Source organism: Oncorhynchus gorbuscha, linkage group LG19 (genome assembly GCF_021184085.1).
Source record: "Oncorhynchus gorbuscha isolate QuinsamMale2020 ecotype Even-year linkage group LG19, OgorEven_v1.0, whole genome shotgun sequence".
In the NCBI taxonomy this organism is placed as follows: domain Eukaryota; kingdom Metazoa; phylum Chordata; class Actinopteri; order Salmoniformes; family Salmonidae; genus Oncorhynchus; species Oncorhynchus gorbuscha.
Genome location: NC_060191.1, coordinates 37,620,880 through 37,765,058, shown reverse-complemented (window position 1 = coordinate 37,765,058; position 144,179 = coordinate 37,620,880). Strand labels below are relative to the sequence as shown.

The 144,179-nt window shown below is 44.4% G+C and overlaps 5 protein-coding genes across 15 annotated transcripts in view; 2 read left to right on the top strand and 3 right to left on the bottom strand.

Moving 5' to 3' along the window:
* LOC124005511 (spectrin beta chain, non-erythrocytic 1-like) overlaps positions 1–13,707 on the top strand; it is an 80,016-nt gene extending 66,309 nt beyond the window's left edge. For 3 of the 7 annotated variants that reach the window (XM_046314853.1, XM_046314851.1, XM_046314857.1), the window contains 17 exons: positions 578–802; positions 1,075–1,164; positions 1,273–1,551; positions 1,982–2,112; positions 2,863–3,067; positions 3,476–3,721; positions 3,814–3,948; positions 4,140–4,384; positions 5,037–5,223; positions 5,337–5,421; positions 5,605–5,801; positions 6,004–7,067; positions 7,666–7,735; positions 7,875–8,158; positions 9,375–9,545; positions 9,632–9,674; positions 9,865–13,707. In XM_046314853.1, coding sequence (XP_046170809.1) covers positions 578–802; positions 1,075–1,164; positions 1,273–1,551; positions 1,982–2,112; positions 2,863–3,067; positions 3,476–3,721; positions 3,814–3,948; positions 4,140–4,384; positions 5,037–5,223; positions 5,337–5,421; positions 5,605–5,801; positions 6,004–7,067; positions 7,666–7,735; positions 7,875–8,158; positions 9,375–9,545; positions 9,632–9,674; positions 9,865–10,119 — 3,912 coding nt within the window. In that variant the 3' untranslated portion in view covers positions 10,120–13,707. The remainder of the gene's footprint in view (positions 1–577; positions 803–1,074; positions 1,165–1,272; positions 1,552–1,981; positions 2,113–2,862; positions 3,068–3,475; positions 3,722–3,813; positions 3,949–4,139; positions 4,385–5,036; positions 5,224–5,336; positions 5,422–5,604; positions 5,802–6,003; positions 7,068–7,665; positions 7,736–7,874; positions 8,159–9,374; positions 9,546–9,631; positions 9,675–9,864) is intronic. The other 4 variants (XM_046314856.1, XM_046314855.1, XM_046314858.1 and 1 more) reach the window with 4 other exon arrangements.
* Positions 13,708–15,568: 1,861 nt separating this feature from the next.
* LOC124005563 (SH3KBP1-binding protein 1-like) lies at positions 15,569–27,055 on the top strand. Of its 2 annotated transcripts, none has more exons than XM_046314949.1 (17): positions 15,569–15,761; positions 16,119–16,172; positions 16,342–16,387; positions 16,517–16,590; positions 16,715–16,773; positions 16,880–16,960; positions 17,044–17,214; positions 20,428–20,518; positions 20,632–20,822; positions 20,995–21,110; positions 21,350–21,437; positions 21,609–21,725; positions 22,201–22,371; positions 22,649–22,804; positions 22,887–23,168; positions 23,292–23,424; positions 24,329–27,055. In XM_046314949.1, exons 1-17 carry the CDS (start codon positions 15,682–15,684, stop codon positions 24,699–24,701), a joined length of 2,283 nt encoding a protein of 760 aa, XP_046170905.1. In that variant the 5' UTR covers positions 15,569–15,681; the 3' UTR covers positions 24,702–27,055. The 2 variants fall into 2 exon arrangements, with proteins under 2 accessions (XP_046170905.1, XP_046170904.1); XM_046314948.1 differs by having other exon boundaries at positions 22,183–22,371.
* A 3,149-nt stretch (positions 27,056–30,204) lies between these two features.
* Positions 30,205–37,258, bottom strand: LOC124005761 (estrogen-related receptor gamma-like). The gene is made up of 7 exons (XM_046315278.1): positions 36,745–37,258; positions 35,919–36,340; positions 34,255–34,371; positions 33,621–33,731; positions 33,350–33,511; positions 32,916–33,185; positions 30,205–31,262 (listed from the first exon to the last, which is right to left on the bottom strand). Exons 1-7 carry the CDS (start codon positions 36,801–36,803, stop codon positions 31,018–31,020), a joined length of 1,386 nt encoding a protein of 461 aa, XP_046171234.1. The 5' UTR covers positions 36,804–37,258; the 3' UTR covers positions 30,205–31,017.
* Positions 37,259–46,128: 8,870 nt separating this feature from the next.
* Positions 46,129–96,172, bottom strand: LOC124005162 (latent-transforming growth factor beta-binding protein 4-like). Of its 4 annotated transcripts, none has more exons than XM_046314150.1 (36): positions 95,380–96,172; positions 83,022–83,258; positions 76,427–76,716; positions 75,899–76,001; positions 73,734–73,796; positions 71,597–71,719; positions 69,742–69,918; positions 67,647–68,012; positions 61,096–61,212; positions 59,798–59,926; positions 59,360–59,485; positions 58,984–59,109; positions 58,665–58,784; positions 58,378–58,497; positions 58,097–58,216; positions 57,860–57,979; positions 57,469–57,708; positions 57,270–57,389; positions 57,006–57,125; positions 56,790–56,909; positions 56,574–56,693; positions 55,228–55,353; positions 54,971–55,096; positions 54,538–54,666; positions 54,130–54,255; positions 53,434–53,559; positions 53,066–53,209; positions 52,456–52,707; positions 51,987–52,055; positions 51,514–51,642; positions 51,225–51,371; positions 50,818–50,970; positions 50,330–50,621; positions 49,964–50,229; positions 49,630–49,779; positions 46,129–47,716 (listed from the first exon to the last, which is right to left on the bottom strand). In XM_046314150.1, exons 1-36 carry the CDS (start codon positions 95,663–95,665, stop codon positions 47,583–47,585), a joined length of 5,712 nt encoding a protein of 1,903 aa, XP_046170106.1. In that variant the 5' UTR covers positions 95,666–96,172; the 3' UTR covers positions 46,129–47,582. The 4 variants fall into 4 exon arrangements, with proteins under 4 accessions (XP_046170106.1, XP_046170110.1, XP_046170107.1 ...); XM_046314152.1 differs by lacking the exon at positions 46,129–47,716 and adding an exon at positions 48,192–48,251; XM_046314154.1 differs by lacking the exon at positions 54,130–54,255.
* An 821-nt stretch (positions 96,173–96,993) lies between these two features.
* On the bottom strand, positions 96,994–119,387 carry LOC124004884. The gene is made up of 5 exons (XM_046313707.1): positions 118,883–119,387; positions 115,477–115,547; positions 111,908–112,277; positions 99,958–100,172; positions 96,994–97,028 (listed from the first exon to the last, which is right to left on the bottom strand). Exons 1-5 carry the CDS (start codon positions 119,173–119,175, stop codon positions 96,994–96,996), a joined length of 984 nt encoding a protein of 327 aa, XP_046169663.1. The 5' UTR covers positions 119,176–119,387.
* Between the last annotated feature and the right edge of the window lie 24,792 nt (positions 119,388–144,179).

Sequence of the window (144,179 nt, the reverse complement as noted above, 5' to 3'; positions counted from 1 at the left end):
TTTACCATGGCACTCATACAGCAGCTCTTGGCATCTGGCCCACTTTTCAAATGAGTTATTGACACAACTCCACCTTCCTGGTGATATTAACCTGATGTTTCTGTCCCAAAATGAGTGTCACCGCCTTAGTGAGAATCACCATTCCCCTCTGAATGACCTAACAGCTATATGGCCACTCTGGAGGAGTAATTGCTTTGTAGTCAATTGCGGTAGATCTAACAGCTATCATCCAAACACTTCTCATACATTGTTATGACAGACTGACAGACAGAGCAACTTATCATGTACACCTAGGAAAGCCGTGGATTTCCTAGGTGGCCGACTCCCGAGTTGGATGTTACCAGGATATTTTGGTGAGAGGTGATTGATACAGGGACCGATGTATCCTCTCCATATTCGCCAGGCCTCTCGCTGTCCCGGGGACTTCCTCCCTCTCTTTAGTTCCTAACCTCTCCGTCATCCCTCTCTCCCTCCTCCCTTCACTCACCCCTCCTCAAACGCTTCAATTCCATCCCCCTTTGCTTCCATTCTATCTCCTCTCTCACTCCCTGTCCATTCCCTCGCTCCCCCTCTCCAGACGATGGAGTGTCAGATGGAGGAGTGGTATAAGGAGGTGGGGGAGCTGCAGGTGGCGGCGGCCTCCATCCCCCAGCAGGGCCAGGTCATGGAGACGGTTGGCGAGCGCCAGGCCGCCGTGGAGACGCGCATCGTCCGCCTCATCGAGCCGCTCAAGGAGCGCCGGCGCATCCTTCTGGCCTCCAAGGAGGTTCACCAAGTGGGCCGGGACCTGGAGGACGAGATAGTGAGTGGCCGTCCTGATCCTTCTCCGATTATACCCACACACAGACCACGCACACTTACAGACACTTAGAGACATGTGACTTACAAGTGTCATCGGGTAAAAGTGTTGCTTAAGTTGGTGACTAACCCCCTTTTTTGTTTGTGAAAGGTGTTCTCTTGATAAAAGATGTTATGTAACACTAAACTGATGCAGTGCCATGCTGGTGATTACCATCAAAGTTACCAGTGTTCGCAAGTGCTCCTTTGCTAGTTTCACTTGTGATGTGTTTGCAGCTGTGGGTGCAGGAGCGGCTGCCTGCCGCCACGTCTCAGGAGCACGGCTCCAGTCTCCAGGCTGTGCAGCGCCTCATGAAGAAAAACCAGGTGAGTGGCAGCGAGCTGAGGCTAACCACACCGTTACAGTACATGTCTATCATACTGTAACATATCTAACTGGACATCGTCTTTCTGTCCCGTCCCGTCCCCCCCCAGACTCTGCAGAGGGAGCTGCAGGGCCATCGGGCGAGGGTGGAGGACGTCCTGGAACGAGCTAATGTCATCGCCTCCATCCGCAGCCCCGAGGCTGACTGTGTGCGGGCGGGCTTGGAGCAGCTCAGCGGGCTGTGGGGTCTGCTGTGGGCTGAGACAGAGAGAAGACAGCTGGTGCTAGATGCCATGTACCAGGCTCAGCAGTACTACTTTGACACGGCCGAGGTGGAGGCCTGGCTCAGCGAACAGGAGCTGCACATGATGAACGAGGAAAAGGGCAAGGTAGGCTAGGAGACTAGGAGCCAATCACCAGGCGCTGATGTACTTAATCTGCCCAGTTACCATTTTGAAGTACGAGATGATTGGCTTTTTGGAAGAGGAAAAGGTTGTATCTGCATAGGTGTAATGCAATGTGATTGTGTCCCTCCAGATATCAGCAACTGTATTTGAACACAAGTGGAGGCTGCTGAGGGGAGGACGGCTCATAATAATGGCCGGAACAGAGTAAATGGAGTGGCATCAAACACATGGAAACCATGGAAACCACGTGTTTGATACCATTCCACTGATTCCGCTCCAGCCGTTACCACGAGGCCATCCTCCCCAATTAAGGTGCCACAACGTCCTGTGATGAACATTGCAGGCACTTGAATCGTTAGCATGCCAAGGTTTGTGAGAATGGACTGTAAGTGTGTTGTGGCCTCCCTCTCAGGATGAGCCCAGCACACTGCAGCTACTGAAGAAGCACCTGGTACTGGAGCAGACGATAGAGGACTACGCTGAGACGATAGGCCTTCTCTCCCAGCAGTGCAGACAGCTACTGGAGATGGGACATCCAGACAGGTCAGTGTTGGTGCCCCACAAACCTGTCACCACGCTATTACCAAGGCTTTCGTGGGATCAAAAGTTGGTTATAGCAGCTCTAAAGGGAGTGTGCCATGAACTACCCATTTAATATACTGCCTTAACAGCTCAAAGGAAATCCCCTATATGAGAACCAAGGATCTCAGTTTGTGACTTGATTGAAGAAGATCAAGGGCCTCTCCAGTCTTTGTCTTCTGGGTGCTGAGGAGTAATCCGGTAGTAAATGGCCTGAACGACATAACCCCTGTAGAGAAGGTAGTACAGTACAGTAAAGTTTGCCGGTCATGGACTCCTGTTGCTCTGTTTATGGCAGCAGAGTGAGTCATGGTGACAGCAGGGTCAGCACTGGGTCCGTAATGCTACTCTGTCTCTGGTGTCAGAGCTAACGCTAACGGCTCTGTCATCTTAGCTGTTAGCCGACGCCGGCGTCTCTGCACTAGTAGGGTATGGATGTTTTTAGGGGTTGCCCATGGTTGTCTCATGTTGTTCCGTTTGCTTTGCAAGTCTTCTCCTCACATTTACTCCTCCTGCGAACTCAACACCGTAAAACCAGCTCGTGGTTTTTCATGTCTAAATGTGTTTCACTCCCACACATTCCCCCGCAATTTCACCCTGTGTTTACTACGTGTCTCAAACCCCGTCTCTGGTGTGTGTGTGTGTGTGTGTCTGCGTGCCTACCTGCCCGCGTGTGTATGTATGTGTCTGTCCGTGTTTGTGCGTGTGTCTCAGTGAGCAGATCAGTAAGTGTCAGTCTCAGATGGACCGGCTGTACGTGTCTCTGAAGGACCTGGTGGAGGAGAGGAAGTCTCGTCTGGAGCAGCAGTACTGGCTCTACCAGCTCAACCATGAGGTGGATGAGCTGGAGCAGTGGATCGCTGAGAGGGAGGTGGTGGCCAGCTCGCCAGAACTGGGACAGGACTTTGAACACGTCACGGTCAGTGGGACCACTCTGAGAGCCTGAATGGACTACGGCTTCAACAATATGATAGGGCTGGTGGTCCTCTGTAGCTCAATTGGTAGAGCATGGCACTTGCTATGCCAGGATAGTGGGTTTGATTCCTGGGACCACCCATACATAAATGTATTTGATCATGACTGATAAGTCGCTTTGGATAAAAGTGTCTGCAAAATGGCATATAGTGTTTGTCTAAAACCTGTTGAATGGCTCAAAGAAAGGCATGCAGTACACTGTATTATTGCTTAGTAAGGAAGTAGTATGTATTTCAACGCAATTTGTTTTGATAAGTAGCCTATTACTGCTTTAGCAACAGTGCTTAGCTTGGCTAACTAGATATTGATCATCCCTCTCCTCCTCTCTCCTCCTCCTCTCTCCTCCATTCAGATCCTGCAGGAGAAGTTTACAGAGTTTGCGTCGGAGACGGGCAGTCTGGGTCAGGAGCGTGTGACGGCGGTTAACCAGATGGTGGATGAGCTGATCGACTACGGCCACGCCGAGGCTGCCACTATCGCTGAGTGGAAGGACGGTGTGAACGAGGCCTGGGCCGACCTCCTGGAGCTCATGGAGACCCGGGCACAGATGCTGGCCGCCTCGCACCAGCTCCACAAGTTCTTCACCGACTGCCGCGAGGTAGCGTTTAAACCATAAGAAGTGCTACGGGATATAGGCCTGTGTCGTGTTTTGATGTGTCTCTGATTGTCTGTTATCTCCTTGTGTTGCAGATCTTGGCCCAAATCGATGATAAGCAGCGGAGGCTGCCCGAGGTGCGGGCGCGCCAGGGTGGCACCGCCAACACCAGCACCCTGCAGAGGCTCATGCACAGCTTCGAGCACGACATCCAGCTGCTCGTAACTCAGGTGAGCCCCCCCCACTATCACTTTATTTTATTAGCACATGAGACTAAAAAGGAAGACAGAACAATACAAGAGGTCAATGTGGTAATACTTCACGTGAAGTTTCTCTCGTACCTGTTCAGTAAGTACTTTTCCGCAGTACTTTTAGTTATTCCTATGTCATTTATCAACCGTCCCTGTCTATCTGTGTCCAGGTGAGGCAGCTCCAGGAGAGTGCGGGTCAGCTCCGGACCATCTACGCCGGGCAGAAGGCTGAGGCGATTGCCGGCCGGGAACAGGAAGTGATGCATTGCTGGAAGGAGCTCTTGACGTCCTGTGAGGAGTGCCGAGTGCAGATCACCACGGCAACAGACAAGCTGCGGTTCTTCGGGGTGGTGCGAGACCAGATCATGTGGATGGACAGCATCATCTCTCAGATCGGCACAGGGGACAATCCAAGGTATATGAGTGGACATGGTTACAATTGTATTTTTATGGTTTAGGCCATACACATTTTATGAAAGTGAGGTGAGCAAGAGGGAAAAAAGTAAACCTTTTTTGTTAAAATACTATAGGCCCAGCAATGTTAGTTCAACACCTAGCGACCTAGGATAGGCTGAAAGACGCATAGTTCAGCTATAATCCAAAAGGAAGTTGTGTATCTCTTTCCTGGAAGATTGTATTTTTTAAATGTGAAGGGGGCGTCCGTTAATTTAATGTTTAAGTGTGTACGGCCTTATCTATATTTACAGTTTGTATATCATACTGCTCCATCTCATTCACCTGTCCATCTATCAGATGTGATTGATCTGCAAGTTCAGGGGCCTGTTTTGATTTTGTGGCATTATCGTAATATAAGTAAATAAGGGAATTTATTTACGTTACGAAAATGCCAAATATGGAGAGCTGCACAGACAGATGCAGAGAGAGCACAGACCACACAGAGAGCAACAATTATAATGAACACATTTCAAGCAATGCACTGTAAGCATGTTTTAATATAGCAATAAACAGTGTTATTTTCAAAATGGCTGCCTGGTGGTGTATATGAGGCTGACCTGGCCCTTGTCTTCCGGGGTGTGTAACCCTGTTCTCTTCTCCCTCACTGTCAGCATTCCCCACAGCGATATAACGGGCTCTGGACTCTCTGGTCCTTTCAGGGATGTGTCCTCAGTGGAGGTACTGATGAACTACCACCAGAGCTTGAAGAGCGAGGTGGAGGCGCGCAGTAAGAGTGTGCTGCAGTGCATCGAGATGGGCAAGACGCTGCTGGCCGCGCGCAACCCTGCTGCTGAGGAGGTAACAGCACTGTTGACAGGGTTCTTGCCATAGAACATAGAGGATGGTACTGTAGTTTAGATTACATTTACAGTCACTAGTTTGGATGAAGCTCAATGGAAATGTATTTTTAGATCAAGGAGAAGCTGGATAAGGTGGTGGCCAAGCAGTACGAGCTGTCTGAGAAATGGGACAAACACTGGGAGGTCCTGCAGCACAGTGAGTCCCCCCTGATTTTACTTGAATGTAACTTACTCTAGTACCTGGCACCTCAAGTCTCTGTTTGATATTATCCCAAGCCATTCCATAATTTGGAACCACAGTAAGCTACAACTGAGCAACAGTGTGAGGGATGTGATTCCAATTCTCAGACACTGAGTTCCTCTTTCTCCTCTGCCTCAGTGCTGGAGGTGCACCAGTTTGCCCAGGAAGCGGTGGTGGCCGAGGCCTGGCTCACGGCCCAGGAGCCCTTCATCAATAGCAAGGAGCTGGGTGCCAGTGTGGACGAGGTGGAGCAACTCATCCGCCGCCACGAGGCCTTCCGCAAGGCCGCCGCCACCTGGGAGGAGCGCTTCAGCTCACTACGACGCCTCACCACGGTCCGTCACTATCCCTAGCTTACTAACACTCCCCTTAGCTGATGCCATCTTTCTTCTGGTTGCATACAAGACGTTGTAGAGCACAGCTTGTTTGAATTGATTTGTCAATTGGCTTCATGTTTACGGTATGCTTAATTTTGTTGTGGAGGAGGAGATTCTACTATGAAGTGCTGCTGTTTAGTTAACCTCGATTTGGTTCCAGGTGGAGAAGATGAAAGCAGAGCAAAGTAAGCTCCCTCCCACCCCCCTGCTGGGTCGAAAGGTGTTCCTGGACCCCCAGGAGACGTCCCCTGCCCGGAGCCAGGGCTCCCCACTGATGAGACGGATCATTTACGAGCAGGCCGAGCACAGAGCTGAAAGGCCCTCCCAGGAACCCTTGCCCTCCTCCGTGGCCCGCCGCTTGGGATCCACCGTGGCCAACTACACCCCCATCATGAACGGCTCCAGTGGCTACCGCAGCAGCCTGGAGGCCTGGGCCATGCCCGTGATGGGGGGAGTGGTTGGAGGTGTAGTGGGGGTGGCAGCTGGCCTGGGAACAACCGCCATGGAGGCCAGAGGGGTGGCAGCAGGGTTGGGGACTGCCGCCTCGGAAGCCAGAGGGTTGGCAGTAGAATTGGTCACCCCCGCGGTCGAGGCCAAAGGGATAGCTGCAAGCTTGGTGACTGGTGCAGCCACGGCAGTGGAGGTGAAAGCCTCACAGTACCTCCGGCAGCCTAAGATCAAACACATGGACGACATGGTGACGCCCATGCTGGTGGCCTGTAGGCTGGAGAAGGTGAGAGAGAAGGAGGTGAGAGAGAGGGAGCAGAGAGAGAGGGAGAGAGATATTTTGTTAATAGAGCCAGCGCCGGTGATGCCGGTGATGGCCGAGGTGGTGCTCCAGGAGATGGGGAGGGAGGGGATGGGCAGGGAGAGGTTGAACAGTGAGCCCAGCAGCAGAGACCACCGGGCGGGGAGCAGCCGGTCGGAGCCCCAGCAGAGAGACAGGGACAGAGACAGTAGGGACAGTAGGGACAGTCACAGGGAAGCCAGGCTGGAGCGCCAGCACTCTAGTGAGGTGCTGATGATTCAGGCACGGCGGGATGAGCTGCCCCAGGAGGTGTGGCGGGAACGGGCCGAGCGCAAAGAGAGGAAGCTGGAGAGGCAGACGTCCAGCGAGCAGGAAGGCCACGGACACGAAGGCCGGAGGAAAGACCGCCACCGGACGGAGAGACAAGAGTCCAGTGAACACGACACAGCCAAGGAGCAGTCAGACAGACGTTCTACGTGAGTACTACATTGCTCCTTGGAGTCGTTAAGTGCTGTTATGGTGGGAAAATTACAAACTGTTATGCATATGCACTGAAAAAGTCTTAAACCTGTATTTTTCCACGGCCTATTTCTCTCATTTAAGAAGAAGCTAGTGTTCTTCCACTCTTGTCTTTGTGTAACTTGGTCACGTGGGCGAAGACAAAGGGCCATATATGAGAGTGACCACAGTTTGAGTCCATCCTGTTCTTTTGGGATCTTTCAAGGGCACAGCTGTGTGGAGATATGAAGAGACCAGAAGCTAGCTTGAGCGGCAGCAGTTAGATTGTAACAAAACTGCCGTTATCACGTGTTTGTACACTATGTTCCCATCAAGATCTCACACACCTGCTCTTTGCCACGAAGACAAAGAGGTTGTACTTTCTATAAAAGCGGAGAGCCAACTCTGTTCGTTGGGCTCTTAACTCTGCACTGTTGAGGAGATGCTAACTTCTACAGATTTGCAAATCTTATAATAAAGTTGTTTGAAGAATCTATAGTCTCTCTCCTTTTGGTTAGAATTTCCACGACACTGTTTTCAGAAAGGTGTATCACTTTTTATCTTGGTTGATTACAGGGAGAAAAGGTCAGGCGGCCAGACCTTGTTTGACATAGTGGAGCAGCTAAAAGACAGAGAGGCAGCAACGGTGAGTCTTCTGTTCACCAGGTTTGCCGCCTTTATTACACAGATAGAGTTATCTATACATAAATGCTATTAAAGAGGGTGTTTACCGGCTACACGTTGTATTTACAGTCTGAACTCTGCCCTCTCTCTTCTCTCCTCAGGCCCGAGGGGAGGTCCCTAAAGTGCCGAACGGCGTGCCAGAGAAGTCTTCCGGACGTCCAGACCGGCCGCGAGCACGGGACCGCCCCAAGCCCCGGCGGAGACCCAGGCCCAAGGACCACTCTGCAGGAGAGGCCACCACCCGGCGGTCACGCTCAGCGCCAGAGCCAGGGATGGCCCAGAGTGTGAGCCCCTCAGTCCTCCAGCCGCCCAGCCACACTGCCCACCACGAGGGCTTCCTCTTCCGCAAGCTGGACATCGAGACCATGAGGAAGAGCTCTAACAGGTGGGCATCCAGGTTCATAGCGGGGGAGTATGTTGATATTACAAACAGGCATGATCTTATGAGCATGCTAAGCTAACAAAACAACTGACTTTACCTACGAAATGTTCAATTGGTGCATGTCACTGGCATTAACATATGTTCCAGCATCTGATTGGTGCCTTAGGTCTCGGTCGACATATGCTCAACCTATTGGAGCTTTAGCACTGGTCTGACATACTGAATGTTCAGACATTCCTATTGGAGCTTAACGACCCGAGTTGACATATGCTCTTGTAACCTATTGAAAATAGAATTCTGGGTTGACATATGTTCTAGCATCCTATTTGAAAATAGCCATTTGCTCTAACATATGCTCTTCTAGCATTTTATTGAAACTTCAGATCTCTGTTTCGCCTCTGATCAGAAGTGTATCAGAATGAGAGTTCAGCCAAGAGATAGCCACCAGCCATTCCACTGCTTGCAACATGCATGGTGCCTAAACCAACACTGGCCCTGACGGAGAGCAGTCCGGTTGATGGATGTTGTTGCTGAGCCTTAGGTCGAACCTGGTGCTGGTTCTGGCCTGGCCCATAGCCAGTACGATATGCAGCCATAGCCAGGCTACCCGCACAGGTCCCTGCAGTGGCCACACATCACTCCGCTTCCTCCCCGAGAGACGTTTCGTTCAGTCGGTCATGCTTGGTGGCCTACCATGGGTCTCTGGCCCCCGGAGACTGAACCGTCCGCCTCTCGCTGCCGCACTGCCCCCCATGGAGGCCATGGCTGACACGCAACGCAACAGACTCATCCCACAAATGAGTCCCACTGCTCACTCACCAATTGGATGAATGTTTCCGATGTACATGTAATGCTATGTACATGCCAAGGTAAAGCCTAGCTTTTTTTAATGTGTTTCACTCAATCGTCTTAAGAGGATAGATGAAAGTTCACGAATACCAATACTGTCATTTAACCAGAGTCTCTGTGTTTTTCTCTCTCTCCTGTTGCTCCTTGCTGCTGGCTGTTCTTCCTGCCTCGCCACAAAGGTAAGCCACGTGTATATGCACCTATTGCACGCTACGGTCGGCGGTTCATTTGTTTGTTCAGCAGTGTGTTCTCCCTCGGCCCACTGCGGCCAGTCATCTTGAACGCCCCCAGGTGAGTGAGGTTAGGTGGCATTAAGCCTGTGGTTGGTTTTGGCTGAACACTCCCCGTTTCCCCCCCCCCCCCACTACAGCAGATCCTGGGTCAACCTGTACTGTGTGCTGAACAAAGGAGAGATAGGCTTCTATAAGGACGCTAAGAACACCGCCACACCTTACAACAACGAGCCCATGCTCAACCTCGGCCACTGCCACTGCGACGTCACCCTTGGATACAAGAAGAAGAAAAACGTCTTTACGCTTAAGTTAGTACTCTGCCTTCAATCGGGGACATGTTGTGTAGATGACCATTTTGTGTGTTACCCTCAACTTCTCTGTCCTTCTGTTTCAGAACGAAAGACGGAAGTGAATTTCTGTTCCATGCAAAGGACGAGGTAAAAGGCGTTCGAAAGTTGACTGCTCTTTCATGGAAACACAGTCATATAATAGCGATGTGATTCTGCACTGTTTGTCCATGTGCCAAATAACTTTCTCTCTGTCTCTCGCCCTCGCTCTTTTCCTTTCTCGTTCTTTATCATTCGTCCTGTCCCATGCTCTCTCTCATCTCCCCTTTCTCTCTCCGAGTCACAGGATGATCTAAAGGCCTGGACCACCAACATCAACAAGAGCATCGCAGAGCATGAGGAGATTGCCAAATGGGGTCAGCCCCAGCCTACTACCTCATCCACGGACGAGGGCACGCGCCGCGACGGCAGCAAGGCCGATAACAAGTCTGACCGGGGGGAAAGGCCGGAGAGGGCCGAGCGCTCTGAGAGGTCGGATAAGGGTGAGACCAAATCGGACACCAAGCGTTCAGAAAAGTCCAGCAAGAAGAAATGAGTTTGATGTTGTGCGCTGGGTGGGGGAAAGGGAGAGAGGTTTAAAAGACTCCCAGTCAAGACCCATCCTTTTCACCTCGTCCACCTGCTTCAGTTCTGTTTAGTGTCAAAAAAGACAGGAACATCACCCTGGTGAACTGACATGAGGGATTTGAAGCACGAATATCAGTGTGTCCCTCATCGTTGCCCCCTCTCTATATCTCTGTTGCTCTGAGGGTGTCAGTCCTGGGCACTAACACTTATTGCCCGGCTTGTTCCACCTCTGCCCTCTGGTGGTGACATTGGTGCACTGCAGAAAGCAGATGCTCCTCGTCAGGGCAGCAGTGTGAGAGAGATGGGCACATGTAACAAGAGGGTTGTTATCACTGGTGGTATGAAGAAGTAGCTCATAACGTTTTAAGTTTATTTTTTTGTAAGAGATCTGTATGTAAATCTTGTCTGTCTATTTATGTATTGTATGTCTAGAACATCCAATCTTATACTCCCAAACAAAAGAGAATGAAATATGCCTAAATGTTTTTCACAACTGGCCTCTTTTTGGAGAACAATTATGTTATGTTGTTTCCTTTTTGTATTTCTGCTCATTCACTTTGCCTTCATTCTTTTCTGGGCTTTTCTCACTTTTTGGATTTTCTTCAGTACAAAACTATAATGTCATCAAACTCAACATTGAGCCAGAGGACAAAAAGAAGAGGCAGAGAACATCAGCTTTCACAGAGCTTGTTCTGGCTTTTGGATGGATGAGCTGGAACCTTTACCTGGAGGCTGGCCCCCGCGGCCATACTCATCTATGCCTTCATCTGGGACCCCCGAGGGGCCCCCAGGGACCCAGCAGCCATAGCCACCCAGCATCAGAGGGACAGGACTGGAAGCCATCTGGCAAGACCTCAAGCCTCCTTCCTTCTCAAAGACCATCAGATGGTGGTAACCACACTCCACATACCCAGTCAACATAATTTCTGTCCATTCAGAAAATATCACAATGCTTTTTTATAGACAGTCAAAAAAATAGAAATGAAGTTGTGTGTCTGAGCATGTGTGTGCGGATGTGTGTGTCTGTTCAGCTTCTCACCACTCCCAGGGTTTTCATAGCTCAGGTTTGTTTTGTTCACATCTGCGTCCTCGGTTCTCCCTCAGTCTTCCAGGCACTGCCGTTCCACAGGCCAGGCTTCTTAACAATTAACCACAGGAGTTGATGAGGACCCAGCAAGAATCAGGGGCCACACAGAAATGACACGGTGCCGATTGGTCACTCCAAGGCCTCAGGAGTGCAAGTCGATGTCAGACGGACGTAAACAAAAGCTTCCTATCTTCTGGATGAATGAAACAACACAAAGCATGTCTTGCTTTGAGATACATCTCTTGTTGATAGGCTTTGCCTAGCAGTCCGATCATATGTTCCTCTCACAGTATGTAGCTATCAGCGACGATGTTCACGTTTGTTCCTCTCCATGCATCATACAATAAAATGATCTGTTTTGTCGTAGCACTGCAAAGCCATATCTGGTAACGGGAAGTCTTACATTATGGAAGCTAGTGGACAAATCCTTTGCCTGTTCCTTACATCAGAGATTTGTACAGAAGTGAGGAGGGACGACGACGACAGTACAGTGCAAATATCATGAAATCTTTCCCGAGTAGCTTTTTCTACCTTGTTTTTTTAAACACATTTTATGCATCTATATAGGCGCGAATGCCAAATCAATGCAATCCATAACGCATGTTGGACACAACAAGGCAAGGATCAGCAGAACTTATTTTTGAATGAACATAACTATCACACGGAATGTGAAATACAGTACAATATATGACACAGGACACAGCCAGATAGGGCGCTGTGGACATCTGTGAGATTCTATGGCGAGTTCTTAGATTCGTTATGACATACTTTACCGAGTGGCATACAATTATCATAGTGTAGTTGGAGGATACTAGCGATAAAGTGCTAGTTTGCTGAAGTCTTGCATTCAGGAGTTTCACTGTGCATTCACTACTATCTATTGTTTAGAGTAGACTTATCTTGCCTGGGCAGCTCATATGGAGGATGCCTCATTCCAAAAACAATATGCTCAATAAAAACGAATTGGTTTCAAATTGATGTACGTAATTGTGTTAGTTCTGATTTAACACTAATTTGGATGTCTCTGAGTGGTATCTATGTTTGGAAATGCTGCTTACCATTGTACTCTTATCTGTGTACAGATGTCACAGATATCCTATTTGTATGCCATAGTCTCACTCGAAATGGATTGTATGCCGTCAAAGTATTATGGTGGCTTAGGGAGGTCGACAGGAATGCGAATAGAGAATTTATGCAACTTATCCCTTGCACTTAAACGTTCCCCCATTGCACAGTGCTATTGAGGAGCAGTGGAGCTTGAGGGTCCAAGAGGGAAATGTTTTTATTTGCTTACTGGAGAATGAGTTTTGAATTATCTTCATGAATGAACATTAAGTACACCAGCCGGAAAAGTATGAGAGTATCATGCTCAACCATGATATGAGATATTTCACATGGCAGTTTTTCATGCTCGTCTTGCTTGTTACACATTACTAACAGCTGGAATTCCAGCCACAGTGCATGAAAGTACGAGTTTCACAAATCTATCACGTCCTAACAACCAAACATGCCTATACAATATTTCATCCATTTAAGTCCTGCTAAGGTTTCATTCAGTAGTTATCTGTTTAAATGACCAGTGGTCATTTTCCAAATGTGGGCCAGCAAGTCTGTTGGCTTGGCCAAGGCCCGATCCATGTTATCTTTTCTGTTTCACAGAGGGTCATTTGAGTTTATAGACTTTCAAATGACAAACCCAGCGGAATGTTGTTAATACCTAGAAAGCACAATTTTATAACCTACAGTTGATATACACACACGCATTCAGTTGTCATTGGGAGACTTGTGAAAGGAATCCACATTATTGATACAATGCCTCTGTATTAGCCATGCAGTCGTGATTTTTCAGGTGTGTGTGATGTGTGTTAAGTCCTGGAGTGCTTCCTTCATGAAAGCATTACCACCTCAAAGGTTACAAATCAATAGTCTAACGCCATTATAAACTCAAATCCATATTTTCTGGAATACGTTTCATTTCAGGGAATAATAATTACATTTCAGTTTTCATCCAAGATGTTCCACTGCTGTTTGTGGACAAGTCAATGCTCAACACTTACCATTCATTTCCTGACCTTTGACCCTAGAGCACCACTGGTTTTTAGGGAACTACTGAATGGATGTTTTGCAAAGTTCAACAGCTTGATGACCTGTACAAAATGTAATTGCTTAAAGTATTTTCTGTAAAAAAAATAATTACATTTTTTTCTGTTCTGCTGTGAAAGGGAGGTTTTTAAACAAATGTAAATATTCATGGGGGAAATGGTTCATTGGTACGACATCAACAGAAAACATCACAATATCAGGATAAAGAAGTTGCATGAATAACATAGTCCCTATTATGATACTGCTCTGCATGTTTTGGAGTCTCATTCCGCCAATCACTGTACAATAATGGGGTGACACACTTGCTTCCATGGAAAAGGTGAATGAATGAATAATAATGTATAAAACAGATCCAACTTAAAACCATTGACGCTGTACAGTCGTTTCTTTGAATTGATAAATACAAATTGTGATATTGAAAAAAACAAAACACTGTGGTGTTCATTTGGATTGCATGTGAAGTTCAATGCCATTTGTCTTGTCAATTGGCTCTTCAAATATATGCAGGCCAAAGGGCCATGTTGGACCAATAATAATTCCAGTTACATTCACTCTTCTTTGCATAATTTATTTTAAGAAATATGTCCTGTATTTACTGTATTTGATACAACATGTTTTAGTATTAACGCTGCTCATGCATAAAACCATACATGAATGTATCACTGCTGCTACAGTTGGGGACAAAATAGCAGCAAGTTCTCATAACATTATTGAAGCTAACAACTACAGACCTTCAAACATCTTATCTGTTCACACAGTTGTACATGTATTGAATGAATAATGCTTTGATGAATTGGGATAATGGTTTACAGACATGCTGAACAATGTACCTAGAATCTTGGAGCCCCAACTTCCTGTTTCTACTTTCTGTCTGTTAATGTCACTGTCACCTACACCCTGAGTAGATACACTATATGTACAAAAATATGTAGACACCCCTTCAAATTAGTGGATTTGGCCATTTCAGCCCCACCCGTTGCTGACAGGTGTATAAAATGAGCACACAGCCATGCAATCTCCATAGACAAACATTGTCAGTAGAATGGCCTTACTTAAGAGCTCAGTGACTTTCAACGTGGCACCGTCATAGGATACCACCTTTCCAACAAGTCAGGTTGTGAAATTGCTGCCCCGCTAGAGCTGCCCCTGCCAACTGTAAGTGCTGTTATTGTGAAGTGCAAACATCTAGGAGCAACAATGGCTTAGCAGCAAAGTAGTAGGCCACACAAGCTCACAGAACAGGACCACCGCATGCTGAAGTGTGTAGCGTGTAAAAATCGTCTGTCCTCGGTTGCAACACTCACGACCGAGTTCCAAACTGCCTCTGGAAGCAACGTCAGCACAAGAACTGTTCGTCAGGAGCTTCAGGAAACAAGTTTCTATGGCTGTGCAGCTGCACACAAGCCTAAGATCACTATGCACAATGCCAAGCGTCGGCTGGAGTGATGTAAAGCTCTCCGCAATTGGACTCTGGAGCAGTGGAAATGCGTTCTCTGGAGTGATCTGGATTTGGTGGATGCCAGGAGAACGCTACCTGCCCCAATGCATATAGTGCCAACTGTAAAGTTTGCTGGAGGAGGAATAATGGTCTGGGGCTGTTTTTCATAGTTCTGGCTAGGCCCCTTAGTTCCAGTGAAGGCAAATATTAACGTTACAGCACACAATGACATTCTAGATGATTCTGTGCTTCCAACTTTGTGGCAACAGTTTGGGGAAGGCCCTTTACTGTTTCAGCATTACAATGCCCCCGTGCACAAAGCGAGGTCTATACAGAAATGGTTTGTCGAGATTGGTGTGGAAGAACTTGACTGGCCTGCACAGAGCCCCGACATGAAACCCATCGAACACCTTTGGGATGAATTGGAATGCCGACTGCGAGCCAGGCCTAATCGCCCAACATCAGTGCCGTGTGGCTGAATGGAAGTAAGTCCCTGCAGCAATGTTCCAACATCTAGTGGAAAGCCTTCCCAGAGAGTGGAGGCTGTTTATAGCAACTCCCTATTAATCCATCATTTTGGAATGGAATGTTTGACGAGCAGGTGTCCACATAACCTTTGGTCATTTAGTGTGTTTACTGACCAGATCATATGTATTATGTCAGACGTTGCTTGTAGCCTACAGTAAAAACAATACTTGGGTAAATCGCACCAGTACTCCGCACTCCAGAACACCTTGTGGCGCGGCGACGATGAAAATATGGTTGTTGTTGACTGTCAGACACCACAGAAGAAGAAGGTTCTGTTTCAGGAAGTTGTAACAGAATAATTATGTGGCTAACGTTGTCGTTGGTTAAATACTTTTTGTGATGATTAATTCAAACGTTAACTTTGTGGGCAATGCATGAACATTCACACAGCTTACAATATGGCTAATATAGCAAGGACCGGAGACATTATCCATTTAAACGTTGGAGGAAAAAGGTGAGGACTGGCATTACTTTGAATTGTTAGCTACCGCCTGCTAGCTATTGTTGTTGGGTGAATGCTAGCTAGCTATGTAAAAGTTGCTGGCTGGCTAGCTAACTAAATATTTTTGGTAATCAAATAACGTTAGTAACATTGTCTTAAGTTAGCAAACGAACTACTGTTAGTTAGATATTTTTCCAGCTAAACCTTATGTCTCTGACAGTAACGTTAGCAACGACTGACTTCACAGTGCAGCCGGAAGTGTAAAGCTAGCTAGCTCGGTAATGTTAGCTTGCTAGCTTTTCAATGGATTTGAACTTGATCAAACTTGAGTCTGTGTGTATGCTCATTTGAGTGATCATGTTGTTTCAGGTTCAGCACCTCCAGACAGACATTGACATGGGTCCCAGACTCCTTTTTCTCAAGGTAGGTAAACTCTTTATTTTGAGACCTAGGCCAATGCCTTTTATTAAATTCACAAGTTTCTTCATAATGACCCACTCCAACTCATTAATTACCGACCCATAGAGATGGCATGTGGTCATTTGCTGTAGCTCAGTACGGTCTAACTAGTGAGATGTGTTTTCTCTGCCAGTCTTCTAAGTGGGAGGATCTCAACCTTGAAGGATGAAACTGGAGCGGTAAGTTGACTGAAATCGATTTTTTTTTTTAAACTAGGTTATGTGTATATAAACCTATTTGATATTGGCAACCACTTAGGGCTACTTATAACATATTTGTAATGTGCTGCTGACCTTTATCTCCCACAGATCTTCATAGATCGGGACCCATCTCTCTTTACTCCCATACTGAACTTCCTGCGTACCAAAGAGTTGTTTCCCAGGTGCTGATTCCTTTGTTTACATGTGTTTACAATTAGAGTAAAAATAATAAAACAATAAAAATAATCTATTCAGCCTTGACGGCAAGTTGTTTTCCAAATTAGATTTCTTAATCTTTCTTTTTAGGTCTATAAATGTGCACCTGCTCATGCATGAAGCGGAGTTCTATGGAATCACTCCGTTGGGTAAGAAAGTAGCCAGTAGCTAGTCCAATACAGCTGTGAATGAGAGTCTTTTTTTTGTGTGTGTTCTTGTCTGTACCTTGGTTACTTTTTTCCCCCTCTTCCTCAGTGCGTAAACTGCAGCTTTGTGACGAACTGGACCGATCTTCCTGTGGAAATGTGCTCTTCAATGGCTATCTGCCGCCTCCAGGTAGATTTGACTTCACTTCAAGGACAGTCAAAGTGTGTGTTTTAATAAGTTTGATTTCCTGATCGTCTCCTCTTGTTCACCAGTGTACCCGGCGAAGCGGAGAAACCGTCACAGTGTGGCGGGACCTCAGTATATGGTGGGCTGTGCCTTGCACATGGAGAGGGCTCCAGTGAGACGTAGCAACACCATGCCACCCAACCTGGGCAACGCGGGCATACTGGGTAAAGCAACGATTGAGGAGAGGATAAGTGGTGGTAAGGCCTCAGAATCACATGCACATTTAACATACGCATACACATTTTACAAGCATTTCTCTACACCTGCAATATTATCTGCTAAATATGTGTATGTGACCAATAAAATGTCATTTGAAAAGGTGCAGCAAAATGCTTATGTGGTAGTTTCCTCAATAGTGCAGTACAATCAACATCAGTAATAACAATGAGATTCAAGTAAAAAAATAACTAATAGAAGAGGTAGTATGCATTAGGGATGTGACAAATGTTTCAACTTGCCTCTAGGGGGGGTACTGTTGATTTATTTTTTTAAATCACAAAATTCCATGTCAATTTACAATACATATGTAATAGCAACATTATTCTGCATGACAGCTAGGGCTGGTCAATGAAGTTTCATCTCCCGCAGTCATATACAGTGGCAAGAAAAAAGTATGTGAACCCTTTGGAATTACCTGGATTTCCGCATAAATTGGTCATCAAATTTGATCTGATCTTTATCTAAGTCACAACAATAGACAAACATAGTGTGCTTACAATAATTTATGTGTTATTAGTTTATTTTTCCTGTCTATAGTGAATACATAATTTAAACATTCAGTGTAGGTTGGAAAAAGTATGTGAACCACTAGGCTAATGACTTCTCCAGAAGCTAATTGGAGCCAGGAGTCAGCTAACCTGGAGTTTAATCAATGAGACGAGATTGGAGATGTTGGTTAGAGCTGCATTGCCCTATTAAAAAAAACACTCACAAAATTTGAGTTTGCTGTTCAAAAGAAGCATTGCCTGATGTGAGCTATGCCTCGGAACAAAAGAGATCTCAGACGACCTAAGATTAAGAATTGTTGACTTGCACAAAGTTGGAAAGGGTTACAAAAGAATCTCTAAAAGCCTTGATGTTCATCAGTCCACAGTAAGTCAAAATGTCTATAAATTAGTACAGCACTGTTGCTACTTTCCCTCAAAGTGGTCATCCTGCAATGATGCCTACAAGAGCTAGGCACAGAATTGCTCAATGAGGTTTAAGAAGAGTCCTAGAGTGTCAGTTAAAGAATCACAGAAATCTCTGGAACATTCTAACATCTCTGTTGACAAGTCTACGATACGTAAAACACTGAACAAGAAGCCACTGATGTCCAAAAAAAACATTGCTGCAAGTCTGAAGTTTGCAAAAGTATACCTGGAAGTTCCACAGCGCTACTGGCAAAATATTCTGTGGACAGATGAAACTACAGTTGAGCAGTTTGGAAGGAACATACAACACTACGTGTGGAGGAAAAAAGGCACAGCACATCAACATCAAAAACCTCATTCTAACTGTAAAGTATGGTGGAGGGAGCATCATGGTTTGGAGCTGTTTTGCTCCCTCCGGGCCTGGACAGCTTGCTATCATCGACAGAAAAATGAATTTCCAAGTTTATCAAGACATTTTGCAGGAGAATGTAAGGCTATCTGTCTGCCAATTGAAGCGCAACACAAGTTGGGTGATACAACAGGACAACGACCCAAAACACAGAAGTAAATCAACAACAGAATGGCTTCAACAGAAGAAAATACGCCTTCTGGAGTGGCCCAGTCAGAGTCCTGACCTAAACCCGATTTGAGATGCTGTGGCATGACCTCGAGAGAGGTTCACACCAGACATCCCAAGAATATTGTTGAGCTGAAACAGTTTTGTAAGGAGGAATGGTCCAAAATTCCTCCTGACCGTTGTGCAAGTCTGACCCCGCGAAAAATGTTTGGTTGAGGTTAGTGCTGCCAAAGGAGGGTCAACCAGTGTGAACCCTTGGATTCAATAATACTTTTTCCACCCTGCACTGTGAATGTTTACATGGGGTGTTCAATAAAGACATGAAAACATGTCATTATTTTTAAGCAGACTCTTTGTCTATTGTTGTGACCTAGATGAAGTTCAGATCAAATTTTATGACCAATTTATGCAGAAATACAGGTATTTCCAAAGGGTTCACATGCTTTTTCTTGCCACTGTACCCTTGAAAGCGCCTTGGCTATGGCATGTTTTTATGTCTGGGTACACGACGGCTTTGCCGACACAACCTTCTCTGGAGATCGTTTCGAAGGGCCACTGAATGGGCATTTTACTGGTCTGTAAAGGAATGCCACTTCTTGAAGCGGGACTAATGTCCATCGCTAGGCGACCAGAACTGTCAATCAAATAATCGAGCAGACCACTCTCCTAAAAAAAAGTACTTTAAAGTTTTTTTTTTTAAGTACCGTGACTTACCAAGACGTTTAGTAGATAGAAAATACTTCTTCCTCTAGGAATCTACTCCTAACATTCGGTATTAGGCTAAATTAATTCAGGCTTTCATTCATTTAGACCGTAAGCAGGCTATATAAAGTTGAAACCCCTGCGGCTGGTAAAAGTTTGAGTAGCCAGTAGCCTGCTAAATGAATACAGGCTATTTTTGCAGCCTATAGCCAATTTGATTTTGGGAATTGTATATCTAAGTTTCAATTAAACTATTTAGTTATCTAAACAATATTTAATATAATGGCGTTTTATGTCGGCTATAGGCTTTCATTAGGTAATTAGAAGGCTCTTTTTCAAAGCAATTTGGGTTGTCAATGTGATGCATCGTGTAACTAAGAAGATAGGCCTATCGCTCTTAATTCATGGCATGGTTTCCTTTTATCCTAATGTTGAATAGAGATGCAGTCAAATTCATTCATGCAGGGAAGGGAAATGGCCTAGTAGCCTACTACTCTGGAGTCATAAAAAACAATGAACTAAATTGATGTTATTTGGCGGGTCACGGATCAGCTCTCTTAATAATTATATGTGGGTGGGGTTGCAGAGAAAAATCTGTCCTGTTGCTGGATATGGGGTGGGGCTCGGAATATGGGCGCGGGGTGAGTGTGTCTCCAAAGAACTGACCCGTGCGGGTCTGTGTTTATGTATAAGGGGTTGGATGTGTGGGGCGTTGGTGCAAACAGTCTCCAAGGTGCAGGTCTGTGTAAGGTGAGCACTAGGGCTAGAGTGAACCGTCCGTGACTCGGACCGTGACGATCTTTCGGCCAGTATTTTGACATTCTATTTAGCTTCAATATATGTTTATTTATATTTAGCATCAATCAATATGTCTTGTCTAGTTGCAATGGATTGAAAGTAAAAGCTCTAACCTGGAGCCATTTATTTGTTAAGGGAATATTATCAACCTGGAGGGTTCACCTTCACCCACGCCTGTTCATCTTTCCCTTCCGACACAGCTCAGCTTGCAGACCCAGGCATGGTCCGCATCATCTGTGGCCACCACAACTGGATCGCTGTGGCTTATGCCCAGTTTGTTGTTTGCTACCGGTAAGAACACAGGACTTCCGTGTACGATATCACAGCGTCGTATGAATCAGTCTTTTTTTTGGGTGGGGGGGTGTAAGGACCGTCGAGGGTGTTTAAACTGTGCCGTCCATCAGAGTGAAGGAGTCTACGGGCTGGCAGCAAGTGTTCACCAGTCCCCGCCTGGACTGGGTGATTGACAGGGTGGCACTCAACGCCAAGGTGATGGGCGGCTCCCTGGGAGACAACGACAAGATGGTGGCCGTGGCCTCGGGCACAGAGATCATCCTCTGGACTATCTGTCCCGACGGCAACGGCAACGAGATCGGTCAGTCCACAAACGGATGAACGCACAGTGTTAAAACAAATGTTACGGGTAGAGTTTTTATTGTTTGTTGACTTGTCGTTTAGTACTTTAAGAGACAATGTCATAGGTAGTTGTGGGGGCTTATTGTAAAGGGCCGTGCTAATAGGTCTCCGTTGTACCTGCTTCCCTCCAGGTGTGTTCAGTCTGAATGTCCCCGTGGAGGCTCTCTTCTTCGTGGGGAACCAGCTTATTGCCACCAGCCACACAGGGAAAGTGGGAGTATGGAATGCAGTGACCAAACATTGGCAGGTAAAGTTGTGTCCGTACGTTCTGTTAGAATGTCACGTCAAAAGAGCATATTATGTGTATTAATAATATATGTGGTCCTGTATGGCTCAGTTGCCAACACTAGGATTGTGGGTTCGATTCCCGGGGCCACCCATATGTAAAATGTATGCACACCGGACTGTAAGTTGTGTTGGCTAAATGGCATATATTATATGTGTTGTACACCATTTCATGTTTTCCTTTTGTCTTTCCCTTCTCAGAATCAAGATGTCGTTCCCATTAATAGCTATGACACTGCCGGTTCCTTCCTCATTCTAGGCTGTAACAATGGGTCCATATATTATATAGGTAAGGGAAGTCATCTTTTCTACCTATGACGCAATAATGGACAACTATTGAAATAGTTTTTCTGTGTAGAAGAATGCAGTCACACGTTGTTTTTGTAGTACATCATTCAGTATAAGTATATGAATACAGTTGCAAAATATAGACCTCTCATGGACGTGTTCTTGTCAACAGATGTTCAGAAGTTTCCATTGAGGATGAAGGACAATGACCTCCTAGTGACAGAGTTGTACCGCGACCCCACGGAGGACGCTGTCACTGCTCTCAGTGTCTACCTCACGCCCAAAACAAGTATGTCTGCCCGTTTCGATTTTTTTACCTTCACTGAAATTAATTGCTTTTTTCTGTATGTTTTTAAGGATTAGCAAGTATCAATTGGTCAATTGTGGTTATTGGAAATAGAAACTTAATAAATACATGTTGCAAAACAATTATTTTCTGAAAAACTTGTTTGCCATGTTACTTCATTTATGGTCAACAATGGTAATTTTATAGGCAGCTGGCAGATTTTGAATGGTTCCCGGTGGCGTTTCGCTAACTCTTTACCTAACGTTAACCTTTAAACTAATCTTGACCTTTACCCTAACCTCACGTCCCTAACATGAACACTAACTTGAACCAATTTCGATCCTAATACCTCAACCTTAACCTTTTTGGGTCTACCGGCTGACTATCCACTTCCATTTCTTGACATGCACGGTACAGAACACCGCATGCATTGAGGCTAAAATAGTGTATGGGATAAAAGTCCCCAATGTGTCGTCAGGCGACAGCGGCAACTGGATCGAGATCGCCTACGGGACCAGCTCGGGCACGGTGCGGGTCATAGTGCAGCACCCGGAGACCGTGGGCTCTGGGCCCCAGCTCTTCCAGACCTTCTCAGTCCACCGTAGCCCCGTCACCAAGATCATGCTCTCTGAGAAGCATCTCATATCAGGTGAGAATGGTTGGCTAGGAGCCTCCACGTTTTAGGGATGATCGTTACTTCGCTGTGTATTCTACCAACTCCGCTTGTGAGCTGTTGGATGTTATGCTTATGAATTAATTTAGCTACATGGGGGTTGATTTGATTTTTGTCTTTTCGGATGTCAGCTGACACGGCGATACGTTAAACATTGATGTTGCTGACAGAGAAACGTTGGTCCTCCAAGTTTAGTGCAGAAGATGAGGCCCATCATGCAGATGTCTTTGGGCTAACCCTGTTGTGTCGTCAGTGTGTGCAGACAACAACCACGTGCGGACCTGGACGGTGACTCGCTTCAGGGGCATGATCTCCACCCAGCCAGGCTCCACCCCCCTCACCTCCTTCAAGATCCTCTCTCTGGAGGACATCGACGGCCACGGGGGCTGTGCTGCCGGCACTGAGATAGGTAAGCAGACAGAGGTCAGAGATGCAATGAGAAAAGGACTGTAAGGGTATGTACTGTAAGGGTGCGTGTTCCTCTCTAACAGGTCCGTATGGCGAGCGAGACGACCAGCAGGTGTTTATCCAGAGGGTCGTCCCCGACACAGACAAACTCTACGTGCGCCTCTCGTCCAACGGGAAGAGGGTGTGCGAGGTGCGCTCTGTGGACGGCACCTCCATCACCTCCTTCATGGTGCACGAGTGCGAGGGGTCCAGCCGCATCGGCTCACGTCCCCGCCGCTACCTCTTCGGTGGCCACGCCAACGGTAGCATCCAGATGTGGGACCTGACCACCGCCATGGAGATCGCAGGGAAAGTGGACATCAGGGGTAAGACAACCTCCGCTCTAAAACACCTGGCTTTTTTGTTGTTGTGTCGACTGGTTTGCTTAAGGGATGTGTCCTAGAAGTTGAGTTGAGGCCTCTGACTGTCTCTGTCTGGTTGTCCCTCAGCGCTGGGCGGCCCCACAGAGGAGGAGCTCCTGGAGCTGCTGGACCAGTGTGACCTGGCTCTGACCCGTACGCCCGACATGAGTCCCGCTGCCTCCTTCACCCACTCCTCCACCCCCCGAGCCTCCACCTCCAGGTACACCAGCCACCATTGCCAACTGCCCATGTAATCACGCACCTGCTACATGACCCATACAGCTGCGTATATTAACCCACTGAAGCTATCCTTTTTGCAAGTGCACATGTGCCGTGCACATGTTCAGGGCATAAAATGAACACCCACCAAAATGCGAGTAGCTTTAATTTGGGGGGTGGTCAATTTGCAGGGCTCTACAGTGTGAGCGTTGCATTCACATTTGTGAATAAAAATAGAATCAAAAGTAAAGTATGAGAGTATGTGCGAAAAATGCTGAAGTAGGTTCCTTCAAAGTATAGTGTTTCTAATTGCACAAAGGAATACAAATCCCACCTCACGCAGCAACAGCTTTGCGCAATGTAAGTGAACCCCTGATAGATAAATTTTTTGGAGGCACAGGCATAAAAGTTGGTCTAATTTACTCAAGTCAGCAAAATGAGACTTTTTCCTGGTGTTTCTTGGCTATTTACATTGTTGTGTTCACAAGCGTGGTTTTTTTCAATGTTTGTTTGAATCTGCTGCTTCAACTGATAGTGAAGAGACGCTGTAGACAATGTCTACTACGAGTCACATCCCAAATCTTACAGACGCATGGCATGACTCGAGTAGCCTCGTTACCACGGTAACCGTCCGCCCTTAAAAGGGGCAGCTGAACATCGTCTCATCTGATATTTTGGTTTAAAAGAAAACATTTAATGAAGCAATATACCACATTACTTCTTACTAATACATTTTTTGTTTTAGAAAAATTCCAGAGATTGTAATTATGGCAAATGTTTTTGGGCTGGTAAAAAAAAATCTGAGTGGTAAATTTTAAAATAAAATCTACCTGCCACAGTGGCTGGTGGAACAAAAAGTACATTTTAGGCCATGATCATATTATCTCTGTTTCTTGTCTCTGCAGTTTGCAGTCCCAGCTGAGTGAGAGCTCCAGAGAGCGTGGGACCAGAGGAGGTGTGAGCAGCTCGGGTCCCTTCTCTGGTAGCCTGCCCCGCCAGGCCCCTCCGGTGCCCCTCACCAAGCCCCGGGACATGGCTCTCTCCATGGCGGGGTTGGGCATCCAGCCCCACCACTTGGGTCTGAGCCAGGCCTCCCTCCGCAGCAGTGGCAGCCCCCGGCCCGGCCGCACCGTCCCCCAGGACAGAGACCGGGACGCTGGCATGGGGTCTCTGCGCAGGGGTAGTTTTGTTGAGCGTTGTCAGGAGCTTGCCAAGGTCTCGGACTCTGCAGGAGGGGCGGAGGGGGGGAACGCGGCGCAGCCTGGCTGTATGCTCTGAGTTGGAGGCTAGACTGGGCCTACGGACCCCCGCTTCTTTCTCCAGCCCCCCTGCAGCCTCCCCAACTTCATCGCCTCGCCGGCCGCAGCCCACCTCACCCAGCCCTGCCCCTGCTACAATCGTCAGTCCAACCCGCTCCCAGACCCCCGTGTCGCCTCGTCGAGCTGACACCTCCCCTACTACAGAAGTCCCGCCCCCTGAGGCTGCAGCAGCCACTCCAGAGAGCTCCTCCCCTGTGCCCCCCACCAGTTCTAAACCCCCCTATGAATGAGACCAGCTTCTGACTGGCTCTGTGATGTATGGGTGAGTGGACTAACAATGGACGCTTTTGGTGTTTCTGAGCATGTGTGGTTTAGTGACTGCACCTATTGTCGCATTTATGGACATTTCCTATCAAGGACACATATCAAATGTCATTCCTCTGTTTTCAAAAGATTCATATACAACATATATCCAAACTGTCAATGTGTTGATGATACACATTGTAAATCTAGCCATGTATACAGTTGTTCGGTTGCATTTGGTAGAGCAGTCCATTTCATTAAATTACACTGAACAAAAATATAAATGCAACAATTTCAAAGATTTTACTGCGTTACAGTTCATATAAGGAAATCAGTCAATTGAAATGAAATCATTAGGCCCTAATCTATGTATTTCACATAGCTGGGAATACACCTATGCATCTGTTTGTCACAGATACCTTAAACATTTTTATAGTGGGGTCAGAAAACCAGTGCGTATCTGGTGTGACCACCATTTGCCTTATGCAGCACAACACATCTGAGAATGCAAGCCATGGAAGAACTGGGACATTTTGTGTACAGGTCCTCGCAACACGGGTCAGTGTATTATGCTGAAACATGAGGTGATGGCGGCAGATGAATGGCATGACAATGGGCCTCAGGATCTCGTCACGGTATCTCTGTGCATCCGTGGAGGCTGGTGGGCTCATGGTAATGGCTGGAATGGAATAAATGGAACTGTGTATATAACAAATCAAATATATGGAAACCACATGTTTGACTCCGTTCCATGTCTATCATTCCAGCCATTACAATGCGTCCGTCCTCCTGTAGCTACTCCCACCAGGCTCCATTGCCGTGCACTCAAATTGGCATTGATAAAATGCTCTTTTGTTTGTTGTCCGTAGCTTATACCTGCCCATACCGTAACCCCACTGCCACCATGGGGCATGCCTCTAGCCTACACAACGTCCCTGTCTGCCATCTGCCCGGTGCAGTTGAAACCGGGATTCATCTGTGAAGAGCACACTTCTCCAGTGGGGCCATCGAAAGTGAGCATTTGAGATTTTTTTTTAGGATGAGCACGCAGATTAGCTTCTCTGAGGCAAAAATGGTATTATTCGGTTGTGCAAAACCACAGTTTCATCAGCTGTCCAGGTTGGCTGGCCTCTATAAACGTTTCTGATATCCTCTACAGGTTTCTCTTTCAGTCTTCCTGCTTTGCACTACGGTTGGCGTTCTGTACCTTAAATGAATCAATAAGCCTACTGCACACGCAGTATCAAATGTAGTGATGATTGTTGACGAAGAATCCGATGGTGAATCTATAGATAAATGATAAAATGTCTATCATTCATATGTTTAGTTACATCTGACTAACTTACTGCCATTTTGGATCATTCTTTTTCAAGTCTTCCCCCAGATCACAACCCAGTGCCTCACGTACCTGTGTTTTTATGTTTTTATTTTATTTTATGGGTTATGACCATTTTACCGAAACTTTGTTACAAGGACAAGCAACTTGATTGTGGAGTGATTCTACCAAACATCGGTAGAGGTCTATCTCTTTGTGCTTTTTCTGAACCATTTGAACACTTAGGTGAATATTTACAAAATATAAACATGTTTTCACATGTTTGTGTATTTAGTGGTTTCTGTCGCAATGTTAACCGGGTTGATTGATATGTCATTGACAACAGCGTAGTTCAATAGCTCAGATGAAGAGGCGTGTTCAAATGTCTCGATGTTTACTGTCTTGTCTAATACTTGTTTTTGTTTTTTTGTCTTTCACTTTGGTAGCATTTGTTTTTCCTCTGCAATTCCATGATGTGCCACATAAATGAAGCAGAAAGTCATACTATTAGTCAAACTCTTCCATTTATGTGTGTATTTGTGTCATTGGTTAAACTGGCACCACCTTGAATGTTTTGTGAAATTGTAAGAAACTCAAAGGTAGGCTTTTAACCCATTATCCTACATTGTTTTAAATGCCATTTTATGACTATATATATATATATATATATATATATATATATATAGTAACAGTCAAGTTTTGATGTCTTCACTATTATTCAACAATGTACAAATAAAGAAAAACCCTGGAATGTGTATAGGTGTCAACTTTTGACTGGTACTGTGTATGTGTGTGTGTGTGTATATATATATATATATATATCAGTTGAAGTTGGAAGTTTACATACACTTAGGTTTGAGTCATTAACTCGTTTTTCAACCACTCCACAAATATCTTGTTAACAAACTATAGTTTTGGTAAGTATGACAAGTAATTTTTCCAACAATTGTTTACAGATTATTTCATTTATAATTCACTGTATCACAATTCCAGAGGGGCAGAAGTTAACATACACTAAGTTGACTGTGCCTTTAAACAGCTTGCAAAATGCCAGAAAATTATGTCATGGCTTTAGAAGCTTCTGATAGGCTAATTGACATAATTTGAGTCAATTGGAGGTGTACCTGTGGATGCATTTCAAGGCCTACCTTCAAAATCAGTGCCTCTTTGCTTGACATCATGGGAAAATCAAAAGAAATCAGAAAAAATGTGGTTCATCATTGGGAGCCATTTCCAAATGCCTGAAGGTACCACGTTTATCTGTACAAAACAATAATACACAAGTATAAACACCATGGGTCCACGGGACCACACAGCCATCATACCACTCAGGAAGGCGACGCGTTCTGTCTCCTAGAGATGCACTTTTTGCACCAAAGTACGTTCAAATCATTCCCAGGACAAAAACAAAAGGACCTTGTGAAAATGCTGGAGGAAACGGGTACAAAAGTATCAATATTCACAGTAAAACGAGTACTATATCGAAATAACTTAAAAGGCCTCTCAGCAAGGAAGAAGCCACTGCTCTAAAAGCGCCATAAAAAAGCCAGACTACAGCTTGCAACTGCACGTGGGGACAAAGATTGTACTTTTTGGAGAAATGTCCTCTGGTCTGATGAAACAAAAATAGAACTGTTTGGCCATAATTACCATCGTTATGTTTGGAGGAAAAAGGGGGATGCTTGCAAGCCGAAGAACACCATCCCAACTGTGAAGCACTGGGGTGACAGCATCATGTTGCGGGGGTGCTTTTCTGCAGGAGGGACTGGTGCACTTTACAAAATAGATGGCATCATGAGGATGGAAAATTATGTGGATATATTGAAGCAACATCTCAAGACATCAGTCAGGAAGTTAAAGCATGGTCGCAAATGAACAATGACCCCAAGCAAACTTCCAAAGTTGTGGCAATATGACTTAAGGACAACAAAGTCAAGGTATTGGAGTGGCCATCACAAAGCCCTGACCTCAATCCCATAGAAAATTTGTGGGCAGAACTGAAAAGGTGTGTGCGACCAAGGAGGCCAACAAACCTGACTCAGTTACACCAGCTCTGTCAGGGGAATGGGCCAAAATTCACCCAACTTATTGTGGGGAGCTTGTGGAAGGCTACCTGAAACATTTGGCTTAAGTTAAACAATTTAAAGACAATGCTACCAAATACAAATTAAGTGTATGTGAACTTCTGACCCACCCAATTAATCAAAGCTGAATTATATCCTTCTCTACTATTATTCTGACATTTCACATTCTTAAAATAAAGTAGTGATCCTAACTGACCTAAAACGGGATTTTTACTAGGATTAAATGTCAGGAATTGTGAAAAACTGACTTCAACTGAGATAGCAAAAGCTCAGGTTGCCTAGCCCGGCGGTGTTACAATCTTCGGCAAAATCATTCGCAAGGAGATTCCTGCAAAAATATTATTTGAAGATGTATATATACATAAATCATCTTACGAAGCCACTTCTTCGTTGCCCAGGCGGTGTTTGGGATCATAGTTATGCTGAAAGACCCAGCCACGTTTCATCTTCAATGCCCTTGCTGATGGAAGGAGGTTTTCACTCAAAATCTCACGATACATGGCCCCATTCATTCTTTCCTTTACACGGATCAGTCGTCCTGGTCCCTTTGCAGAAAAACAGCCCCAAAGCATGATGTTTCCACCCCCATGCTTCACAGTAGGTATGGTGTTCTTTGGATGCAAATCAGCATTCTTTGTCCTCCAAACATGACGAGTTGACTTTTTACCAAAGTTATATTTTGGTTTCATCTGACCATATGCCATTCTCCCAATCTTCTTCTGGATCATCCAAATGCTCTCTAGCAAACTTCAGACAGGCCTGGACATGTACTGGCTTAAGCAGGGGGACACGTCTGGCACTGCAGGATTTGAGTCCCTGGCGGCGTAGTGTGTTACTGATGGTAAGCTTTGTTACCTTGGTCCCAGCTCTCTGCAGCTCATTCACTAGGTCCCCCTGTGTGGTTCTGGGATTTTTGCTCACCGTTCTTGTGATCATTTTGAGCCCACGGGGTAGGATCTTGCGTGGAGCCCCAGATCGAGGGAGATTATCAGTTGTCTTGTATGTATTCCATTTCCTCATAATTGCTCCCACAGTTGATTTCTTCAAACCAAGCTGCTTACCTATTGCAGATTCAGTCTTCCCAGCCTGGTGCAGGTCTACAATTTTGTTTCTGGTGTCCTTTGACAGCTCTTTGGTCTTGGCCATAGTGGAGTTTGGAGTGTGACTGTTTGTGGTTGTGGACAGGTGTCTTTTATACTGATAAGTTCAAACAGGTGCCATTAATACAGGTAATGAGTGGAGGACAGAGAAGCCTCTAAAAGAAGAAGTTACAGGTCTGTGAGAGCCAGAAATCTTGCTTGTTTGTAGGTGACCAAATACTTATTTTCTACCATAATTTGCAAATACATTCATTAAAAATCCTACAATTTGATTTTCTGGATTTTGTCTTCTCATTTTGTCTGTCATAGTTGAAGTGTACCTATGATGAAAATTACAGGCCTCTCTCATCTTTTGAAGTGGGAGAACTTGCACAATTGGTTGCCGACTAAATACTTTTTTGCCCCACTGTATATATGTCTATGTAACAAATATCTTAAATGGAAATGTAACATTGAATGTTCTGTGTTTGTCTGTACAAAGTACATCTGTCTGTCCATGAACTAATAATGATTATTTTGGCAACAGTGGGATTGCTTTGCCAGTAGCAGAATGTTAGCCGAGGATGCTGTGAGTGCATTTCATATACAGTACCCTCGAGTTTCTCGCTTTTATGACTGTACTTTTCTAATCGGATCTTCATAAATCCAATAAAACGATTACCTAATTACAGTGAGCCTACTTTGGGGTTCAACATGAAACACAATGTTCAAGCTCCAATGTCTGTCACACTCGAAACGCATTTAATTCCAAAAGCATTTTATTCAAACGCATACAAACTAGTAGGAAAGCAGTTCATGTCTTTGTACAGTGATCATGTAATAAATAAATAAAATACAAATGTCATGGCAACGCACCTTCTTAGTACATTATAAGGCAGGTAAGTCCAAAAGAATGTTCTGTTTGTAATGATAGCAGTACTAATAGTCTGGTTCAGCCTGGCTAAGAGCTTGCAGAGGCCTTTGGTTATGTGATATCTAGCTAACAGAATGCATCGTCAATAAGTGCTATTATGTTTTCATCATGAGTGACATTCTTTCATATTGACTGAATATCATGGCTGGAAAATCCCCACGATATAAAAAAAACAATGTAGGGTACATACTCTCCTCTGTAAAAAGTACCAAAATATATGAATCTACTAGACTTGGAACTCTATTCAAACTATCGCTGAAGCGTTCCAGATTGCCCAACAGCAATGTAAAGGTCATTTCTGATTTGAGCCGACATAGGCTAGTGTTTACCGTGAATGCAGTCTCCGCTAACGCAAGAACATTGCCTTTGAATTTCGATCGCACTGTGACGCTGAACTTCCGCAATACAGATTGAATAGAGCCCTTGGCTTTTGCCCTAATGAGAAATGAAATCTATCACTTGTATATGTTGATCTACAATACGCAGTTCAGGCTCGTTCCATGACACCATGACTTGTCATAAAACTGTGACCCACCAAAACCCTGAACTTCTGACCCCACGACAATGGGCCACCTGGTTACGGTTTGTGAGGGGCCAATGGGAGGTTAGGTGTGGAACAGTCATATGTTGGCGTCCAGCATCTCCAGGAAGAGTTTGTGCATGGGCACGTGACCCTCCAGGTGGAGCCGGCAGAAGGTGTCTACGGCACGGTTGGCAGTCTGCCGGAGCAGGGGCAGGGTCATGAGCAGTTTGCCTGCCCGGTGGAGCTCTGCTGTGTGCTGGGCGCTCTCGTACTCCTGCAGGGCCTCATGGAGTCCGTCCTGGAACCGCTGCACTGCCTCCACACTCTCCAGGTTCTCTGCGTCTGAGCGGGAAGAGACAAGGTCAAGGGAGGCCTGTGGGTGTTTGGGTGTGGGTGGAATTGTGTGATAAACCTCCCCTTGTTTCGGCACGACAGCGTGTCCGATCCCATTGTCCACCTCATTTGTTTCGCCATTGAGGGCTAATGGACGGGCCAAGGTTAAGTTGCATGCAGCCGACCCTCATTTTCCCTGAAAGGACTGTAAAATGTAAAAACAAAGGCTCTCTCCTCTGATCCTTCTAGCCACCTCAGGCAGTTGTGACTGCCCCGGAGTGTCAGGCTAACGCAGCCAGACTCGCCTAATGGATTTCTGAATTCCTGTGATAATTTGCAGGGTGCTGGGAGGCAGATGGATTTATTGATCAGGGCTGAGGGCAGAAGCAGCCTTCTCACTGCTAGGATATTGATCAGTTTCCACTCGCTGTGGCCTGGGGAATAACAGCGGGAGCCAGAAGGGAGGGGAGGGAGGGGTGAGAGAAGTGGGTGTTGGAGAACAGATTTGGCAGACGTCTAGACCTCCCCACTCTCTGTCATGGTGGTCTGAAGACTGGCAGTTTGTACAGAGGTGATGGAAGAATGATTCATCAACAAATGTTTTGGCCCACACAAGTATGTAGTATAGCATCGGTAATACCGTTAGTCATTATATACCATTATTAATGGTAGTTGTAAAAAAAAAAGTGGAGGGCTGATAGTGACATAGGTCATGCTGAGAGAATCCCATTACTAAAACACGAGACCTGTGAGGGACGTTTGCCAATATGAGGGGTCTAGCCACTCATTCAGTCCCTGACAGCTAGTAGCTTTTCAAGGCAGTGACCATCATTTAACAGCCTCGCCCTGCTAGGGGACCTGACCCTGGAGCAAAAGTGTATTCAAGGACACACCCTGAGGGAAAGTCACTGTGGATCACACTTAGAGGCTTGAATCAATCTGTATTGCTAAAGCATTTCAGAATGCAAGATAGACATGTAAAGGGTCATTTCCGATCGAGCCGACATCTGCAGCGTTTACGTAAATACAGTCTCTGCTAACGCGGTAACATTGCCTCTAAATTTCAATCACGCTGCCGCACTGAACTTCCACAATACGGATTGAACAGAGCCCTGACTCTCTCCACAGTCCTGAAGGAGTGGCTGTATGTAGGGCTGCCTGAGGACGGTGTAGTAGATTTTGTACCAAGCCAGTGTATTGTAAAGCTGAATGGAACACAATTATTTATTGTAAGCAGTAGCCAGGCAGATTAGATAGTAGTGTATATTTTTGATAGTTCTATCATTCTTATACTACTTTCTAAAAGGGATTGTACAAGGGTACAGCTAGGTCTCTTGAGTTTGCTCTGTCACAGTTACAGGATCCTGAGTGGCGCAGCGGTCTGAGACATTGCAGTGCTAGAGGCGTCACTACAGACCCGGGCTTGATCCCGGGTTGTATCATAACCGGCTGTGATCGGGAGTCCCATAGGGCGGCGCACAATTGGCCCAGCGTCGTCCGGGTTAGGGGTGGGTTTGGCCGGGGTAGGCCGTCATTGTAAATGAGAATTTGTTATTAACTGACTTGCCTAGTTAAACAAAGGTTAAATAAAACAATAAATAAACAGCTGACAACACTGAACTACTGATAACAGATATCCAGTGCAGGCCATGTAGTTAGTACCTGAGTTGGCGAGGGCCATAGCCTTGAGAGTGACCACTTCCTCTCGGCTCAGGTTCATCTGCCTGTACTTGGTGGTCAGCTGTCTCAGGGCGGTGTAGAGGTCAGAGAGTCCGGCTGCTCTGCACTGGGCCTGGCCCAGACGCAGGTTCCCAGCAAACACCAGCTCCTCCCCATAGCCCAGAGACTGAGACACAACTGACAGGACCAGTGTCTCCATCCAACCACTCTGCAGCAGGGCCATCTGGTCCACCAATGAAAGGGCAGAGAAGCCTGGAAGGGCAAATATGGAAATGTAATACTCCATAAGTTCTCACAGTATAAAAAGTCAACTTTGTCCCTTTGTACCAGTGGAAAATGGCATAGTATTTTAATTGTTTTTAAGCAGGGAATCACACTTATTTAAGATGACCTACAAGATAAACAGGAGTGGGTACCTGGGATATGCTTTGCCCAGCCAATCAGGACCAGGAGTTCCCTGTTTAGGAGGTCACAAAGCATCAGCAGGGCTTTAAGGTTGTCATCATTGGTTGAGTTGTCAGGCGTGGCACACAGGGGGGCTGGCTCTGTCAAGAGGAGCTGGGAGATCACTTTGTATCCTGAAAGAGGTCAAACAGATATATTAGTAATGCACTCTATTGTACTCCCCGCTTGTGACTGACAAGACTCTTATTGGAGTGTGAGCGTTGCACGACAGAGGGTACACACCGTTGGACTTGGCGGGGTGTGTGTCTGGGGCCTTCGTATAAAGAGAGAGGCCAGAGTCCCCCCTTCTCTTGTACTTCTGACGTCCTCCTCTGACTCGGTCCATGCGAACACCTGTGGTGACACAAACATGATGATCAGTGATCATCCTCTTGGCTCATTGATTGAGCCCCAATCCCCAAGTCAAGAACAGACTATGGGAGGTGCACAGTACTACATAGAGTCATGGCGCCATTGAACTCTATTCCACATCGGGTAACTGATGCAAGCAGTAGAATCAATTTGAAAAAAGAGATAAAAATACATTTCTAAGTCATCCCAAACTTCTGAACGGTAGTGTGTGTGGTAGAAGAGTAATGGCCTAAGGGAACATACTTAAAGTGTTGTGAAAAGTGTTAGGAAATGTAATGTTGTGTAATATTTAAAATGGTATATAACTGCTTTAATGTTGCAGGACCCTAGGAAGAGAGGCAGCTGCCTTGGCCACAGCTAATGGGGATTGAAAATAGAGTTTGAGTAGTTAAAAACTCTAACTCAGGCTGCATGTGTTCTGCAGACCTGCACACTTAAGCATGTCCGTTTATTGAGCCCATTGATCCCACTGAGATGAGTTGCTGAGTTGGTCATCGAGTCTCACCTTCCTTCATCATGCCGGCACGCAGGCACTTCTGGAAGCGGCACGCTTGGCACGACTTCCTGCGACGCTTGGTGATCTCACAATCGTTCATCAAAGGGCAGCTGTACTCAATGTTACCTGGAAACAGAGAAAAGTGCAGCTCTGTTTACACCACGCACTCTATACTTGAGTCAGAAAAGCCAATGACGCAAAAATGCAATCCAAACGGTGACACTGTATTTTGCAGTGTCTCTCTCACAGTGCATTCTTGATGCTTAACTTTTCAGAAAGCCAAAAAGGTCAAATTGCCATGCTGTAAAACAAAGTGTGTTTTTAGTGGGGGGTGTCACCATGGCTAACCTTTGCCATCTGGTGGTTTACTGAGTTTCACTGTCTGTGGCACTATGACAGAAGTCCTTTGCCTCTGTGGTTCGCTGGCACCCTGAGCTTTCACACAGCAATCAATAAAAGCCCAGACAAAATACAGATATTGATTGGCTTTTTCACACTGAGCCTAGCGACCACAACAAGTGTTACAACGTTTGGTCTCACACAAGACAAAAAAGGGGATTTAATAGAGTATTGATTCATTTCTCCCACACATCTATACCCAGACAAGCGGGTCTGGATCTGGGGGTGATCTAGGAGCCAAGGGCCCTCGATCAATGAGCTCACCCCTAAACCCCCCATCCCCCTGGACAAGAGGCTCTGAGATTAGAGCATCCAAATGACAGCTTCAAGCTTTTAACAAGAGATTGGCACCTCTTCAGAGTGACATTCATCAAGAAACTAAAATGTGTTGTGTGGTGTTATAAGTGCAATAACACACATTTAAGCTGCAGTTTCATACTTTGAGATGGGCACTGTTGCTAAAAGAACGCATTGTGAGAAGCCACTTTTGATCAATGATAATACAATAAGTATTTACATTCAACTTCATACTTTAAATTAGGCGCATAGTCAAATAATGTTGAGATTCAGTCGTTAATGCATCAAGCGCCACTGGATCAATATCACGCGTCAGATATTTTGGAACATTTGTAGCAGAGAATAATCCGCTCTAGTTTCAGACTGCAAAAATCCAATATTCAGGATTATATTAAGAAATCAAAACGAACGACTATACAAAATCAAATTTTCCCATTTAGAAACAAGGCAACAATAAACATATCGTTGTCGCCCCCCCTTAAATTAACTACTAGGCCATAGCTCTCGCGGTCAATCCGTGTAACATTGTAAATGCCGGATCTCTATGGCAAGACGCTTCAAAATCGGCCCAGTGCTGTTTGAGATAGCAGATTGACCTATCGCGTGTAACGAACGTACGAACGGTCCGAGATAGATCCACAGTCCCCTCCCCGATTTCATATTGGGGGACAATAAAGCATTTCTGGGGCCATCAACCAAAATGAAGCACATTGAGTCTTCACACGAAAATCAATCCCATAGCTGAGTCTGCGGCTGACAGAACTATTGGAAATCTGTGTTTGCCGCAATCAGCCTAATTTGCGCTTCCCCCTCTAATATATTATTGATTATATTATTCATTAAGATCTAGCCCAGAACTTCGCCTTGTCCTAAAAGTATCACACGTGCACGCGCGCACACAGTGCACACACCACCACAGACTGCTTGGTTTGATGTTCTATCAGGTTTTTGCAGAAACCTGTACACTTTTTGTTTACCTTGAATTGTCCTCTTGAAGAAAGCCTTGCATGCCTCACACGACGCTACTCCGTAGTGATATCCCGATGCAAAGTCGCCACACACGAGGCACAGCCTTTTAGGTCCAGAGCCCAGCGACGATAAGTAGTCACATTTGAGGACGGAGTCAACGTGCGAGGAGAGCGCCAAACTGCGATCCGAGCAAAACTGTGATGCGCTGCTAGAGTCCGGTGCTGCGCTGACACCGCTGCCGCTGCTGCTCGAACCCGGGGATTCCGGGTCCAGTGAGTGACCCGGTGAGAATAAATTGTATCCACTGCTGTCCGAGCTGGGACTGAATGCTGTGGTTCTGTCCAGGGCGAAGGTAGGGCTGGGGGGGTCCGTCTTGATACGTGTATCATCTAGTAAAGGAGCGTCGTCGGGGTTTGAGGAGTCCAACAGGCTGATGGCACAATTGAAATGATCATGACAACAATATAGTGCCACTGAAATAATGCTCTATTATTTATAGAACTGCTACGATAACAGTGTGGCATGCAGACCACAATATAGTCTGCCTATTAGGTGGGCCACCTCAAGGACCAACAGTTCTATTCATGTTCCCTATGGAGGACACCAAATTATGCATTTATTCTGAAGACAATTAATAAATACTTTTTTTCCAACTGAATTAAGCCTTATATCATGCTTAAATTTAAAATAAACACACATCAACAGCACATAATTGGTGGCAATCAGATTAACGACCAATAAAATGTATCTATGATCACATTCAATTGTTCATTACTTTCATACCAAATATGAATTTTAAAAAAAAATACAAAAAACATTTTCAGTAATTCTTACTGGTTGTGCTGGCTGTGGAAGTGGACGTTTTCACTCAGGCAAAAATCCTTTAGATCCATATCCAGGAAGAAAGTCTCAAGGAGATGAAATGAGAACTATAGTTGTCAATGCAGTAGTAGTATTCTAGTATTCTGGTTTGGGAGCTAAAGGTAGAGAAATAGTGACAGAGGCGAGGACACTGAGACAAGGGCCACAGTTCCAGTTGCAGGTTTATTTAGCTGAAGACTTGTGTCATTGCAAAGGGGCGGGGCCTGGAGGACAAATCCTGACAAGCACTAAACGTTTGTTGATGGTTTCATTCTCTTCTCACTTCCATTGTGTTGAGCATACAACATACATATGTACATATTTACATGCTACACAGAAGGAAACATGTATACATGATACACGAGTCAAAGTATGAACAAGATTTGTTAAAGAGGATTTTCACTGGTACCTCTTATTGACAAAGTGTTATCAAAGTGAGGTGAAAACATGAAACGTTTATTGCTTATGATGGAACACCATGCGCTATGTCCGTCATTAAATGCATTTTGCTATTCTTGTTTTCCAGACTCCGCCCTCCCTCACCTCTGTAATTGTTGGACCAGGATTCCCCTCTTCTACTGTTTGGTGTAAACAGAGAAAGCACGCAGAACAGACTCACGGACACGGCATCCTCCAGGTATTCGTTGTTCCTCATAACAATGTCTCACTTTTAAAAGCTATAAATTGCATATTGGTGACAGTACTATTCCAGTTCCTGAACCAAGATGCATCACTATTACTGAAGCATTTGAATTCATGCTTGTCCAGTCTCGCATAGGCCTTTCTCTTTGAAGTGTGTTTTCATGGTTACTCTTGGAAAGTCAGGTAAGGTGAGCTTGAGAGAAAGTGAGAGGCAGGTGGGGGATTAGAAGAGGCCGGAAAACCAAGGGATAGAATTAGACTAGAGAAAGGGAGGGGAGGGAGGTAGTGGAAAGAAAGAGGGGACTTTAACTTGGAACTGGTCAGTAGGTCAGGTACATGTGTACAGGACAGGGCTTACATCTGGTGAAAGGGGAGGCGGTGATGAGGTAGGAGGGTAAGGGTGTCTGGAGGGTGAGGATTATGAGCCATCCGATGCCAGTGCTAAGGCAGGGGTGCTAAGGCAGCACTTTTGGACAACTCTGATGTGTGAAAGCCCTGTGAGGAGCGAGAACATCCAAATCCAGCCATCAGACACCTTAGCCAAGTTGATACCTGGTGCTAACATGGGTCCTTTGTCCTGATCTTGTCTGCATTCTGATCGTGCGCACATTTCCAGAAATGTGTCTCCACACACGGAATTCAAATGTGTCGGTTATCCATCTACTGTGTTTGCATTGTGACCACATTTCCTGGTCCCTTCTTTTATGCACATTATTTCACAGCTATTCCTTCAAAATAATATGTATTTATTATTTGTAAGACACATTGATATAATCATTCACTGGTGCCACCTGTGAATGAATTTAGAGGGCGGAATGATGACGATTTAAATGGTTTCTCTGTCCAGATCTGTCTACAAGTGTAAGATATCCACACACAAGGCATTTCTGACTACCTCCGGAGGAGGGCAAGGATGATCTGATCACAATCTTTTGATGTTTACACCTGTCCAAAAATATCGGCACAATCAGAATGCGGACAAGATCAGGACAAAAGACGGAAGTTAGACTCAGGTATAAACGCTGTTCTAGATACCTGCTTCACTTGAGTTACTGGTATTATCTGGATCCCAATATGTTTCAAAATAGATTATCCAACAAAAATGAATCAATCCATTTGGCATATTATAACAGTGCATTTGGAAAGTATTCCAACCCCTTGACTTTTTCTACATTTTGTTATGTTACAGCCTTGTCCTAAAATGGATTAAATCATTTTTTCCCCCTCATCAATCTACACACAATACCACATAATGACAAAGCAAAAAAATGTTTTTTAGAAATTTTTGCAAATGTATTAAAAATTAAAACAGAAATATCACATTTTCATAATTATTCAGACACTTTACTCAGTACTTTGTTGAAGCACCTTTGGCAGCAATTATAGCCTAGAGTCTTCTTGGGTATGACGCTACATGTTTGGCACACCTGTATTTGGGAAGTTTCTCCCATTCTTTTTTGCAGATCCTCTCAAGCTCTGTCAGGTTGGATGGGGAGCGTCGCTGCACAGCTATTTTCAGGGTTCAGCTCTGGCTGGGCCACTCAATGGCATTCAGAGACTTGACCCCATGCCACTTGGCTGTGTGCTTAGAATCGTTGTCCTGTTGGAAGGTGAAACCTTAAATGCTCTGGAGAAGGATTTCATCAAGGATCTCTCTGTACTTTGCTCCGTTCATCTTTCCCTCGATCCTGACTAGTCTCCCAGTACCTGACGCTGAAAAACGTCCCCAAAGCATGATGCTGGCACTACCATGCTTCACTGTAGGGATGGTGCCAGGTTTCCTCCAGATGTGACGCTTGGCATTCAGGCCAAATTCAATCTTGTTTTCATCAGACCAGAGAATCTTGTTTCTCATGGTCTGAGAGTCCTTTAGGTGCCTTTTAGCAAACTCCAAGTAAGCTGTCATGTGCATTTTACTGAGGAGTGGCTTCTGTCTAGCTACTCTACCATAAATGCCTGATTGGTGGAGTGCTGCAGAGATGGTTGTCCTTCTGGAAGGTTCTCCCATCTCCACAGAGGAACTCTGGAGCTCTTTCAGAGTGACCATCAACTTCTTGGTCACCTCCCTGACCCATGCCCTTCTCCCCCAATTGCTCAGTTTGGCCAGGTGGCCAGCTTTAGGAAGAGTCTTGGTGGTTCCAAACTTCTTCCATTTAAGAATGATGGAGGTCACTGTGTTCTTGGGGACATTTAATGCTGCAGAATGTTTATGGTACCCTTCCCTAGATCTATGCCTAGACATAATCCTGTCTCGGCGCTCTACTGACAATTCCTTTGACCTCATGGCTTGTTTTTTTCTCTGAACTGCACTGACAACCGCTTTGAGGACAATACAGTGCCACTGACACGGCCTGCAACGAAAACATGCGGTCTCTCCTTCACTGCAGCCGAGGTGAGTAAGACATTTAAACGTGTTAACCCTCGCAAGGCTGCAGGCCCAGACGGCATCCCCAGCCGCGCCCTCAGAGCATGCGCAGACCAGCTGGCCGCTGTGTTTACAGACATATTCAATCAATCCCTATACCAGTCTGCTGTTCCCACATGCTTCAAGAGGGCCACCATTGTTCCTGTTCCCAAGAAAGCTAAGGTAACTGAGCTAAACGACTACCGCCCCGTAGCACTCACTTCCGTCATCATGAAGTGCTTTGAGAGACTAGTCAAGAACCATATCACCTCCACCCTACCTGACACCCTAGACCCACTCCAATTTGCTTACCGCCCAAATAGGTCCATAGACGATGCAATCTCAACCACACTGCACACTGCCCTAACCCATCTGGACAAGAGGAATACCTATGTGAGAATGCTGTTCATCGACTACAGTTCGGCATTCAACACCATAGTACCCTCCAAGCTCGTCATTAAGTTAGAGACCCTGGGTCTCGACCCCGCCCTGTGCAACTGGGTACTGGACTTCCTGACGGGCCGCCCCCAGGTGGTGTGGGTAGGCAACAACATCTCCTCCCCGCTGATCCTCAACACTGGGGCCCCACAAGGGTGCGTTCTGAGCCCTCTCCTGTACTCCCTGTTTACCTACGACTGCGTGGCCACGCACGCCTCCAACTCAATCATCAAGTTTGCGGACGACACAACAGTGGTAGGCTTGATTACTAACAACGACGAGACGGCCTACAGGGAGGAGGTGAGGGCCCTCGGATTGTGGTGTCAGGAAAATAACCTCACACTCAACGTCAACAAAACTAAGGAGATGATTGTGGACTTCAGGAAACAGCAGAGGGATCACCCCCCTATCCACATCGATGGAACAGTAGTGGAGAGGGTAGCAAGTTTTAAGTTCCTCGGCATACACATCACAGACAAACTGAATTGGTCCACTCACACAGACAGCATCGTGAAGAAGGCGCAGCAGCGCCTCTTCAACCTCAGGAGGCTGAAGAAATTCGGCTTGTCACCAAAAGCACTCACAAACTTCTACAGATGCACAATCGAGAGCATCCTGGCGGGCTGTATCACCGCCTTTTACGGCAACTGCTCCGCCCTCAACCGTAAGGCTCTCCAGAGGGTAGTGAGGTCTGCACAACGCATCACCGGGGGCAAACTAACTGCCCTCCAGGACACCTACACCACCCGATGTTACAGGAAGGCCATAAAGATCATCAAGGACATCAACCACCCGAGCCACTGCCTGTTCACCCCGCTATCATCCAGAAGGCGAGGTCAGTACAGGTGCATCAAAGCTGGGACCGAGAGACTGAAAAACAGCTTCTAACTCAAGGCCATCAGACTGTTAAATAGCCACCACTAACATTGAGTGGCTGCTGCCAACACACTGACACTGACACTGACTCAACCCTAGCCACTTTAATAATGGGAATTGATGGGAAATGTTGTAAATATATCACTAGCCACTTTAAACAATGCTACCTTATATAATGTTACTTACCCTACATTATTCATCTCATATGCATATGTATATACTGTACTCTATATCATCGACTGCATCCTTATGTAATACATGTATCACTAGCCACTTTAACTATGCCACTTTGTTTACATACTCATCTCATATGTATATACTGTACTCGATACCATCTACTGCATCTTGCCTATGCTGCTCTGTACCATCACTCATTCATATATCCTTATGTACATATTCTTTATCCCCTTACACTGTGTATAAGACAGTAGTTTTGGAATTGTTAGTTAGATTACTTGTTGGTTATTACTGCATTGTCGGAACTAGAAGCACAAGCATTTCGCTACACTCGCATTAACATCTGCTAACCATGTGTATGTGACAAATACATTTTGATTTGATTTGATTTAAATAGACAGGTGTGTGTGCCTTAGCAAATCATGTCCAATCAATTGAATTTACCACAGATGGACTCCAATCAAGTTGTCAAGGATGATCAATGGACACAGGATGCACCTGAACTCAATGTCGAGTCTCATAGCAAAGGGCATTTCTGTTTTTAATTTTCTAATACATTTACAAAAATGTCTAAAAACCTGTTTACACTTTGTCATTATGGGGTATTGTGTGTAGATTGAGGAGGAAAAGATTTTGTTGAATTTATTTGAGAATAACAAAATGTGGAAAAGGTCAAGGGGTCTGAATACTTCCCCGAATGCTCTGTATAACCAATACATTACGATTCCTTTTTTCTCCTCTAAATTGTTCATATTCCAAACAAATATGATTTTGGCTAGTTCCCTGATACATTTCCACATGGTATTCCACCATATGAAAATGATTTGGGATGAAAGGTTCTCACAGTGGACCCCTGGATGCCTGAAACACATTCCCTGCCCTTGTCATCCCCCAGCTGTGAAATGTATTACAGTGCAGCAGCACACTGACCAGGTTCCGACCCGGGTAGCACCCAGTACAGGGAGATAGGATTACTGTCTAGTCTGACACTACCTGACACTTCTCATTCCTCCTCAGCCCTAATCCAACAACGGCTACATCATCAAGATATCCCCCCCCCACACACACACACACACTCAATGCACACACACACACACACACACTCACACACGCACAGAGAGAGAGAGAGCCTCAGTTGACCTTGTTAACACAACCAGCACCATCAGGGCTAATGGGTGAAATCAAGTGATTCTATAGCTCCCTGGGTGTGTACTGAGGCGCGGGTCAGCCTGGGTGCAGTTGTCATGCTCTGTTACAGTGCAGGTCAATGGTACAGACAGGACTGAACTCTCTCCCTCTCTGTGATGGAGACAGTGGAGCAGGAGCCTACTATTAGCCCATCTTGTCCCTTGTCCTGATCCCATATCATTACATTGTAACAGGCTGAAAGTCCACTTACAAAACTATAATAATACTAATGCCTGTTTTTAAGGTACTCTTACTGCTCAAATGATCATTTAATAAAGGCTCCATAGTCACAACATGCTTTAAGGCTGAGTGATATACACTGAGAATACAAAACATTAAGAACACATGCTCTTTCCATGACAGACTGAACAGGCGAATCCAGTTGAAAGCCATGATCCCTTATTGATGTCACTTGTTAAATCCACTTCAAATCAGTGTAGATGAAAGGGGAGGAGACAGGCTAAATAATGACTTTTAAGCCTTGAGACAATTGAGACTTGGATTGTGTGTGTCATTTAGATGGTGAATGGGCAAGGCAAAATATGGCGGTTTGTGTCAAGAACTGCAGCACTGTTGCGGTTTTCCCATGTGTGTGAAGAATGGTCCACCTCCCAAAGGACATCCAGCCGACTTGACACAACTGTGGGCATTGGAATCAACATGGGCCAGCATCCCTGTGGAACGCTTTCGACACCTTGTGGAGTCCATGCCCCAACGAATTGAGGCTGAATTGGGGGTGGCGCTCAATATTACGAAGGTGCTCCTAATATTTGGTATAATGTCATTGTAGACCCACTCGAGTGGGATATATTTGTAATAAACAAAGGATAAACGAAGGAACAGCAAGTGTAGTTGTTACTGGTTATTGGTGGACACAGTATTAATGAGGCATTATAATTACTCCGAAGCTGCCACTTATCGTATTTGCCAGCAAGTGGTAAGTGTTAACACCGGTCTTCCAGTCATTTGGCCCAGATTCAGGATAGTTCATGAGGAGAGAAAACAGAGAGTGTACAGTCCAACAGAAAAAGAGGATATTTGGCTAGTCCTTGTAATCCGCAAGAGATAATTAAGAATGAAGTGAACCTCTTTAATCAGCTTTGTAGTGTGTGGTGGAGAAGGATTGGCCTATAAAAGAGATTAGACATGGGATCCTTATAAACACTCCTGGGAATTAGGGTTAGAGTAGCAGGTAAATGGATTAGAGGCCTGACCACATAGCGCATGTGTCAGAGAGTTGGAAACTGCTGTTATGACAGTGTAAGATAGGGACAGTGATGATTCTAATCAAAATTTGCCTGGCTACCCACACTCCTTTCTCCAGCCAAACGCTACACCACGCCCACAGACGTTACTTTCTTCTCCGCAATGAGTCTGGTTCTGAATACCTCTGCAACCCTTCACCGAATGCAACCACATCCTGGGCCGTCTGATTGGTCCAGAAACCAATAGGTTGAGCCAAAGCTAGAACACACATGGGTAATGTAGTGGTTTGGAAATTCGTGATTGGCTTTGATACGCTGATTGGTTAGAGATGATCCAATCGCTGATGACTTTGTTTTGTACAACGCCCCTTGTGCCCCTCGTCAACACAAAGTATGTAGCGAACGATAGTGCAGCGGAAGAATTTAGTTTGAGCCATCAGGCTAAATCAAAATACTGTGTAATTCCTACACCACTGGTTTACTCCTAATGTATACTGAACTAGCTTCCAATATGTTACTACTTTATAACAACAACCTTGCAGGCCCAGACAGCATCCCCAGCCGCGCCCTCAGAGCATGCGCAGACCAGCTGGCTGGTGTGTTTACGGACATATTCAATCAATCCTTATCCCAGTCTGCTGTTCCCACATGCTTCAAGAGGGCCACCATTGTCCCTGTTCCCAAGAAAGCTAAGGCAACTGAGCTAAATGACTACTGCCCCGTAGCACTCACTTCCGTCATCATGAAGTGCGTTGATAGACTAGTCAAGGACCATATCACCTCCACCCTACCTGACACCCTAGACCCACTCCAATTTGCTTACCGCCCAAATAGGTCCACAGACGATGCAATCTCAACCACACTGCACACTGCCCTAACACATCTGGACAGGAGGAATACCAATGTGAGAATGCTGTTCATCGATTACAGCTCAGCATTTAACACAATAGTACCCTCTAAACTCGTCATTAAGCTTGAGACCCTGGGTCTCGACCCCGCCCTGTGCAACTGGGTACTGTACTTCCTGACGTGCCGCCCCCAGGTGGTGAGGGTAGGTGACAACATCTCCACCCCGCTGATCCTCAACTCTGGGGCCCCACAAGGGTGCGTTCTGAGCCCTCTCCTGTACTCCCTGTTCACCCACGACTGCGTGACCATGCATGCCTCCAACTCAATCATCAAGTTTGCGGACGACACTACAGTGGTAGGCTTGATTACCAACAATGACGAGACGGCCTACAGGGAGGAGGTGAGGGCCCTCTGAGTGTGGTGTCAGGAAAATAACCTCACTCAACGTCAACAAAACCAATGAGATGATTGTGGACTTCAGAAAACAGCAGCAACCCCCCTATCCACATCGATGGGACAATAGTGGAGAGGCTAGTAAGTTTTAAGTTCCTCGGCGTACACATCACGGACAAACTGAATTGGTCCACCCACACAGACAGCGTCGTGAAGAAGGCGCAGCAGCGCCTCTTCAACCTCAGGAGGCTGAAGAAATTCGGGTTGTTACCAAAAGCACTCACAAACTTCTGCAGATGCACAATCGAGAGCATCCTGTCGGGCTGTATCACCGCCTGGTACGGCAACTGCTCCGCCCACAACCGTAAGGCTCTCCAGAGGGTAGTGAGGTCTGCACAACGCATCACCAGGGGCAAACTACCTGCCCTCCAGGACACCTACACCACCCTATGTCACAGGAAGGCCATAAAGATCATCAAGTACAACAACCACCCGAGCCACTGCCTGTTCACCCGCTACCATCCAGAAGGCCAGGTCAGCACAGGTGCAGGAAAGCTGGGACCGAGAGACTGAAAAACAGCTCCTATCTCAAGGCCATCAGACTGTTAAACAGCCACCACTAACATTGAGTGGCTGCTGCCAACACACTGACTCAACTCCAGCCACTTTAATAATGGGAATTGATGGAAATTGATGTAAAATATATCACTAGCCACTTCAAACAATGCTACTTAATATAATGTTTACATACCCTACATTACTCATCTCTATATGTATATACTGTACTCTATATCATCTACTGCATCTTTATGTAATACATGTATCACTAGCCACTTCAAACTATGCCACTTTTGTTTACATACCCTACATTACTCATCTCATATGTATATACTGTACTCGATACCATCTACTGCATCTTGCCTATTCCGTTCTGTACCATCCCTCATTCATATATCTTTATGTACATATTCTTTATCCCTTTACACTTGTGTGTATAAGGTAGTAGTTTTGGAATTGTTAGGTTAGATTACTCGCTGGTTATTACTGCATTGTCGGAACTAGAAGCACAAGCATTTCGCTACACTCGCATTAACATCTGTGTAAGTGACAAATACATTTGATTTGATTTGAAAAGTGTATACGATAAATATGATTCTGTAACAAAGAATGAGATCCAAAAGTCACTTGGAATGGAAAGTGTGCAAATATATTTTCAAATAGTTTTCATAGTAATAAAGGTTTTTTTTTTTTTTTAAATCACCGACAAAACAGTTAACCAGAAACAAATACAAAAAATTACAACAACAAAAAAATATTGTTTATAAAAAGTACACAACGGCTATGTCGTCCATAAATACAGTGCATAGTGTTATACATCTTTAGGTGCTGGAAGGAGGAAATGCTTTCGGGTTTGATTCAGCTTGTAAACGACACCAGGAAGGAACATTTACAGAAATGGTTCTACTCACTGAAACAGATATCATTTGGTAAAAAAAGAAGAAGTTATTTCTCAATTGTAAATATATACATGGTATGTTATCACTATTTGTTTATTGATCACACAAACATTTCAAATTGTGAATACAAAGTCAACTATCTTATATCAGCTTTAATTAAGGTACATTAGATTCTCGTGTAAAAAAAACAAAACAAAAAAGTCTAAAGAAATAAATGTACAAACATGTCGGTGACGTGTAGCTTCCTCTTCCGCATATACATTTCTATCAAATAATACAAGTTATTATTACACAAAGAGTCATTTCACTTTGAACAGCATAAATTAATACAAGAAGCAATCAGAAACATCAGTGGGGTTGTAAAATCAACAAATGGATAGAATATAAGTCACTGACATTTTAGAGGAATACAAATTTGGTTCAGCGATGTCATGATGTTGCTGTGTTTTTTTTTGTACAGTCCAGCTGAAGAGAGCGTTTTGTTAACAAAACAACCACAGACAGAGATTCTGACTTAGACAAAGGCTCTGCTCGTCTGTGGCAGTAGCGTGTCATCTTTGCCTTGGAGACTACACTGTCCCCATTCGGTGGTTCCTGTCTGCCTCAGGTCTGGGCACAGAACACGGTGTGTTGATCATGATTGAGCTCGAAGTGAGCAATCTCAATGGGCCGGATACTACCTTTAAATACGTGTTCGTATCGTTAGGATTCTGGACAATGTACATTAACCTCTTTTTCACCACTATGCATTTCAACTTCAAAGGAAAGGATGGCTAAAGGACATACTTATTTACCTGCTTTACAATAGCCGTCTCAAGTGTGTGTGTGTGTGTGTGTGTGTGTGTGTGTGTGTGTGTGTGTGTGTGTGTGTGTGTGTGTGTGTGTGTGTGTGTGTGTGTGTGTGTGTGTGTGTGTGTGTGTGTGTGTGTGTGTGTGTGTAGTTGAGCTTATGTGTATGTATAATGAGTTGTGTGTGCTGTATAAGACTCAAACTGTATTAATATCAGAGTTCTATGGACTCAAATCTCTCTCAGACACGATACGTCAGTACGTTGACGTTTTCTTCAGAGAACAACCCTCTCAGCTTTTTTTGTACAGGTATTTTAGTGAGCCCCTGACACTTCCCCAGTAGCAGATAGGACTGTTGAGTGGGGGAAGACGATGTTCAAAGTAGTAGCTGTGTTATGCTGCCACACAGTGGTTGTGCCGGCGGGACATGACGTAGCCCCGGTGACACACACAGCGATAGGAGCCGTCTGTGTTGATGCATCGGCCGCTCGCACATACGTTGTCAGGATCCTCACATTCATTGATGTCTGGGCATAGAAGCAGAACAAGGGAACAAGTGCAAACACAATACATGTGAATCAGTGAACGTCCAAATGTATATACAGTACCAGTCAAAAGTTTGGACACACCTACTCATTCAAGGGTTTTTCTTTATTTTTGTACTTTTTTCTACGTTAAAGAATAATAGTGAAGACATCAAAACTATAAAATGACACGTGGAATCATGTAGTAACCAAACAAGTGTTAAAACAAATCAAAGAATATTTTATATTTGAGATTCTTCAAAGTAGCCACCCTTTGCCATGATGACAGCATTGCACACTCTTGGCATTCTCTCAACCAGTTTCATGAGGAATGCTTTTCCAACAGTCTTGGAGTTCCCACATATGCTGAGCAATTGTTGGCTGCTTTTTCTTCACTCTGCTGTCCAACATCCCATACCATCTCAATTGGGTTGAGGTCAGGTGATTGTGGAAGCCAGGTCATCTGATGCAGCACTCCATCACTCTCTTTGGTCAAATAGCCCTTACACAGCCTGGAGGTGTGTTTTTGGTCATTGTCCTGTTGAAAAACAAATTATTCTCTCATTTAGCGTAAGCCAGATGGGATGGCATAACACTGCAGAATGCTGTGGTAGCCAATCTGGTTAAGTGTACCTTGAATTCTAAATAAATCACAGGCGGTGTCACCAGCAAAGCACCCCCACACCATCACAACACCTTCTCCATGCTTCATGGTGGGAACCACACATACAGAGATAATCCGTTCACCTACTCTGCATCTCACCAGGACACGGCGGTTGGAACCAAAAATCTCAAATTTGGACTCATCAGACCAAAGGACAGATATCCACCGGTCTAATATCCATTGCTCATGTTTCTTGGCCCAAGCAAGTCCCTTCTTATTATTGGTGTTCTTTAGTAGTGGTTTCTATGTAGCAATTCGACCATGAAGGCCTGATTCACACAGTCTCCTCTGAACAGTTGATGTTGATACGTGTCTGTTACTTGAACTCTGTGAAGCAATTAATAGGGCTGCAATCTGAGGTGCAGTTAACTCTAATGAACTTATCCTCTGGAGGAGAGGTAACTCTGGGTCTTACTTTCCTGTGGCGGTCCTCACGAGAGCCAGTTTCATCATAGTGCTTGATGGTTTTTGCGATAGAACTTGAAGAAACTTTCAAAGTTCTTGACATTTTCCGGATTGACTGACCTTCATGTCTTAAAGTAATGATGGACTGTCGTTTCTCTTTGCTTATTTGCACTGTTCTTGCCATAATATCGACTTGGTCTTTTACCAAATAGGGTTATGTTCTGTATACCAACCAGTGTCACAACACAACTGATTGGCTCAAATGCATTAAGGAAAGAAATTCCACAAATTAACTTTTAACCTGTTAATTAAAATGCATTCCAGGTGACTACCTCATGAAACTGGTTGAGAGAATGCCAAGAGTGTGCAAAGCTGTCATCAAGGCAAAGGGTGGCTACTTTGAAGAATCTCAAATCTAAAATACATTTTGATTTGTTTTAACTCTTTTTTTGGTTACTACATACTACAGTTATGTCATAGTTTTGATGTCTTCACTATTATTCTACAATGTAGAAAATAGTCAAAAATAAAGAAAAATCCTTGAATGAGTAGGTGTCCAAACTTTTAACTGGTACTGTATGTTCTGGTAGATGTGTAAATCGGTAAATCTATACATTTCCCTGGAAATTTCTAGATTCTCCATTGCACTGGTAAATCTACAGATTTTACTGTAACATAAATGTCAATCTGAGAACAAGAGAATGGCTCTTGCTATGTGATGCATACAGTATGTAGATTGAAAGGCATAAGGTTTGAAGGACAAGTGAAAGGCAGGGAGTTTTGCATATAGACAACTGCGATTAGTTGAAGGGTTTGTCTTGTGGATTGTGTGAGGAGGGATACCTACCTATGCAGGCCATGGAGGTCATGTCCAGCTCGTATCCCTCGTAGCAGTCACACGTGTATCCCTCCGCCACCCGGATACACCTGCCGTTCTCACAGCCGTGCAGTATCCCACAGTCCTCTGTGCTCAGGCCTGCATACGGCTCATATTGTCCTGGAGCGGGGAGAGGAGGAGATGGTCAGAAGTAAGAACAGATAGCTAACACACATGTTTTTCACAGGGCCTAGGCTAAGTTTACATCTTTAAAAAAAAGTGAAATATTTTGGGTAATGCAGCAGCATTGACAAAATGACATTAATGCAGTGAATGCAGTAATGCACAGAAAGAGAGGGCGTACTCTCATAGACTCTCCTTGGGCCTCCACCTGGCCCCCGTCTGTCAGGGAAAGGGGGTCCCACACGCCAGGGTTCTGGCCCCTCCTCCTCCTCCTCACTGTAGGGGTCACTGTCCGGGAGGGGGGCCAGACTCAGAGGGAGGCCCTCGGGGATGGGGGGCCGCGCCCCAAAGGAGAGCTCAGAACGAGGGTCTGGGAGGGTGCGGAAGGGAGGTCTCGGAGGAGCGTCAGGCGGGCCGTAGTCGTCCTCGTCATAGTACCGCTCAGGACTGGGAGGGAGAAATCCAACATGTTTTGTCGAGAACATATGTTGTGTCTTGTGATGATGTATGTGAATGAGTGAGTGTGGTGAATAGGGCAGTGTGTTACATGTATCCTGAGGGCTGTCTGTATGGGCTCTCTGGGACCCTGAAGGTGCTGGGTGTTCTGCCTCTGAAGCCAGACCTGCTGCCCCCTGGTGGTGTGTAGTCGTCATAATCAGGCCGGGGGTACTCAGGCCTGCGGGGGATGGGGTCTGGGAAGGAGTCCGGTCCATAGGGCACGCGATACCCCCCTCCTCCTCCTCCTCTACCTGGCCCTGGGTCCGGACCGTAGCGGTCAGGGAAGGGGGGAGGAAACTCTGGGGGCCTCAGGAAGACGTTACACCGAGCCTCATAGTCCTCTGACAGAGAGAGAGAAGGAAAAGAGGCGTAGGTCAAAAATGACACCATAAACACAACTCTCCCACAACAGAGCTACATTTTGCTTGTATCTCGGGACAAAATGCTAACACAGCGGAATGTTCAATGCAAATACTCATCCACAATCAGCGTGGCCGTAGTAGCTTATCAGTGAGTGTGTGGTCAGTCTAGTAGTACCTGAGTCTCTGGCAGGACACAGAGCACACTGCAGTCCCCAGCCCTCTCCATACAGACAGCAGCACTCACTGAAGGTGACCTGTCCGCCCAGCAGGGGGCTCTGACACACCAGGTCTGGTGTGACATACTGCCAGCAGAAGGACAGCTTCTCATCTGGAGACAGGAGGGAGGGGGCAGGAATGAGGAGGGGAAGGGTGAGATGGAAAGAGAGGCAAAGAAAGATGGAGAAAGGGAGGTGGGAAAAACGAGGGAAAGATAGATGGGGAAAGCAGGAGTGAGAGATAGGTTGAAAACAGACGGTGAGCGAGAGAGCTCACAGTTTGAGCTAATAAGTAAAAAAAATGAGTAGTGAGGACTCATAAGGTGAGTTATTGGGCACTCCCGTCTCCCAGCGTGTGTAGTCTTACCCACGGCGAGGTCAGTGGAATTGACACAGCTGCGTTGAGTGTCGTCCAACACAAGAGGAGGCACGCAGGTACAGAAGTGTGAGCCTAATGTGTTGACGCAGATTCCCCCTGGACAGCTGTCCTCCCCTGCCTCACACTCATCAACATCTACCAGGAGAGGACAGAGACAGACAGAGAGAGAGATGAGATTTTAGGAACCTACCCATTATATACATCCATCTAATTCAACCGCAATTATGAAGACTGGGTCAAAACGGCCCAATATCACTGATAAAGATTTGCCACTAACCGATGCACTCCAGAAACACGTTGTCATAGTAGTAGCCACTGGTGCAGTAGCAGGAGTAGCCAGGGATGTTGTTGACACATACACCGCTCTTACACACCTCAGGGTGGAACAGTTTACACTCATCCACATCTGTGAGAGCAGATGAAGGCCTGGATTACAGGTACAGTGCAGTATAAGCAATAAGCATGACTACAAATCATGTGGGTCAAAAAAAGGTCAAATAGCGGTGCTTATATTTGTCCTGTTTCACACATGTGCAAGTGTGAAATCAAAATGTGTTGTTTTTTTTGCCATCGTAGAGAGGGGTCACAGCCAGGGGTCAGCCACTATCGACAGCAACCCTGGAACAATTAGGTTTAAGTGTTTTGCTCATTTAGTCAGCTCGGGGATTTGAACTAGCAACTTTCAGGTTACTGGCCCAACACTCTAACCGCTAGGCTACCTGCTGTGTGTGTATGAGAGACAGCTGTTACCTTTGTAGCTAAACGCTCCTGGCCCAGTCACATATCCTCGTCCGCTGGGGCACAACGCCTGGTGCTCGGCTGAACAGAAACCACAGGAAACAAAACGACATATCAGAGAGGAACACTTCACGACATCAGGGATAACTTTTTCTCAGTGGGTTGATAGGTGGAGCTGACTACAGGAGTATACCATAGACATACATACTCCCTTTAGTCATATATATATATATCCCATGGAGACCACAGGAGGCTGCTGACGGGAGAACAGCTCATTATAATGGCAGAATCGGAGAAAATGGAATGGCATCCAACACATGGGAACCACGTATTTGATACCATTCCACCAAATCCACTCCAGCCATTACCACGAGCCCATTCTCCCCTTTTCGGTGCCACCAACCTCCTGTGCTAGATACATACTCAATATAGCCATACCATAGACATACTCTTCACATCAGTGTTGATCACTGGTCACTACCTGTGCCTAGCTGAGGACAGGGGTCGAACTGGCAGCCCATTCCCCAGCCCTGGCCCACGGTGCAGCAGCACTCCTGCTGGGTGGTGTTGCGGGCCAGGACGCTGCACGAGCTCTGCTCCTCGGTGTTGTAGTAACACTCCCTCAACTCGCCAGGCCGGGCAGGGGGCAGCTGGGACGTATCGGGCCGACGCTGGGGACCGAGGCCGGTGGTGGAGGAAGACGAGGAGGAGCCGCCAGAGAACACTGGAAGACCTGTGAGAAACGTCTGTGGGTTGAGGTGTGTGTGGTTATGGCAGCGCTGCTGACCACCAAGACAACATAGTGTTCCCTGATGAACAGCAGGGGGCAGCACCACCAAGCTGTTGGAATGGGCACCTGTTGAAGAGGTCTCACCAAACTCACCATGCACAAACTGGTGTCAAATGCCATTAAAACGGTGTAGGAATGAACATTTGAAGCAGGGAAAGTATTAATCCCATCAGGGAATAGAAATGTTTATTTTCGTACGGGGAAAAACAAGCTTATCTAGATAAGAGGGTCTGCTAAATGACTTAAATGTAAATGTAAATAATTCCCGAAAAGCACAATAGTGTTGGACAGCGTACAGTACCTGGTCGGGGCGTGCTGAGGCACTGTCCTGAGCGCGTATCAAACTCTTCCCCCTCTCCTGGACACTCACACATGAAGGAGCCATCCACATTCTCACAGCGCGCCGCGCCACACACGCCCTGCATCGTCTCACACTCGTTTTCATCTAGAGACACAGAGATAGATAGAGAAACAGAGCGATAGAGAGAGAAAGAGAGAGGGAGAAATAGGGAGAAAGAGAGTGAGCGCGAGAGAGAAAGAAAGAAAGAGAAATATGGGGCGAAAAGGTATAACCATGTCGGCTAAATCAAGCAAAGACAAATGACAGGACAGCAGAATGGTAGTGTTTGCACACTTATCAGAGACTCGTGCATCTGTGTTGAGACGTACCCACACATCCCTTCCCATCGCTGGTGGCTGTGTAGCCCTGGTCACACATGCACTGGTATGTTCCAATTAGGTTCTGGCAGAACGCATGTTCCCCGCATACGGTCTCATTGGCACACTCATTGACATCTGTGAGCGAGAAGAAGAAAGAGAAGTGGAGAGAGAGATGACATCACTCCTAAATTCATCTTTGAAGTATGGTCCGAAGTATGGTCACTATCATCATTATATTTAGATGGATAAACTTGATTCAATTATTGAAAGGTATAAATCAACAGTCAGTGAAGACAACACAGTGAGATATATCCCGAGCTCTTTTTCCACCATGTCTGTGTGTGTCTGCGTGTTACAGACGCATATCTTGGCAAGGAAAGGCGAATGGCATTCTTGTGACTGAGCATCTGCGAGGTGAAAGCCTCCAACCTGACACATCAATCAAACACAGCTGCCATGACGACCAAACCCTTAGCCTGGATCCCACATCTGTGTCCAATCTGCCAAACATTCCTACATAAACTATCATGGCTAAACTGTATGACAGTATAGTGAGAGTGGCATTCAATCTCTATTGTAGCATAGAATCAGATCATTTTAAAATAAACCGAGTGGATTAATAAATACGAGAATAATAAAAAGTAGATTCTTATGCGTGAACCAGATTTAGTAAAGGATGAAGTCGATGAGTTTGATGAAACTGACCGACACACTCTCCGGTGCGGGTGACCCGGTAGCCCGGCTCACAGGAGGTGATACAACGGTAGGAGCCAATGGTGTTCTCACAACGCTGTGTCTGACACACTGCTCCCTCTGAGCACTCATCTACATCTGGGGGAGAGAGAGTGGGGATTACACACACACACACACACACACACACACACACACACACACACACACACACACACACACACACACACACACACACACACACACACACACACACACACACACACACACACACACACACACACACACACACACACACACACACACACAAAACTTCAGCATCCCCACAGCTCAGTCTCGAAAGCTGTGCGTATTACATAAAAGGGACACACGGTTTCAATGGTCTGCCTACGGTGGATGATGAACAGTGAGGTGTTGAGTTACCCAGACAGGCTGTCTTCTCTGGGTTGGTGGTGAATCCCACTTGGCACTGGCACTGGTAGGAGCCCTCTGTGTTGACACAGCGCCCATCCTGGCACACCCCCGGGCCTGACCTGGCACACTCATCCACATCTGGGCACGCAATGACAACACACCATTACATCACCACAGACAACCCCGCTGTGCCTACCGCCAAGCAAAGCAATCTCACTATGTGAGTGGCTATGAGTAATATAATCTGTGCAAAGTAGCCTATAAGGGATTATTTGTATAAGGGATTAGAGTTGTCCAAGTTAACGGGCTGTGCAGTTTAAACTGCAGAGTAAACAGCAAATATATGTAATGAGTAGAGACTTCTCCATTCTGCAGGTTTAAGAGTAGCCTACAGAAAGGCCAGTGGAACTTGTTTGTGTGTGTGATGGTCGTGAGGCCTCACCTAGGCAGGAGCTCCCGTCGCTGCTGGTGGTGTAACCCTGCGAACACACACAGAGGTAGGAGCCCTCTGTGTTCACACACTCTCCCCTGGGGAAGCAGTACTCCCCCTCTAGACACTCGTTGACGTCTGTGAAAAGACACGACAACCACGTTAGAATATGACACAAAAGAACACCAACATGCATATACACGCCATCAAAAGAAATCACCAACATTGTGGCATTCATCACCATCAGTAGCACCATCATCGATACTGACCTCGACATTGGCGTCCAAGGCCAGTGGTTCTGTAGCCTGGTTGACAGTCACAGCGATAGGAGCCGTCCGTGTTCACACACAGCCTCGCTGCACCACAGGTGTCAGGGCTCTGGCATTCATCCACATCTGAGGAAGGGAGAGGGGAATGCTCATGGGTACTGCAGGTGGGTCGCACACACACACACACACACACAGACACACAACTGTTCATGTAGGGTCTTTCTGTACCCCCTAAAATAGGTTAAACAGCTTCCAAGTGTTTCTCTTAAATCAACACAGCACAAATGGGTTCAGTCCCTCGTGGATATAACGTTTTGACAGTGAAACCACTCCAACGAGACATCCATCCATTCCCAAGTGTTACATCCACCTCTAAGGTGTCTCTGATTTACAAGCTATCCCCTTTGAAGTCTAAACATCTGTTGCAAACTCTTTTGGTTCACATCAGCACCAGTCTAACAGCCAGACATCCGTTGAGTACCTCGGAGTGAATACCTCGTTGAATACCTCGGAGTGATTTTCATGTGCTCTGGATATCACAGCATGGGTAAAGTGCTGACTGATAGTGAACTGTGAAGGAAACGGTACATTCATATGAATTGTTTATGTGGTCTCTTGTTTTTTGTTTATTTTGAGGTAGAGGCAATGCACCCAGGTGGGATGGTGCACAGTGTCCTTTAATAATGATACTCGGGCTGATTATTTGTGTGCCCCACAGACAATAAACTGCTTGGTAGTGAGTAAGAGAAGCCAGAAAAGGTGAAGTGAGGAGAGCAGAGGAGAGGAATGCAGAGGAGAGCGCTGACTGCAGTATGGAACGGGGTCTAGAGGGCCAACCCCTTTGCTCACTCATCGCCTACTGTAAGATGATGAAAATCGTCCCGGTCACACTGCTCTGTGCAGTTTATATAAACAGTATTGGAACAGCTTGATTCTTCAGCAAACTTTAGTATGGTGACGGTCTTAGTCAAGCTGCCTCACCAATAACACCAACGGTGTTAGCGATGTGATTGTCTGATTCCATAAAGCCGTATGAGCGGAATACAATCTCAAGTGGAAGGCGAATGAAAAAGAGTTTGGTGCTCATTTCGGTCTCGTGTCACATTCCGCAACATTGACACAATTCAACTCTTTAAAAATGTGTTTCCTCATTAGGCAGAAATGTGCAGTTGTTCATAAATCCCCCTCCTCTCCTTGGCCGTAAGAGAGCCATTGCATTCCTTCCCAGAAACAAATGTGGCAGGCAAGTGTGAGAGCCATAAAACACCTTGGAAAAACATGTCGACTACATGGACAGAATGCCTTGAATTGACTTGATATACTGCCTAATAGACAGCTAGTCTTACCTGCGCATAACCCATCTTGCATTCTGTGGCCAGCTTTGCAGGCGATACACTTGTAGGAGCCTTCAGAATTCACACACCGTTGCCCAGGACACTGTGAGGAGTCTGCACATTCATCAACGTCTAAAATGAAGCAAGTGGAGATTACACATCAAACAGTGATATGGACCTTGAGCCATCATGTAAAGACATGCAAAAGTCAGACACATGCAGCCTCACCAACACAGACGCTGCCCTGCAGTTTGAACCCGGTGCGACAAATGCACCGGTAGCTACCGAGAGTGTTTTCACAGAGGCCGTTGGCACATAGGTTGGAGGTCTGCCGACACTCATCGATATCTGTGTGAAAGTAACAATATCAGTATTGATACAATTATCAATGTGGAATACAAATGGGTATGTGTGTGTGTATGTGTGGTTGAGAAGGTTGTTCACCTGTACACTGTCCATTTCCAGCCACAAAGCCTGGGCTACAGGCCACACATATGAAGGAGCCCTCAGAGTTGACACACTCCTGACCGGGACACTGTAGAGCGTTCTCACATTCATTGACATCTGGAGAAGCCAACAGAGGTTATACTTTACAATCCCATAATAAAGTTGACAGAACAAAGACCATTTCTGGTAGTATTTTACTCTATTCTGTGCTAAAGAAAGTCATACATTTGACCGCCTTTTATCGGCTGAAGTAAGTCTTACCTGTGCAGGTGTTGCCCTGTAACCTGAAGCCAGATCGGCACGCACACTTGTAGCTTCCAGCCGTGTTCTCACAACGACCGTTAGCACAGCGAGATGGGCTGTGGAGGCACTCGTCAACATCTGCAAAGAAAAGAAGGAGAAGAACTGTCCGCAATCGCTCCAATGTGCTGTTGTCGATGAAGACCATGTTGTGTCCTACCTGTGCAGCGTCTGTCGACCAGCCCAAAGCCTGGCTTGCAGGACACACACTTGTATGAGCCCTGGGAGTTGACACACTCCTGGCCAGGGCACTGGGACGGGTCTGCACATTCATCCGCGTCTGTACAGGTATCACCGTGTAGTCTGTAGCCAGTGAGACACGCACAGCTGTAGCTACCCTGGGTGTTCTCGCAGTGACCATTGGTGCATGGGCCGGGGGATTGACGACACTCATCTATATCTGTAGGAATGGAGAGGAGATACAAGAGATTGCTGAAAGGTAGATGCCAATTTGAAATACACTATAAATGTATGTATCAATGGACGGATAAAAAATAAAATCACAGACACACGGGTATACCTCAGAACACACAGACACAATGTCATTTTACCTGAACATTGTCCATTGATCATGCTGAAGCCTGGCTTGCAAGACACACAGTTGTAAGAACCCTGAGAGTTGACACAGGCCTGACCAGGACACCTCAAAGGGTCCTCACACTCATCCACATCTGAAATAGAGCCAGAACATTAATAGTCCGGCAGAATCTGTTTTCCATAGATTGAAAGTTCCTTTCGCTGACAGGCTCAAAAGAGGGAATGTAGGTAAATACAGTCATCGCTCGTACCTGTGCAGGCCTTGCCTTGTAGTTTGTATCCCGTATGGCAAACACACCTGTAGCTCCCGGGAGTGTTCTCACAACGACCATTGGTGCAAAGGCTGGGGGTCTGACGACACTCGTCAACATCTACAACAGGGGGGCGACACAGACCGTTAGCACCCTCTATCAAACAGCCTGTAGAGAATTTGACTTAAACTCCCTATAACATTGGTCATTACCTCAACATTTTCAGAAGAAAGGTTATTATTTGGTTTTGTGTACAACTGCTTCCGGACAAGGAGTGTTACCTCGGCATTGTTCGTTGAGCAGCCCAAACCCTGGTGGGCAAGACACACACTTGTATGATCCTGGAGAGTTGACACAGGCCTGACCAGGACACTTCAAGGGGTCCTCACACTCATCCACATCTGGGGAAATGGAGAATGATAGACTGGAAGTTTAATATGTCCGACTGACCAATAGTATTATTTCACAAACATCACACAATCTTTGGTGAGTGAAGACGGCAATATATACAGTACAGTCGCTTCGGTAGTGAAACAATGTTGACTAGATGCAGAGATAGCTTCCTTACCTTTACACGTGTTGCCCTCTAGCTTGTACCCAGTGCGGCAGACACACTTGAAGCTACCAGGGCTATTCTCACAGCGGCCGTTGTTACAGGGGTTCGGAACCTGACGACACTCGTCAATATCTGTGCCACAAAAAAAGTTTGTCCTTTACTCAAAGACTCGACAGTTAACAGTTATCTAGTTTCTTCTAGAATGATCACAAGGACTTCTGCACAGCTATCATAATCGACATAACGTTCCTTAAAACAATCACAATCATGTCAATAGTACTTGTTGACTGCTGCTGTTGGAATGCCACGTTGAGTACGCGTCCCCTCTTACCTTGACACTGCGTCTGTTGGATGTTGGCTCTGAAGCCAGCAGGACACACACATCTGTAGCGGCCTGGTGTATTCTCACACTCCCCAACAGAACAGGGACTGGGAGCCTGGATGCACTCATTGACATCTAGAGATACAGACGAGAGAAAAAGAACAACGTGAGAGATTCTCAAAGAACAGTGACCAGAGTACCAGACACCATTTCCTAATCCTTGACTTCCAAGCAGAACACAGAGCATTCCAGGGGGACGCCAGAAGGTCTCTCTCTATACCCAAAGAGACAGAGTAGCTGTTGTCTGAATAAATGTCCAGAGCACAGCTGCTGTGGCTAGCGACTGTGTGTGTGTGAGTGGTGTGTACAGTGGGGGGGGCTGTACCTATACAGCTGGTGCCCCGGGGTCCCGGCTGGTATCCAGAGGGGCAGCTGCACCTGTAGCCCCCTTCTGTGTTCTGGCAGCGGCCGCTGCCGCAAGGCGGGGGAGACGCCCTGCACTCGTCTATGTCTGAAAGGAAAGGGGGGGATGTGTGGGGTTAAAGAGGTCAAGAGGAGCCTGACCAAGCCTACAGTAATCAAGCTGCCTCTCAGGGGATGGGATTGTAGTGAGATGCTTGTGTCACCTAACCAGTCTGAAACTGACTCATTCATAAAGACTATCACATGTTCAACGACCGCACACTATAAATACAGCTGATGGCCAGTATAGCATCAGGAACAGCCAATATTGGTATGTGTATGTGTATGTGTGTGTTTGATGCCTCCTAATAGTAGTTAAGTAGTTTAACTAGCAACTGTGCCCTAACAAAACAACATTCACCTTGACAATGAGTCTGCTGAGCGTTGTGTTGGTATCCCTCGTTACAGATGCAGGTATGTCTCCCTCCGGGCTGGTCCACACAGCGGCCCTGTCCACACACCTGGGGCATGGTCTCACACACACCCCGCACTGGACGCCCAAACAGATGGCCGTAGACGCACGTACACGTGGACAGATATGCACATTTAGTTAGCTTGTCTGTCACCGTTTCAAAAAACGATTCCAAAGTGTGATCTTAGTTGTCATGTCATCCATATCAGCCGTCTGAGTAGGTGAGAGGGGATAACAATGGTGTGAGGAGGATCTGATCTCTTTTCTTTCTTCTAAGTGTGCAGCTCGCATATTTCTCAGGGACCATTATGAGGATTTATAGTCTCAGAACTCACTTATTATGAGGCAGGTTCAAGGCTGTGGGCATAATAGTGTTCAATTTTAGGTTACAGCACAAACCTGACACCTCCCTCACGAGCTAAAAGTTAGCAGGTCTTTGACGGCCCCGCCTTGAGATTCAAACCTTGACAACGTGATAAACGAACAGTCCGGTGGTGAACAGTTGGCTCACATTAGGCAAAGTTTTGCGGCACAAACAGAGCATTGTACCCATCTGGTTACTGCTTATATCTTGAGCCAGACCTCCTGGCTTGGGATGTGTGAGGGTATTCCCTCTTTGAATCTCTCTTTCTATTGCAAAGAAGTGCATTAAAGAATGTAAAATGCCTTTTATTGACTGAGGCTTTGAAGTTGAGGTGTGTGTGGTGTGTGTGTGTGTGTGTGTGTATGAGGGACAGGGTTGACTAAGTACTCTAGTGGAGACAGAAAAGGCCAGAGCCAGAAACACATCTGATGTCTAGTTAAATACAGGTTAAATAAAACATGTATTTGAAGGTGGATAAAACCGGCAGTATAAATCGACACCACCAGAGCATTCAACCACCTACCCGGGATTCTTAAGCACTCATTATTATGGTCCATTTGAAATGTGAATTCATGCGTTCAAGTGGTGTCACATCAAATGAGAGCAGAACAGACACAGGAAGACCAGTTGTCATACTTCAATGGAGAACTATTAACTTTTTCTCACTTCACAATACAGACTCCAAACTATACGCTTCTTTGTTCTTTAGTCAGGTGTGGAGTACAATAGTTTACAGGAAATGTTCTAATAGGAAATGACATGGAGTTGGCAGTCTGAGAAGCCAGAAAGTTGAACCAGCGTTTATCAGAATGTGACCTAACCTTGGAATCATTACTGTATCAAGATTAAACACTTTGTGGCTGTGGTATATGGTTTACGGTACCTGGCCTGGGGATGGGTGGGCGGGGCGTGACCGGAGATGGGAGGGGCTGTGCGGGTCTCACTGGAGATATTGGCCGTTGGTCAACTGGAGGCCGTTTGGTCTGAGTGGGGGTTCGAGCTGGAGAAACCAAAACAGGACATAAACATTTACTGAGAATGTCTAGATACATTAGAGCTTTCACTTGTTGAGAAGAGGCAGCTTGATGTGAATTGTCTTTCTTACAGCCTTCTGGACACAAACATCAAAATACTAAACATTGCAATTCTGTCTCAATAGTTGGATGTTGCTATGTGGAATTGACGGGGTTGATTCCAAAACATGATAAGTGCACATTTTTCACATTTGCATATTTTTTGTGTATGAATTATGGCTGTTTTCATACTTTTAAAACAATTACTTTAGATGTGCTTTAGAACGTGTTTTTGTTGTTGTTGCAAAACGCAATATCCGTATTGTTTCATACCAAAACGCGCTATATCCAGAGCCATGTGTTAAGAGAGTTGGGACATTGATATTTCTGCAGTATGACACATTTACATGTCACTACAACATTCTAGCAGCCATGTTAGCTCCGGTTAACATTAGTCTACATTTGGAATATTAAAAAAATGTATATGTTACTGAATGAATAGAATTAGAACAATATTCAAAATTCAAAAAGTTGGTCCAACTCTTTAAATATATTGATCTGGTTATATCCACTGTACAGATGGCTGAAACAATCCATATGATTTTTTTTGCCACTGGTGCAAAAGTGAGTCATTTGCGTGATATTTGTCTGCTTAGTCGTAAGTTAGGTTTCTCTAAATATTTTTCCAACACCTAGGAATGTAATCCGAACCTTGTCTTATCCATGTAGGCTAACCCCTGGCTTAGTCAGCTAGATGCAGTGATAGACAGCTGTCAGTCAGCTGTTCGCGCGCTGGGTAGTTGCTACCGAGGGTTACGCTAGCGTTGAGCTCTTGATTGTCACGGACCTTTTGATTATGGATCCCTTCGACAGTTTGTAGCCTGTTATATCTGTTCCCGTTGGCTGAAAGAGGAACTTTTTAAACAAGCTCATGAAAAGGAGAGAGCCAAACAGCGTGCCGTGTCACCCCGACAACAACAATCAACCCATCCTTGCAAATGAATTACGGCAAATGAATGTCCTTATTATTCCTTAAATCCTTCCCTGACGTTTACATAATCAAACGCATAACGCTTAGATTTATCCTAATGAATGAAAAAAAAAAACGTTAAAACTCCAATAAAATTGTTACAAAAGATGCTTAAATGTCCAAAAAGAAAACATACTGCATACACTACAGTCCACTGTTCACCCTCTGGATACAATACATTGGCTATATGATATTTGCACAATTTAGTTGAAACAAACAGATGATTTTAATATGTATTTATTTATGTATCTATACTTAATTACATGTCATTTAAACCCAATCGGGAAACTTTTTTATTGGAGTTCTGTTTGGGGCAGATATATAGCGTTTTGCCACAAAACATGATTATTTGTCTCTCTAAAAGAAAATGACCTTGCAACACATTTCAAACAGAATCATGTCTTTTCACTAACCCATGTCATGGTAAGATAATAGATCTTTCATAAGACTAGGGTTGTGGCGGTCATGAAATCTTGTCAGCCGGTTATTGTCAAGCAAATAACTTCCCTTCTCACGGTAATTGACTGTTCAAAAACTTCTTAGGGCTGCAATCCCGTTAACGGGATCGATATGACAACAGCCAGTGAAAGTGCAGGGCGCCAAATTCAAAACAACAGAAATCTCATAATTCAAATTGCTCACCATCAACTCACAGAAAAACACAGCCATTTTTCCAACCAAAGAGAGGAGTCACAAAAAGCACAAATAGAGATAAAATTAATCACTAAACTTTGATGATCTTCATCAGATGACACTCATAGGACTTCATGTTACACAATACATGTATGTTTTGTTTGATAAAGTTCATATTTATATAAACAAACTCAGTATACATTGGTGACTTACATTCACTAGTTCCAAAAACATACGGTCATTTTGCAGAGCCACATCATTTTACAGAAATACATGGAAATATAGATATACCTCTCCTTAATGCAACCGCTGTGTCAGGTTTCAAAAAACTTTACAGAAAAAGCAAACCATGCAATAATCTGAGAACGGCGCTAAGGACATTTTCTTTTTATCCGCCATGTAGGAGTCAACAGAAATCAGAAATAACATTATAAATATTCCCTTACCTTTGACGATCTTCATCAGAATGCACTCCCAGGAATCTCAGTTCCACATTAAATGTTTGATTTAGTTTGATAATTTCCATTATTTATGTCCAATTAGCTACTTTTGTAAGGGCGTTTAGTACACAAATCCAAACGCTCGTACAGGTCCAGCCGAACGTCAGACGAAAACTTAAAAAGGTTATAATACAAGTCTTAGAAACATTTCAAACTATGTATGAAATCAATCTTTAGGATGTTGTTATCATAAATCTTCAATAACGTTCCAACCGGAGAATTCCATTGTCTGTAGAAAAGCCATGGAACGCAGGTCACCATCTTGTGAAATGAGCGTGACCAGGACCTGGCTCCCTGCCAGACCACTGACTCAAAGAGCTCTCACCGGCCCCACATCACAGTAGAATCCTCATTCAAGTTTCTAAAGACGGTTGACATCTAGTGGAAGCCTTAGGAAGTGCAACATAACCAATATCCCACTGTGTATTCAAAAGGGGCTGGATTGAAAATCGACCAACCTCAGATTTCCCACTTCCTGTTTGGATTTCTTCTCAGGTTTTTGCCTGCCATATGAGTTCTGTTATACTCACAGACATCATTCAAACAGTTTTAGAAACTTCAGAGTGTTTCCTATCCAATACTAATAATACTATGCATATATTAGCAACTGGGACTGAGGAGCAGGCCATTTACTCTGGGCACCTTTCATCCAAGCTACTCAATAATGCCCCTGCAGCCATAAGAAGTTAATTAACATAAACACATTTAGCATCTCCTGGCTTCCACACAAGCCACTGATGCAGACCTTTGGAACATCTACATTTGAAAAAGTCTAATAAATCAATTTAATATAGCTTACTCTATCACAATAACTCCATGAATTATTTTAGACAGGTCTAAAGAAACATGATATGAAGAAAATGTAGTATATTTCAGAAGAACAGAATAGAATACTCTGAGTTGTCCTTATGTTAGGCCCTGATCGGCTACACTAGCTAATTTAGCAGACAAGATTTGCTTAGAATTCCGTGGCAATATTTTCTATTATTTTATAGTATAAAGAATACAATTGAACATACATTTTACATACACTTAGGTTGGAGTCATTAAAACTCGTTTTTCAACCACTCCACAAATTTCTTGTTAGCAAACTATAGTTTTGGCAAGTCGGTTAGGACATCTACTTTGTGCATGTCACAAGTAATTTTTCCAACAATAGTTTACAGACAGATTATTTCACTTATAATTCACTGTATCACAATTCCAGTGGGTCAGAAGTTTACATACACTAAGTTAACTGTGCCTAATAAACAGCTTGGAAAATTCCAGAAAATTATGTCATGGCTTCAGAAGCTTCTGATAGGCTAATTGATATAATTTGAATCATTGGAGGTGTACCTGTGGATGTATTTCAAGGCCTACCTTCAAACTCAGGGCCTCTTTGCTTGACATCATGGGAAAATCAAAAGAAATCAAGTCTGGTTCATCTTTGGGAGCAATTTCCAAACACCTGAAGGTACCATGTTCATCTGTACAAACAATAATACACAAGTATAAACACCATGGGACCACGCAGCCGTCATACCGCTTAGGAAGGAGACGCATTCTGTCTCCTAGAGATGAACGTACTTTGGTGCAAAAAGTGCAAATCAATCCCAGAACAACAGCAAAGGACCCTGTGAAGATGCTGGAGGAAACAGGTACTAAAGGATCTATATCCACAGTAAAACAAGTCCTATATAGACATATCCTGAAAGGCCACTCAGCGAGGAAGAAGCCACTGCTCCAAAACTGCCATAAAAAAAGCCAGACTACAGTTTACAACTGAACATGGGGACAAAGATCATACTTTTTGGAGAAATGTCCTCTGGTCTGATGAAACAAAAATAGAACCGTTTGCCATAATGACCATCGTTATGTTTGGAGGAAAAAGGAGGACGGTTGCAAGCCGAAGAACATCATCCCAACCGTGAAGCACGGGGGTGTCAGCATCATGTTGTGGGAGTGCTTTGCTGCAGGAGGGACTGGTGCACTTCACAAAATAGATGGTATCATGAGGAAAGAAAATAATGTGGATATATTAAGCAACATCAGTCAGGAAGACATCAGAATGACTTCATGACAACAAAGTCAAGGTATTGGAGTGGCCATCACAAAGCCCTGACCTCAATCCTATAGAAAAGTTGTGGGCAGAACTGAAAAAGTGTGTGTACAAACCTGACTCCTTCACACCAGTTCTGTCAAGAGGAATGGGCCAAAATTCACCCAAATTATTGTGGGAAGCTTGTGGAAGGCTACCCAAAACGTTTGACCCAAGTTATACAATTTAAAGGCAATTCTACCAAATACTAATTGAGTGTATGTAAACTTCTGACCCACTGGGAATGTGATGAAAGAAATAAAAGCTGAAATAAATCATTGTCTCTACTATTATTCTGACATTTCATATTCTTAAAATAAAGTGATGATCCTAACTGACCTAAGACAGGAAATTTTTACTAGGATTAAATGTCAGGAATTGTGAAAAACTGAGTTTAAATCTATTTGGCTAAGGTGTATGTAAACTTCCTAATTCAACTGTAGCTGAATAAAATAGAAAGGATGTTTTCTCCAAACGCTGTTCTGTGTTGAGTGGCTAACAAAGAAACAGGTACACCTACAGTATATACTTAATATAGAGTTATTTATGCAACTTTAGTCGTGATACAACCGTGGGCTATATGTTTTGATTTTTAATACATTCTATGGCTGGATGATGCAAATAATGTTGATTTAAAAAAAAAAAGTCACATGAAAGGCATGAGCTCTGCTTTGTTTCTTGCACAGGCTGCACACACTACATCAGTCTCTCATTCACAATTTGACAAGCACTTGATAATGCCTCGTCTTTACCGGCGGCATCCCCCTAGGGTGGCCGTAATGCACCCTAAAAAAATCCATGCCTTTTGCAGCCAGTGGCCATTTTGCCCTTGGGCTCAATGTAATAATTATAATTCCTTTCTCCTGGCTGCGTATTTTTCCGAAGCACCTCTCACTCACATGGTTCTCTCAGATATCTCAATTCTTATTAGACAATGTCAGTCATGTGATCGGGTTCTTCTCACAGGCATCGATCTCAGCTCCGAAGTAGGCTTCAGGTGAAGAGAGACACATCAGGGACGCAACTGTGCACGTCCTTCTATTTCAAATTCAGACTCACATATTGAAGAACTGTCCACATTTACTTTGTCTGCCAACAAGATGAGGAGGCCTAACGAAGAGCAAAAGCACTAGCCTATGTCAATCCACTATCCCCCATAATAAAAAAGTTGATCTATTTTATAGGTCAACTTGTCCTTCTGTGCGAGAAATAAATATTCCAAACATAGTCTGGGGCAGTTGTGCAATGCGATAGATTCCCAAATTAATACAACAACTCGCATTAAAAAATATTTTAAAAGCAAAGAGGCTGACGCAACAGATCAGGACATTGAGCTTCAAATGTTGATAAACAATTAGGCTATTTCCTTACATTATAAGCGCAGAATTGCGCACACGACAGTAGGCTATAAGCTCCAATGTTCCAAAATGCAATCAATTCGCGGGAAAACACCATTCTCAAAAGTGACCGCAAATGCATGTCTTGACCGCAAATGCCACGCTTTATTATAAAGGTGCATTTTTATGGTGAAAATTATCTTCCCCAAACTTGAAACTCACGTGCCGCCTATGTATGCCAGCTAGGCTCCACACCGGTTGTAAAGCGGATTAATGTGCTTAATTTTAAGAAGTTATTTGTCCACTTTAGTTGCAATACAAAAGTTATAAAAACATATACGCCTGTGGGCTAGGCTACATGAGGTGTATGACCACGATTTGGCATGCAACTTTTCTTGCCTTACCGCACACAAGCTGTATATCATTTACAAGTGATAATATATCACAATATACAGTATATATCCCTTATCATTCAAGTGATAGGCTAATATTGTCACCCATCAGACTATTCTTGATTTAATCTTGTCTTTACATATACTAAATAATAGATGTGTGAATTTATTTTTGATTTTAAATGGACCATTATCATGCACCTGTATCGGATCACATCAAAATCAAATCAAATCAGATCAGGGGAAGAGGGAATTTGACTGAGGTCATGACTCGTGACTGCCGGTGTGGCGGTACTACGGTCACCATAACAGCCCTACATAAGATGTCTTTTTAATTCATGTCAACTTACAAACAGTTCTGAAAATGGTTATATCGCGTTTTGGAATGAAACTCTTCATTGTACGGTGAGGAATCTCCTTAAGGCTGCTATGAGTTATTCTCTACTCACCTGTCACCACCCGGGTGGGTCCTGCTGTAACAGAGATGGCTGGGATGTGTGGTCTGCCCTGGGGGGACAGGGAGCCTCCACTCGATGGCTGCTGGGGCCTGGTCTGAGGTATGAGAGCTCTACCATCTGGCTGTTGGGGTCTAGTTTGGGGAGTGAAAAAGCCTGAGCTTGAAGGTTGTTGGGGACTAGTTAGTGGAGTCTGTGCACCACTACTGGCTGGTTGTTGTGGCCTGGTCTGTGGGATGCTCTGGGATATGACAGGGGGACCTCCAGTCCCGTGCTGCTCCACCACCCTCTGGTTGAACTTGATGGCAGAGGCAGAGTAGTGGTAGCCAGGCCCTGCTGGGCAGATCTCCTTGAAAGCAACTGTCAGGAGCAAACAGAGAACGCCACAAGCAGGATTCAATTGGTTAGTGTGTTTCATACCTATATACAGTGCATTCGGAAAGTATTCAGACCCATTGACTTTTTCCACATTTTGTTACATTACAGCGTTATTGTAAAATGTATTAAATCATTTTTCCACTTATAAATCTACACACGACAATGCAGGAGTGGCTTCGGGAGAAGTGTCTGAATGTCCTTGAGTGGCCAAGCCAGAGCTCGGACTTGAACCCACTCGAACATCTCTGGAGAGACGTGAAAATAGCTGTGCAGTAACGCTCCCCATCCAACCTGACAGAGCTTGAGAGGATCTGCAGAGAAGAATGGGAGAAGATCCCCAAATACAGGTGTGCCAAGCTTGTAGTGTCATACCCAAGAAGACTAGAGGCTGTAATCGCTGACAAAGGTGCTTCAACAAAGCACGGAGTAAAGGGTCTGAATACATATATACATGTGATAAAAAACTGTTTTTGCTTTGTCATTATACCCTTCTGGAAGGTTCTCACATCTCCTCCACAGAGGAACTCTGAAGCTCTATTAGAACGACCATCGGGTTCTTGGTCACCTCCCTGACCAAGGCCCTTCTCCCGCGATTGCTCAGTTTGGGTGAGAGACCAGCTCTAGGAAGAGTCTTGTTGGTTCCAAACTTATTCCATTTGGAGGCCACTGAGTTCCTGGGTACCTTCAATGCTGCAGACATTTTTTGGTACCCTTCCCCAGAGCTGCGCCTAGACACAATCCTGTCTCAGGGCTCTACAGACAATTCCTTCAACCTCATGGCTTGTTTTTTTGCTCTGACATGCATTGTAAACTGTGGGACCCTATAGAGACAGGTGTGTGCCTTTCCAAATCATGTCCAATCAATTTAATTAACCCCAGGTGGACTCCAATCAAGTTGTAGAAACAGCTCAAGAATGATCAATGGAAACAGGATACACCTGATCTCAATTTTGAGTCTCATAGAAAGGGTCTGAATACATCCTTGTGACATGGAGCTGTGCATTATCATGCTGAAACATGAGGTGGTGGTGGCAGAGATGATGGCACGACAATGGGCATCAGGATCTCATCACGGTATCTCTGTGTATTCAAATTGCCATCGATAAAATGAAATTGTGTTCCTTGTCCGTAGCTTATGCCTAACCATACCTCCACTGCCACCATGGGGCACTCTGTTCACAACCTTGACATAAGCAAACAGCTTGCCTACACAACGCCATACACGTGGTCTGCGGTTCTGAGGCCGGTTGAACGTACTGTCAAATTCTCTACAATGACGTTGGAGGCGGCTTATGGTAGAGAAATTAACATTAAATTCTCTGTCAACAGCTCTGGTGCACATTCCTACAGTCAGCATGCCAGTTGTCCCCAGCACAAGGTGTAATGAACATGCTATTTAATAAGCTTCTTGATATGCAACACCTGTCAGGTAGATGGATTATCTTGGTAAAGGAGAAATGCTCACTAACAGGGATTTAAATTAATTTGTGCAAAACATTTGAAAGAAATAAGCTGTTTGTGCATATGGAAATGTTCTGGGATCTTTTATTTCACCTCATGAAACCAACACTTTACATGTTGTGTTTATATTTTTGTTCAGTGTACATACTGTGACTTAGGCAGATGTTAACACTGGGCACTAGCTGCATTATGATTATCCAATGCCGGACCAGTATGATGTGGAGGTTTGAATCAGAATAGGGATGCTCACCTGATCCAAAGTAGGGACACCTCTCACAGTTCTTGCCCCAGGCCTTGCCCACGCGGCTGCAGCAGCAGATCTGCTTGGTGATGTTCCTGAGGATGGGCACGGAGCAGCTACCACGGCCAGAGCCAGAGTTTAGGATACGATAGCACTGGCCCTTATCCTCCGAGATCACCTTACGGGCTGCAAGAGGAAGACAGGGTGAGGACATGCCAATGGGAGAATGGTGGAGAGAAGATAGTGGTATTATAGCCATACTGAAACAGCTTCATGCCCCAAAAGGCCTCAAGCAAAAGAAGACACCAAACCCAACATGCAGGCCCAACCACATGCTGATTGTTGAGTCACACATTATCTTGAAATATAATGCTGGTGTACTCTTCGTCTTTGCTTTTTGTGTCACAATTTGTGTCACAATTTGTGTCACTTCTGGTAGGCATTCTGTTGCTTTAGTCGGGTTAAGAAACAGAAATATTCAACCGAAGACAGACAATGAGTTGCAGAAGTACCACACGTCAGAAAAAACAAGAAACGACAGAATTTATCGCTGTTAAACCCTCGCTTCAGAGAGCAAGAAAACAGATAAGCTGAAAGCATTCCCATGAACTTTTTGGCAACACATTATTTAAAGATGACCACTCTGAGTCAACGATGCACAAAACAAACAGCTTCCAACAGTTAGAGCCAAGAGCTGGGGCGGACTGGATAGAGAGGGTGGCCCCAGACAAGCAGATGCAAACTGCGTCATATCCAAAGGCAACACACAGGCCAACCAGCATTTCAGAAGCACTGACCATCGTAAAATGCCGGTTAGAATAAGCAGGCCGAGTGTCACAGAACTTCAGGCGCTGTAATGTCATGTTTACAATGTGCGTACAGATGTGTAATGTATGTTTTATGTATGATATAATACAGCACAGTTAATGTAAAGTACTACTGAATAATGTTCTATCTAAAAGTGTGTGAAAGTTGAACTCATTTTTGGGATCAGCATGAGTAAAGATAATGGACATTTTTTATTATATGAGGTAGTTTACCTGTCCTACACAGTGTTTCCCCAGCCGTCGCTGCTAAACTGTTGCCGCCACTCCAAAAGATAGAAAACATTTTTTTGGTAGGTAAAACGTTTTCAGTGTAAAATGACGAAAACCTGATATAAAGTATGAAGAAAAGATAATGGAGTTATATCTTTTTTTCCCTTAGTTCTCAAAGACCACCTTTGAGAACTAAGAATCACCAAAATAAAAACTAGACATTTAGAGAGAATCAAAAAATAAATACAAATATAATGATTGATTTAGCTTTTTGTATCCTATTGATTTTGTTCTAATGTTTGAGTCACTCAGATAGCATAAGAACACAACATAAGCCATGACAAAATGTGTAGAATTGCAGGAAACTAGCTTTAAAACGGCAATTTATTCTCTCAGCCTCATGACAAAATATGTAGAATTGCAAGAAACTAGCTTTAAAACTGTAAAAAAAAAAAAAAAAAATCACAAATGGCAAAATATGTTAAATTACAGGAAATGACCTGTAAAACAAAATGTTTGGGGTCGGTTTGCGCCATTGGCCATGCCCCCAACCCCCCACCTTTGCCACCGCTGCTGGAAGTAAATCCTTGGGGAAACACTGCTACAGTATGTTGGCTAATATCCAACACATCCTAAACATATTCAATTTTCCTCCATCTCTTTACTGAACATGTTTTTGTATGGGAGGTTGTGTGTAATGTTTTGTACAGTTCAGCTCCATAGCACCTCGGCCATGCGTTATTCCCGCTCATTCCAGACACCGCGGCATAGCAGCGCAGCATTCTCTTCCTTTTCCTTTTGAGCAGGGTGCCCTGTAGGCTACTTACAGATACAGATCCCGTGAGAGGCGTCCAGTATGTATCCTTGCCTGCAGACACAACTGTAGCTCCCCCGAGTGTTCACACAGTTGCCGTTCTCACAGAAGCCTGGCTGCAAACACTCATTAACATCTAGGAAGGGAAACACTACGGTCACATCCCTATTCCCTAACCCCATCCACCCATAGGATCCACAGACAGGAAACAGTCATGAACCCTCTTCCTGAAGGCCGGGGAGATAATAGGGCTCCCCACTGATATACTGTACTTGCAGGGGGAGACCCTGGTCACAGAGGACATTAATATTCTGAGGATATTAACAGTGACTGACTTGAAACCCAATAAGGATGGTTAGACATGACAAACATTTTGTGCTCAGAGTTCATTCTATGTGAAACAAATACATTCTTATAAACTGTAGTGTTAGCTGAGACCTTGGACAAACTAGCCCCGACCTGAACTCATAATCTTGGAAACACTCAACTAAAAAGTCTGGCGACATCCAACGTGAGTGTAAACGAAAACCATAACATAAACATATCAGTGTTTATCCGACCCCGTCCTCATCAATATCGCAGCAGCTTACGACACGAGATGTACTGTAACTCTCAGGGAGTTAGGGAGATTGAGTGAGTGATGCAACAGGGCCTGGTGTAGTCATTACTTCTCACACTATCTGGCTCTTCCTGGAGAAATGGTTATAGCAGTCAGGTTATACAACCAACTGGCCTCGCATACGCTGCATCTGTTGGGTTGTAGGAGTGAACTGAACTCATCACCAATTCACTGTAGACCTTCTTGCTACAAAATAGACATTGAAAGGCAGCGTTGCAAATATGGTTTGTATCATCATCTGTCAGAACCTAATCCATTCGAGTTACTATGTTAAAGCGTTCTATATAGATGCAGGAGTGAAAAGGTTTCTCCTAACAAATAACAGTAATACATATATCCATTGAGGCATGTTAGTGGGGTGAATACAGTATGCTCCTTTAAGTTCGTGAATTTAACTTACAGATCAATGTCGTTTTTCTTCTCTTCCCATTTATATCAGCTGCTAACTAATGTGCATGTACAATATAATACCAGGAGCCTCAATGCTAGGTGATGTTTATGCAATATGTAATTTATCACCTAAAACTACATGCATATCATCATACGGATGAGTGGCATGGAGTCATTCTGTGGCCTGCCTTTGGGTACGTGTCCCTCTCAGATCAATAGCAGATTCACCATGAACGAGCGCAACCACATTGGTATGTCCCCATCTGAGCGCTATATCCCATGTGTTTGAACGAGCCTGAGTGACTCACAGCTAGCATGATAGCATTTGCATGTTGCCATCAGCGGAGACTTGTGCTCTGTTTTCTCCGTTCCCGCTCGTATCTTATTAGGCTCTACAGAGACAGATGAAGCAGCCATTCCATAGTGGCAGATAATCAAGGCATGGCTCATGGTTTCAGAGCTTATCACCTCAGAGTCTTCAGCGTTCGGCAGTAGATCTCTGGGCCAAGTGACAAGACTGGGTTGAATAACGAGCTGCTTCAAAGAGCTTTTCTGTGTGTGCGGTTGAGCTGAGCCTATATGGAATACAGTGTGACAAGCTAAGGAGACAGCTGCTGACTCGATGAAGTGATATCATACATTGTTACACTCAAAACATCAAATGAAAATGAGAGAGGTCATATTATGAAGATAGACCATTGCAATGCTTCTCTTTTCCACCCCTGTTTCACCTGGTATTTGTTTAAAAATAAATACTGTCAAATATAATTTCATAACATAACTCTTCCTGTCAGTTCTCCTGTTCCAAAAGAACCTAAAAGGGTTCTTCGGCTGTCCCCATATGAAAACCCTTTGAAGAACTCTTTTTGGTTCGAGGTATAACCTTTTTGTTTCCAGGTAGAACCCCTTTGAGTTCCATTTAGAACCCTTTCCACAGAGGGTTCTACATGGAACCCAAAAGAGTTCCACCTGCAACCAAAAAGGTTATACCTCGAACCAAAAAGGGTTCTTCAAAGGGTTTTCATATGGGGACAGCCGAAGAACCCTTTTGGAACCCTTTTATCTAAGATTGTAGAAGACCACCATCATTCTACAGTAAGTGGTATAGTCAGGTGTACTCAGAGGGACTGATGGTACTCACCAACACACTGGGTGCCGTTGATCCTCTCAAATCCAGCCGGACAGCTCCCATCGACTCCATTTCCTGAAAAGGCAATTCACATAATGATGTTTAAATAGCAATACTCGGGAGACCCTGTGTGAGCCCTAATGTTGTAAAGGGAAAGGGGATACCTTGTTATGTAGTGCCAATAGCTGTGTCTACAGTAAAACCAGAGTGATGGCTCAAAATTCACCAGGTCAATCTTTTCTAGACTGTCTTTCTCCTGCAGAGCCTGGATGAGATTTCAGATACTTTTAGTGGTCAATCTGTGTGTACTGTACAGTCCATGATCCCACCAGCAGCATGTAGCACCACAGAGAGAGAGCCAAGCGTACAGGAGCCATGGGATACATCGGAACGCTCTGGGTCAACTAAATGAAGCAAAAGCAAACAACGTTTTTTTTGTTGTTACCATACGAGCATGATGACTCACCGTCAGTCTAGAGTGGAAAACACACTCTCATCTAACATTGGCTATCAACCCCATCTCCAGCGAGCTAGCTAGCTATGTTACTCCCAATTGTTTGCTGGACTGTTGGCAGCCTAAATCACACAATATTGGTCACCTGTCTGCTAACAATCTCCCTCCCAGCTGTCTCTCCTCTCACATCAAACAAAGCTCTATTTGGAGGACTTTTGCAGTCTTGGGAGACAAGTGGGAAGTTGTGAAGTAACTTGAGGTTGCAGAGTAAAGATTCAAAGGACATTCCTCAAAGGAAATGGAAAGGAGAAAGTACTTAGTGTTTCAAACGACTCTGTGATCCCAGGCCAGAGTTTTGGACAAGGCCTCTATTGTTTGGTATTAACCATTTATTTATGGTAATGTTTGGAGAATTGTTTGCAAGGAGGGAGAAATTGCAATTGAGGAGGTTTCATTCGTGGTCTAAATCAAAATGATGAAAACCATGCATATCTTCCAGGTTGTCGAACAGAAAGAAAAACAGCCTTGTTTGGTGATTTACTTCCATGTGTTTTGTATTTATCAATGACCCTACAGAGCAGGCGACATAATGTTCTGTATTTCTTACGGGCTCTGGCTAAGCGTGGGGTCAATCTGTTACATAATATGTCCATTACTGATAACAGCGATAATAATGTGGAATAGTATGAATTCCCTGTTAGTTAAAAAGAACAGATACAAACAAGACCATGTTGATTTCTGGGCATTTCTATCTAAAACAAGTCATTTTCTTTTACAGGCATGGCTGAGGAGAGTTACCTAAAACATTCTCAGGACTGTCTGGATTCCTGTTAAAATGAATAGTGGTGATGAAAGAAGTTGAAAACAGAACATTAGCTCACTACTTTTTGACATGATGTTGATATGGTCTAGGAGGCGAGAGGGCAAAGCCAACTTAACGACAAATATGGCCAACAGAAAAGTACATTCCATTCAGGTTAGTCAGGTCTGGAGTAAAACATGTCAACAACTTTATGTACGGTTTATAACTAGTTAATAATTTGACACTGTAATACATACGTTCTTATTTAATCTCAAACAACAGAGCAAGGCCATCTGGTTTACGGTTTCTAAAAGGAATTCCACTCCAATCTGAAGCACTCCGGCCTTTCGAAAAACCATAGTCAATGTCAATAAGGTAGTGAAGAGGAGATTAACAAGAACAAGCTGGTAGGCTAGCCACCATACTGTAGCATGGGACATACCGTTTAAAAAAATGTATTTAAGTGTCACACAATAATACAAAAAAAATGTATTGTGGACCACTCAAATTGAGCTTTGAGACACGAAAAACAATCACATTCAAACATGGCATAGCATCTACAATACATTACTTAATCTACACATGTACACATAAACCAAAAACAAAGTGAATATGATCATAGTGTACAACAAGTGTTACTTTTTGTTGATTGTTGCACCCGGGATTACTAATCAGCAGTGACCTCCCCATTGGTTTTGGGATGAGAGGAGGGGTAGGTACACAAAGGGGACAGAAGGTGGGGGGACGAAAAGGATTAAACCATTTTGTGATAGAAAGAGTGAAAGGAGAAAACCAGTTTGCTTGCCTAGTTAAATAAAGGTTCAATTAAAAAAACTTTTTTTTTAAAAGAGAAGAGGGATACAGACAAAAGGCCAAGCTTCACTTTAAAGGAGAACTGGGACAGGGCACACTGTATTTTACCTGTGTTAGGAGGACATAGGACACACTCGTTGATGCCCCAGGCCAGTCCAATCCCTCGGCAGCAGGTGTCCTGACTCCTGAGTCCTGGGAGAGGTGAGCTGCACTGAGGGGTATAGGAGAAGGAAGAGCATTGGATTTAAACTGGCACAACCACAATGAGAGATGCCACCTATTTTTATTGGCTTGCTTAAGACTTAGCTACATCATTTAATGCATATGACATATTTACAGGTAACTGCCAAAATAAAGGAAACACCAACATAAAGTGTCTTAATAAGGTGTTGGGCCACCACGAAGCACCAGACCAGCTTCAATGCACCTTCTAGCCATGGTAGCCAAAATAATGGGCAACTGGGCCTGCTCAGCATTTTTATACATGACCTTAAGTATGATGGGATGTTAATTCCACACCTGTGTGGAAGCACCTGCTTCCAATATACTTTGTATCCCTTATTTACTCAAGTGTTTCATTTATTTTGGGAGTTATCTGTAGGAATCAATAGTACAAGTAATTTTGAGAAGTCTCACCTGGCCGTTGCGGACCTCCCTGAAGCAGTACTTGAATCCGGAGGATTCTGTGTAGGTGGAGTCACCGTGGAGTGTCTGGGCCTGGACTCTGGGTTTGGGTGGTGGGGCTTCGGCCCGTTCCCCTGGCAGAACACTGGTCCTGGCCCCCGAGAGGCCTGCTGACCAGGTGACCGTCTCCGACTGCTCCCTAACTGTGCCTGGCCCATACCCCACCTTCAGCACCTGGTGGATCTTCACGCTGGCCTCTGGGGGGTGCTGCACCCGCACCTTGACCATGGATGAGCCAGACGCTGGGGGGAGGGTGAGACGGGAATGGGGTTTAGGGGTTAGCTAGTGGGGGTTAGCATTAGTAAACACTGCTGACTCCATACAGTCTCTGCACAGAGCCTGATCCTGCCCTGACCCGTTGTGCCTCCAGGGGTCAGAGGTCATCCTATGAAGGACCTCTCACTTGAACTCTGTCCTGGTGGTTCACATTTACCAATAGCTGAATGGTTGACTTTACATTTTTGTGCTGACGGCTAACTAAGGAAGTGGATATGAATGGGAGCTGCCATGTATGTGAGGTGCCTTTGGTGCGTGATACAAAGTCTTTGATGTGGTTCCAATTCAAAGTTACATTTTGAATGGCGGTCTTCAGTCATTCCATTTGTTAGGAAGCGAGTGTGAAGCCCTGTTACTATTGCAGATCTTAAGAATCAAAGGAGGGTGTGTGTGGGGTATCCACCCCCCTGTATGTCTTTTATTGAGTGGTTGTTCTCCTAAAACATGCTATTACTGTGAGTCATGATGGCAGCCTCTCATCGTTTAAAGACTGGAGTGGAAACGTTGGCACAACGTTTCCCCCACGGTGAAGCCACTACACTGCCAAGAGGCCCAGACTGAGCGGAAGGCCAGAGCCTGACTCATATCTCAACCTTTTCTTGGGCTTTATTTACAGACTAAAAAGGCAAGGAGATAATCAGTTAATTCAGGGTGACTGAGTGTCCCAGATCTGTTTGTACTAAATGAACAGTTGTGGACAGTTTGTCCTAGGTTGAAAAAAATGAAAAGGCAAAAAATAAGGCTAAAATCAAGACCCAAAATCAAGACCTTGGACTCTTCACCTCCAAGCTATCCGTAATATCAGACCCATAGGACCTGGTTTACTATTCAGGGCTTTACGCAACTGTTTACACGAGGGCCCTGGAGATATGCAGCCAACATAATGTTTCATTTACAGATGCAGTTTGGATTGTGTTTTTCATTTGCCCCAAAACAATGAGAGTGCAAATGGGTATTTCGTTCTATGATCATATTATGGATTTTACAAGGCTCACTTGCTGAACTCCACAACACGGCTGCATCAATTATAAAAAGCGGAGACAATGGAACCATGTCAGAGACAGTGTTTTGGAACCAAACATGTCTCAGGTGTTCGCTCTCTGTGGTTAACAAGCAATCCCACTGTCTCACCCCTGCAGGATTTCCCATAACTGTTCATAGACTAACTCTGAGATCATTTGGAATTTACTCGCTGATGGTTTACACCCCTCTTGAGTTGTGACAAGATGTTTTTAATTGCCAATTCACTATTTCACACTGTCTGGCCGTGGCATACAGCCCAGTATTGCAGTAATGGCCGACCTCGTCCTCACAGCTTGTTCTGACAGCATAACAGAGGTGTCCTTTGTTTTGCACGCTAAAAAATAAAGGTGACCTCACAAGGTACACGCATGAAAAGTTTGCCTTTTAGTCAACAAGGAGATGAAAACAGAGCAGGCATCAGCCCTCCTAAATGCACTCCCCCTCAAGCGAAGAGAGGAAACGTTCACCACAGGCTGAATAGCCCTTAGGGGTGGTCCAATTGATGGTTGTCAAACTGCGGTTGTGATGCTAAATTGCATCACAAGTTGCCAAGGAAATAGAGTGTAAGAGTCCTGGCTGCGCTAGAAAAAAATATCAGTGTATCAAACTTGCCATTAGAAAGAGGTGCAGTATATTGTTGATACAAGTGGATTTGTGAGATGTGCATGGACAACGATGTTTTATGATAAACACTAAAGAATGGAGCCCCACAGTAGAGGTGTTGTAAGACCCATAAAACCTAGCGGCCAAACAGGGAAAAGGTTCCAATCGTTTTTCCACCATTCATTTTTCCCATAGGGAATTTTAGAAACACAAGGGCTGTGTTTTGCGTAGGCTTACCCTGGCGTGACATTTTGATTACTGCATAAATCTCTCTCAGACAAGGTGACTTTTATCAATATATTAATCTCTATTTACTCTCAGGTTCAAAACTGCTAATTAGCATAACAGTAGACATCAGGAAAGACTACATATCCCTGCAAGCTCCTGCACATCATCTCTATGACACACCCTGATCTGTTTCACCTGTCTTCGTGATTGCCTCCACCCCCCTCCAGGTGTCGCCCATCTTCCCCATTATCCCCTGTGTATTTATACCTGTGTTCTCTGTTTGTCTGTTGCCAGTTCATTTTGTTCATCAAACCTACCAGTGGTTTTCCCCTTGCCCGTCTTGTCTATAGTTCCCGGTTTTGACCTTTCTGCCTGCCCTGACCATGAGCCCATCTGCCGCGTAGTACCTTTGCCCCACTACTCTGGATTACCGACCTCTGCCTGAGCCTGCCTGCCGTCCTGTGCCTTTGCCTGACTGTGTTCGATTTAATAAACTTTTACTTTGACACTGTCTGCACCTGGGTCTTACCTTCAAACCTGATAGTACGAAATGGCCATGACTGTCCCAGCAGACTCGGACCAGCTTCACAACGCCATCTCCTCCCAAGGAGCCACCATTGCTAGGCATGAGGAGTTGCTTTGTGGCCTTGTGGAAGGGGTCCAGACCTTGGCCGAACGCCATGACCAAGCTTTGAAATCATTGCTGGGGCAATTCCACGGGCTGTCTGGCAGACAGCCTACCACGATGGTAATCTCACAGCTCCTCAGTAGCCCAACTGTCAGCAGCGCCGCCTCACCAGTCATCCCAGTTTCCTGGGAACCTCGCTTACCTCCCCTGGAACGCTTCGATGGAGAGCCGGGCACCTGTCGGACGTTCCTCGCTCAGTGTGCACTCATCATCGAGCTTCAGCGCTCCTCCTTCCCCTCGGACCGCTCTACGATAGCGAACCTCATCATGCTGATGTTCGAGAGGGCTCTTGCCTGGGCTACGGCAGAATGGGAACAACATGCCCCACTGTCGATGCCCCACTGTCCGGGTGAGAAGGAATTGGAGGAATTGAAGGACGGATTGCTATTCCCTCATCGCCTTGATCATCAGGCTTGATGAGATTCAATTGCACTCGTCCGTCCAAGGATTCCACCTCATCTACGAGGCATCTCGGAAGTCCCAAACGGCCCCGTTGCCAAGAGAACCCAAGGCTACCCAAGTTCCCCCGAGAGTCGCCAAAGACTGCCGATCCACCTTTCCCGAGCCTCTGCAACAAGGCAGAGCTGGGTTGTCTCCAGCTGAACGTATACAGGCTCAAAACCAAGAGTTTCCTGTATTGCAGGTCGTGGTCATTTTGTGTCCACCTGTCCACTAAAACCAGGCTTACCGGCAGGAGCGAGTACTCTGGTGGGACATATGAGGAACTTTTCTTCATCCCTTATTCGCACCCCTTTTCATGACATTTTGCTGTGGGGGAACCAGTCGAGATCGCTCCGGGTTCCCATCGACTCTGGGGCCGATGAGAGCTTTTTGGACTCTACCCTGGCTTCCAAGCTGGGCATCCCCACTCAGCCCTTCTCCATTCCCATGGACGTTAGAGCACTGGACAGGCGCTCTATAGGCCGGGTCACTCACAACACTCCTCCCATCAACCTACTTGTGGCAGGGAACCACAGCGAGGCTATCCAGTTCCTGCTCATTAAGTCTCCTCAGATTCCCATGGTATTGGGATTCTCCTGGCTCCAGAGACACAATCCCCTCATTAACTGGTCTACTGGTGCCATCATGGGCTGGAGCCCGTTCTGCCATGCCCATTTCCTGAAGTTAGCACAACAAGCCCCGGGATGTCTTCCTGAGGGCTCGGGAAGTCGCTACGGAGCTCTCCGCCATTCCCGCAGAGTATCAGGACACCTCCGGGAGGTGTTCAACAAGGTCCGGGCTCTTCGCTTCCGCCGCATGACTGCGGGATTGACCTTCAACCTAGCGTGACTCTGCCCCGGAGACGACTGTACTCTCTGTCGGGACCAGAGACCAAGGCGATGGAAACCTACATTGGGGACTCCCTTGCTGTAGGATTCATCCGACCTTCTTCTTCTCCCGCCGGCACAGGGTTCTTCTTTGTGGAGAAGAAGGATAAGACCCTGTGTCCATGCATCGACTACCGGGGTCTCAATGATATAACGGGGAAGAACCGCTACCCCTCATCTTCTCGGCATTCGAGCCGCTCCAGGGGGCTACCGTGTTTTCCAAGCTGGATCTACGTAACGCCTACCACCTGGTGCGGATACGGGAAGGGGACAAGTGGAAGACCGCCTTCAACATGGCCAGCGGTAATGCCATTTGGCCTTACCAAAGCCCTGCTGTGTTCTGATCTGTTTCACCTGTCTTTGTGATTCTCTCCACCCCCCTCCAGGTGTCACCCGTCTTCCCCATTATCCCCTGTATATTTATACCTGTGTTCTCTGTTTATCTGTTTCCAGTTCGTTTTGTTCATTTTGTTTTGTTTGCCCCACTACTTACCGACCTCTGCCTGCCCTGACCCTGTCTGCCGACCTGTAACTTTTCCCCACTACTCTGGATTACCGACCTCTGCCTGACCTGAGCCTGCCGTCCTCTACCTTTGCCTGCCCTTGTTCGATTTAATAAACTTTTTAATTCAACACTGTCTGCACCTGGGTCTTACCTTCAAACCTGATCCTCTAGCTGACAGGTATTGTGTCAATTTCAAACTTGCACAAGACAGTACACAGAATTCTCAATTTAAAGAAATGTTGCCAATTTATTCATTACTAAATGTAGCTAGCATTAGATAGTTAATTCAGAGATTCTTACCTTTGCCTCGATTCGGCAGTCTCGTCCATATAATCATGGCATTTGTAGTTCTTTATGATAGTCACATTAGCAGCTAATTAGCATTTCATTTTTGGGGAATAGATACAGGCAAATATATTGATAAAAGTCACCTTGTCCTAGAGAGATTTACACTGTTATCAAAACGTCACGCCAGGGTAAGCATACACGAAACAGAGCCCTTATTTTAAGTGTTTCTTAAATCCCATATGGGAAAAATTAATGGTGGAAAAATGATTGGAACCATTTCCTTGTTTGACCACTAGGCTTTATGGGTATTATGACTCATACTGTGGCACTCTATTGGCAGGCCAGATAAGTCTAAGACCCTTCTATCAATGTAGGCCTCCTCAGTGAGGTTGCGTAAGCCCTCAGAGCTCTACTCCCAAACACTCACCCTGCCCTGGAACAGAGCGTGGACTTTTGGAAGCAGCTCGTCAACATAATTGACCCCGACATTTCTTTTGTTAGTATGAGTTCAGCACATTGTTTAGATTTCACTGTCATTAACTTTTGGTTGTGCTCCCCCCCGGAGCGAACACAGGCCACTCTGATGTCGTTGGGCTTTTAGAGCATGGACAAATACACATGAGCTCAGGGTTGCATTCTTATGATAACATCTTTAAAAGCAGCAGAAGATTACCAACCATATTGTATCCTAAAACAAGTGTCATCTAACTGCAGTGTAACTGTTAAAGCTTCAGATTTCACCAACTGCGTAGTTAGTAGTGATTGGCGAATATGATGACGTGTATTTTCCAGGGCCTCAATACCACCATGCAGGGAAACGTCAGTGTTTGTCTTTTCTTCATGTAGTACAAATATACTTCACCATCTGAGAGTGTATGTCAACTGATAAAATTTGGTCAGAAACATCTGGCTGTCATAACATCCAAAATTCACATATGTGAGAGTATTCGTAAGTAGCCGAATCGGAGTGTTCTCAATATGCATTGTAATGATGTTAAAACAATGGGAAATTAGTGATTGTGAATGTCTCAGAGACCTACAGGAATTTCTGTCCGTGTTTCAAGGCTTATTACCTATTGGCACTGAGCGGTACAATTTAAGTGTTGAGTCCTGGCCAAGGGAAAACAGTCATGTATAACTGTCATCTTTAGCTCAGCACACACGGTGCAGTTTGAATGGAACACATCTACAAAAACTGTGTGATGTATGAAACTTAGTTGACCATTTTTGCACATTCAAAGCCAAACCACAGATAACTAATGTCAGACGAAAGCATAATTTTGTAATGTATTATTAGGCAATAAATGATGGTTAATTTGAAAATGTGAAAAAAATGCTGTTAGCTATGATTGTCAAATGTATTTTATCAACATGTCAGAATCACACCTCAATTTGCAGAGAATTAGCTGTTGTTGTGCTCATTCAAGAGCTCTTCCTTCTTCTATTTGATATGAATCCCAGTCTTACTGTCAAGGAGAGGATCCTTCACTAGAGACTCTGCTTTAAAGATTTGTGTCTAATGTATTAATTTAAGAGCAACTTGTGTTTCATTCATCACCATTCAGATCCCACCGCTGCCACAAATGAGGCCGGCCTTGTCACACTTACCACCACTGGGCTGACTGTGGCTCTGCTGCTGGCTCTGCAGGGGGAGAATGTATTCCGACTGGGTCAGCAGCTGCTGACTGGCCAGCACTGAGGGGATGCGCAGAGGCTTCTCAATGTCATTGGTGGAGGGCGTGGCCACGGGGATGTGGCAGAACTTGCCGGTGAAGGTTGGCGGGCAGAGGCAGCGATCCTTCTGGATGCAGACCCCTCCGTTTTGACACAACATGGGGCACAGGACTAGAGGAGAAACAGAGGAGGGAGGGAGACAAACAGAATGGCTCTGTTAATAACTGTGACCAGATTGAGGGAGAAACACGGAGTCCAAGACATCAACTACTGAAATAGAACTCTGGAGCTTAGAGACACTATAACCCTCTCGTTTTATGTCCTGTAGTCCTGTAGTGATTTCTATGGTTCAGTTACCATTAGGGCCAAGAGTTCCTCCCTGTTGTGGTTCAAATGTAACAACACAAACTCACGATTCAGATACAATCCGACTACAAAACCAAGGGCAGAGTCAAACAATTTTACGCCTGCCTAGCCAACCAAGACAACAAGGGAAAACCTCCAACACATGTCCTTGTGACAGGGATAATTGATAGACCGTTTGGGCACTCTGTAAACAATGCCATTCAAAACAACACTGATTTGTTACAGAGCACACAAATACAATCTTTACACTGTGTCCCCCTTTTTTACCACAATGAATGGAAAACAAGCAGCACTCTGACGAAAACCATGCCTCTGCTTATTGTGCCCACCAGCACATGCTTTCCATATCACATGGCTGTGTTGTATTAATGCTCATAATAATAATAACTTTGGAAAGCTTGCACATGCGCAGGTTCATGGAAATTACTTTACAACAGCTAGGCATAGAGAGAGAGAGAGAGAGAGAGAGAGAGAGAGAGAGAGAGAGAGAGAGAGAGAGAGAGAGAGAGAGAGAGAGAGAGAGAGAGAGAGAGAGAGAGAGAGAGAAAAAATATATATATATATGGATGTACTGATGGTCCTGCTTGGGTGACTTTCTATCCATATTTTAATTAGGTAGAATATAAACTTGCTCTCTCTTAAACACTCTTTGCGTTTGTGTTCTGTGGTAATTTTACCACTCAAATGATCCTGCAATCAAGAAAGAGGGTTCAGCTGAACCTGTTTCCTCTCATCAGAGTGGTTTGGAGAGGATACTGTAAAACATAACTATTGGACTGTACGAGGTCCCGACAGTCACACTGATTATAGGCATTCACCTTTCCCTGAGCCTTCCCGGAACTTGGAAAGACGACGGCAGCTGAAGGCTGTCCAAAGTACACACTGATCCATCATTTTTAGTGTTCTTCCTTTCCCTAGGGGGGCACAGAATTGATTTTCCGTCTGAATACGAAGTCCTCTGGGCTCCAGTGAGCGTGTCAGCGTCGGGGTAACTACCGTACAGGTCTCTGTTCTCAGTTTCTGGCATGCTCTTGCCCATTGTTCCAGAGGCCATGGTGAGGAACAGGAAAAATGTTGGTGGTTTTGTCAGGAAAAAGCCTTTTACAAGAGGAATTTACAGTACAGTGGCTTAGGGGTTCTCTAGGTTCCTATCGCAGAGAACCTGTGTCCGGCCCCTGGGGCTAGAGCAGCAGCGTTCCGCTGTGTGGAGTAGGTTTCCGGTGGAGAAATCATGTGTGGAACATATGCAGTTTATCAGTGTGTGTATTCCCCGCAGTGGTGTAGCCGTGGTGATGAGGTCATGTACAGTGTGCAAACTGAGAAGGTGACCTAATTGTTTGCTCCGAGTCGGACGTGTTTGTCCCTCCAGATGCAACGGATCCATCCACACGAGTTTACACAGGGAGAGGGGGAATTAGGTAGAGAGAGAGAGAGAGAGAGAGAGAGAGAGAGAGAGAGAGAGAGAGAGAGAGAGAGAGAAAGAGGGAGAGAGAGAGGAAAAGACTTAAAGAGAGGGAAACAGACAAAAGGAAAGACAGACAGAGAGAGGGACAGAATGGGAAAAGAGAGAGGCAGAGAGACAGAGAGAGTGAGAGAAAGTTGCATGACGACTCATCCTGAATTTAATTTGGCTGCTCTTTCAATCACTCCATACATGAGTCTGAACCTACCATCCCAGAAGTCGTTTGTGCTGATTCATGTAGACCAGCTCTGGTCCAACCCATCGGTTAATGGGACCAATCAGAACGGTTTGAATGTGTTCGCATTCGAGAAGTCGTCGGGGAGGAAGCAAACCAGATTCATTGTGGAGAAGAAACGTTAGTGGGCGTAGCGTTTGGCCCGAGCAATGTGGATGGGTAGCCAGGCAAGGGTGCAGGTGCCTCCCATGAAAAACAGTGATGTCAGCTGAGCTGTTGAGAGGCAGTGAGCAGCTGCCCAGTTCTCCTCAGGCTCTCCATGAGACACACAACGTTAGCCCTCTCTTCTCAGAGAAGTTTCCCATGTCTTTCACTGCACTCATATCCATGTAATGGAGTGCATCTCTCAGGCCAGTATGGAACAACAGGTCATCACACCATGTAGAGTTTTGATTTTCACCAGAAGCTGTTTTATTGGTGTTTAGAGGCACAATACCTGTCTAAATGATGGAGGGACACCAGTGGAACCCCATGACATCACTTCCTGTGTCCCCTGGCTTTGCAGCTAGTTCTGAGAGGATTTCACTCCAAAGGGTGGTTTAAAAATGGGTGTCATCACTCAAACATTCTGGGCATGTGTGTGTGTATGTACTTCAAGGTTGACAGCATTAGCCCTCCCTGGAAATAATCAAAAAGTGTGTGTGTGTGTGTGTGTGTGTGTGTGTGTGTGTGTGTGTGTGTGTGTGTGTGTGTGTGTGTGTGTGTGTGTGTGTGTGTGTACAGGGAAATGTTTTGAGGCAAATCAAAGACACATGCCATTTGGGCTCCCTCTTTGCATGCAGGAGAAGGAAGGTTCAGCTGGCCATAGTTTCCACAGCTTGCACAGAGATGCTTAACCCATGATGTCCTCATGCACCCCCTGCCTTTAGCAAGACAACCTTTAGCAAGACAACCCTGAATACTCCTCAACATGGGTGAGAAGGATATTAATACAGCAGAAAGCTGAAGAGTAATTATCAGGTGAATACAGAATTAATACCAGTAATGCAACTTGATTCAAACAAACCAGCTGGCATTTGGAATCAAATTAAATCAAAGCTGATTTATCATATGCACAGGATACAGCATAGTGCACACGGAATAATGAAATGCTTACTTGCAAATAGACTCACTGTAGTGCTTCATCTAGTTTGCCTCAGTGCAGCTAGTGTAACCGGTGTGAAATGGCTAGCTAGTTAGCGGGGTGTGCGCTAATAGCGTTTCAATCGGTTTCGTCACTCGCTCTGAGACCTTGAAGTAGTTGTTCCCCTTGCTCTGCAACGGCCGCAGCTTTTGTGGAGCGATAGGTAACGATGCTTCGAGGGTGTTGATGTGTGCAGAGGGTCCGTGGTGTGAAATTGCTAGCTAGTTAGCGTGGTGCGCGCTAATAATGTTTCAATCGGTGAAGTCACTCGCTCTGAGACCTTGAAATAGCTGATTTTGTGGCTTTTGTGGAGCGATGGGTAATGATGCTTCGTAGAAGGCAGTTGTTGATGTGTGCAGAGGGTCCCTGGTTTGAGACCAGGTAGGGGCGAGGAGAGAGACGAAAGTAACAATAAAACTAATCATAATGGCAGTTATCCAAACCATCCCAGATCAACTTTGCCATAGCACCTCGCTTTGAATAGTTGGAAAGTTAGGTCTCTCTTTGAACGGTCAAATATGCACTGAGATATTTACAGAGATATTTTGGGCTCTGTTGACCACATCTGCATGACAGACATTTTTCACAAGTCCACGCTAGAGAGCATCAACTGGGTCGTAGAAAATAGGACCAGAGAGTGACACTACAGTGTATTCGGAAAGTATTCAGAACCCTTGACTTTTCCAACATTTTGTTACATTACAGCCTTATTGTAAAATTGATTAAATTACTTTTTTTTCCATCATCAATTTACACACAATAATGACAAAGCAAAAACAGTTTTTTTAGAAGAATAAAAATACCTTATTTACATAAGTATTCAGACCCTTTGCTATGAGTCGCAAAATTTAGCTCAGGTGCCTAATTTTTCCAATGATCTTTCTTGAGATGTTTCTACAACTTGATTGGAGTCCACCTGTGGTAAATTCAATTGATTGGACATGATTTGGAAAGGCACACACCTGTCTATATAAGATCCCACAGTTGATAGTGCATGTCAGAGTAAAAACCAAGCCATGAGGTCGAAGGAATTGTCTGTAGAGCGCCGAGACAGCATTAGCCCAAGATCTGGCAAGGGAACTAAAAAATTGCAGCATTGACGGTCCCCAAGAACACAGTGGCCTCCATCATTCTTAAATGGAAGAAGTTTGGAACCACTAAGACTCTTCCTAGAGCTGGCCGCCCAGCCAAACTGAGCAATCGGGGGAGAAGGGCCTTGGTCAGGGAGGTGACCAAAAACCTGATGATCACTCTGAAAGAGCTCCAGAGTTCCTCTGTGGAGATGGGAGAACCTTCCAGAAGAACAACCATCTCTGTAGCACTCCACCAATCAGGAGAGATCCTTGATGAAAACCTGCTCAAGAGCGCTCAGGACCTCAGACTGGGGCAAAGGTTCACCTTCGAACAGGACAATGACCCTGAGTACACAGCCAAGACAACACAGGAGTGGCATCGGGACAAGTCTCTGAATGTCCTTCGGTGGCCCAGACAGAGCCCAGACTTGAACCCGATCAAACATCTCTGGAGAGACCTGAAAATAGCCGTGCTGCAACGCTCCCCATCCAACTTGACAGAGCTTGAGAGGATCTGCAGAGAAGAATGGAGAAACTCCCCAAATACAGGTGTACCAAGCTTGTAGCGTCATACCCAAGAAGACTCAAGGCTGTAATCGCTGCCAAAGGTGCTTCAACAAAGTACTGAGTAAAGGGTCTGAATACTTATGTAAATGTCATGTTTCAGTTGGTTTCTTTTTATAAATTTGCAAAAATAAAAAACGTTTTTTATGCTTCGTCATTATGGGGTATTGTGTGTAGATTGATGAGGGGGAAAAAACTATTTAATCCAGTCTGTAACGTAACAAAATGTGGAAAAAGGCAAGGGGTCTGAATACCTTCCGAATGCACTGTGTACTGTAAGTATGGCAAGACAAAACAAGTACAGTATATTTTACACTAGTACACAGTTGAGCACTGTGTAGTGTCTAATGTAACATGATTGGTGCAAGGGGATAATGAGCCATTGTTACTGGTCTGTCTGTTTCATGCTACCCCACCGGACATGTGACTGGCCAGTAATGGTCTGTGTGCATTTGGGGGGAGGGGGCTTGTTTGTGCAAAAGTCTGACTTCGAGTTGACATCATCTGAATGACCTGGTCTAGGAACAAGCCTATAAACCAGATGTATGCTAAGCGGACGAAAGGGGAGGGACTTTCCCCGAGCCTGTTTATACAAGGTACTGTATGGGGCATTACTCAGGTCATAGGAAAACAAATAACTGGCTTGGTAGATTTTTAAAGCTTACCAAGTCTGGGTTATTATGAATGAATGAAATGTTCAAAGTTGACTGTAGATATAGGCCTACATTGAGAAGCAATACTACAGTACACACTAGAGGTCGACCGATTATGATTTTTCAACACCGATACCGATTATTGGAGGGCCAAAAAACCCGATACCGATTAATCGGACGATTTTTTAACAGTGTATTTGTAATAATGACAATTACAACAATACTGAATGAACACTTATTTTAACTTAATATAATAGATCAAGAAAATCAATTTAGCCTCAAGTAAATAATGAAACATGTTAAATTTGGTTTAAATAATGTAAAAACAAAGTATTGGAGAAGAAAATAAAAGTGCAATATGTGCTATGTAAGAAAGCTAACGTTTCAGTTCCTTGATCAGAACATGAGAACATATGAAAGCTGGTGGTTCCTTTTAACATGACTCTTCAATATTCCCAGGTAAGAAGTTTTAGGTTGTAGTTACTATAGGAATTATAGGACCCTCTATACCATTTGTATTTCATTAACCTTTGACTATTGGATGTTCTTATAGGCACTTTAGTATTGCCAGTGTAACAGTATAGCTTCCGTCCCTCTCCTCGCTCCTCCCTGGGCTCGAACCAGCAACACAACTACAACAGCCACCCTCGAAGCAGCGTTACCTATGCCAAGCAAGGGGAACAACTACTAGAAAGCTCAGAGCGAGTGACGATTGAAACTCTATTAGCGCGCTCTAACAAGCTAGCCATTTCACTTCAAGTAACATCAGCATCATCTCGGGAGTTGATAGGCTTGAAGTCATAAACAGCGCAATGCTTGACGCACAACAAAGAGCTGCTGGCAAAACGCATGAAAGTGTTGTTTGAATGAATGTTTATGCACCTGCTTCTGCCGACCACCGCTCAGTCAGATACTTAGATACTTGTATGCTCAGTCAGATTATATGCAACGCAGGACACGCTAGAAAATATCTAGTAATATCATCAACCATGTGTAGTTAACTAGTGATTATGATTGATTGTTTTTTATAAGATAAGTTTAATGCTAGCTAGCAACTTACCTTGGCGTACTGTATTCGCGTAACAGGCTGGCTCCTCGTGGAGTGCAATGAGACTAGTTAACTGTAAGGCTGCAAAATTGGATCCCCCGAGCTGACAAGGTGAAAATCTGTCGTTCTGCCCCTGAACGAGGCAGTTAACCCACCGTTCCTAGGCCGTCATTGAAAATAAGAATGTGTTCTTAACTGACTTGCCTAGTTAAATAAAGAATTATATAATATAATATATCAAATAAAATAAATCGGCACATCGGCTCCCAAAAATACAGATTTCCGATTGTTCCGATTCCGATTAATCGGTTGAACTCTAATACACACGACTTCCAACACCATCATTAAGTTTGCCGACGACACAATGGTGGTAGGCCTGACTGATCACCAACGACGATGAGACAGCCTATAGGGAGGAGGTCAAGGGCCTGGCAGGATGGTGCTTGGACAACAACCTCTCCCTCAACTTCAGCAAGATTAGAGAGTTTATCGTGGACTACAGCAAATGGGTGGGGGGGACCGAACGCACCCCCCAGTCACATCGACACAGCTGTAGTCGAGGAGGTCGAGAGCGTCAAGTTCACAAAGGACCTATCATGACCCAAACACAACAACACAGTCATGAAAAGGGCACGACAATGTCTCTTCCCCTTCAGGATGATGAAAAGGTTTGGCATCTGATAGAAGAATTTGTATGTTTAAGATAATGACTAAAGTATTTCACCCTGAAACTGTATAATAGTGTGAAATGTGTTAGAATCATAAGAATATAATCTGATGATGTGTGTAGCTTGGTTAGAATTATAACTAGGGCAATGTATTATTTTGTAGCTATGCAAGCAGGGAGCAACTGTGAGACGAGATAACTATGTATGGGGGTAGTGGGATAAATACTGCCTGTCTAAGCAGGGAGTAGCCTATGATAAGAAATTGTGTGTGTGTGTATGTGTATAAAAAGACTGGCTCTGCATTTGAGGGGCAGAGCGCTCTCTGAATAAAGTGTTGATCTATTGCAGACTGGTACTTTGTCTAATTCTTCATTAACCAGAGCCTTACAACCTCAGAGAATTGGTCAAAGCTATAAAATAGTTCAGTTAGAACATTGGGATAAAACTTCTCGTGACAGCATCGGCCCTCAGATCCTCAAAAAGAACTACAGCGGCACCATTGAGAGCATCTTGACTGGCTGCATCACCGCTTGGTATGGCAACTGCTCGGCATCTGACCGCATGACGCTACAGAGGGTAGTGTGTAGTACATCACCGGGGCCAAACTCCCTGCCATCCAGGACCTCTATACCAGGTGGTGTCAGAGGAATGACCTAGAAATTGGCAAAGCCTCCAGCCAAACAAGTCATAGACTGTTCTCTCTGCTACCGCATGGCAAGCGGTACCGGCACACCAAGTCTGGGACCAAAACACTCCTGAACAGTTTCTACCCCCAAGCCATAAGACTGCTGAACAGTTAATCAAATGCCTACCAGGACTATTTACATTAGCTAGGTTTCCATCCAATTGGAGACAGATTTTTAATGCTAATATTCTCAAATCTGCATATGCACATATTCCCAGCAGAGATGTTTCCATCAAATGTACTTTTTGCAGATCAAAGGCCGTACATGATGACGTAGTGCACATACAAATCCATTTTGCGGTGAAATTCCCATGTGCCGAATATAAATACAATGGGTTTCCATCGCATTTTCAACTCCACTGATGGTTTTCTTACAAACAATGTTGAGTTATTTAGCGAGTGTACCCACTCTGGAATTGGCACGTGTGCTCGAGAGCGCACGTATATCCTACATGTTGAAATTACTACGAACAAAAGAGCGAGATCATTTTTATTTGTCAAACGGCAGCCAAGCATTATTATCATGTCACCAGAATAAGACCCTTGATATTTATTGGAAAGGATCACCACCTTGCACTTTCACCACACTGTGAAGTTAATAATAAATTGATTTCATCTGTAGCCTAATAAACTGCATGCTTTCCCGACATAGTGGGAGGACCATACAATATGTCATTGTGTGACTTCCGAGTTTACTTCGATATGATGGTTATTATATCAGTATATGCACATAAAAGCATTTCCACAAGCATTTCTCGCATAACACATTTTGCCTACACAAAAAGATCCCATCTAGCGTATTTTGTTTTGTTGACATTTTAAAAGTCTACCGAAAAAATGATGTTTCCATCAGGCCTGTCATGACATTATTTATCGGACATGTACTTTATTCGCATAAAAAGGTTGGAGGTTAACCTGGTTACCGACCCGCTTGATTATTTATTGTATTTTGTGCACACTCACTAGATTCTACCCACACCCTACATACACTCACTAGATTCTACCCACACCCTACATACACTCACTAGATTCTACCCACACCCTACATACACTCACTAGATTCTACCCACACCCTACATACACTCACTAGATTCTACCCACACACACACACACATGCATATTGACGGTACACACACACACACACACATGCATATTGACGGTACACACACACACACACACACACACACACACACACACACACACACACACACACACACACACACACACACACACACACACACACACACACACACACACACACACACACACACACACACACACACACACACACACACACACACACACACACACACACACACACACACACACACACACACACACACACACACACACACACTTTTTAACAGTTTATTAGGCCACAGAATAAATAAATCATTATTAACTTCACAGGTTGGGGAAAGTGCAAGGTGATGATCCTTTCCAATAAATATCAAGTAAGCATTTCACAGTAAAGTCTACATCAATACAATTTGATTTGTTACCCAATTAAACAGATGGCTCTTAATGGCAATAATTAGGGTGCAGCATTTTATCGCATTATGTAATCTAGGTAATTCAAGAGCCATCTTCAAGGCAGTCGTCTTAAACATTGCAACACATCTTGTGCATTCGTTTACCACCCCCTATAAACCAGAGAGGTTGTTATGGAGCCTGGATATAAATGATGTGATGATGGTAACAAGCCAGCACTGATGGACATGATGGTAGCAGAGGAGACACGTGGCTGTGATTAGCTTCATATGCAACGGCCCTAGTCGCGTCCGTCCATCATTTCCAAACATTATGCAACTAACTCCTCTCATCTCAACTCTCAAACATCTAAAAGGCCCCCTGTCTAGGGTCAAGGCACTCTGGCTCAGAACATAAAACTAAGGCTTGTTCAGAAACTATGAGGAAGTACAATCACTCTGGCCCCGTGTATCAAAACACAGACAAAAACACACAATCTCTCTGATTAGCCAGACACGAGGCAGCCGTGGTCTGGTCACTGAAGTTTAGTTTTATTACTGAACAAATGCAGCTAATCTCCACTTAATCCCTGGACAGATTTGGAGTCTTGTGTCGGTCTGCCTTAATGTCTCAGTCTAGGAGGCAGCGAGTGTGTAAAGAACTCGCACTCCGAATGATTGCATTATAGAAACGAGTACCGCAAGATTACAACAAGCTGAGAGAGAGAGAGAGAGAGAGAGAGAGAGAGAGAGAGAGAGAGAGAGAGAGAGAGAGAGAGAGAGAGAGAAATGAAGAGAGAGAGAGATGGTGAGAGAGAGAGAGAGAGAGAGAGAGAGTGAGAGAGAGAGAGAGAGAGAGAGAGAGAGAGAGAGAGAGAGAGAGAGAAATGAGAGAGAGAGAGATGAGAGAGAGAGAGAGAGAGAGAGAGAGAGAGAGAGAGAGAGAGAGAGAGAGAGAGAGAGAGAGAGAGAGAGAGAGAGAAATGAAGAGAGAGAGATGGATAAGGAAAGATGGAGAGAGAGCGAGAGAGAGAGAGACAGCGAGAGAGAAATGAAGAGAGAGATGGATAAAGAAAGATGGAGAGAGAGAGCGAGAGAGAGAGCTAGAGAGAAAAGGGGGAGAGTGGTAAAATACCACTTTATTTACTACCCTGTACTGAATATAACCCTAAATGTGGTTTAAGACATCATGATATATCTCCTCTGTGCACCTGCATGTTGAGACCAGTGATATACTGTAGGAGACCTGGCTTGTGCATCTTCTTGACACTCAGGAATAACAAACAGAGAATCAGCTGAATCCAGCTGGTCTACATTTCAAACTTTTCTCCTCATGTCTTCTCTGGAAGCCTAGAGTCCCAATGTGGGTCGCTAGAGCCACACTTGAATAACCTCCGTAAGGGGAAATGGAAAGTCAGACATGGAATTAACTCAAATATAAACACAACATGTAAATTGTTGGTCCCATGTATCATGAGCTGAAATAAGATCTAATAATTTTTCCATACACAAAAAAATGCTAATTTCTCTGAAATTCGGTGCACAAATTAGTTTACCCTGTTAGTGATCATTTCTTCTGCCAAGATAATCCATCCACCTGACAGGTGTGGCATATCAAGAAGCTGATTAAACAGCATGATCATTACACGGGTGCACCTTGTGCTGGGGACAATAAAAGGCCACTCTAGCTCAGGACCTCCACATCCAGCTTCTTCACCTGCGGGATCGTCTGAGACGAGCCACCCGGACAGCTATGGGCAGGCATAAGCTACGGACAACGGACACAACTGCATTTTACTGATGGAAATTTGAATGCACAGAGATATCGTGACCAGATCCTGAGGCCCATTGTCGTGCCATTCATCATGACAATGCACGGCCCCATGTCACAATGATCTGTACACAATTTCTGGAAGCTGAAAATGTCCCAGTTCTTCTATGGCCTGCATACTCACCAGACATGTCAACATTGAGCATTTTTGGGATGCTCTGGATCGACATGTATGACAGCGTGTTCCAGTTCCCGCCAATCTCCATCAACTTCGCACAGCCACTGAAGAGGAGTGGGACAATATTCCACAGGCCACAATCAACAGCCCGATCAACTCTATGCAATTGAGATGTGTCCCGCGGCATGAGGCAAATGGTGGTCACACTAGATAATGACTGGTTTTCTGATCCAAGCCCCTACTTTTCTTTTAAGGTATCTATGACCAACAGATGCATAGCTGTATTCCCAGTCATGTGAAAACTATCAATATGGCAACAGACAGAAAGAACATCCAAAGAACAAATGATTCACTGTCATAAGATCACACATGACTTATGATCACATAAGATCATACACACACAGTCTGAGAGGAGATAGATTCCCTGGCATGTAGAATGGATCCATCAAAGAGTACATTAACCTTGATGTTTGGTCATACATTCCTCAAGGTGCTGGAAGGGAGACAATCTTTCTGTTTTTGTCTATCCCTCTCTCTCTCACACACACACATGCACACGCATACACTATTTGAAGTGGATCTCATGTAAAAGCATGGTCCCAACGCAGTTGCTCTGAGCCTGGGTAAATATGTCCACGTCTGAATGGTCGCCTCTCAAGACGGTGTGAATACCTGTAAAGGAGGCCAGCAGAGCCAAGGGGCTACTCTCTCATCCCTCCAACCTGTCCACATTTAAGGTCTAGCCCTTACCATTCTCCCAAACCTGTCTCCACCACTGACCTAAAATCACAGTGATGCTACAACCACACCTCCAGCTCATCATTCCCAGTGGCTTACCCATAAGGTCACTCTGTCTGGACCCCAGAGTGGGAGGTCTCAGTGGGGCAAATGAAGCCCGAGTTGAGTCCTCTGGCTACTTATGGCTAGGATAGAATACAGTATACTACATGCTTACAGAGAAAGATGGTAAACAGAGATAACAAGTGAGATAACTTACAGACTCTGAAGCCCGGTCCCAGCGCAGCCCGGCCCCCCTGTTCACTGTTGTAGAGGGTGGTCACATTGCCCTGCTCGCAGAAGTTGGTGCAGCGTCCCTGGGTGCAGCGCACCTTGCAGATGGTCGGGGTGAAGAGCACCTTGATGCGCTCAGCTCCTCTCCTTCCTGCCCCTGCTGCCGTTCCTCCTCGGTGGCCGGCGGTCTGGTTGCTGGCTGGAAGGGGGAAGAAGACGAAGCAGAGGTAGAGCAGCGGTAGGAGCCTGAGTCTGGGTCTGAGCTGGAGCATGGTGCCGTCCGATTACTGACGATGCATCCCACGGAGAAGAGACACCACAGAGATCCACGAGCAGAGCTGCCGTGCACGGCAGGAAGAGATGTGAGGGGAAGACCAGGGAATTCCACGCTTACTCTTACGCTTCTTTCAATCACACTTCTCTCTCTCTCTCTCTCTCTCTCTCTCTCTCTCTCTCTCACTCTCTCGCAACTAGCGCAGGACGAGGAGGGGAAGGAAGAGAGGAGAAGAAAAAAAGAAGAAAAACAGACCCAACGCTTCCCTTCTTTTTTCCCTAAACACACCAACCAAAGAAATTATGAACTTTGAGGAGGAAAGCACCCGTGTGTGTGAGTGCTACATAAAAAAAAAAAATCTTCAGAGAGAGTGCCTGTCCACTTAATTGGAAGCAGTATAGCGAGAATGCTCTGGGCGAGCCTCCAAACACAATGTTTATAAGGGATCCAATCCATCCCCCTGTACTGGGAACTCTTCACTGCGGCCCCTGACCCTCTCTCTGTACCCTGCCGTTATGCTGTAACTGTAATCTGTTTTGTTCCCCCCCTTTTCCTTGTACTCCCCCTTCCCCCTCTAGTTTCATAACATGGACCATTTTGTCATCTGAGGAAGAGACCACAACGAGGGAGTTGGGTGGGTGATGCAAGGTTTGAGTTTCAGGTCCTCGCTGGCGTTGTAAACTGTGGTGGTGAAGTCATCTTTCTCTCTCTCTCGTTCTGCTCATAAGGGAGCGGGAAAGGGGGGGGGGGGGTATTTTCCTTTCACTACGCATTTTTAGAGATGTCATTTCACAAGCCCCACAGGCTCTTCCGTGACATATACAATGTGCATTAAACCTGTTGCCTTTACCGAGCCAGCTCATTCCTGAGCAACAGGGGAAAGAAACGAGCTGCATCCACGTTGCACTGGCTCACATCAGTCTTACTTGGACCTGTAGGCCCACTAGGGTGAAATCACATCACTTTCACTGAACTAAAACATCACATGAGAAAACTATAGGAGTCAAATGTTTAAAAAATCCTTTTATGGTCATTCATGGATATAAACCCCAGAAACATCCCAACCCGATTTGGAAAAAAGGAGGTCGATGGAAACACCTCAATTATTTTGCTCGGAAAGGAATGGTAAAGAATGGAAAATATAGAAAAACAATTTACAAAGAGATTCATTGTAATGCTAAAGTTATGAGCTAAAACTGTATGGTCGTTAGCTTTACAAACATGACTTGTTCTTTATATTCACTAATAATGAATCCCTAAGCAAAGCTGAGCAGAAATGCCTTGTCAAACAGCTGCGTTGGACTGGGCTCAAACACAGGTGCCCCATTACAGCAATATCTCCAGTTTCACCAGTATAAAACCTGGAAGACAGGAATGGGAGGACAGCGAAGCGAGGCACACGCTAGCCAACTTCACCAAGGCCCTAAACCACATCAAAGGCTAGGTGAGGTTAAGTGCTGAGAGAATGATGTTTTACTTGAAGCTTATGGGTCATCAACAAATTAGGGAGAATGACCTAATACAGGTCATGGGAACGGGCCAAGCTAGGACTTAGAGAGAGCTAGGTTCTGTAACAGCTCCTCCTGGGTTCTGAAAGGAACTACAGGTACACTGGTACTTTGCTCAGTGGTCATCCCTTATATGGAGTGTCTGAACCACCTGAGGAGGCAGTCTCCCTTCCCCCTCTGTTTGTGTAGCAGCACTTTGGCACTGCACCGCTCGTCTGACCCGCACCTGTAGCTCAACCTGGCCTGGCCCAGAGAAGTGAGTCATTATGGGCCAGGACTGGGAGGCTGGGAGTTGGGATACACTGCCAGAAAGAGAGAGAGAGGGGAGGGCCTTGGCGTAGGCTAGGACACACAGTAAATGACCATGCTACCGCTGGGACGAGCCGTCTGGGTCTGGACTGTGGGTTCCTGTCTTGCTGGGGGAGGAGGTATTTGTGTCTGCTCAGGACAGGTGTTGTTCACAATGTTTTCTTGTATGGGTCAAAGAGGTCACAGTTCAGGTTATTTTGCCTCCTTTTTAAGTGTTTTATGAGGGATATTAGTCAATGTAAAAACTGTAGTCCAATTAGCATTCACTTATAACCTTTCAAATACTGCCATAAAAATGCTCCAAGGTTGGGGAATATTAGCTATGGTAAATTGCTGTTAGTTAGCCAGTAGATCATATGAATCTGAACGTGAAGTTTCACCTTGGAGGAAGCAAGTCCTTTATGTTTAGGTCCTCCAGGTGCAGGACATTTAGTGCAGCCTGGGTCTCTGTCTCAGTGCACTCAATCCCTCTGCCAGTTGTCCAGACCAGACCTCCTCACACACACAAACACATGTTCCCCAGATAGGAGTATTATTCCAATTACAAACAGGAAGCTCTGCTCCATGTACAACAGATTGCCCCTTCACACATGGAAGCAACAGCTACCAAAATACTATCAATCAGTCTAGTGGCTCTGTAAAGGACCAAGAATGGTGTGTGTGTTGTTTATCTTCATGGAGGATGAGTGTGTATACGTCTGCATGATGGCCTTCATGTTTGCAGGGTTTTTCTCCAGCCTTGTCCAAGGCAAATCAGCAGATCAAGATTATGAAGAGATTGAACGATTGGAAATAACTCCCCACATTACATAGCAGACTTTGGTTTATGACCCTTAAACGGGGTGTGCCAACTCTTTGTTAGTTTTAAAATGACATTTCTTTAGTGAGATTACCAAGTGTGATTGACAGGTGTGAAAACGGAAATGACAGTATAATGATCACTTCAGTGGTCAATGGCCCTGTCACATCTTAGCCCATAGGGGATTGCAAAGGGAGGGAAAATTAAGTATTTATCTTGTGTTAACAAAGACTTGATTCATACACAGCAACTGTTCATCTACAATGCTCCTGCTTGCCACTCAAAAGAGGAGAAGCCCTCTCTGACTCCCGGGACGATTAAAACCGATGGAGGAATTTAGAGAAGGACCTCTTACACAAACATTTGCAGGGAACTTGCGTACTTAAAGAGGCCACAGGGGACACCAAAAACTAGGACCATCAGCCCTTGTGGAATGTTGACAGATTGCCTTGAAAATGTTGAGCACTTTCTCACTTCTAGGGAAAAAAATCTGAAAAAATAAAAAACCTGACCCTTACCTCTCTGATTTGGAAACTTGGATTAAAGCTTTATAGCAGATATTTAAATTGGGTTTTGAGGGGAAAATCAAGCATTATAGAGTCATACTCTCTCTCCATGCGAGACAACATGCTCTGTTCGAGTGACTTTCACCAATTGGATATTAAAAGAGTGTAGGGCACAGCAGTGGTATGTAGATACAGCTGTACAATACTTAGAATGGGCCTTACACTGTTAGGCAAACCAGGTTGCTGAGAGAAATATAGTGCTCTTGCTTGTGGTGTTGGGTAAGTGCAACTAATGTGCTATTTTGCTATGAGGTCATGTCCTGAATAGCGCTGAGTGATAGGCCTAACCATTACACTACCCTACAAGTCAGTAGTGTAAAGTTGTCAGAGCTATGTGTCGCAGCTAAAAATGAATACCACACCAGAGAACTTGCAATACATACAGTACATAAACTAAAATGTGGTTTGCCATATTATGGCAGGCCAACTAATGCCAGTTGCAAACAGGTCATTTACACCTATTAGATTCCGCTACTATGGAGTTAAAATCTGAGCTAAAGGGACTGAAATCTCATTGTGGGAGATTATGTCCACCCTCAAAAAAAATATACCAGTGTAACCCTTTCGATTAGATTGGTTTCCACATGCCATGAGGTCATTTTGGCAGGAGATTTGGGGGTTCCCATTAGTTAAACATTGTCCATCATCTGGGCCATTACTGTACCTATGCCAGTTGGCCAAGAAAAACAATGTCAGGAATTGGTCACAATGGGTTTTGAGGGTACGTACCGGTCTGACCGATAACCTTATCTTATTCCTAAAGTGTAAACAACTAGGACATGGGTTAATCATTCAAATAAAGTCAGGGTGTTTTATTTTTGATGTGGAAAGTTTTCGTGGCAAATTCCATGCTATGTTCATGGATGTACCCACACGATATCCATTCTAAACACATTACTTTGTCACCACCAGTCCATTGGGAGCAAGGCATTCAACATCGACACCCTGTTAATCACAACAAGCAAGAACCTAACACAATATGATATCTGATCATTTGCTGCCATGACAAGTATAATATTACTCATCACAACAACCTATGCTTTCAGCACATAGTGTAGTCAAAGTAAGAAAGGCTGGGTGTCTAAGTGAAGGGCCTGTCTGTACTCACCTGCAGGTGGGCTCGCGTGGACAGTGTACTGGCCCTTCTGGGTGTGGAAGCTCTTGACACTTGTGGTCTGGGTGTCATGTAGGTCTGACTGTGAGGCTGATTGGAGCTTCTTCCTCTCTGTCTCGATGTGTTTCATCAGGATGGTGGTCATCTTGTCGCCTCGACCGCCACGGGCCAATGCCTTCTTTAGTAGCAGTAACTGGGCCTCCTGCAGACTGAACGGAGACACAACACACAGTCAACAGACACTCAACAGACTGGGTCTCCTTCAGTTTGGACAGGGGCGACTACAGACAGTCAACAGACTGGGCCTCCTTCAGACTGGGCAGGTGAGACAACAGACAGAATGTCAACAAGTACGGTAACTAAGAGTGTGTATAGTATAACTCATTGCCATGCGTCTGTTACTACTGACAGCAATTTAGAACACTAGATTGACAGCTAGATAAACTCCCTGGCCTAAAGATTTACTCACTGTATTGTTTACACGGGGGTACAGATACACTATTGTAGTGTGTTATGCAAGCAACTATAGCTAGTTAATTCAATTAGAGACTTATTTGATCAGCACCAACTCTCCTACAGCATCTGCCAAGAAATGAAAGAAAACCCATGACATGTTCATCCATGTTTTTTTATACACAGTTATCAGTTTATCAGCTTGTTGGGGCAGACACACTGACTAGGCCGGGGACTTATCGGCCAGACTCCATGTCTTTCTCAAGCCCTAAGGTCTTCTTGGCCCAGGGTTGTTTGGCAATTCACGGTTTCCATGGCAAATGGATAAAACATGGGAAAAAAGGGGCAGGAGCTTAGCCAATGTTGTAAGCAGGGTCTGGATTACTTTTTTGATATTGCCCAAGTAAACCTTCTAGCATGTATTTACAGTGCATTCGAGTGTACCTGCGGCGCTCTCAATAGAGTACACACACCCACCTTATTTCCACTCAATCATACAGTAATACCATTTTAGTACGCCTTGTAAAGCCAGCAACCTAGATGTTTGTATTTGTATTTCTCTGCAGTTGTTTTTCTAACACACCCCAAAAGTCTGCTCAGACTTCATATTTTTCACACTGGATGAGTGGGCCTCCAGTGAGCCATGAGAGCAATGTGTCTGACGTACTGTAGACTATAACACAAACATAAAACATTCACCTTAAACATTCACCTTAAATAGTGTTTTACTGCACTAAAGCAGGGGATGGATGTTTGAAAGATAGTTTTAGGTAATGGAAAGCCTGTGTAAAAGAAGAGCAATATCAAATTAGTCATTATTAAAAATGATATATTTGGCTCACTCTCTACTAGTGTTGGGCTGTATCTAGATGTTTATATCGTCATACCGTCCTTCTCACATCCCGGGATTTACGGTATTTGCGGTTTAGTACACAAGGGGGCACTAAAAGCACAAAATGTGTCTATTACCAGAATGCTAACAAAATTAGCACACGTAATAGCGATAGAGGCTGCTAGCTAAATATGCTAACGAGCGCATACGAAAATAAACTAATTGCAAAGACAGGAAATCCAGCTCATAAAGTTATACATACATTGGTAGTAGCTACCAAATGTCATGTTTTGTTGAGTTTGGACATTTTGAAGCAAATGTGAAAGAGAGACATTGTGCAAAGGAACAAAGTTTTGACGCATGCTTGTTTGAAGGAACAACACTTGCTCTGGAGCAGCATGTGTACAAGCTGTGTCTGTGTGGAGTCTGGAGTCGCTACCGGCCTGCTCTGCTCAGAGAATAGGGGGAGGAGCAGACTGAGGGGCCAAGAAGGAGAGAAAAAACCCTCAAGGAAATCAATATAGCAGTGGCAGTTATACCGATAACTCCGACAAAGGGCTTTGACTTCTCAAACACGGCAGAAAGCTAACACTATTTCATCGCCTGTCTCCATACTAATTTAGCCACTTACTTAGCTAACTAGCAAGTTAAACCAAATACACAGCTATCTCAACTGATCTGGGGAACTTCACTAAACCTCAATTGTAAAATAATGTGACAGGTGAAATGAAGAATGCGATCTGCTTCATCTCCTAACATATTGCACAAGTTGACTGCAGGTATTTACTTAAAAAGTAGCTACAAATATTAAAATGTATTGAAAAACATCTAAGGAATAGTTTACACATACGTGTTATTCAACCACATCATCCAAACTGCACGTGGGTGATTGTAAGATGAACGAGGTCCACACTCCAGGGTGGCGGTAATGTACCTTGACGTTGGTTACCAAACACCATATCAAATTCACACAAGAAGAATAAATGAGGAAAGATGAATCAAAGAAAACTACCTAAAAACAAACCATGTTTCCCCTTCTATCTGTAGATTAGTTGTCGGAGTTGAGGACAAATGATTTTTTGTGACTAAAAATGGGTTCGAATTCTACAAAGGACCATATGCATTTCAGGTAAAATAACAACCCAATATTAATCTCCCAGGACAAATTAGCTAGCAACAGCAAGCTAGCTAAATGTCCATGAATGTTTCATGTGTGTTTTGACCTGTGCTCAAATTAATATAGTTGGTTCAGAGTTGGTTTTGGTATTTAAAACTGCGTGTCATGAACGCATCTGGTAGACATAAACAAAATCAACATGCGCACTATGGCTCAAGCACGGAGCTGGTTTGGTTCGCCATGTATGAATCTCTCAGTAGTTGAGAGACACTTGAACCTCGAAGTTTGATATGTTTTGGTGATAGCATCATTTTGATATTCCCCAGCTGAACATGTAGTCCTGACCTGCACTTGACTGACAATAACTTGTGGGGGGGGCAGACCTTGAAACTAACATCCAACATCAAACAGATTCAGGGGAGGTACATAGTGGGAGTAGGGATAAGGCCAGTGTTCTTCATTACAGTGAGGAGTGTGGTGAATGCAAAATCAAACAAATGGGAGGCCAGTTCATTCAAGCTTGAGAAATCAGCATTGGGATGACAGACCTCAGTCTGTTACAGGCTCCACCATACCAAGACAGTACTGTACATAAACCTCCCATAGTCCTTAATAAGGACTGCCAAAATCCCCATGTTCTAATGCGATCACTGTTTACTTAACAACAGCAAGCTAGCTAAATGTCCATGAATGTTTCATGTGTGTTTTGACCTGTGCTCAAATTAATATAGTTGGTTCAGAGTTGGTTTTGGTATTTCAAACTGCGTGTCACCACTGTGGAAAACCTCTAGGAATGAGCTTTACATCTAGATAGGATGTGGTTCAATTATGTTGAAAGATCTTTTTGTAAAGTCTAATCTCTCAACACATAGATCAACAATGGGGTGAAATGCATGTTGACATTTAGTGTGTCACTAATCCATGAGGTGGAAGTCAGCCTACTGTGCCGGCTGCAATGTGCTGGCATTTCAATAGTCTATTGTGTGTATGCTGTTTATCTATGCTGTTTATCTAGGATCGACCCTCTTCCTTCCCCGGCTGAAGTCAGTGCACTGCAACCAGGTCAACACTGCAAGATGGCACTCCTAGATTACCGCACTGCTTTCATACATACAGCTCCGTTCTGCCTAGTTGAACAGTCCGTGCGATGCCGTTCCCAGATTACAGCACTGTTTTTTCAGACAGACAGCAGTTCTGCCTCGTTTCAGATGCCTATGTCATTCTGTGGAATTCTGAGTGCACTGTGCCTGCAGACAGAGTGATCTTACAGAGTCTACCTGTGGCTGAGCCACTAGTACAGAACTGCATGGGTGTGTTAGGAGTATTTACCTACATTACATACTACATTTACTTTCTTATGGATACCCGTTGAGTACCATGGATCTAGTGAATCTGTAACCCAAGATATTTGCTTAGTTACAGTTTAGCATTAGCATCGTTGAACGCAAAACAATGAGAATATTTGGAATAGGACCCCTTTTAGCGTGTTCCAAAAAGGTTGCCTAAATCAACTCCGAGTAACTTGAAACCAAGCAGGAGCAACTTGCTACCAAAAGAGGTTTAAAAGCTTTGGACAGGGAATTAGTTTTACCTAAAAAAATTATGAAACTATTTGGACACGTCGCTAAAATTCTATCTAATATCCTGATCCCTGGGTGTTGTTGCTGGGCAGAATGATTAAAAGCCAAGAGAATAGAGATAAGGAAAAGTCAAACTATGAAGAGGCACTGGGGTCATACATTAAGAACAAATAGAGCTTACGTCTAACTGTCTCAGAACCAGACTAAACCCAGACGTGTGTGTGTGTGTGTGTGTGTGTGTGTGTGTGTGTGTGTGTGTGTGTGTGTGTGTGTGTGTGTGTGTGTGTGTGTGTGTGTGTGTGTGTGTGTGTGTGTGTGTGTGTGTGTGTGTGTGTGTGTGTGTGTGTGTGTGTGTGATGACAGGGAGCCGGCCTGGTGGTCTGAGGCATTCCACTTAGACTGGACAGAAAACAGCAGAGATGGATGGTCAATGGTTGAACCTATTCCATCAATCTGACCTACAGCACCACAGTCTAGCAGATTGCCTGTAATCCTATAGAATGGCCTTAGTAATGCATACATACTAGATGTCGACCGCTTAATTGGAATGACTGATTAATTAGGGCTGATTTCATGTTTTCATAACAATCCGAAATCTGTATTTTTGGGAGCCAAATTCGTCGATTTGATTTTTTATACCTTTATTTTATTTTTTGGGAGCCGATGTGCCGATTTATTTTATTTGATATATTATATTATATAATTCTTTATTTAACTAGGCAAGTCAGTTAAGAACACATTCTTATTTTCAATGGCGGCCTAAGAACGGTGGGTTAACTGCCTTGTTCAGGAGCAGGACGACAGATTTTCACCTTGTCGGCTCGGGGGATCCAATCTTGCAACCTTACAGTTAACTAGTCTCATTGCACTCCACGAGGAGCCTACCTGTTACGCGAATGCAGTAAGCCAAGGTAAGTTGTTAGCTAGCATTAAACTTATCTTATAAAAAACAATCAATCATAATCACTAGTTATAACTACACATGGTTGATGATATTACTAGTTTGTCTAGCGTTGCATATAATCGATGCAATGCTGGGGGATTATTTAACAAAAGCGCATTTGCGAAAAAAGCACAATCGTTGGACGACTGTACCTAACCATAAACACCAATGCCAATAATATCTTAAAATCAATACACAGAAGTATATATTTTTAAACCTGCATATTTAGCTAAAAGAAATCCAGGTTAGCAGGCAATATTAACCAGGTGAAATTGTGTCATTTCTCTTGCGTTCATTGCACGCAGAGTCAGGGTATATGCAACAGTTTGGGCAGCCTGGTTAATTGCGAACTAATTTGCCAGAATTTTACGTAATTATGACATAAGGTTGTGCAATGTAACAAGAATATTTAGACTTAGGGATGCCACCCGTTAGATAAAATACTGAACGGTTACGTATTCCACTGAAATTATAAACGTTTTGTTTTCGAAATTATAGTTTCTGGATTCGACCATATTAATGACCAAAGGCTCATATTTCTGTGTGTTATTATGTTATAATTAAGTCTATTATTTGATAGAGCAGTCTGACTGAGCGATGGTAGGCAGCAGCAGGCTCGTAGGCATTTATTCAAACAGCACTTTCGTGCGTTTTGCCAGCAGCTCTTCGCAAGCACAGCGCTGTTTATGACTTCAAGCCTATCAGCCTAATGGCTGGTGTAACCGATGTGAAATGGCTAGCTAGTTAGCTGGGTGTGCGCTAACAGCGTTTCAAACGTCACTCGCTCTGAGACTTGGAGTAGTTATTCCCCTTGCTCTGCAAGGGTCGTGGCTTTTTAGGAGCATTGGGTAACGCTGCTTCGAGTGTGGCTGTTGTCGATGTGTTCCTGGTTCGAGCCCAGGTAGGAGCGAGGAGAGGGACGGAAGCTATACTGTTACACTGGCAATACAATAGTGCCTATAAGAACATCCAATAGTCAAAGGTATATGTAATACAAATGGTATAGAGAGAAATAGTCCTATAAATACTACATTAACTACAACCTAAAACCTCTTACCTTGGAAATTTGAAGTCTCATGTTAAAAGGAACCACCAACTTTCATATGTTCTCATGTTCTGAGCAAGGAACTCAAACGTTAGCTTTTTTACATGGCACATATTGCACTTTTACTTCTCCAACACTTTGTTTTTGCATTATTTAAACCAAATTGAACATGTTTCATTATTTATTTGAGGCTAAATTGATTTTTATTGATGTATTATATTAAGTTAAAATAAGTGTTCATTCAGTATTTTTGTAATTGTCATTATAACAAATAAAATAATTAATTAATTAATCGGCCGATTAATCGGCATCGGCTTTTTTGGGGGCCTCCAATAATCGGTATCGGCGTTGAAAAATCATAATCGGTCGACCTCTAATACATGTATTTTACTAGGCAAGTCAGTTAAGAACAAAGTCTTATTTTCAATGACGGCCTAGGAACAGTGGGTTAACTGCCTGTTCAGGGGGAGAACAACAGATTTGTACCTTGTCAGCTCAGGGATTTGAACTTGCAGCCTTTTGGTTACTAGTCCAACACTCTAACCACTAGACTACCCTAGTGGTTCACAGTAAACACAAACATGCTCCCATTCCATGGTTTGACTCAAAGCAGTGGATTAACGCCCCACATAGGTCGTGCCCCAAACGTCACCCTATACCCTATGTAGTGCACTACTGTTTACCAGGGGGTGTCAAAAGTAGTGCAATACATGTGGAATATGGTGCCATTTGGGACACAACCATAGAGGTGTGATTAGTTTAAATCCAACATACTCAGGAATGAGACGAGAAGCAGAGCCAAAGACGAGAGAAGACGCTCCATCCTTTCCAAGATGCATTAAATCACTCCTGGGTTTAACTTCTCCACGGTGTGTTTTTTAATCTGAAGAAGACATGATTTCATTGTACACAGACACAAACACAAGGCTCACATCAAAGAAAGCTCCCTTAAATCCTTTGAAAGATTGCTTTGTTTGTAGTGATGCATGTGACATAGGGTGGTGATGCTCTACCTTTGGCTGCAACAGCAAGTTGGTTTGCCACGACAATACAAGACACGAAATCAAGTAGTAATCAAGAAGAGATTTGTTATGTTGTAAAAGTCAATAGCCTTGGTATAAAAAAACAATGTTGAGGTCGCCACTGAAACAATACAATTTCACTATACATATCATCAGAAACGATTATGGTAATTCGGTCCAAATTCCCACAGAGTTGGAGGCCTCAGGCCAGTGGATATCTATTTTGCAGACAGTGTTTTTGCTGCTTTTGTGAATGAGTAGCAGTGGATGCTGGGGGTTGTAAAGGGAAACTCTGTTTTCCTCATTAGTCCTAATTGGAGACATACAGTACCAGTTTGGACACACCTACTCATTCAAGTGATTTAGTTTATTTTTACTATTTTCTACATTGTATAATGATAGGGAATAAATTCAAACTATGAAATAACATATGGAAACATTTAGTAAGCAAAAAAGTGTGAAACAAATCTAAATGTTTTTTATATTTGAGATTCTTCAAAGTAGCCACCCTTTGACTTGATGCCAACTTTTGCACGCGCTTGGCATTCTCTCAACCAGCTTCATGAGGTAGTCACCTGGAATGCATTTCAATTAACAGGTGTGCCTTGTTAAAAGTTAATTTGTGGAATGTCTTTCCTTCTTAATGCATTTGAGGCAATCAGTGTTGTGTTGTGAAAAGGTAAGGGTGGTAAAAGATCAAGTCCATATTAGGGCAAGAACAGCTCAAATAAGCTAAGAGAAAAGACAGTCCATCATTGCTTTAAGACATGAAGGTCAGTCAATGCAGGAACATTTCAAGAACTTGAAAGTTTCTTCAAATGCAGTCGCAAAAGCCATCAAGCGCTATGATGAAACTGGCTTTCATGAGGGCCACCACAGGAAAGGAAGACCCAGAGTTACCTCTGCTGCAGAGGATAAGTTCAATTAGAGATAACTGCACCTCAGACCGCAGCCCAAATAAATGCTTCAGAGTTCAAGTAACAGACACATCTCAACATCAACTGTTCAGAGGAGGTTGTGTGAATCAGGCATTCATGGTTGAATTTCTGCAAAGAAACCATTAGTAAATGACACCAATAATAAGAGAAGACTTGCTTGGGCCAAGAAACACGATCAATGGACATTAGACTGGTGGAAATCTGTCCTTAGTCTGAGTCCAAATTTGAGATTTTTGGTTCCAATCGCAGTGTCTTTGTGAGATGCAGAGTAGGTGAACGGATGATCTCTGCATGTGTGGTTCCCAATGTGAAGCATGGAGGAGGTGGTATGATGGTGCTTTTCTGGTGACACAGTCAGTGATTTATTTAGAATTCAAGGCACACTAAACCAGCATGGCTACCACAGCATTCTGAAGCGATATGCCACACAGACAGAAGCGATCTGGTTTGCACTTAGTGGGACAATCAATTATTTTCAACAGGAAAATGACCCAAAACACACCTCCAGGTTGTATAAGGGCTATTTGACCAAGGAGAGTGATGGAGTGCTGCATCAGATGACCTGGCCTCCACAATCCCCTGACCTCAACCAAATTGAGATGGTTTGGGATGAGTTGGACCGCAGAGTGAAGGAAAAGCAGCCAACAAATGCTCTGCATTTGTGGGAAACTCCTTCAAGACTGTTGGAAAACAGCTGGTTGAGAGAATGCCAAGCGTGTGCAAAGCTGTCATCAAGGCAAAGGGTGGCTCCTTTTGAAGAATCTCAAACATAACATATATTTTGATTTGTTTAACACTACATGATTCCATATGTGTTAGTTCATAGTTTTGATGTCTTCACTATTATTATACAATGTAGAAAATAGTAAAAATAAAGAAAAAACCCTGGAATGAGTAGGTGTGTCCAAACGTTTGACTGGTACTGGAGCCTATAAACAGCTAGACAATGATCCTCAAATATATAAAAACCTGACTTCAAGTGACTGGCCTCAGTACAGTAATTGAATCACTACACAAGGCAATATGGTGTGAAATAACTCAAATTGCAGTATTGTATACATTAAATAACATGGGAATTTATATATTTTTAACCAACTTCAACAATGCTACAAGACGACTGACGAGGCACATGAACCCAAAGTGGGTCGTGACACGTCAGTGTAAATTACTTTTGAGAGTTAGAATATTAGAATACACAAGGAGTCATTTCGGACATTTGGTTGTGCCAGTCACAGACAGTCACTCTAATTAGCGTTGTAAGCTAACAATGTTTATTTAGAATGTTAAGTTAGTCCTAGCCATAGATTTTGTTAGTCACTTTCACTCATATCATATTAACATGGCATAAATGTGTACAATTTGAATTGCAGGAAATTAGCATTAAATATGCAAAGATTTCTTTCTGCCCCATGGAAAAATCTGTAGAATTTCATGGAACTTGCTTTAAAACTGCAATATTGTCTCTACTTCCCATCGCAAAATGCTGGCAAGAGGGGCCGCTAAAAAAAAAGTGGCATGTTTTCATGAGCATGGGTCCCAGGAAAACAGATTTTTTTTCAATTGGGTCCCAGGCTGAAAAAGTTGAAGAACCCCTGAACTATTATATGAATAACGAACATTAAAGTTTCCAACAGCAGTCACCCACCAATGACTTTCTAATTTTGGCAAAAGACTTATGGAGACTAAAAGCTTTATTTTTCATTTCACAGGCAATCCTACTGCATGCCTTCAAGGGCTGTTTGGTGTCTTTCCATCACTCGTTTTGACCTTTGTCTGCATAATTAACGGTTTTGAAAATAAAATACTAGGACCAGTTGTAGAAACCAAATCTCTTTACTATGAACAAGAATGCACGCACACACACGCGCACACACACACACACACACACACACACACACACACACACACACACACACACACACACACACACACACACACACACACACACACACACACACACACACACACACACACACACACACACACACACACACACACACCTGCTCCATTTGCAGTACAGTTTTAGTTCCACTATGATTTACAGTAGATTTTATTTGGAGAACAGTTCCACCTGCTGACTATCATGGGTAACTACACCTGTTAATTGTAATGGAAGGCTGCTTTCCCATTCTGCAAACTTAAGGGTTACCTTTCTATCAGTTGAGGCTACAAAATATTGTCACCACTGGATTAAGTGTGGGCTTTTTATTTGTTAACTAAAGTTTCAATTAGCTGCCAAAATAAATATTTATGATGAATAAAATGTGATCTGGTCGACAGCACAAAGCGATAAGTCGTCATATTTTTCTCAACTTATATTTCATATTATAAACTGGGTGGTTCCAGCCCTGAATGCTGATTGGCTGACAGCTGTGGTATATGAGACCGTATACAATGGCTATGACATTTATTTTTACTGCTCTAATTACTTTAGTAACCAGTTTATAATAGCAATATGGCACCTCAGGGGTTTGTGGTATATAGCCAATATACCGCGGCTTAGGCTGTATCCAGGCACTCCGATGTGTCGAGAGTAAGAACAGCCCTTATCCGTGGTAGATTGGCCATATACCACACCCCCTCGTGCCTTATTGCTTAACTGTACTCTATATAAACCCCTGGGCTGGCACTGAGCCAACCCTCTCAATCATTTGGAAAGGTGCCACTCTTTAACTGATCGCTGCGTGCACCTGCCCACCCGTCCAACGTCACTACTCTGGACGTTTCTGTGAATACGTGGACAACTACAAATACATAGGTGTCTGGTTAGACTGTAAACTCTCCTTCCAGACTCACATTAAACATCTCCAATCCAAAGTTAAATGAATTGGCTTTGTATTTCGCAAAAGAAGCATCCTTCACTCATGCTGCCAAACATACCCTCGTAAAACTGACCATCCTACCGATCCTCGACTTCGGCGATGTCATTTACAAAATAGCCTCCAAAATACCCTACTCAATAAATTGGATGCAGTCTATCACAGTGCCATCCGTTTTGTCACCAAAGCCCCATATACTACCCACCATTGCGACCTGTACGCTCTCGTTGGCTGGCCCCCGCTTCATACTCGTCACCAAACCCACTGGCTCCAGGTCATCTACAAGACCCTGCTAGGTAAAGTCCCCCCTTATTTCAGCTCGCTGGTCACCATAGCAGCACCCACCTGTAGCATGCGCTCCAGCAGTTATACAGTATCTCTCTGGTCACCCCCAAAACCAATTCTTCCTTTGGCCGCCTCTCCTTCCAGTTCTCTGCTGCCAATGACTGGAACGAACTACAAAAATCTCTGAAACTGGAAAAACTTATCTCCCTCACTAGCTTTAAGCACCAGCTGTCAGAGCAGCTCACGGATTACTGCACCTGGACATAGCCCATCTATAATTTTGCCCAAACAACTACCTCTCCCCCTACTGTATTTATTTATTTATTTTGCTCCTTTGCACCCCATTACTTCTATCTCTACCTTGCACATTATTCCACTGCAAATCTACCATTCCAGTGTGTTACTTGCTATATTGTATTTACTTCGCCACCATATACTTTTTTTGCCTTTACCTCCCTTATCTCACCTCATTTGCTCACATTGTATATAGACTTATTTTTCTACTGTATAATTGACTGTATGTTTGTTTTACTCCATGTGTAACTCTGTGTTGTTGTATGTGTTGAACTGCTTTGCTTTATCTTGGCCAGGTCGCAATTGTAAATGAGAACTTGTTCTCAACTTGCCTACCTGGTTAAATAAAGTTTAAATTTAAAAAAAAAAGAAATTGGAAAGGTGCCCTGATTCTAACACCTGCGCTGCATCAGGTGGACCACACTTAGCGCCACAGACACACTGCACCTGTGGCCCACATGCTGGGCTAACCCAGGCCTTTGACTGGAGACTGGCACTTCAAAGCCAGCAAACTGAGAGGAGCAGGAAATGGAGGAGTAGAGAAGGGACTAAATGGCACAAGCTGGTGATGCAGTAAATCAAGGCAGTGCACAGTAAAGAGAAGTCAGAAACTCACGTAAGAGGTTGCCAGCGCACAGCGTAATATTTATTGGTCTCTGGGTTGGTGGTGCTGGCTGGTGTCCCCGCTGTCTTCCATGCAGCTGTGGTCTCTGTGGAAACTGGGGTGGTGGTGGTGGGGATGACGGTGGTTGGTGGGAGGGTGATGGTTGGTGAGAGGCTAGTGGTAGGTGGGAGGGTGATGCTTAGTCCTGAGGTGGTGGTGCTGACCATGGGGCTGGTGGGGCACAGTAAGGCCCAGGGAATGCCTACGAGGCCATAGGTCACGCTTGCAAACTCACAGCGGGCCCCGTAGAAGCCCGTTCTGCATTCACAGATGTTGGGCTGCCTGCACACGGCTCCGTTGTGGCAGCGTGGAAGGCACCTTGCTTCAAGTGAGGGGAGAGAGAGGAGGAGAATGTTCATTAAACCAGAATAGTGGACTGTGTTTGAGAGAGCAGAAACTCAAGCGTAAGAGGATAACTGGTTTGACCAGCACAACCTCAGCACAATCTCAATAAAAACTCAGTAGGACAAACAGCTTAATGTGCATTGTAACTTAACAAGGAAAACAGCCAATGGTGAATGTCAAGATTTCACTCCCCTGAAATAAACTAAGAAATGAAAAGGGGAGAGGAGGGAGAGAGCCATGGTCCTGGATACAGGGAGGGGGCATTCATGCATACACAATGCAAAGTTTATGGGCTCCGTGCTCCTCCAGGCCCCCAACCCTGGCCCCTAGCTCTTGATTTCTCCCATCATCCCTGGCTGGGCGTCATTGTGCCAGGGCCGAACCCCCTGGAGGGCTCCAATAATGGCCCATTGGCCACAGACAACAACAGCGTATCCCAAACCCAGCAGCTTACCACAAATCTCCTGGCCGCCTCCATGAATAGCGATGGGCACCGCTTACTGACATTGTTTCGGGAGTTGTGCACGGAAACACTTTTTCTCCATGGATTTCTTCACATGAAGGCTAGCACAATGTGCTCAAACAGAAGTGAGACTCAAAGTGCACAGTGGACTGAATCTAACGAAGGGCTCTATTCAAATCAGATCGGCATCCGCATAGTGGTGGTTTTGACGGTGGAACTGCGTAAGGGCTGTCAAATGCACAAGCGGCTGCTGGTGTTATACCTAATGCTGACATTGCTATTGGCTGCACTGAGTCGCATTAAAAGAAATCCCATGCAGTCTTGTTTACAAGATGGAACACTGGAATGTGAGATGTATCTGCACCTCCATTAGGATGATAGAAACTCTAATTATTTAGTTTCATGATTTTCAATTTGAGACTCATATTTCTATATAGACTAGGCCTACACTTTCTCGTTCTGAACAGGTAACGCTAGTGAGACAGGGGTTGTTTCAGAACAATGGTCAGAAGAGCAGCTGCTCACCGATTTGACAGCTCCAACGCAGTTCCACCTCCGACAATGACAAAACATCAGCTATGTGGGTGTAGGCTATCGCCGGTGAACGCTTGATCTGATTGAAATGCAAGCAGATTAAGGCCTAGATTCAGAGTTTTCTTCTCAGTGTGGCTATTATCTTGCATCACTAAACCTCAGAAGGGGAAAGGAAGTATGGGTGTTTATTTTTGTGTGTGCTTGCGCCTGTGTGTGTGCGTGCATGAATGAACGTGTGTGACTGTGTGAGATCCACAGTGAGTCTGGGCTTCCTGACAGAGTGCAGAGCTGTGTTTTGCAGAAATGCTGAGCCAGGTTGTTTTGACATGACACTGGCCCTTTAAATCCTCTGGGTCAAGTGGTTGGATCAAGTAAAGGTGTTCAAATCCCTGTAAAGAAGGCTTATGAAGGTGTAAATTATAATGATAACACCACAGAGATGTTGGCGACGAACATGAATAGGAGCTCTTCCTTTCTTCAAAGGTCCTGACCTCTTCTCAGTGTACAGCATAGTGTGTAGACAAAGCAGGGCCTGTATTCATAAACCGTCTCAGAGTTACATTACTGATCTAGAATCAGTTCTGCCTTTTAGATCCTGATTATATGGATAGGGGGGTATCTACATCATAGATCAGCTAAAGGCTTGCTGGTCCAGGGTCAAATCCAGGTTTGGCCACCATCACAGACCACTATGGCTGTGTTTACACAGGCAGCCCAATTCTGGGGGGTTTTCTCCCACTAATTGGTCTTTTGACCAATCACATCAGATCTTTTTCAGAGCTGATGTGATTGGTCAAAAGACCAATTAGTGAAAAAAAATATCAGAATTGGTCTGCCTGTGTCAATGCAGCCTAAGACAGGCTCTCTAAGACCAGAGGTGCTCAACACACATGACATATTCACTTTTATAACCTATCGAAACACATCGATACCGGACACTTTTTGCTACACCCTGTAAGCCTACAGGTGTCCTATTTTACATTTGATCAATCTGTTGTTGCAGAGAATTTTCCAGTGGGAAATTTAAATTGTAGTGTATTTGAGGTCAAATGTAAGATATTATATCTGTAAACTGTGTAGGTCTTGACCGGCATTCATATTTGCCATCCACACCTCCACCATAATCAGAAAATGATGATACAAAGACATCTGGAGCGGGTATGATTTCAGACTGAGTGAAATGGGAGGAAACACAGATTGGACTGGGTACTGCTCATGTTGGATGGGACATTACAACTTCCAGCTGGGTGGAGAGAACATTCCATTGTCAAAGAGAGCCTGATTGATGGTCTCTCGCTCCTTATTAAACCAACTATTAACAGCTTGCCGTCTATATACAGTACTGGGAATTGACCATTCACAAGTACCATGATAGGGACTGTCATCATGGGCGCCATAAAGCCCAAAAATCTGAGGGGGCACAAAGTAAATGAGGGTGGCTGGGGGGTGGTATGGAGGGGGGCTAGGCCTGAAATGTCTTTTTTTTAAAGAATCCAAAAAATATGCTTCTCTTCATCTCTGATCAAATCTGGATAAAATAATGAATGGTAGTCAGTATATTTAGTTATTGCTTGCGTTTCTAAAGTCTACCAACCTTGCCAGCAGGCATGCAAGCTAAGATGGTGATAGACAAGCTAGCTACTCTAACTTGATTGACAGCCTGGTACACAGCTGCCTGATTGACAGCTTGGTAGCTAGTTATGAGGTTGGGAGATAGGCTCCAAATCTCGGCTAGCGAAAGCCAACTTCATAAACTTGCTAGGTGGCTAGTAGTATTATACAGGGACACGTGCCCCCGTGCCCCCTATGGGCATGACACCTCTGGCTGTCATGGTGGTATAAGGACAGCCATCCCTACTGTATAAGGTGGCTTCTTGCAAGAAAGAAAACTGAATCATGCATCAAATTTAATTTGTCACATGCGCCGAATACATCAGGCGCAGACCTTACTGTGAAATGCTTACTTAGAAGCGTTTAACCAACAATGCAGTTCAAGGAATAGAGTTAAGAAAATATTTACTAAATAAACTAAAGGACTTGGCTATTCATGATATTCCATGATATGGTATGACAAGATCTTTATATCACATTTCCACAACAATGTGGAACAACATTACACATAATGGAAGGGCTGACTGTCCTGCTATGGAGAAAGGTCAGTAAAAGATGAAAAACTTACGTTTGGTGCATTTCTGAGTCTTGGGTGAAACGGTCCATCCGTGGCAGCACCTGTTTCCACATACATTAGGCCTGTAGAGAGCATGGGAGACAGACAGCATGTTAAAGATAGCTGAGTCTACAGGAATCTGAGCAGGATGAGATCATTGCAGCAGTCAGGGGTGGACTGGGACCAAAAATTGCCCTGGCATTTCTAACATTTGACCATTTTTCCCTTGAGGCTCCCACACGGGCTCTTTTTTCCCCTCAAGGGCACCACAACAGCCCATGTTGTTCCTTAAGGCTACCATTATTAGCCAGATAACAATAGTTTTGCACAAAAAAATCCAAGTTAGACAGGCCTACTAGGCTAAAAATGGACCAGCCCATCTGGCATTTGCCGAAATGCCAATGGCAAGTCCGCCCTTGGCAAAAGTTATCACAGTACATAGTTTAGGCTGTCATAAATTAAGATTATCTTAAAGACAGGAACCCCACATACTCAAAAATCACAGACACTACCTCTTTATAACAGTTCAAGGTCATGAATACAAAATAAATCACTTAATTTGATCACAAAAGGATCTAAACACGGTCCTATTTGCACAACTCCCTGGATATTCATAAAAAACTACTTGGGCCCCCAGAAATGTACTGTTGCTTCAGTGTGAAACAATGAATACCTCCTTGTCTTTACACTTGCCTTTGGACGTAATAGATTCAGGGTGTTTAAAACAGGAGCTATGAATATGAATGAGGGGCCATGGTGTGGTTGCCCTGGGTGAGAAGGGTATCTGTCCGTCCCGTGCACAATGGATGACAGATATTGTGTTCCCACACTGGTCTGACCATATGTCTGTCTCTGGACCAGCCGCTTGGCCACTCTCTTTCACAGATTGGGTAAACAAAACCGGATTAAGGGTCCTCCACAGCGTCTCGTTTCTGGGGCACCCGCCTGTTTATCCAGGGGGCTTCTGGGAGAAGAGGCAATTAGCACGCCAACACAAGCAAGGGTGACGACTCCCACTTCAAAGTGACAGCTCAGCGCGACCCACGCCACCGAGCTCCCCTTATACCGCCTTTGTGGGATTTGCTAATTAGTTACAGTTTTCTGGCTTTATTGTGTGTTTGCAAATAGTGGGCCAGGAGCCTCTTCCAACAGGGACTGACTGGGGGTCTGCAAAGGAGCAGAGGTAGGGCCCCTATTCAAACCCAGCAGTGAACTGACCCAGAGGAAGGTGAGCCTGTCTGGGAGACTGGGAATAACCTTTAACCCCAGGCAAAGTTGGAGGCTAATTCAGCAGATGTCACTGCCAAAACAGACTTTACCAGACCATTGTTGCGCCGGAATTACTCAAACATCACCGCTAAATTGCTGATCTTTCAGTTTGGACACCATCATGAAGGATTTTTTAATTGACCAGCAATATCCGATCTCAACAAACTATTTGCAAACTTCCTAACCAAACCCAAACACCTAAACAGGACTGTGGTAGGCATAGCATCTCTGACTCACCCTTCAGTGCAGGTGTTGAACTGAACACCACCCGGGTTCTTCCAACTATGAAGACGGGTGTTAGTCAGAAACCACTGAGACGAGGGGGGGGTGCTTTCATTCCAAATAGGGAGTCGTCAGCGGTGGTGATTACGGAAAATGACTGCCTGTTTTGTCTCTAGTCGGGTCTTGATGCAGTGCTGACACTGCTCTAATAAAGTAGAATCATCCCCAGGCCCTGTGCTTACAGAACTAAGTGGGACCTGTCGTCTGGGCGGAGGAGCCACCCCCATTAAGAGCCTGCATACTCACACTGCTCCCGTCCACTGCCACAGGCCATCCATCTTTCGATCTGGACCGTTTTCGTACGGTGACTGAGCACTGATTCTGAAGTGCCTGACTCGTAGACTTGGGCTTTCTATCCTGTCACCGTCGAGGAGTTATTCTAAAAGGCTCAGACTGAATGATGACTCCTTAGTTCTCGTGTCTCTCTGCTCTGGAGCGGGACTCATGTTGTCGAACACGAGAGAGTCCGAGAGCTTCTGTATTGCGGCATGTGCTGTGTTAGTGCCTATAGGCTGCCGTACAGTATGAGCACCTCATAACACTGCAATGTTTCAGAGGAGCTCTGTGGCTGTGAATAAAAAAGACTCACACAAAGAGAGCCTTAGTTACAGTCACACACTATAGGCTCACTGCAGCTCCGCCAAGTCAATCCATGCTCTTGTTCTAGCAGAGTTCAGGAATTTCTTCCCACATCCCTCCACTTCACCCCCTTAGAGCAGATCAATAATATATCTGACCCTCTTTTAAATGACGTGGGCTGCTAAAGATCCTCATCAAAGAGGCTTTGAAGCAATGCCAGTTTCTGGGGAGGGTCTGTCGCTCTGTTCAATCCCCTAAGCCTGGGTTGAACTGCTGAACCGCCACTCTGTGGCCGGCTAGCGTGACTAACCTGAACGCAAACTCCCCTCGTCCACCCTCCAGTGACTGTGAAAGTTCTCCCATTTACCCCCTCGGGCCCAGCCTGCACCCTCACCCCAGAGCGGAACAACGACAGTGTTTATTTTGGACATTCATTCAGGCTCCTTCTGTGCATTGGGGCTAAATAGAGCAGAGTGGGACTGTCGTGGCCCACAAAGAGAAATGGCCTGTTGGTGATACTAGTACACACAACTAATTTACCTCAATTAGTGAAATGTTTTTTCACTACATGAAAACATGAGTTGAGGCATTCAAATCATCCAAATTAGGCGGTCTGGAAAAAGGGAAGTAAATGATTCATCCTATTCATTGCTTAGAGAGCTTGCACACGGTTCTACGCTCATGACCAGAAGACCAGAAGATGATAAATGTGTTGAGTCTCTAATTTGGCCAAAGTTCAGAAAGTGGCAAACTCCATTAAATGTTTGTTGTGCATGAAGTGCCATTTCTCAGCAAGGTGTGATTTGACTTTGGGTCCATTTATCACTTGTTGTCATGCACTTGAAACAAATGTGCAGTTAGGTCACCGTATACATTGATAACTCTTGCGTCAAATAGAAGAATTTCACACATTCCAAGAGGGACTAGTGCAAGCATACATACCTGTGTACATTTTTGGGATGTAAAAACATTCACCGTGGATAGCTTTAAATAGGCTACCGATCAGGAAGAGAGTAAAAAGTACTTCAAAGCATTCTGTTCTGTAGTATGGTTTTCCATAGGACAATAAGTGACAAGCTATTAGACATAATAATAAACCCCCAAATGTTTACTGTCTTAATCAAAATGTTCATGAAGCTATCAAATGACACGGAAACATGGACTGATTATGTATACTATAGGCTGCATTATGTAGCTATTGTAAACCACCTGCTTTTGACTTTTGGGGTCCGGAGTTGAAGGTTGTTTTACCATTTTTAAATCACACATGTATCACTAGGCTACTCACCCGTTTAACTGTAGTGTCACATTAGTTGCGTATTTCCAGTGTTTCTTTCCATTAAAATGGAACTGTTTCTGTTTTAATGTGGGTTTTGAAGTCGTTGGCATCCTCCGCTGAGTGTGATAAACGTGATAATTAACGGTCGTATGGTGGTACCTGCTCGCAGTTCTCCGCTGCGTCTCGTGCACTCTTTTATGGGTTGAACGCCTCACTAGTGTCCCATATAATTTCGAAAATGTAAGAAAGAAAATAAATGCCACCCCAAGAACGAATAAGTTAGCATATCTCCTGCTTGACATCTTTAGAGGTCTCTTCTGCGTTACACATCGACCCTATAAAAAAATCCAAGAGCAACGGAATTTCCAGGAAATGTTTAAAACAAAAATAAAATGTTGATACTAAAAAATCGAACACATTTTATGCAATGAGTCAGCCAAAACAAAATCATGTGAAATTAGAGCTCATACGTCTTCGTTTTGCCTGTTTTTGCAAATGCAATTAATAGGCTAGATGCTCTCCTTCTCAAATAGAAAATAAACTGGTTTAAAGTTCGGTTTAAAAACTTTGAGCCAATTGGATAGGAGTTGTAAGATATAAGAACAGCACAGCCAATCAGATATGTGTCGGACCCGTGCATAGAAATGGAAATAGAGGGGTGACCACTTCAGCCTACAGAAGAGTCTGCCTGTATCTAGGCTACCAGCATCCTCGAGGCAGGACGTTTGACAATAATACAATTTGCAACAGCACACTTAAATAATTCCGATAAGATTCAATAAGCAATTTATTTATTTATTTTAGTCATTTAGCAGACTCTCTTACCCAGAGCGATTTACAGGAGCAATTACGATTAAATAAAATAAAATGTAATTGGTCACATACACATATTTTGCAGATGTTATCGCAGGTGCAGCGAAATGCTCGTGTTTCTACCTCCAAGTGCAGCACTACCTAACAATACACACAAATCCAAAAAAACAAAAAGAAAGGAATTAAAAAATATCAGGACAAGCGACGTCAGAGTCCAGGAATATAAATAAATATGTATATGATGGTGTGTATAGACATTATGGACAGTATATTAATAGAAAATGTGTGTACATCAGTAGTTAGGCACGCACAGGATGAGCCTTGACTAGAATACAGTATATGCATGCAAAGTGGGTAAAACAGTATGTAGTCATTAAGTGCTTTGCTCAAGGGCACATCAACAGATGTTTCACCTAGTCAGGTAAGGGATTCAAACCTGCAACCATTTGGTTTCTGACCCAATGCTCTTAACCCCTATGCTACCTGCCACCCCATCATATGTTTTCTTTCTCAGTGGACCTTTATGATTTGCAACACGTAGACTATCATGCCCTGCAGTGATCACAAATATTATATTGCTTAACCCCTGCTTAATAAATGGGGTGATACGTGTCGGTGATAAGCTATTGAAGCGAGCTATCCGCTACCTGTGCGTGTACTTTGCGTGTGGATAAGTAACCAATCTATGCAAAATTAAGGGCAGCAGTTCTTCCTGTCATGATGCTTGGTACACGGGAGTGTAAACAAACACAAACACCACCACCAAAAGGTGGAGCATTCCCAATGATTCCAAGGATGCCTCCATGTCCCTCCTGGACTCAACACCTGTGCAGCTGGGGAGAGCTATAGGCAGTACTGCATATTCACTGGCTCTGTTACCTGAAAGAAATAAGGAGTGGAAAAGGAAGTGTTAATGAGAAGATAAGGAAAGATAAAACATTTTGCAGACCAAATGTTGTTTTTAGGTAAACAATGAAAGTTCATGATTATAACAGTTCAAGTTTTGCTCAGACTGAGACAGACAGGCTATAACCAAAATGTATTGAAAACTCTGAAGCTGTAGCATGTACATGTACACCATTGATTTGGTGCTAAGGAATTTGAAATAGGAGAACAATTTGAAAATGTGCGGAGGTGAAGGTTATTCAAAAAGCCACTAGATGGCAGCAATGGTTCAGATATACAAACTAATTGAGGCAAAGGACACGTTTCTGATTGTATTCTTTCTAATTGTTCGTGCTTGATAAAGAAGCTATTTCACCAGTAGTGACAAGTGAGACAGTAATCTGAAATACTGTAATTGTTTTAGCCTATTGTATGTTTTTGGCAGATTCGATATATTGCATTTTGCACAATGAAGCAAAATACATCATATAACGCAAACCGTATCACTATGACGCAAAACGTATCGTGATGATGATGTATCAAGTGACACTTTGCTTCTTGAAAATCCTATATCTTGAAGACTTGACTGCTGACATGCAAAACATTTTGTGACTGTATCAACAGTGGCCTAATTAAATAAAAATATCAAGACTTTTTGAGTGGATTTGTCCTTTAATGTGAAACTAGGCTGTTGAATGCCTAGGCTTCAGAGAAATTATAAATACATATTGCAGGGAGACAATTTAATATAAGATAAATACCCATGAAACAAAAACAGCATGTGAAAATCTGCGTTGGGGAGTGGGTAGATACCGTCTCAACCCAGCCCACAATCACATGGCCTCTCATAGTTTCCCTCTAGGACTTGTTTAGATGCTTAGACACTAAGTGTGTCCAAATACACTGAGTGTACAAGACATCAGGAACTCTTTCCATGACAGACTGACCAGGTGAATCCAGGTAATAACTACGATCCCTTATTGATGTTACATGTTAAATCGACTTCAATCAGTGTAGATGAAAGTTAAAGATGGATTTTTAAGCCTTGAGACAATTGAGACATGGATTGTGTGTGTGTCATTCAGAGGTTGAATGGGCAAGACTTAATATTTAAGTGCCATTGAACGGGGTATGGTAGTAGGTGCCAGACGCACTGGTTTCAGAGTGTCAAGAACTGCAACGCTGCTGGGTTTTTCAAGCTCAGCAGCTTCCCATGTGTACTAAGAATGGTCGAACACCCAAAGGACACCCAGCCAACTTGACACAACTGTGGGAAGCATTGGAGTCAACATGGGCCAGCATCCCTGTGGAACGCTTTTGACACCTTGTAGTCCACGCCCCAATGAATTGAGACTGTTCTGAGGGCAAAAGGGTGTCAATATTAGGAAGGTGTTCCTAATGTTTTGTACACTCAGTGTAGATAGGGAGGGCCTCAGCCTGGCACACTATGGTTATCAAGTTTTTGCAGCTTTAAAAAACCTAAGAGCCAAACCTAAGTATAAGCCTTAGAGACATCCCAGTTCCGCTTTGATGTGACATGTGACTGACATTGGACTAAATTTGGAAATTAGAGAGGAAGATCCTCTAATCTCATGGTTGCCACAATCCCATGCATGGTGTGAATAGCCTCCCTGGGGGTTGATGAGGGTTAGCTAGGGGAACTGGAGAGCTGTAACCACTGGCCAGGGAAATGAGAGAGATGTTATTATCAAACCGCTAACGTAACTCTGATTAGCTTAGACTCCAACTATAATCATAATCACCCAAACACCCCCCATCTCTCGATATTAACCTGAGCAATCAAAATTAGCTTGGTTATCTTAGTCACTGGCTGTTTCACGCCTGGGAGCTTCCCCGGCCTGCCAAGTACTCTGCCTGTAAGACGCCACATTCCCTGGGGCCGTGGAAATGTGCTAATGAAGACGGTGGTGGAAATAGTGAATTACCCTGTGATATCCTACTGTATATAGCTTATATCGCTGCAGGCTCCATCATTAAATGGCTAACAATCAGTGGAGCAAAGCAGGCCTTTGATCTGATTGATAGGATGGAGGCCAATGGGCCATTTGATAGGATAGTCATCAGTACTAGCATTGCAGTAGCACGTTGACATTTCTTTGTGTAATGATACCATTAGGTCAATTACATTCACATTACCTTTCAATTCTACCGTGACTAAAAAAAGGCCCCTGCAACAACGGTAACTTTTATTGGCCGTCTTGGACCTATGCGATCTCCATGACTCCAGATCCAGCTAGCTGTATGAACTATGGTGAAGATGAAGTGAGTTGAACTGTGAGCAAATGTATGTAGCATGGAGTTCCATGAGTCTCTAAGGTGTACACACTCCCACTCCATTATTGGTATGCACAGACTGCTTCATTCTTTATTCCCCCGGTCTCGGTCTTCTATTCCACAGTGAGCGCTTTAATTAATTTAGCATATCTCTCCTTCCTAGTTCTGTTGAAACAGGGATTTTTATTGTCGCAAACTGGGAGAACTGAGCAGCATTTTGCTCGAGGAGATTTTCAATGGGCAACAGGGTTGATAGGGCTAATGATGCAGATGGTAATTGTGCATGAGTGAGTTTGAGATTGTGCATGCCACGTGCATTTGTGTGGGTCTGTTTGCATACAGCACATGGTTTGTGTACAGGTCACGGTGTGTGTTGGGATGTGGGTGGTAGCCTCGAGCTACACAAACCCCAGGAAGTTTTTTTTCTCTACTCTATGGCTTTTCATAAATATTAGTATATTGATTTAATTTATGCTGGAACTTGATCTACGTGCACAGCTTAGAATAGAAGTGGTCAAAAATGGAACAAAATTGCCTCTTGGGAATTTGCACTTCTCTACTGTGGAATTATGTGGAAATTGTGCTACTTTGAGGTCTTTTTACCTCTAACATTAATATGACACATTGGTCGTTCCACAGAAAAGAGTACATTTTTGCCGCCCTTAGATATTTTAAGTAGAAATTCAATGTCAGATGTTTTATATGAATAAAGAATTGTTAAAGTGCCAAAAAGCAGCATTTTGACATATTCCTCGTCAACACCAAGGAAGATTCTAACCCACTTAACGCCAACGTTTCTTCAAGTTTTCACCATCATTGTAAAACCTTACCCATTGGGCACAGACATCAATTCAACGTCTATTCCACGTTGGTTCAATGTAATTTCATTGAAATGACAAGGAAACAACGTTTATTCATCAAAGTGTGTGCACAGTGGCTTGTCATGTTTTTGCTGTGACAGTCATTTCTGAAGATTATTATTTATTTCATGGGATTAGTGATTCATTCACTGTCCCTCATTTTAAGGTCAACCCTGTTATGTGAACTGAACTCTTATTTTAAAACGTTGAAACTATTCCTTTTTCAAAAGGAACATTAAACCTATAACAGTCAAACCATAGCGTAAAAGCAGATGAGCAGGTCCTAATCTTTTTGTCCATTTTCTGGTGTCTTGTGGTTGAAAACAGAGCGTGTCGAGAATAACATAACAACCATTTAAAAAAAAAAAAGTACAATACAGTGCCTTGCGAAAGTATTCGGCCCCCTTGAACTTTGCGACCTTTTGCCACATTTCAGGCTTCAAACATAAAGATATAAAACTGTATTTTTTTGTGAAGAATCAACAACAAGTGGGACACAATCAATCATGAAGTGGAACGACATTTATTGGATATTTCAAACTTTTTTAACAAATCAAAAACTGAAAAATTGGGCGTGCAAAATTATTGAGCCCCCATTAAGTTAATACTTTGTACCTTTTGCTGCGATTACAGCTGTATGTCGCGTGGGGTATGTCTCTATCCGTTTTGCACATCGAGAGACTGAAATTTTTTCCCAGTCCTCCTTGCAAAACAGCTCGAGCTCAGTGAGGTTGGATGGAGAGCATTTGTGAACAGCGGTTTTCAGTTCTTTCCACAGATTCTCGATTGGATTCAGGTCTGGACTTTGACTTGGCCATTCTAACACCTGGATATGTTTATTTTTGAACCATTCCATTGTAGATTTTGCTTTATGTTTTGGATCATTTACATTACAATACATTTAAGTCATTTAGCAGACGCTCTTATCCAGAGCGACTTACAAATTGGTGCATTCACCTTATGACATCCAGTGGAACAGTCACTTTACAATAGTGCATCTAAATCTTAAAGGGGGGGGTGAGAGGGGATCATTGTCTTGTTGGAAGACAAATCTCCGTCCCAGTCTCAGGTCTTTCGCAGACTCCATCAGGTTTTCTTCCAGAATGGTCCTGTATTTGGCTCCATCCATCTTCCCATCAATTTTAACCATCTTCCCTATCCCTGCTGACGAAAAGCAGGCCCAAACCATGATGCTGCCATCACCATGTTTGACAGTGGGGATGCTGTGTTCAGGGTGATGAGCTGTGTTGCTTTTACGCCAAACATAACGTTTTGCATTGTTGCCAAAAAGTTCAATTTTGGTTTCATCTGACCAGAGCACCTTCTTCCACATGTTTGGTGTGTCTCCCAGGTGGCTTGTGGCAAACTTTAAATGACACTTTTTATGGATATCTTTAAGAAATGGCTTTCTTCTTGCCACTCTTCCATAAAGGCCAGATTTGTGCAATATACGACTGATTGTTGTCCTATGGACAGTGTCCCACCTCAGCTGTAGATCTCTGCAGTTCATCCAGAGTGATCATGGGCCTCTTGGCTGCATCTCTGATCAGTCTTCTCCTTGTATGAGCTGAAAGTTTAGGGGGACGGCCAGGTCTTGGTAGATTTGCAGTGGTCTGATACTCCTTCCATTTCAATATTATCGCTTGCACAGTGCTCCTTGGGATGTTTAAAGCTTGGGAAATCTTTTTGTATCCAAATCCGGCTTTAAACTTCTTCACAAAAGTATCTCGGACCTGGCTGGTGTGTTCCTTGTTCTTCATGATGCTCTCTGCACTTTTAACGGACCTCTGAGACTATCACAGTGCAGGTGCATTTATACGGAGACTTGATTACACACAGGTGGATTGTATTTATCATCATTAGTCATTTAGGTCAACATTGCATCATTCAGAGATCCTCACTGAACTTCTGGAGAGAGTTTGCTGCACTGAAAGTAAAGGGGCTGAATAATTTTGCACGCCCAATTTTTCAGTTTTTGATTTGTTAAAACAGTTTCATGATTGTGTCCCACTTGTTGTTGATTCTTCACAAAAAAATACAGTTTTATATCTTTATGTTTGAAGCCTGAAATGTGGCAAAAGGTCACAAAGTTCAAGGGGGCCGAATACTTTCGCAAGGCACTGTAATTTTTACAACATTTTTTTTGTGAAGCTTGCACTCAATTGCCCCTACCTGTTGCACACAAAGAGCTTCCATTCCCCCTGTCACAAGGGGAATTATGGCAGATTTTTGGCTGAAACGCATTAAAAAGGAAAGAAATTCCACAAATTAACTTTTAAGAAGGCACCCCAGTTAATTGAAATGCATTTCAGGTGACTACCTCATGAAGCTGGTTGTGAGAATGCCAAGAGTGTGCAAAGCTGTCATCAAGGCAAAGGGTGGCTATTTGAAGAAATACATTATGATTTAACACTTTTTGGGTTAGTACACGATTCCATGTGTTATTTCATAGTTTTCATGTCTTCACCATTATTCTACAATGTAGAAAATATAAAAAAAATACAGAAAAACCCTTGAATGAGTACCAAGTCACACTACCAAAAATGTACTCTATTCGTGGAATGACCTGATATACTTTAGCTCCCTAATGTTGTTTGGTGTATTTGTCTCCTGATTTCCACCCTCTGCAGGTTCTCTAAGCCTCCTGTAGAATGCTTGTAAAGAGAGGTCCCTACAGCGTGAACATTTTATTAGCTGTACTTCCTCTTCCGTCACATCCCCACAGAGTCACTCATGGAGAGGGGTGCTGCTGCCTGTCCCTCTACCTTCAGAGGCGCCAGAGTGCATGACTCAGACCGTGTTGCTTTAGGAGAATGATTCTTGTTGTCAAGTTGTTTTCTGAGGGATATGCCAACGAGAGTATACCTGGGACAGCACAACATTTGAATGCTCCATCATAATAGCCTAAATCCGTAGGGTGCGCGTCAATATGACATTCCTTGACCTGACAGCCATGACAGCCTGCATATATTATGTAACGTCTCCGGAGTCCGTTCCTAAACAACTAAAGTATAACACGCGGAATGTTTTAAAACAGCCCATCCCTCACCGGTCAACCCTCCTTCCTTTCTCTTACTTTTTACTCATCTGAATTGTCTTCAGCAGGTTGGCTGTGATGCAGCAGGGGTCTCCACAGAGGCAGATGCTTCGCAACCACCTGCTGCTTGATTATGGGTTAAGTCAGACCCAAGGATATCCGGCAATGGGAGAAAGAGGTGAGTAGAGTGTGTGCGCACATCTGTCACATCTGTGTGTGTTCTTATCAGTATTTTCTCGAAGGTAAAAAAAAAGATGGAGGAGTTTCCCCTAAATAAAGGAGGAAATAATTATATAACAACTGACTGCCTCCCTTCTGACTGCCCCCCTCCCCAACCACCTCCCACTGCCTTAGTTTCTTTCCAGTGCCAACACACTTTCCAATTACACTAGCCCTTCTATGTCACAGTGAGTGTCGTCTATCCCCTGTGTTCTGCTAATCGAGAGATAATGTGCCCATTCAGCCCACAGGAAGGGTTATTCTCCTACTCGCCATCACCATGGTTCCAGTTAATTATTTGGTGGCTTTGCTCCAGTTGGCGGAGAACATTTAAAAAATAAAATAAATGAAGTTTCACCACCTACGGTGTTGATTGAAAAGTTTTTCGTCAATAAAGCTTAAGCTACAGGAAATGCTTTTCATTCGTCACACCTTGCAACAAAGCCATCATTCATGTCATTGAAATCTCTGATAATGCGATAATGTATGTTAATGTATGTACTTTTCTCTGTGTGTGTGTGTGTGTGTGTACTTGCTGTACCTATATTGAACATGTAGCAAAGAACGTGAGGTAACGTTGCAGTATAAGTTCTGTTCCGTTCATTGTATTTCAAAAACCTAACTGGCACCAACTCCACAAATCCTCCCAAACATAAACAGAGACCAGCAGAACTGTAAATGCCTCCTCCTTGGTTCCAGCAAGCATGTTTCCCCATCTGTCAGCCTGTGTGCTGGCTGTAAGTGCCAGTGCCCAGATGGTGGCGTTGGATAGTGGGTATGGAGCTGGAGGCCAGTGGGCCACAGTCCCAGGCACATTGGCACCCGTGTTACTGGACAACTGTAGAGAATACAGCAGCTCATACTGGTGCTTTATCAGAAATGGGACATGTTAGTAAGGCAGCACTGATTCTGCTGCTTGAGCCTTAGACTAGTTTTGTGGTAACGGCCTTGTGAGTAGTGCACAAATTGTTGTTTTGAGTCAGATATTTCGTGTCCTTTGTTGTATTTTATATATAACCACACTATATACTACTGTAACCTCCATCATGTATGTCTCCCCAGAGTGGAGCAGGATTATGAATGGCTTTTTGGATGCTGCCAGTCAGTAGCTGTGGAGAGAGCGAGAGAGAAGGGGGGGACTACTCAGCGTTACACAGAGACGCACGAGGAGTGAGAGAAACAGAGAGACGGTGGAATTGTGAAAAGGTGCAAACCTGTAAACCTGAAAGTGATGGACAGAAAGATGGTGTGTACTCCTTCAGAGGGTCATGACAGGCAATAAAAAGGGATTCCACTGCAGGTTTAACCACCAGGCTTTAAATCCTCATCCGGCCCTGTGAGAGGAGAAGCAGGGCGTCTGACGGCCAACCAGCTGACACCGAGGGGAAGTCAAGAGAAGGGCCGAAGAAGAGAGCGAGGGTAAGAGAGGGAGAGTGACGGATGGATGAGCACATGGAGTAAGTTTGACAGCCTCAGAGAGCGAGAGCGATATAAGACCTATCCGGGTTTCTGTGGCTGTTACTCGCAACTTTGTGTCCTCAGAGGAAATCCATGGGTGTGACAGAGGACCAGAGGACAGCGAGACACGCAACCTGACCCACCTGTCCCCCTCCCCTTCATCCCACCCCCACATGTTTTTCTGCAACCTCCTCCCTCCCCCTTCTCCTCCATCTCCTCCTTCACCTGCTCATTCACTATCTCCTCTGCTGTCAGTTCAGCAGCTCCTTCAGGGGTCTCTCTTTTTTATTTATCTCACAATCCGCCTCTCATCCAGTGCCATTCTCATTGGCCTGATTTGTGCTATGGCTACATTCCCAGCCTTTTTTTGTCACTATGGAAAACCCCTCCTACTTGAATACAGCTCCAACCAGCAGCAGATCTTATTTAGAGAAATAGAAAGATTTGAATAAAACATAATTTTGGGGTCGGGAAGACTCTCTAAAGGTCCACAACAAGTGCAAAGGATCAGATTATGTTTTGTGAAGACTCTGATGCAGAACTGACACTGAGCAGACCGACCACTGGGACAGAAGATGGGACTTCGACTATATGAAGAGGAGGGAAAACGTTGTCCACAGTCCCACGACAAAGACAGTGGGAATCAAGCTCTAACAGCAAGAGTTCCTATCAAATATTGATAGCGACAGGCATGTTGGAAAAGCATACTTCAATGTTCCATTGCCGACACAGTGGAAAGAGGTTCTTGACACCTGAGGAAAGGCTCAGATCAGTCCAGGTGGGACTCTTCCTTCTGGAGGTTTTGGAGATTGAACTAAAAACAGTCGAACCATATACAAAGCCAAGTTAAGGACTTTATTCTACTTGAGAAGCCAAAGCAATACTTAAAAGCATCAGAGTTTCAGAAGGACTGCTTCAGCGAAACACAGACTAACTGCAAACAAATCTGTGTTGCAGAAGGACATTTTGAACTATTTTCCAACAGCGAGAGACCTGGACCAGGAAGAAAGAAGTGTGCCGGGGGAAAGGGAGGGGGTGGAGAAGGAGCTTTGCAAGAAGGTGGAGACATGGAGAGGGTACTGGAATAGCAAAAAAGAAGGGGCATATTGGCTACCCCCCTGGTGCAATGTGTGGTGAGTATGCAAGTCATTAGTTGACATACTGTTCATTACAGCCAGAGATGTGTGAGCATGTGCATGTGTGTGTACATGTGTGCATGCGTGCGTCTGCCTGTCTGTCTGTGCATGACGAGTGGCATTGTGTCGCGCTACTGTATGAGAGGAAAAAGAGAGCAAGATGTTATCCGATGCAACTTTGAAATGTTTATTGAATAGATAAAAAGCCAAACAGAGAAACATTCACTGAACATGTGATTGAAGAGTGCTATGTTGCTCCCATGGGACTCCATTAATGAGGCGGTTACTTCCTTTCACCTTCGTGGTGCTATATTTTCCCAACAGGGCTTGTTTAGAAGGTGAGCTGGGTAAGAGGTCAGGTTGATGTTTACTCTAAAGCATGGATGGGGAACTCTAGTCTTCGGGGGCAGCTGATTTAAACAAATTGTGTTCTAACCTGAAGATCATGATTAGTTAAGGGGGCTGGGGCAAAAGTGTGACATCAGTCAGGCCCCCGAGGACTAGAGTTGCCCATCCCTGCTCTAAAGCAGGGTTTCCCAAACTCGGTCCTGGGGCCATCTGTTGGGGCACGTTTTTTTGTTGTTGTTTACCTAGGACTACACAGCTGGTTCAAATAACCAACTCATTATTAAGCTTTGATTATTTGATTCAGCTGTGTAGTGCTAGGGCAAAAACCAGAATGTCCACTACGTTATTTCCAGCATTAGCGAGCAATAGCGAGTCATGTCAGTGTTTTCATTAGGGCATATGGTCAGATAGCTTCATGCTGAAAAGCCCTCCGCTTAAGGCAGAGAATGTACTATAGTTTTGGAAGCACGCATATCCTGTAGGAAATTGCTCATATGCTTGCACTTGTGCTGTACCTTCGGACTCCTTTTTGACATGTACAGTGCCTTGCGAAAGTATTCGGCCCCCTTGAACTTTGTGACCTTTTGCCACATTTCAGGCTTCAAACATAAAGATATAAAACTGTATTTTTTTGTGAAGAATCAACAACAAGTGGGACACAATCATGAAACTGTTTTAACAAATCAAAAACTGAAAAATTGGGCGTGCAAAATTATTCAGCCCCTTTACTTTCAGTGCAGCAAACTCTCTCCAGAAGTTCAGTGAGGATCTCTGAATGATCCAATGTTGACCTAAATGACTAATGATGATAAATACAATCCACCTGTGTGTAATCAAGTCTCAGTATAAATGCACCTGCACTGTGATAGTCTCAGAGGTCCGTTAAAAGCGCAGAGAGCATCATGAAGATCAAGGAACACACCAGGCAGGTCCGAGATACTGTTGTGAAGAAGTTTAAAGCCGGATTTGGATACAAAAAGATTTCCCAAGCTTTAAACATCCCAAGGAGCACTGTGCAAGCGATAATATTGAAATGGAAGGAGTATCAGACCACTGCAAATCTACCAAGACCTGGCCGTCCCTCTAAACTTTCAGCTCATACAAGGAGAAGACTGATCAGAGATGCAGCCAAGAGGCCCATGATCACTCTGGATGAACTGCAGAGATCTACAGCTGAGGTGGGAGACTCTGTCCATAGGACAACAATCAGTCGTATATTGCACAAATCTGGCCTTTATGGAAGAGTGGCAAGAAGAAAGCCATTTCTTAAAGATATCCATAAAAAAGTGTCATTTAAAGTTTGCCACAAGCCACCTGGGAGACACACCAAACATGTGGAAGAAGGTGCTCTGGTCAGATGAAACCAAAATTGAACTTTTTGGCAACAATGCAAAACGTTATGTTTGGCGTAAAAGCAACACAACTCATCACCCTGAACACAGCATCCCCACTGTCAAACATGTTGGTGGCAGCATCATGGTTTGGGCCTGCCTTTCTTCAGCAGGGACAGGGAAGATGGTTAAAATTGATGGGAAGATGGATGGAGCCAAATACAGGACCATTCTGGAAGAAAACCTGATGGAGTCTGCAAAAGACCTGAGAGTGGGACGGAGATTTGTCTTCCAACAAGACAATGATCCAAAACATAAAGCAAAATCTACAATGGAATGGTTCAAAAATAAACATATCCAGGTGTTAGAATGGCCAAGTCAATGTCCAGACCTGAATCCAATTGAGAATCTGTGGAAAGAACTGAAAACTGCTGTTCACAAATGCTCTCCATCCAACCTCACTGAGCTCGAGCTGTTTTGCAAGGAGGAATGGGAAAAAATTTCAGTCTCTCGATGTGCAAAACTTATAGAGACATACCCCAAGCGGCTTACAGCTGTAATCGCAGCAAAAGGTGGCGCTACAAAGTATTAACTTAAGGGGGCTGAATATTTTTGCACGCCCAATTTTTCAGTTTTTGATTTGTTAAAAAAGTTTGAAATATCCAATAAATGTCGTTCCACTTCATGATTGTGTCCCACTTGTTGTTGATTCTTCACAAAAAAATACAGTTGTATATCTTTATGTTTGAAGCCTGAAATGTGGCAAAAGGTCGCAAAGTTCAAGGGGGCCGAATACTTTCGCAATGCACTGTATATTAGTTTTTTTTTTGTTAAACCATATCTTTACTTTTGAAACATTTAGAAAAATATCAAATAAAGAATTATGATCGTAATGTGATGTTGCACATTTGTCTGCAAATATTCATGTATAAAATAGGGGGTCTGTAACTTTCCCACTTTGAAAATTCCCATGTAACTGTTTGGTGTCAGTACTGCATTCCCTCATCAATTTGAATGTTTTTGCATGGCTGACAGGTGTGAATTGGCCCCCTGGGTGTATGTCCCCATGTCAGAGAGAAGCATGTCCATCTATCACTATCAACACAGGCTTTCATCCCAGACATGTGTGACTACGCAGGGCATTCCCACGAGTCAGATTCATTCACAGAGAAGCCAGGGGAGGACGGATTGATCGATCAAAATGTAGCTGGATGCCACAGGGAAGCAGAGTGGTCTCTGGTCTGTTTTCGCCTTCAAGAGCCTATGCATATCCCCTGCTTTTCATATTGTGTTCCCCAATCTCTCTCTGAAACACCACTCAATTACTAACAATCAACTTGTATTTGATTAGATAAAGTCAGTTAAACCACCATCTTTCAGTTGTATTGGTTGGAGGAGACACGAGGTTTTTCCAGTAAACGTCAATTTAATTTGCAGAGAAAGGGAGGGAAATGGGAAAGGGCACAATTAACCTGCCACCTCTTGAACATCAAGGAGAGATCCCAAAAAGAGGTCACTGGTGAAGCTAATGGGAATGGGAGTGGGAATAACACTGGAAAAATGGGAAGCGAGGAATTGAATCCAGTGTCAGTCCGGATGCTCAGTGGGCTGCCCGGAATCCCTAGGGGAAAGGAGTAACAGGTGGCACGTAGACTCTGAACTGTGGGAAAAAATTCCTGCTCGTGTCTGCCGATGTGGCCCAGCTTAACAGGAGTTTACAAAATAACAGTACAGACTGAGAAGAGAGAGCCGAGAGAGACACCTGCTCAGCATCTGATGAAGGCAAAAAAACACGGGGACAGATACACAATCACAGCAAAAACACGACAGGACAGGGGATTAAGAAGATTAAATGATGATTAGGGAATAGGAACCAGCAGAGGGAAACGAGATTAAGACCAGGGAATGGGGAGCAGGGACAAGACATGAAATAAATGACAAACATGACAAGAATGGCCAAGTCAATGTCAGACCTGAATCCAATTGAGAATCTGTGGAAAGAACTGGTCGGAAGGATAGTTAGTCACTAATCCTAGCGGGAAAAAGCGAAAGATGCGCGAAAGAATGGGAAGCGATCTGACAGTCATCCGTTGGCCCCGGGCTCCACTCTTCCCTCCCACGCTGCCTGTCCATCGGAACTCATAACGAGGCCCGTGTATGTCTGGGCCTTCATAAGGGTCTGGTTCCTCTGCCCATCACTCTCTGTGACTCATCTTGTTGTGTGTATGGGAGTGTGTCTCTGCTGTTTTAGTAAGGGTTCTAATATAGTGTTAGTTTTGGGAAAGGTCAACACTATGTCTTTAAGAGGTACATGTACTTTTTTTCACTTGCCTGAGACATCCAGACTCTTCCCACTCTTCCTAGAATAATTACATTATGGCCACATTATCTGTCGTTCCATATGGGGTGGCATAACAGTGTTATCCAAATTGAGAATCAAATACTCTTGCATTCAATAATGCAAAATATTGAATTGCAGCTCTTTCAATTGTATTTGCATTTTATAAATTAGATTTTTGCTTCCTGATTTCCACCCCCCTGAGCATCAACTGTCCTAACTCATTCCCTGAGCATCAACTGTCCTAACTCATTCCCTGAGCATCAACTGTCCTAACTCATTCCCTGAGCATCAACTGTCCTAACTCATTCCGCATCAACTGTCCTAACTCATTCCCTGAGCATCAACTGTCCTAACTCATTCCCTGAGCATCAACTGTCCTAACTCATTCCCTGAGCATCAACTGTCCTAACTCATTCCCTGAGCATCAACTGTCCTAACTCATTCCCTGAGCATCAACTGTCCTAACTCATTCCCTGAGCATCAACTGTCCTAACTCATTCCCTGAGCATCAACTGTCCTAACTCCATCAACTGTCCTAACTCATTCCCTGAGCATCAACTGTCCTAACTCATTCCCTGAGCATCAACTGTCCTAACTCATTCCCTGAGCATCAACTGTCATTCCCTAACAACTCATTCCCTGAGCATCAACTGTCCTAACTCATTCCCTGAGCATCAACTGTCCTAACTCATTCCCTGAGCATCAACTGCAACTCATTCCCTGAGCATCAACTGTCCTAACTCATTCCCTGAGCATCAACTGTCCTAACTCATTCCCTGAGCATCAACTGTCCTAACTCATTCCCTGAGCATCAACTAACTCATTCCCTGAGCATCAACTGTCCTAACTCATTCCCTGAGCATCAACTGTCCTAACTCATTCCCTGAGCATCAACTGTCCTAACTCATTCCCTGAGCATCAACTGTCCTAACTCATTCCCTGAGCATCAACTGTCCTAACTCATTCCCTGAGCATCAACTGTCCTAACTCATTCCCTGAGCATCAACTGTCATAACTCATTCCCTGAGCATCAACTGTCCTAACTCATTCCCTGAGCATCAACTGTCATAACTCATTCCCTGAGCATCAACTGTCCTAACTCATTCCCTGAGCATCAATTGGAGATATACAGTACATAATGATATGCATTTATTGAAACAATACCTATTCACATTGGCATTCTTCAGTTAAAGTGTCAAAATTGAGTTTCTAAGTTACTATTTGTTACTGTGTGGCCGGTCAGCATTTCAGGCCTGAAGGATGAGCCCATGATATGTTGTACTTCTGTAAAATATGCATTGTGCAACATGCAAATCTCATGATTATTTTAAGACCAGAGACAATGTGTGACAGACCCATGAAAGATAGAGCGGGGAGAAAATCTGGGGTTCGGCATATCTCTACGGTTTAAATCTCTGTGTTCAAGGCTGTAACCATGCCATTATCATTTATTCGACGCACATACTGTATCGAACAATAATTTTCTTTGACAACGTTTAGTGTTTCGTCCCACAAGAGCTTCTCTTGTTCACAATCATGGTCAGTTGAATCGAATTTTGGCTACTTTTCTATATTTAGCGATTCATAAACGAACAACTGCTTTTTGAATATTGCAAAAATGTCAGGAGACAACAATATGTTGGTGCCAAGTGTCGTCTAAACAACATAGCAACAACAGCTTTGAATACAGAATTAGTCAGGTATCCGGGCTGTAATGGCTGACGTGATGATAGGAGGCGGTTTGGGAGTGTTCATCCATTTCAAGTGAGACTCAGCCTACATAAGTTTGCCCGTGAGTGACACACCAATCTAAAGAACAACAGAGAGGCAACTCATTACTCCCGCTGATGCTCACCAACCATACCTCCATGCTGGCAGCATTCCCCTGACAACACAACTCTGATCCAACGTCAGTACGTTGTGCTTCTGGTTTATTTTTGCCCCATTTCTGAAGGACTCAGCTCCACACGAGTTGTATGTGTGTGTGCATCCCTCTATTGGAGAGAGAGGGAGAGAGCTATTTTAATCCTGTTATGGGGCAGCAAGTTCCAGCATCTATGGACGTCAGAAGGCACAGACCAGGTCAATACAATACCTAAAAACAGGTCACTCCAGGACAAACACCACAGTTTGAAGACGTCTCCTAAATATACCTCGCTTTTTTAACGCTCTTTCTTTCATTATTCCTTCATATTTACACCTCTGGGTGGATGCTGACTCCTAAATATATAACGTTGTGGTGCCACTGTTTTTCTAGATCATGTGTGCAGTACCACTTCTCTCCTCCTGTTTGCCAGTAACACTACAATAGTAGTAACAAACTGCGTACGAATGGATCTCTACTCTGCGACAGGGATTAGCGTTACTGTTTTAACTGGCAATTAGTGTTGAGTGAGACTGGGAACATTCCGTTATCGACCTCCTCTCTCTCTCTCTCTCTCTCAGCGGCGGTGACCCAGTGTTCTCCCCCTGCCGTGTACGTGCGCGTGCTTGCATGGTTCCCCAAGGTGAACGGTCCGATGTCGCCAACACTTCATCAACACCTATCTCTAATCTCTCTTTAGTGCTTAAAGTATTTGGCTGGGAGCCAGCAGCAGTTGTTTATTATCTTAAAGGTAGCCAGCTCCCTATCGAGCCCAGTGTACAGAGGGCGATACTGTACAACTCTACCTGCCAGTGTGAAAACGGGGGGGGCAAGGTACTTGGTACTGTAGATGAGTACACGCAATCACGTTTGTCTTTATATCTCAAAACCTTTCCCATTACACTTGAGATGTAAAGTGCTCAGATGCAGAGTCCATTAGTAGACCGACTTCAGAAAAGCCTAAAGAAGTGGAGGAGTCTGAGCTCGGAGATTTCGGGGGGGGGGGGGGGGGGGTCGTCTTTAAAGAGGTTTCGGATCTATAAATGATCAAGAGGTTTCCATTAGACTCTAGCAGAGAAAGTGTCTGAACTGAGCTGCACACGCTGCTATTTTGATCTCATTTGAACGCTGTTTTAACTGCAATAGTTTTCTGCTGACTGAGGACTGCAAATGGAGGTCCATCCAGGCTCCTCCACTGAAGTAGCTCCAGTAGCGTTCTCTCTGTCTCTAACTCCACTGTAACTAGCGCTCTTTAAGGAGCAAATGTACGCGCATTAATCATCGATGGCGTCTCGCTCTGATCCCTTATGATATTAATGTTGCAGGGTGAAGCCTTGTAATCTCAGCGAGCCTATGAGCCATCACTAATACTTGCTTTCTGAACCGGCCTGTGTTGTGTTCAGACTGGCTAAGATCGAGCATTGCTACGGACTTAAAATAAGTGGGTTATACGTGCTCTTTTACTGATGATGATTGTGGATATGCCTCTGGTAGGCTGACTGCCGTGTCAATCCCTGTGTCGGGCCATTGAGCATCAATTTCCTATCATCTACCTCAATGTGGTTCTCATAGAATAGGTTAGTGTAATCCATATGCTGTGGTGGGTAAATGAAGAACCTGTATATCGGCAACCTGTATGAGGACCAATATACCTAAAGACAGTAGTTTTTATACCATCTACACACAATGATTTTCAATACTGGTTGATGCTTGTAGAAGATAATCTCTGTTGGGTTGGTAATGCCTTGATTACAGTTAAATGGGGATCACATTGCTATGGTTTTTCTCAGTGCCACTAAAGCCGGACTAGAGGGCACATACCGAGACTCATCCCCACCCATCCCATCAGATCCCGGTCCACTGTCAACACCCAGTGACTCACTGTTACACCTGGGGCTTTGGGAGAGGCCCTTTCTTTATGGGTATGGATTAAATAACTGAGTCAGTGGGCTACCAGTTGCACGTAAATTGAAATTAGGTTGCGATGAGATCCAATAAAGCTGGAGAAGTCAAAGTGGAGTGCAGATCTGAGAATCAAAATCTGGATGTAGGCAGGAAAAGCATCATTACATGTTTCTGTTCCACTGGAGACCCTTTAAAACCATTGTAGCCTGTTAGTTTCCGTTGCATCAAGAGCTAGTGTGGTGTCTATTGAGAACGCTGCTTGAGACCGCCACATCTACTATCTCTTTTCATCATACTCTCTCGTTTTCCATCCCTGTCTTTCTCTCCTTCTCCCCTTTCTCTCCTTCTCTATCCCTCCTCACATTCTCTCTAATTTATTAATTCTCTCTCTCTCTCTCGTCATTCGGCAGGGAACAGTCTTTTTTTCCCTCCCCCTCTGAGAGGCCAGCGCGGAGAGGACTCACCGGGGCCATGTGTGAGTGAGTGACTCCCTGGCTGGGGCCTGGAGCGAGGAGATGCCACATGTATTTCCCCCTAATTGGGTTGGAAATAATCGTGTTTCACCGCTGAATGGCTAAGTCACATCAGAGCAGACATTACTGTCTCCCAGGCCTCACTGGGGCCCCCAATGCTGCTACAACATCTGTTGGCTCCTCTATTGTTTATTCTGTTCGGCCCTGTATTGTGCAGCGAGAAGCCAACAAGTACAGTACAGGAGAGAGTTTGTTTCTGTTTTGTCACAAACTGACCTGGACTCCCTTCTTGTTTTTATTTGGATTATTTAACCTTTATTTAACTAGGCAAGTCAGTTAAGAACAAACTCTTATTTACAATGACGGCCTACGCCGGCCCAACCCTAACCAGGATGACTCTGGTACAATTGTGCGCCACCCTATGGGACTCCCAGTCATGGCCGGTTGTGATACAGCCTGGAATCGAACCAGGGTCTGTAGTAACGCCTCTAGCACTGAGATTCAGTGCCTTAGACTGCTGCACCCCTCGGGAGCCCCGCTGTGCCACACGGGAGCCCACATTGTAAGCTGTATCAGTAAGAGCACTCCATAGACACCCACAACAATCTGTCCTCTCTACTTCAGTCCTCTTGAATGGTCTCTCGATGACAAAGTAGCACAGTACTGTCGTCCCATGATGAGGCTGGAGTTGGACGATAAAACATTCAGTTTGACATGGGCATCATGTTGAATGAATACATGGGGCTGTTGCATGGAAATGGACAGGAGCAGGGACTCTGGGCTGCCCAGCTCAACCTCTCACTTTTATGCTGGAACCATAGAAAGGGTTACCCAAATATGGGTCATCATAAGAAAAACAGTCATGCTTGATTTTGTTCTTCGTTAACTCTTTCATCCCTTGAGTAATATGAAATGCCAGCTTGTCTAATGTGAAACGTAGTCAACGACTGTACATGTCTGTGTGTCTGTCTGTCTTTTAACATCAGAATTGGAGACCTCTACGTAAGGTACAGCATAAACATGACTTACAACAGATAAATGGCAGTATCCCACTCATCTCTCTCCTCCCGTCTGTAGGCATAGCATCCTGTGGGGGTGGGGCTTACTGATGGTAAACATGGTCCCCCACGGCCGGCATGTCTGCCGCGCCCACGCCGAGGACCCTGGGGACGACCGAGAAGAGCGCATCCTGGCCGTGCTCGGGATCATCGGGACCGTGCTCAACCTGCTGGTGGTCATCTTCGTCTACATATACACCACCATCTGACCACTACCACCGCAACGATCCAACCAGTACTGGACCACGGTCCAGGCTGACACGTCACCAAGGGAGAGGGGAACGCAGCGCAGCGACAGGGAGAAAATGGAGGTGGACCAAGAAGGAGTAGGACCAAGCCCGTCAAGACCACCAGTGTTATCGAGCTTTGACCCCCCAAAAAATCTAAGCCGTGCCTGACCATATCGCCGTCCTTTCCATCTTTAGGCCCGGGAGGGTGAGGAAGAGCAGGTTTATTCATGAACATGGCCATTTTGATATCAGAAACATGGGAAACCTCCACCATTTCTTTGATGACAAGGCTATTGTTTTGTACAGACTCTCTCACATGCATTATTTGTAGATGTTTAGATAAATTTGCCCTGTTTGATTATTCATCCGACACATATTTACCTAACTATTCTTTTTTGTTGTCCTTTTTGTTCTGAATTCACACTTTATTGTTCACTGGTGTTGACATTTGTCACGAAGCACAAAGACCCTCTGCCCGTTGAGGAAGTGATGGAGAATTTTATCCTGGTCAAAAAGGCATTGTCACCTGGACCACATTCCAACGCTGAAGGATTTGACATTCACCCTCACATGAGACCCCAATGTCACTGCACTGTACGAAGAGCAGGCCTCGATATTCATTTCATCCTCAATATAGTCTTTTCTACTAACAAGCTCCAACCTGAGACGATGTGATACCAAGAGAATATCCTTGGAGCTCTTGTTTCATACACCTGTTTGAAAACTCGTGTTTCCACACAATTTTATCTTGTCATTTATAAGTGTTAACTACAATAACAAAAGAGACCGATAAGAGTCAAAACTCATTTGTATCATTATTATCAATTGACGATCATTATATTTCCCCACATTCATGTATGACTTTGTCATTATTTCGATTTTAATATTGGAATGTAATACACATACACAGAAACTTGCCCCCCCCCCTCCCATTCCTGCTGTAGCCAACGTGCCATTTTCAACTGAAAAGCTGAATATGGCTTGTCACTGCACCAGTTGAAGCAAAATATTGGGTTTCCATTTATAATCGATGTCCGAGTATTTAACCGATGTCCGAGTATTTAACCGGTAGGGTGGCAAACGTGGCTTTGAGATACTGCTGTGATATGTAGCACGTGCATTACCTGTTCACCTCCATGAGTTTCACTCATACACGAGTACAGCGCGTGTTGTTTTTGCCCCAATTGCCAACCTTGCTGCGAAACCACATCTCACGTCAATCCCCAGTGCTTCCAGAAGAGTTCATTACTTGAACGAGAACACAGACCCACACTCCTCACCTTGAAAAAACACTTGCCTTACTGATGTCATTGAAGAGACACTTTGGTAGCTGTAATGGAAATGCTTCCTGATGCTTTTTAAAAAATTTTAACACAATCACTTATATTGGTATAATGACATGGTTCCTGTTCACTATGCCGTCCACAGTGAAGTAAATCGGAGTGAATAGTAATGGGGATAGACAGAGTGGACTCTCTATTGCCAGATATACTTACCTAAACCACCCAATACTGTGGCGTGTTTGTGCTGATTGTTGTCTAGACCAGTGTTTCCCAACTCCGGTCCTCGAGTAGGCTACCACCCCAACTGCACACATTTGTGTTGTAGCCCCAGACATAACGCACGATTCAACTTGCCAGGGCCTTGATTATTTGACAAGTAGAATCAGGTGTACTTCAAAAATATGTACTGTCGGGTGGTACTCAAGGACCAGAGTTGGGAAACACTGGTCTAGGCTGTAGTGCATGGCGATGTATACTAAATGATACAGTACAACACACAGCTGTACTGTGTCTTACATCATAAAGACATTGACTGTAAGCATGCGAAACATTCCCGATACACTGTTAACACATAGCTAACCATTGAATAACAATGTTTAAACAAACAAGTATATTTTTTAAAGTGCAACACACCACTAGAAAAAATATTGGAGTTGACCATCCTTTCTAGTTAGCTGCAGTGCAGGGCTTTGTGCCATTATAGAGCTTTTGTTTTGGACCAGACGAGAAGTGACCAGGGACCAATGGGAGGGAAGAGCCTGGAGCAGACTCAAGACCATCTGCTGTCCCTGTGGACAGTGGCACCTCCTCAACCCAGAACAGAGCCAGAGCCAGAATGGCTTCCTTGTCCCTCTCATCACTCCACCACTTAAACTGAACTGACAGGAGGATTTAAATTCAGGGACTTGTGGGTAAAATGTAACCTCAGAATGTGAGTTTTTACAATGTGTCCTCATTGCCCTGTGTGTACTCAGACTTTTTCAGCACCAGTCATTTTACCAGTTTGTGTACAGTATTAGGGTAGAAAAATCACTTTGTTTGTACACTATGAAAATGCATATTTTTTATTCAAATCCAAATGAGCTTTTGTTTTATTCCACATTGGTGTGATGCAGCACCTGATATTTTTCCACAGGGTATGTTTCATTGAATTAGATATTCTGTCTATACAATGGGTTTTGTTTTGTTTCCTAAATTTTAACTATGACAATCCAACTTTAGTCATGATGTACGAGGGACCTGCATTTTGGAACTTAAGGGAATCTTTTGTGGTGGATTCAGATGTATCTGAAGATGAACATTTTTCACCCCTCTTTTGAATTATTTTCAAGTTATGAAATATTGAACAACTGAAATATTGCTAGTTCTATAGAAACAATTAAAACTCTACTTTTGCCAGAGTTATAAATCATGTTAATGTTTAAAAGAGGAGAATGGGGCATTACTACAGTCCTTCATTTCATCTGGATTTCTATGCAGTCGTCTGACTCTATATTAGTGTTTGGAAATGTTTGCAAAATTGTGTTATATTTCATGTATTGTTTATATTATATTGAGTATTCAAATAAAAATGGAAAATGGTACCACTTCGCAAAATGTTATTAAGTCCAAAGCAAAGGCCATGTTTGCAGCATAATCAACAGGACAAGTATACCATATCCACAGTGCATTCCGAAAGTATTCTGACCCTTGCCTTTAATTCTTATGCTAAAATGGATGAAATTGGCTGGGCCACTCAAGGACATTCAGAGACTTGTCCTGAAGCCACTCCTGCATTGTCTTGGCTGGATGCTTAGGGTCGTTGTCCTGTTGGAAGGTGAACCTTCGCCCAAGTCTGAGGCCCTGAACACTGTAACATGTTTTCATCAAGAATCACTCTGTACATTGCTCCGTACATCTTATCCTCAATCCTGACTAGTCTCCCAGCCCCTGCCGCTGAAAAACATCCTCACAGCATGATGCTGACACAACCAAGCGTTCACCGTAGGGATGGTGCAAGGTTTCCTCCAGATGTGACGCTTGGCATTCTGGCCAAAGAGTTCAATCCTGGTTTCATCAGACCAAAGAATGTTGATTGTCATGGTCAAAGAGTCTTAGGTGGCTTTTTGCAAACTCCAAGTGGACTGTCATGTGCCTTTTTCTGTGCAGTGGCTTCCGTCTGGCCTGATTGGTGGAGTGCTGCAGAGATGGTTGTCCTTCTGGAAGGTTTCCCATCTCCACAGAGGAACTCTGGAGTTCTGTCAGAGTGACCATAGGGTCCTTGGTCACCTCCCTGACCAAAGCCCTTCTCCCCCGATTGCTAAGTGTGGCTGGGCGGCCAGGTCTTAGTGGTTTAACTAGGCAAGTCAGTTAAGAACAAATGCTTATTTTATTTTAATTTGACCCCTTTTTCGTGGTATCCAATTGTTAGTAGCTACTATCTTGTCTCATCGCTACAACTCCCGTACGGGCTCGGGAGAGACAAAGGTTGAAAGTCATGCGTCCTCCAATACACAACCCAACCAAGCCATACTGCTTCTTAACACAGCGCGCATCCAACCCGGAAGCCAGCCGCACCAATGTGTCGAAGGAAACACTGTGCACCTGGCAACCTTGGTTAGCGTGCACTGCGCCCGGCCCGCCACAGGAGTCGCTGGTGCGCGATGAGACAAGGATATCCCCACTGGCCAAACCCTCCCTAACCCGGACGACGCTAGGCCAATTGTGCGTCGCCCCACGGACCTACCGGTCGCTGTCGGTTAGGACAGAGCCTGAGCGTGAACCCAGAGTCTCTGGTGGCACAGCTGGCGCTGCAGTACAGCGCCCTTAACCACTGCACCCCCCGGGAGGACGCGCAAATGCTTATTTTCAATGACAGCCTACCCTGGCCAAACCCTCCACTGTTTTTGGTTTGGCATTATGGGGTATTGTGTGTAGATTGATGAAGCAAAAAAACAACAAAATAATACATTTTAGAATAAGGCTGTAACGTAACAAAATGTGGACAAGGGACCTGAATACTTTCCGAATGCACTGCACCTTGTTACGACTTTTACTTCCTCTAGATAGTCAAGTTTGATAATCTTCTCGGCACTGTATGCCACTGTATGCCAGTGCATTTGTAACAACCTTACCATTAAAAAACGTCTATTTGATCAAATAATGCTCAGGTGGAAAATTGGCAATTCAATTTTTTGTTGACCAAATTCAACACTCATTGATCCCCCCCATATAAAAATTCCTCACTTTGTGGACTTATTTTTGTGAACTGACTTTGAGCGGAGTAAACTCTCTCACTTCACCTCTATCTTCCTCTCCTCTCTGCTGCATGTCAGACATGTTTGGTAACTGGAAAACTGTTTATAGTTTTTAAAGCTTAGTTCTCATTCCATTCAAGTGAGAACTTCCTCCAAAAAGTTGTATTGCTTCTCAGAAGTTTCCTTTTTTGAGTTCCAATAACCTTACCAAAGTGTGGATGGCTTTTCTAATGCCTTTTCTAAGCTTTTTTTGTCATAATGCTAGGTAGCTAAAGCAGCCCATTTAAAGTGGGGTCTGAACTTCCTGATTTGGCCTCGTTTTCTTTTGCTTGCTAATTAAGAAATGCTAGCGGCCATGACTGAAGCCAAATGACAGTTGTCTTGGGGGTGTGGTTTAATGCGGGTGTGTCCTGGGTGTGTCTTTGCCAATCAATCACAACAAACAAGGGCAGTCATGAGTACAGCGAGGTAAACTAAGCTTAGCTGGATCCCCCCCCCCTCCTGACTGACTCGCCATCTCAAGATGCTCAGCTA

Excerpts from the sequence above, each read along its gene's own strand:
- LOC124005563 (XM_046314948.1), top strand. The coding sequence starts at position 15,682 with ATGAACATTCACACAGCTTACAATATGGCTAATATAGCAAGGACCGGA. Across the intron at positions 16,961-17,043 it reads TGGCTATCTGCCGCCTCCAG|TGTACCCGGCGAAGCGGAGA; the intron begins GTAGATTTGACT and ends CTTGTTCACCAG. Across the intron at positions 21,726-22,182 it reads CTACCTCACGCCCAAAACAA|TCCCCAATGTGTCGTCAGGC; the intron begins GTATGTCTGCCC and ends ATGGGATAAAAG.
- LOC124005761 (XM_046315278.1), bottom strand. The coding sequence starts at position 36,803 with ATGGATCTAAAGGATTTTTGCCTGAGTGAAAACGTCCACTTCCACAGC. Across the intron at positions 36,341-36,744 it reads TTCCACAGCCAGCACAACCA|CCTGTTGGACTCCTCAAACC; the intron begins GTAAGAATTACT and ends TTGTGCCATCAG. Across the intron at positions 31,263-32,915 it reads TATGGCCCTCGCCAACTCAG|ACGCAGAGAACCTGGAGAGT; the intron begins GTACTAACTACA and ends CTTCCCGCTCAG.
- LOC124005162 (XM_046314150.1), bottom strand. The coding sequence starts at position 95,665 with ATGCTCCAGCTCAGACCCAGACTCAGGCTCCTACCGCTGCTCTACCTC. Across the intron at positions 61,213-67,646 it reads ACCCACCCGGGTGGTGACAG|CTCGAACCCCCACTCAGACC; the intron begins GTGAGTAGAGAA and ends TGGTTTCTCCAG. Across the intron at positions 47,717-49,629 it reads GACCTCCATGGCCTGCATAG|ACATCAATGAATGTGAGGAT; the intron begins GTAGGTATCCCT and ends TTCTATGCCCAG.
- LOC124004884 (XM_046313707.1), bottom strand. The coding sequence starts at position 119,175 with ATGTCAAGCAGGAGATATGCTAACTTATTCGTTCTTGGGGTGGCATTT. Across the intron at positions 112,278-115,476 it reads GACTCAGAAATGCACCAAAC|CAAGGTGCCTTCCACGCTGC; the intron begins GTAAGTTTTTCA and ends CCTCACTTGAAG. Across the intron at positions 100,173-111,907 it reads GTGCGCTGGCAACCTCTTAC|TCTGCAGGAGGCCCAGTTAC; the intron begins GTGAGTTTCTGA and ends GTCTCCGTTCAG.